Source organism: Poromitra crassiceps (assembly GCF_964638095.1).
Source record: "Poromitra crassiceps genome assembly, chromosome: 1".
NCBI classification, from domain to species: domain Eukaryota; kingdom Metazoa; phylum Chordata; class Actinopteri; order Beryciformes; family Melamphaidae; genus Poromitra; species Poromitra crassiceps.
Window position 1 is genome coordinate 76,643,885 of NC_139623.1, and position 144,179 is coordinate 76,788,063.

Consider the following 144,179-nt stretch of genomic DNA (forward strand, 5'->3'; position numbering starts at 1 on the left):
AAACAGAAAGCATATAGCCTATTTAGGCCATGCAGCTGTAAGTATGTTATTGTTTTTCTTATATTGTCCCCTATTTTCTTATATTTATATTCTTTTTATTTATAATACTTTGAATATGGATGTTGTACTTGTGATGTATTGGGCACTGTCTATGTTTTAATTCTAGTGCACATACATATATTCAAATTTTCCCCTGATTGAGCACTTAATGTAACCACTTCAAGGTGCTCAACCAGGTAAGGTCCTTCGTTTGTGATTGGATGATTGGTTCATGGGGGCATCCCCTATATGTATATATAGATGGAGTCAAGGCGATGTCGCCCATAATACTGATGAAGGTCCTAGTGACCGAAACGTTTATCCAATAAATTCTCCTAAAAAGGTGAGACAGTGTGCGGGAGCTTTTCTTTATAATTACATGTTTTTTCCCCGACGCACCTGTCATATTCCCAGGTGTGCAGAGATCCTTTCTGCTACGTAAAATGCTTATAAAAATAGTTTTACTTCGTCAAACCAAACGGTTCAGATATATTTAGAAACCGGAGAGAGACCATATAACATTTCACTCAGACCGAAACGGTAGAAAATCACGGATTTAAAGAAAATATTTTTTCTGTGTTGTTTTTTAAAGTTTTGGTCCGAGTGAAATGTTCTATGGTCTCTCCCGATTCTAAATATAGCTGAACCGTTTGGTTTGACGAAGTAAAACTATTTTTATAAGCATTTTACGAAATGTCCATGGGAAAATAAATGGCGGATGAAAATCTCTGGTACAGTGCTGAAGCAGGAAGTAGGCGGTCACTTTGCCTCTCTATGTACAGTGCTGAAGCAGGAAGTAGGCGGTCACTTTGCCTCAAGAGTTCCGACATCTCCATTCACTCCAATGAACCAGTTTTTTTCCAGGAAGTAGAAAGTGGAACTCTTCAGTAAAAAAAGCAGCACTGTCGAGTTGCATCAAAATAGACAGTGTTGTACTTTGAAAGGGTTTTTCATCCCTTGAAATGAATCAAATTGTACATTATCGGCTTTATTTTAGCATGCAAAAGTAGCGCGAGACCCATTCCTGGCTGTTCATTGGCTAATGATTCTTGCATTTTGGTCCTCCGCTGACGCCACTCTCTTACTAGAGGACACTATCTATGTATAGTGCTGAAGCAGGAAGTAGGCGGTCACTTTGCCTCTCTATGAAGTGCTGAAGCAGGAAGTAGGCGGTCACTTTGCCTCTCTATGTACAGTGCTGAAGCAGGAAGTAGGCGGTCACTTTGCCTCTCTATGTACAGTGCTGAAGCAGGAAGTAGGCGGTCGCTTTGCCTCTCTATGAAGTGCTGAAGCAGGAAGTAGGCGGTCACTTTGCCTCTCTATGAAGTGCTGAAGCAGGAAGTAGGCGGTCACTTTGCCTCTCTATGTACAGTGCTGAAGCAGGAAGTAGGCGGTCACTTTGCCTCTCTATGAAGTGCTGAAGCAGGAAGTAGGCGGTCACTTTGCCTCTCTATGAAGTGCTGAAGCAGGAAGTAGGCGGTCACTTTGCCTCTCTATGTACAGTGCTGAAGCAGGAAGTAGGCGGTCACTTTGCCTCTCTATGAAGTGCTGAAGCAGGAAGTAGGCGGTCACTTTGCCTCTCTATGAAGTGCTTTAAATGTTCCTCACAACAAGCAGCTCGCTTACAGAGCGAGGAGTGCTACAATGGCAGCCCGCTGCTGCCTGCAGCCACTGTTGCCTGCTGGACTGGGCCTTGGCCAGCTAACGTTAGCTAGCCACAACAGCTAACATTAAAGGAGAATTCCTGTTTTTTACACCCCGGACCTTATTTCCAGCTTAAAATATGATGTTTTACTCACCCTGAGAACTTTGGTTTCATTTTGATGGCCATAGAAGATATTCAGGTACGAGTAGAGTCCGAACTGGCCAAAACGGGCGAACGGGGCATACGTAGTACAGACTGCAAATAACGTATTTTCTGCAATGTAGCGGTTCATATCCTCATAATATCTTGTCCATAAATGAACGTGAATTCGTCTAGTCTACTGAACCAGTGTTCAGTAGGATAATCTTCACACATGAGGAGCACTTTCATGAGTTTTTAAGCTTATATGTGCCGTTAAAAGGGTAGCTAGCTAGCAAACGGCTAAATGAGACTACACTGTTGAGTCGACGGGGATAATATACGTCAATAACGTCATCACTTCAAAGAACGAACACGGAAATTCTCTTTCCCTCACCTGGTTCAGCCGTTCAGCCCGGGGTAATCAGTGTACAGCAGCGCACACATCAACAGTCCAGGTTGAGTGGTGACGTGACGGGGAAGCCTATGCGACACTGTGTGTAGTTCTGGATTATTTTAGCACCAGCTTTTTACTTCTAGGGCTTGCATTTACGCTTCAAACTCATGAAAGTGGTCCTCGTGTGAAGATTATCCGGCTGAACACTGGTTCGCGTTTGATTGAGCTTGCGTTGCCCAGAGACCTTATTTGAAGCATCGCGGCAAAAACCCATTCAAAAATCCCATAGACAGAAACAGTGAAGAACCAGGAATTCCGGTCCTTCCGCTTTCCGACTACAAAAATACGTCATGCCTGGGGCTCTCTATGCCTCTGTTGGATTCACAGACCCCGGATGAGGAAACTGAAGCTGCCCGAGGCAGCCCGGAGGAGACTAGACGGATTCACGTTCATTTATGGACAAGATATTATGAGGATATGAACCGCTACATTGCAGAAAATACATTATTTGCAGTGTGTACTACGTATGCCCCATTCGCACGTTTTGGCCAGTTCCAGGACTCTACATGGATCTGAATTCTCTGGGTGAGTAAAACATAATATTTTAAGCTGGAAATAAGGTCCGGGGTGTAAAAAACAGGAATTCTCCTTTAACACGAACCAACCCAGCTGCCTCCCCGTTAAGTTTGGTTTAATGCGACGCCAGCTCACACTTTTCCCCTCAATTCGGAACCCTTGCAGATGTTTTGCAAATTGCAAGAGCATTGTTATCATCTGAAAGTGTGAAAAACAGCCACACCGGCGGTGACATGATTTGCCTCTAGGCTGTAACTGCAGGCACAGCTGTTTGACGTCATGAGCGCGACAAGAAGCTGCACTCTGGCTGCGCTGCCAAGTAAAATGTCCCATATCGGCCGATGATTGATCAGATCGATATATATCGTGCAGCCCTTTGTAGATTAAGCTCAGCTATTACACAACATGTTTGTGTGGTGGGTAGAACATATTCACCATCAAATTCAACCAGAGATGGGAAAAGTACTGACATTCTGTACTTGAGTAGAAGTACAGTTACTTGTGTAAAAAACTACTCCGGTAAAAGTAGAAGTACTGATTCAATTATTTTACTCAAGTAAAAGTAAAAAAGTACAGGCTCTGAAATGTACCCAACGAGTAAAAGTAAAAGTATTTTTACCGTATCTTTCTGAATGACACTGAACCTCACATCATAGAATATAATTTGAGGATAAAATATCCCCTACAAATGTTTTACACATCTTAAAACTCTACTTTAAATAGTGTGCTATGGTTTTTCCACACAAAAAACCCCCATTAAAATCATATCTAGTCCTCCCTCATTAATATTTCCATGATATATGAATGTGCAAATAGTTAGACAAGTTTAACTGCTGGATACAAGGTGTCCCTTACAAAGTGCAGTATCACAATCAAGACTGATATGATACTGATACCTAATGGATAAGGAACTGAATGTCCACAGGTTGATCACATTCACAAATTCAAGGTTTATTATTAAGACAGAACTGTCTCTGGTGTTAGAACACCACCATATTCCATATTAGCTGAATGTTGACAGTGCACAAACTGAATGTATGTGTTAGAACAACACCATAAGGGGCCATGCGGTTATTTAAAAAAGAACGCTTGGAAAAGCCAGATTATTGGCAACTCTGGAAGCAGCGAGTTGAAAATCCTCCTCTCCTGGGAGAAGACTCGAGGTGGGAGGAGTGAAGAGGAGCAGGGCACTTTTCCTGTTAAACTTTCCTCAGCTTTCAGCGCCCAGAGCGCTGCGCTAAAAAAAACACCACCAGCTTTTAAACGCGATGAAATGCTTCTTGAAAGAGATGCGCGCTAAGCGCGTACTTATAGAGAATTAATTGCAAAAAGAGGAGCGCTGGCTGTCTGCACGGCTCCTAATGTCTGCATGTGTCTCCCCTCAGAGAAAATCCGTGTTTCTCTTCTTTGTCCACGCCCCGGAGGAGTGCCAAGTCATACTATTGGCGGAGCTGGAATGAGCTTTTATCAGCAGCGCTGGGAAACTCGTCTATTACTTCTGCTCCGTTCTCCCGTTTCTACTCGTTTTTAAATTACATTCTCGTGCATTTAAACAAAAGTAACGAACCTGTTTTGAAAATGTACACAAGTAAAAGTACAGATACTTGTGTTAAAATGTAACGAGTAAAAGTAAAAAGTCGTCAGAAAATTAAATACTCAAGTAAAGTACAGATACTCGAAAAATTTACTTAAGTACAGTAATGAAGTATTTGTACTTCGTTACTTCCCATCTCTGAATTCAACACATTCTCACTCCCAACTCATCAATTACCGATGTTCTGCCCGCAGAGTCCTTGTTGTCACGTCCAGAAGAGAAAGATAGCCCCCTCTCGTCAGAGAGCAACGATGCGGACAGATGCTCCCAGAAAGGGGGCTGGGGGTGAGCGTGGTGGTGGGAGAGGTTAGGGTTAGGTGTGAGAGAGGTTAGGTCTAGGGTTAGGGTTAGGCATGGGAGAGGTTAGGGTTAGGGTAAGGGGTTAGAGTTAGGCGTGGGAGAGCTTAGGTCTAGGGTTAGGGTTAGGCGTGAGAGAGGTTAAGTCTAGGGTTAGGGTAAGGGGTTAGAGTTAGGTGTGGGAGAGATTAGGTCTAGGGTTAGGGTTAGGCATGGGAGAGGTTAGGTCTAGGGTTAGGGTAAGGGGTTAGAGTTAGGCATGGGAGAGGTTAGGGTTAGGGTAAGGGGTTAGGTGTGGGAGAGGTTAGGTCTAGGGTTAGGGTAAGGGGTTAGAGTTAGGCGTGGGAGAGGTTAGGTCTAGGGTTAGGGTAAGGGGTTAGGGTTAGGCATGAGAGAGGTTAAGTCTAGGGTAAGGGCTTAGAGTTAGGTGTGGGAGAGGTTAGGGTTAGGGATGGGAGAGGTTAGGTCTAGGGTTAGGGTAAGGGGTTAGAGTTAGGCATGGGAGAGGTTAGGGTAAGGGGTTAGGGTTAGGCGTGGGAGAGGTTAGGTCTAGGGTTAGGGTAAGGGGTTAGAGTTAGGCATGGGAGAGGTTAGGTCTAGGGTTAGGGTAAGGGGTTAGGGTTAGGCGTGGGAGAGGTTAGGTCTAGGGTTAGGGTAAGGGTAAGGGGTTAGGGTTAGGCATGGGAGAGGTTAAGTCTAGGGTTAGGGTAAGGGGTTAGGGTTAGGCATGAGAGAGGTTAAGTCTAGGGTTAGGGTAAGGGGTTAGAGTTAGGTGTGGGAGAGGTTAGGTCTAGGGTTAGGGTAAGGGGTTAGAGTTAGGCATGGGAGAGGTTAGGTCTAGGGTTAGGGTAAGGGGTTAGGGTTAAGCATGAGAGAGGTTAAGTCTAGGGTTAGGGTAAGGGGTTAGAGTTAGGTGTGGGAGAGGTTAGGTCTAGGGTTAGGGTTAGGCATGGGAGAGGTTAGGTCTAGGGTTAGGGTAAGGGGTTAGAGTTAGGCATGGGAGAGGTTAGGTCTAGGGTTAGGGTAAGGGGTTAGGGTTAGGCGTGGGAGAGGTTAGGTCTAGGGTTAGGGTAAGGGGTTAGGCGTGGGGGGTGGGAGGTGGGAGAGGTTAGGTTTAGGGTTTGGGTTAAGGTTAGGGTAAAGGACGGGGGTTAGGGTCTCCGAAGGGGGTCTCCGACCCTCCGAAAAGGAGAATACCCTCCCCCACCCCTCTCCCACCCTCCACAACCTCTTCCACCCTCCAGCTACTATCCTCTCTGACTGCATCGTCGCTCTCTGACGAGAGGGGGCTTATCTCTCTCTTCTGGAAGTGACGACAAGGGTTCTTGACGTCATTAATTGTCTTGACGAGTTGGGAGTGAAATGGGTTGTCACATTTGGTTCATATTTAACTCGTTGAATGCCAGCCACTTTTGGAGAACGGACGCTCCCAGTGCCAGAGTTTCAGAGCGTTTTCAGTGATTTCTCGAGGCCCACATAATATTGTGTGATATTACTATGTAAACACCGAACACGCACAAAGAACGATGAGACTCTCTTCTATCATCTGCAAAAAAAAGTTTATTGATATAATTTTCCGTTCTTTAGTTATCAGCCGGAGAAGATAGGTTGATTTCAGCAAAAACACACGTTTCAATTTAGAATCTGAGATATTCAGCCTTTTGTGAAAAGAAGCATTTCAAGCACATCATTGACTCTGAAGCTAATATTTTCTGATGTAATGACACCTCAAAAATAATTTCCTTCAATAAAACAGTGAAAATAAAGGAATTTTGTTTGGCCAAATAATATTTTTTAGCTGCAACCAGCAGCGCTGGCCCCTGCGTGCGCAGACCCTACACCTTCTTGCTGGTCTTGATTTACTGCTGGTGGGCAGTAAATCTAGCTTGTTTGCCTGTCTCTGTGCATCGAGCCTGCTGTCTGGGTCTGTGTTTACTGTCAATGGTTGTATGCTGTAGTGCCCTGCGTGCCCCACCCCCCTCCTCCTCCTCCGTGGGAGTGTCTCTGGGGCTCTGCTGCGTTTGCTCTGCGTTTGCTCTGCGTTTGCTCTGCACTGAAAAGTGCGCTGCACCCCGCTTTTTCACAGCCTGTCGCCGGCTCCCAGCTGAGAATAATGTAACTTTTCAGAAAGACGCTGGTGTCGGCAACTAAATCATATGGAGGGGCTATCGCAGCCGAGACGGAGGGGCTCAATTGTGGCAGCAGATTGACTGCTGTTCACAGGCACAGCTAACGTTATGCTTCATGCATATCGATGCGATTTCCGTTTCCCCATGACTTCTCTCTTTTTTCCTCGCCTTTCTCTAATCTGGAGAGCACTGTCGCCACCTAATGGGTCCCTAAAATAGCTTTTACACATTCAACATCCACCATACTTTCACAGGAGATGGATCTGGCTTTGATCCACGTCCCACCGTCAAAAAACGCAATTGATGAACATACTCGTCCTTGGCACTCTACGTTACTAAACGAATTGACGAACATACTCGTCCTTGGCACTCAATGAGTTAAGAAGACATTGCTCACATTTAAGTTTTTAGATGAGGTCATGGGAGAAATTATATTGAAATTGTGTGTGTGTGTGTGTGTGTGCGTGCGCGCGTGTGTTTGTGAGAGAAGGAAAGAGAGAGAGGGGGGCAGAGAGAGTCTGCTTGTGTTTTCACCTGCTGTGTGTGTGTGTGTGTGTGTGTGTGTGTGTGTGTGTGTGTGTTACTCGAACAGTGAAAACACAGTACAAGATTGGACCTGTATACCTAGCTCTCAGTAGAAGAATGAATGTCACACACTCAGATATAGAATGTATTGAATGTAGATCGTCTGCTAACTGTCACACAGTATGCCTTACAATGTGTCAGTACTGTGGGCCCTTAAACCACCCTGTATCGGTCACACTGACTGTAAGTTGTCAGTTTGACTGTAGTTGTTGTCAGTTGTTTCTGCACCAATGTCACCATGACAAATTCCTGTGCATTTTCTGTCAAACAAAGTGTTTTTAATAATTCTGTAGACAGCTGGACTGAGGGGATATCTCCCGTCTCAATTATGAAACTCATCTCATCCTCTCTCCACTGGCCCCTCTCAATCCTCATTGTTGCTTTGTTTTTCATAAGCAACATAAAAACAATTTAATGTATTCAGTGAGAACAAACACGGTGAAGGAGCTGTTCCAAAACACTAGTCGAGTCCAAATAATGGTGCAGCAGTTAGCCTACTTCACTGTGTACCACTGTCTACATGTTTGTCTGGCTGTAATACCATCCTTCAACAGAGGTGGGGTGTGCTATCAGTCTGGGACAGCTGTGTGCACCCATGACTGTGAAGCATGCCTCAGTGACACCATGCTAATTTGACTGTCAGCGTGTTCATTATAATACAGGGGGAAAAGTGGGAAGAGAGACACCTTCTGTATGTTAAAACACAGCAGAGATGTGTGCTGCAGTGGCACGGTGCTCAAACACAGCACATTACAGTCATGACAAGCCCCCTTATCTACAGCAGTGCATGGAACAATACCACAAGATTACTGCCAGTGCAACAGAGGAGGACAAATCTAAATCAGTAAGAAATGTGTGTGTGTGTGTGTGTGTGTGTGTGTGTGTGTGTGTGTGTGTGTGTGTGTGTGTGTGTGTGTGTGTGTGTGTGTGTGTGTGTGTGTGTGTGTGTGTGTGTTGTACTTCTCACCTTGACACAAATCATATTCGGTTGCAATGTTGCAAAGCTAGGTGTGCTGAGAGGGGAAATATCCTCTCTGGCAGATGTACAAACAGACATTTTGTGAAGTGTGCAATTTTGGTTTCTCTAATGCACTCAATGACACAAAGTGCCCAATGTTTGTTAATCCCCCAGATTCTGCAGACTGCAAACTTCCTTGCTGTCTCTATTGTTGTGTAAAAGGGTGTGTTTACGCCAAGTCTTTTGTAATTACAACACGTGATTGGCTTGTCTCTCCAGAATACAGGGGAATCTGCTTATAGTGATCAACTGCTTATTGATCAAAAAGCTTGGTCCTGACTCATTCCTATACACATGCTGTTGAAATAATTCGCTTATAGTGATCAATACTCCACTTACAGTGATCATTTTTGGGCTGTCCCACCTCTAAAACTACAGTAATTGTATTATTTTCTTACTTACAAACAGCCAAAAATGAGCCTACGAGATACAGCAGTGATACTCGGTGCATGTCTAACTGTATATGGAGAGTTCGCGACATCTCTGTCTGTCTGTCTGTCTGTGCTCTGTGGAGAGATGCCGGTGTCTCTGTCTATGCGAGACCGCTGTGTTTGAAACAGCTGGAGGCCTAACTTACTGTATGGATTTTTAAAGTCAATAATATTCCTTTACTTCATATGTACTGTGTTCATGTATGTAATACATTTACAAATGTCAATTAGAAGGTAATCAGCATGAGAAATAAAGAAAAAAGGGGGGGGGGGGGGAATCTGTTATAATGATCATCTGCTTATACTGATCAATTTGACTCGTCCCAAGGTGATCACTATAAGAGGAGTGTGAAATCCACAGCTCATCTTCAAAGCTATAGCCTATCTCAGCTTGTCATGATTTAAATGGCAGTCAGAAGAAATGACAAGATCAGGGGTTTGGAGTGACTTTGGGATTCGGTCATCAAGATCAACGGTGAAGTTCTGAGCTGCAGGATCATCATGATGTCATTGAGATGAAGTTCTGAGCTGCAGGATCATCATGATGTCATTGAGATGAAGTTCTGAGCTGCAGGATCAGCATGATGTCATTGAGGTGAAGTTCTGAGCTGCAGGATCATCATGATGTCATTGAGGTGAAGTTCTGAGCTGCAGGATCATCATGATGTCATTGAGATGAAGGTCTGAGCTGCAGGATCATCATGATGTCATTGAGATGAAGGTCTGAGCTGCAGGATCATCATGATGTCATTGAGATGAAGGTCTGAGCTGCAGGATCATCATGATGTCATTGTGATGAAGTTATGAGTTGCAGGATCATCATGATGTCATTGAGCTGAAGTTCTGAGTTGCAGGATCAGCATGATGTCATTGAGATGAAGTTCTGAGCTGCAGGATCAGCATGATGTCATTGAGATGAAGTTCTGAGCTGCAGGATCATCATGATGTCATTGAGATGAAGTTCTGAGTTGCAGGATCAGCATGATGTCATTGAGATGAAGTTCTGAACTGCAGGATCATCATGATGTCATTGAGATGAAGTTCTGAGTTGCAGGATCAGCATGATGTCATTGAGGTGAAGTTCTGAGCTGCAGGATCATCATGATGTCATTGAGCTGCAGGATCATCATGATGTCATTGAGGTGAAGTTCTGAGCTGCAGGATCATCATGATGTCATTGAGGTGAAGTTCTGAGTTGCAGGATCAGCATGATGTCATTGAGATGAAGTTCTGAGCTGCAGGATCATCACAATGTCATTGAGATGAAGTTCTGAGCTGCAGGATCAGCATGATGTCATGGAGGTGAATGTGAGAACAAGGTCCAAGTACAGCTTCAAACTTGCTTTCACCACAGCACTGGCCCAGATGCATCAGAGAACAATGGCACTGCTATGAGTATTATAAGTGATGTACAGATTTTGTTTCTTTTTAATCCTTTATTAGATTGCATTGTTTGGATTATTGTTTCACCATTCATATCCTCTCTATGTGCAGTGATACAATATCACTGCTTCCAAAAGGAAGTGTTCCACTTTACCACATGGCCACTGCCTTTTCCCTCGCTCTAGAAGAGAAAGACGAGAAGGTTCTCTCAGACACACTGGATCAAAACTCGTGGGGGGTCTTTGCTACATTTCTCAAAATCATTGCAATATTTTCTTGGCTCTGTTGAATATTGAGGTCTGGCTGTGTTGTTTCCATCAGCTGTGATGTCTCCATCAGCTGTGATGTTTCCATCAGCTGTGATATGTCAAAGCAATTTGGTTTGACTTCAAAAGCTCCTTTTCCTTTTTAGCAACCAAAATCACACATAGAATCTTTATTTTTATGAAGATTCTGTCGAAAGAGATTCACTTCTCTGTTACCTTGGCTTTGACAAATTCTCACTCCATTTGAAGCCCTCATCTTTACCATTATCTCATCTTATGCATTATATTGTTAATTTTGGCGATATAGAGGCTCACAACAATGAGTGGTCCTCCACTTTGCGGCTTTCACACAAGCCTCAAATGGCATTACTAACACTGTAATCTAATCACTGGGCCAGTGTAGTAATGTGCTACACAGCACGAGCCCTAGGAAACTCCTGGGCATACAAGCAATTAATTAACTTAATTGCACGGTTAAGTTAATTGATTACCTTGTTATTTTGCTAGCCTTGATATGGGTTCATTGCACATTGAGATAGTGTGTAGACATGAACCCATAGGCAACATAGGTAAGCTCAGGTAGCCTAGCTCTCTCTCTCGCTCTTTCATTCTCTCTCCCCCTTTTTCTCTCTGCTCTTGAGCAAGTGAAATATCAGAGTGCCGGTTGCTCAGTCCAGTGGCTAATTATAATTAGTCCAGTTATCATCCCATTATCATAAGCTTAATTGGTTTTATTTATTAGCCATTAACTGAATACATCCAATCCAACACAAAAATGATAAGCTGAGCATGCAAGTGCTGCTGGCTACTACCAACCTGGCTGAATCGTGCAGTGTAACTGTCACAAAGATAAAGGTCTTGTAAGAACACCGCATGGGAGTCTGTATGTTACAGATCAGCTATTGATTACTATTTGTGTTACATATGTTACATGACTTTGAGTATTTAGAAAAGCGCTATATAAATCTAATGTATTATTATTATATGCAATTTAAAACAATAGTTCAGATAGAACTGAAATTGAGGTATTTAGAGAGAGCTATTGTCTCACAGAGGGGAAAGGAGGGAGAAAGTCCTGTGCGTGCATCTGTTGGTGTAAAGGTTGTTGCCAGAGGCATTTATCAGTGGAATGAGTTGGCCTGAGATTTGGCCTCAGACAACACTGCTGTTAGGGTAGAGCAGCCAGCTTCCATCTCTTCCTCTCTCCTCCTCATCCCTCTCCCAGCTCCAGTTCTACGTTATCTCTCTTCCTCTCTCCTCCTCATCCCCCTCTCCCAGCTCCACTCCTACATTATCTCTCTTCCTCTCTCCTCCTCATCCCCCTCTCCCAGCTCCACTTCTACATTATCTCTTCCTCTCTCCTCCTCATCCCCCTCTCTCCCAGCTCCACTTCTACATTATCTCTCTTCCTCTCTCCTCCTCATCCCCCTCTCCCAGCTCCAGTTCTACGTTATCTCTCTTCCTCTCTCCTCCTCATCCCCCTCTCCCAGCTCTATGTTATCTCTTCCTCTCTCCTCCTCATCCCTCTCTCCCAGCTCCACTTCTACGTTATATCTCTTCCTCTCTCCTCATCCCCCTCTCTCCCAGCTCCACTTCTACGTTATCTCTCTTCCTCTCTCCTCCTCATCCCCCTCTCCCAGCTCTATGTTATCTCTCTTCCTCTCTCCTCCTCATCCCCCTCTCCCAGCTGCAGTTCTACGTTATCTCTCTTCCTATCTCCTCCTCATCCCCCTCTCTCCCAGCTCCACTTCTACGTTATCTCTCTCTTCCTCTTTCCTCCTCATCCCCCTCTCCCAGCTGCAGTTCTACATTATCTCTCTTCCTCATCCCCCTCTCCCAGCTCCACTTCTACGTTATCTCTCTCTTCCTCTCTCCTCCTCATCCCCCTCTCTCCCAGCTCCAGTTCTACGTTATCTCTCTTCCTCTCTCCTCCTCATCCCCCTCTCTCCCAGCTCCACTTCTATGTTCTCTCTCTTCCTCTCCTCCTCATCCCCCTCTCCCAGCTCCACTTCTACGTTATCTCGCCACCTCTTCTCTTCCTCGTCTGACTGCTCCTAATCTCTTCCCTTCCGCTCGCTCATCTCCATCCTTCTCTCAGTCTAGCACTGTTCCTCCTCCAGCTCCAGCCCTCTGTCTGCTGTGTGTGTGTGTGTGTGTGTGTGTGTGTGTGTGTGTGTGTGTGTGTGTGTGTGTGTGTGTGCAAGGGAGCGGGAAGGTGGGTGCTGAGGGTGCTGCAGCACCCCCTGGTGGCAAGAGATGGGATTTTCGAAATTGTTGGATTTGGCTGTTTTGTGTTTATATCACCAACAAAATGCATTAAAAAACAATTTGTGCTTCCCAGCTCTAATCTTATTTCATACGCGCTCTCTTCAAAAGTGTTTGATTTTCATCATAATCTGGTTTTCCATAATAATAATAATAAGTTCAGTGTTTATGCCTGTGTTGCTGTCTGTTGTAGTGTAAAACGACTAAAGGGAGAGCAGGTGGTTACATGAAAGGGAGTGAGAAAAGCAGAAGATACTGAATAATGACATATAACAGTATAATCCTAATGTTAATTTAAAATTAAATATTCCTCTAAATATGGATAAAAGTCCAAAAAACGTAAAATTTTCTTCGACCAGCACCGAGAGTCCCCTCCTTACAGCACCCCCTACCTAAAAGTACTTCCAGCGCCACTGTGTGTGTGTGTGTGTGTGTGTGTGTGTGTGTGTGTGTGTGTGAGGGATGACTATACCTCCTGGCCTATAGAGCTATAGCTCCATGGCCTCACTCTTCCCTGACAGGTCCGACCTTGTTAGAACGGGAGAGTGAGATGTCCACTTCCAACAGCTGTATGACTCTTTTCTTTACCTCTCAGTTTCACCCTTGAAGATGGATGTACAGTAGGCTATATAAAACACATCATCATCAGGTGAAGATGGATGTACAGTAGGCTATATAAAACACATCATCATCAGGTGAAGATGGATGTACAGTAGGCTATATAAAACACATCATCATCAGGTGAAGATGGATGTACAGTAGGCTATATAAAACACATCATCATCAGGGCAGCATCATTAAGAGAGCTGACAGCTCCAAAACATCTCACTTCAAAAATTCCATGCGAGTCTATTTTTATCTGCAGGAAAAGAGCTGAAGTTTGACATTCTGTCTGAAACTTCTCTTTTCAAAAACCTAAAACTAGAGTCCTACATCAAACTCTAGAGAATGGCTTGGTGGACGAGTGGTACCGCCCACCTCACAAGCACACCTTGATTTTTACACTTCTTATAAAAACCAATTACCATACTCCATCATGCTCCATGGCACCATTAAATGAACCTATTAAATTCCTTTAGGATTACAAATCAGAGTAATTGGCAATTAGGATTTACCTAATTGTGTAAAACTTTGATGTAAAAATGTGATGTTTTTTCACTGACACATTGTATACTTGTTAATCTAGCTATTTTGCAGATTGATGAAGATAAGCAGCTACCAGCCTGGATCAGATGTTAATAGGCTATAGAGGTGACACACCATATCTCTTGCTGAAGGAAATAGTCTAATACAGCTGAAGCAGACATCCAGCACCATCCTGCTTTGGGTCCTACACTGACCTTATAACCAAGAGAGGAAGAGAGAGGAGAGGAGAGGAGAGGAGGTGGTTTATTTTACTATAAACTATATATATATATATATATATATATATATATATATATATATATATGCTCCCTATATGCACCCTATATGCTCATGCTCATGTCAGTGGGTGGGATTCAGCTATGCTCGGGGGGTATTGTGGGGGCTGGTAGAGTCCTTAGTATAGGGGGCTTTCGGCCTTGTTGATGAGGCTGATGGCAGTTGGGAAGAAGCTGTTCTTGTGGCCAGAGGTTTTGGTCTTAACAGACCTCAGTCTCTTGCCGGGGGCGAGCATTTCAAAGAGCTTGTGTCTGGGGTGGGAGGGGCCGGACATGATTTTACGAGACCGCTTCAGCGTCATGGCAGTGTGCAGATCCCGAAGGGATGACAGGTTGCATCCGATCAACTTCACAGCACAGCGAATGATGCACTGCAGTCTGTTAATGTCCTTGAGAGTGTCAGCAGCATACCAGACGGTGATGGAGGAGGTAAGGATGGACTCAATGATGGAGGTGTAGAAGTCCACCATCGTTGCCTTTGGCACTATGCATTTCTTCAGCTGTTCAGCTCCCATTCCAGGTCCTGGATGATGGTTCCCAGGAAGCAGAAGGACTCCACAGTGTTGACTGGGGAGTCACCCAGGGTAATGGTGGAGGGTGGGACTGTGTTCCTCCTGTAATCCACAATAATCTCCACTCCAATCTTTTGAGCATTGATTTCCAGGTTGTTTTGCCTGCACCGAGTCACCAGATGGTCAACCTCCTGCCTGTACTCAGACTCATCTCTGTCCAAAATGAGCCCTATGAGGGTGTTGTCATCCATGAAGTTCTGGAGCTTGACGGGCTGGACTGGAGGTGCAGCTGTTGGTGTGTACAGGGAGAAGACGTGTGGAGAGAGGACACCACCCTGGGCGGCACCGATGCTGCTAGAATGGGAGTCGGTGATGTGCATTCCCAGCCTCACGTGCTGCTTCCTATCAGTCAGGAAGTCTGTGGTCCATCTGCAGATGGATTCGGGCACGCCCAGCTGGGAGAGCTTCTCCTGTAGCAGGGTTGGGATGATCGCGTCGAAGGTCGAGCTAAAGTCCACGAACAGGATCCTGGCGTAGGTTCCTGCAGTGTCCAGGTGCGCGAGGATGGAGTGGAGGGCCACGTTTATAGCATCATCTACAGACCTGTTGGTTGTGTAGGTGAACTGCAGCGGGTCCTGGAGTGGGTCCGTGATGGATTTAAAGTAGGACAAGACAAGGCGCTCAAAAGACTTCATGACCACAGAGGTCAGGGCGACAGATCTGTAGTCTTTAAGTGCCGAGGGCGTTGTCTTTTTTTGGAGGGGGATTAAACTAGTTGATGTCTTGAAGCAGACTGGTATGTGGCAGGTCTCCAGTGAGGTGTTGAAAATGAACACTGGAGCCAGCTGGTCAGCACAGTGCTTCAGGGCAGAGGGTTACACAGAGTCAGGTCCAGCTGGCTTCTGTGTTTTCTGCTTCTTAAAGAGCATGTTCACCTGTCTCTCTCCTGTATGCAGAGAGGTGTCAGAGGGGGGGAGAGGGAGGGGGGCGCAGACTGGCAGACTAGCTGGGGTGTTGGGGAGGTGTACTGGGGCTGATGGGGCGGGGGGATTATAGAATTGTGATACTACACAGATATCTTTATAATGTGGGAGGAAACCAGAGCACCAACGCAAACACGGGGAGAACATGCAAACTCCACACAGCAAGGATTGGGGTGGAGATTCTGACCCACAACCTTCTTGCTTTGAAGTGACAGTGCTATAAAAAATAAAGTAATGTCTGCACATTGGATATGCTCCCAGTCGGTTTATTAATGTTTCGATCAAAAGCTCTTCATCATTCTGATGAAGATCTAAAGCTCTTCATCATTCTGATGAAGATCTAAAGCTCTTCATCATTCTGATGATCATTCTGATGAAGATCTAAAGCTCTTCATCATTCTGATGATGATTCTGATGAAGATCTTTTGATAGAAACGTTAATAAACTGACCGGGAGCATATCCAGTGTGCGGACACTACTTTATTTTTCAAGTTTATCATTTATTTGTCCTGCACCTGACACACTGATCTGATGTGTGCGCTTGATATAGAGAGAATATAAGTTATCATACACAGAGATAATTTCTGATCTATGTACAGACAGGCACACAGCCTGTCTGTAGGCAAAAAAAAGGTTTATGAACGTTGAAAGGGAGGACAAGCAGATTTTTTTTTGTGTACCTCAGTGGTGTAAAATAATTTTGAATAAGAAAATGTGTCAATATATTCTTGTGTCAATCAGTATCAACACTTACGGGGGACAATTGTTGCCAATAAACTCATTCTGCAGAAATGGAAGTACCCCACTCCACCATCTTTTCAGTTGTGGTTGGTGGAAATGATCTCTGTTCTACGAATGGAGAGACTCAGGTTCTTGAGGACCAACTCAACTGGGAGATTTCAAACTATTTGGGACCCGTTTCTGGCCTACCTTGACGAGGTTAGGGGTGACGGGTGATTCGCCCGGCCGGTCTTTCTCCCTCATGTGGGATCCCACTCATTTATATGTGTATATACATGTATATATTCACAAGCACAATTTATATATATTTATAAGCTGTATGGCACTAGTGTATGTATGTTTTTTCTTTCTTTTCTTTTCTTTTCCTGTATCTGAGTTTGTTTGTTTTTTAGTTTTTGTGTTCTAAAAAATTTAAATTGCTAAATAAAATATATATACGGTATATATTAAAAAAAAAAGTATCAACACTTATTTTCTTCTTCAAAATCAAATATACACACCAGGGTGGGAATTTTGTTGTTTTAGGGGCAAGGCCATTTGGCCTTCGGTATCACGTTTTTTTAGGGCACAAAGGCAATTGCTCTATTGACATCATGAAGAGCAATTTTTCTCAAATATGTGGTAAAATGAGCCAAGTACACATGTACACACTTTGCATAGAGCAGCTACATTAAACTGAGATCACTCATGCTTTAATTTAAAGCAACTGACAGTAGCAGGCTGATAGGAGGGCACTGCCAAGGTGGGCTTAGGGATCTCAGAGCATCACGGCCAGAGGGAGGTAATTCTCACCCTGATACACACCCCAGTTCACCAAATTTTAAGGCTTGGCAAATATCATCCTCATACTATGGTTCACATAGCCACCCCCCAAAACAATTACATTATACGGTGGATATATTTCCGGTCGAAATACCAGGTGGAGTTGATCAGTTGCCAGCCAGGACAACAGATAGGCTGTTTGCCTGTCTGTACATAGATCAGAATGTATGTGTATGCGAACCACACATAGATCAATTGTGATCTGTGTACAGACAGACAAACAGCCTATCTGTTGTTCTGGCCCTATGCAGGGCACATCGTCTGACACACACAGCTGTGGCCTTGCTCCTCTCTGCCCCCTCTGCTCCGTGATAGTCATAACATGATGTGTGATTCCTGACTATAAGAACTGTGACTGTCTGTGTTTCGGGACTGCGCTACTGTAAACATACAAGCTTTTCCAAGAAGGAGCCAGTCTCTTTGCAATCTTTTTGCAAAGATATGGCTAAATACATTTTTGTAAGACGACTTCTTTTGACTCCTGGCTCCAGTTATTATTTTGATCTCAAGTAGTTTTACCCTCAAGTTGTCCACATTTTCGCTCAATAAGAGACGGTGCTGGTTATGTTGCGGATGAAGAATATTGATGAATTCCATTCTACAACAGCGGTCTTCCTCCTTCAGGTGACAATGCCAGGCCCGGTTTTACAGGGGTGCAAAAGTATGCACTGCACCCTTATTTTAATTGTCTGCATGCTCAGTTGAAAGAGTGGTAATTTCTTTCTTTTTTTATATAAATGCTGCAGCTGCACACTTACTGTTTAAACTTGAATTATAATTGTTGTTTTTCTTTGTTCTTTGATGTGAATTTATGGCTTTTTGGCACCTACATACTGGCAACTACATACACTGTATTATCATTATATGGTCCAAATATTTCAGTAAAGCACTTGAAACACTTAAATATTCTTGCTTGGCTGGTATCATTCTACTTGAAATGATGGTAAAATGCATTATTTTTAGTAAAATAACATGTCAAATTTTTCAGCCCGTGCATGTGCACCCCTTCCTATCGAGGATGCATCCCTAGTCATCTTGTTCTGGAACCGGCCCTGGACAGTGCTAACCACTGAGCCACCATGCTGCCCGTGCTGAGTAGATGATGACAGAATTTTTTATTTTTGGGTGAACTATTCCTTTAAGGCTAGTGCCACTTTCCCAGAAGCAAAACCTCAGTCTGACAACATTCTGAATGTTCCAACTTGATTAGTGATCAAAGGGACACTCTTCTAAAACATGTTCAACCTTCTCTTTAAATCTGCTTACTCCAGCTCTGAATCACAGCCGGTCTTTAGAAAACAGCATACTCAGCCACCTGGTCCTTGGTGTCCTCCGTTCCTGCTATAACATGGCGGGCTTAATAGAAACCCATAAAAAGCCCATATGTGATGACAGAGTAATAACAGTAGATTTAAACTGTGGCAGACTAGGCAGCCTTCCCCAGCCATAAAGACCAGTACAAATGCATATAGGAGCATATTGAGCTCAATAATCATGTCTATTGTTGATTACCTTCATAACAGGACAACAGTGATTGTTAATACAATTCATCATTTTACTTTTGAGTTGAATGTGGTAAGTTATCTGCTCTATTTTTAGATAATGAACCCGATACATTACCAAGATCACATTCAGATTCTAATATTGATTGTATGCTGTTTGTAATTTCATACGCTATAATATGATGGGACACATGGGACAGAGTTGCAGAGAGAAAGTGGCGAAGGCAGATTGGCTACACAGAGAAACAGATGAAATGACAGTGTGGGATTCAACTAATATCAGCAAAGTCATACTGAGCCATGCACACACACACACACACACACACACACACACACACACACACACACACACACACACACACACACACACACACAATTCAAAGCCATTTCCAGAGCTGAGCAGTAGCCTGCGGTGTTGAGGAGTGGCGTGTGTCTGGGATGGGACTATATAGCCTCCTACAAATGGCTTGGAATGCTAATAGGCTCACAAATGGGTCAGGATGAGCTGAATGGCAACTAACTAGGCCTGGCTAATATTGTAACCAATCAGGTTTGAAGCCTAGTGAGGCCAGTAAACTGACTGGCTGCTGATGAGGCTTGTAGAGCAGCGAGGCCAGTAAACTGACTGGCTGCTGATGAGGCTTGTAGAGCAGCGAGGCCAGTAAACTGACTGGCTGCTGATGAGGCTGGTAGAGCAGAGAGGCCAGTAAACTGACTGGCTGCTGATGAGGCTGGTAGAGCAGCGAGGCCAGTAAACTGACTGGCTGCTGATGAGGCTTGTAGAGCAGAGAGGCCAGTAAACTGACTGGCTGCTGATGAGGCTGGTAGAGCAGAGAGGCCAGTAAACTGACTGGCTGCTGATGAGGCTGGTAGAGCAGAGAGGCCAGTAAACTGACTGGCTGCTGATGAGGCTTGTAGAGCAGAGAGGCCAGTAAACTAACTGGCTGCTGATGAGGCTGGTAGAGCAGAGAGGCCAGTAAACTGACTGGCTGCTGATGAGGCTTGTAGAGCAGAGAGGCCAGTAAACTGACTGGCTGCTGATGAGGCTGGTAGAGCAGCGAGGCCAGTAAACTGACTGGCTGCTGATGAGGCTTGTAGAGCAGAGAGGCCAGTAAACTGACTGGCTGCTGATGAGGCTGGTAGAGCAGAGAGGCCAGTAAACTGACTGGCTGCTGATGAGGCTTGTAGAGCAGAGAGGCCAGTAAACTGACTGGCTGCTGATGAGGCTGGTAGAGCAGCGAGGCCAGTAAACTGACTGGCTGCTGATGAGGCTTGTAGAGCAGCGAGGCCAGTAAACTGACTGGCTGCTGATGAGGCTGGTAGAGCAGCGAGGCCAGTAAACTGACTGGCTGCTGATGAGGCTTGTAGAGCAGAGAGGCCAGTAAACTGACTGGCTGCTGATGAGGCTGGTAGAGCAGCGAGGCCAGTAAACTGACTGGCTGCTGATGAGGCTGGTAGAGCAGCGAGGCCAGTAAACTGACTGGCTGCTGATGAGGCTTGTAGAGCAGCGAGGCCAGTAAACTGACTGGCTGCTGATGAGGCTGGTAGAGCAGCGAGGCCAGTAAACTGACTGGCTGCTGATGAGGCTTGTAGAGCAGAGAGGCCAGTAAACTGACTGGCTGCTGATGAGGCTGGTAGAGCAGCGAGGCCAGTAAACTGACTGGCTGCTGATGAGGCTTGTAGAGCAGAGAGGCCAGTAAACTGACTGGCTGCTGATGAGGCTGGTAGAGCAGAGAGGCCAGTAAACTGACTGGCTGCTGATGAGGCTTGTAGAGCAGAGAGGCCAGTAAACTGACTGGCTGCTGATGAGGCTGGTAGAGCAGCGAGGCCAGTAAACTGACTGGCTGCTGATGAGGCTTGTAGAGCAGCGAGGCCAGTAAACTGACTGGCTGCTGATGAGGCTGGTAGAGCAGCGAGGCCAGTAAACTGACTGGCTGCTGATGAGGCTTGTAGAGCAGAGAGGCCAGTAAACTGACTGGCTGCTGATGAGGCTGGTAGAGCAGCGAGGCCAGTAAACTGACTGGCTGCTGATGAGGCTGGTAGAGCAGCGAGGCCAGTAAACTGACTGGCTGCTGATGAGGCTTGTAGAGCAGCGAGGCCAGTAAACTGACTGGCTGCTGATGAGGCTGGTAGAGCAGCGAGGCCAGTAAACTGACTGGCTGCTGATGAGGCTTGTAGAGCAGAGAGGCCAGTAAACTGACTGGCTGCTGATGAGGCTTGTAGAGCAGTCTCATGAAAGCGGGTCAGAGTGGGATGATGGCTAATGGGATGGATGGATAGCATCTCAGGCACTTGCAGCTCAAAGGAGGGGAAATCATGGAGCGTCTGACCTGTGCTCTCTCTCTCTCTCTTTCTTCTTCATCTCTTCAATCTCTCTTCATCGCCCACACCCACTGTTGCTCCACACCGTTTCTGCACAAGGCACATCATTAAATCTCTACACAGTTTCAGATCATTTGGCCATATTAAATTATACAATGAATTAAGTTCCCTCAAAGGCACCATCAAAATGTGGATGTTTGAGCATACAGATTAACATGTTTTCAAAATTAACAATCCATTTTCGGTAAATTCCAGATTTGGTCAACACTCTGCCAATTTTCAACTAGCTTTGTATTATTACAAAATCAGTAGTATATCAGAAAACTGTAAGCAGTTTTGCAGTCATTTAATTTGACAGTTATGTCAAATTGGACCAGTGATGTCGTTTGTGCATGAATGACATCACTGGTCCACAACTTAACTCAAATAAACTCTCAATAACTGTCAAACTAAATGAATGCCTCCAAAACTGTTTACAGTTTTCTGATATACTACTGATTTTGTAATGATAAAGCTGGTTGAAAATTGGCAGTGGTCCTTTTCAAGATTGCCATCTTGAGTGGTACCGCTCGTCTGCTCCAACTATTAAATCCTTCCAATGAATGAGGTTTGCAACATGAACTGCAGGGTGTCAAACCGTCTTGCCAGGAAGGTTCCAGTATTGTGACTGAATTTATTCCTGAAATTCATTCAAGTAATGAAAGATGAAACATTAATGATCCCCACGGGGAAATTCCCTCTATATCTGGTTGAAAAACAGCATGGAGCACAGGACAGTATTTAAATCCGGAGAGAGATTCTAAAGATAAACTATATCTAGGTAATTTAATCTCCCCAGACAGATTAAACCATTAATATCTAATCTTTCAAACTGATATATATACACATCTCCCCAAATGCTTGTTTTATTTGTCATAGCATAGTGTCCTTTGACAATGCTGCCATCTTCTGGCTTGGATGGCCCATATTATTGTGAAATGAATAGGCTGCACACAAGACTAGTTCATAACATTTGCACTACTGCTTAATCAAGCAGATAATGAGCAATAGGATCTGAGGCCACTTATGTGAGTGTGTGCGTGTGCACACGTGAAAGCTCATGTGAGGGAATGGGACTTCACTATAAATATTTATGCGTGGCAAACAGATCGATGGCCATTAAAAAGGTCAAGGCCAGATGATGATGGATGCTGGCTACATGTATTGATCATTTTTGACCACCATAATGGGTTACAAATGCACACACACACTTGCACACACACAGACAGCAGACCAAATGATATGGATTATTAGTTCACTGATCATGCTTAATCTGTCATAATTAATTCCATAGGAACAACTGTGATGAGCAAGCCTCCATTAAACAGTTAAATTATTCAAGATGAGGAAGAGGTGGACTCAAGATAAATGAGTGTGGGAGACTGGTGCCAGCAGTCACCGGCTGAGGCTAATTGCGGTCTTTTCTTGGAAACTGGCACAGGTTTACATACAGTCATAGTTATGGAAATAACACACTGTACATAATGCCTTCTGTTTGAGACGCAGCGTACACGTCGGTGTGCTACAGTGATAGATCTCAAGGATGGCGACAGGTGGCTCCACCAGGCCGCCAGCACCTGGGCAGGAGACGTGAATAAACAGAGGACCCTGCTTCAGAAGGCCGATCAATGAGCAGTGTTCGCTTGCTGGGACCCCTCTGGGGCACGCAGCCTGACAGGGTCATGCTGCATGTGTAGACTACCTGATCACCCAGAGAGCCCAGGTAGACCGAGTAGCTAACGAGAACGTCTGGATGCCTTTCTACTCTGCCGTGCGCAGTGGTCACCTGGACATGTGTCCGGATCCTCCTGGAAGCCGGGGCCGACCCCAACAGAAGAAGCGGCCCACACCCATACTAATAATACCCTGGTGTATTACGCTGCCCTGGATGGAAGGCTGGACATACTGCAGGAACTCATCAGGTGCCATGCTGCTGTTCCTGTTGACATACATGTAGGTCCTCTTGACATCAGTGCTGAACGCAACCACTTGGGACTGCTTCCGCCTGCTGCTCAAAGCCGCTGGCGTTCTGACCCGTGACGTGGCTTCTCGCCTGCTGGATGTGGTGCTGAGTAACAGGCATGGCACGGCCTTCGTCCAGCTGCTCCGACCTGGACCATGGCGCCGACCCGGCCCTGGTGACCTTGGAGCAGGCACAGCTGGATGAGGGCAGATCCCCGAAGCGCTCAGGGTCTTTCCGGAGGCCAAGGGATTTCCTCACAGTCTGGCCAAAGTGTGTCGATCCGGATCCGCCAAGGGCTGGGCACACATCGCCTGAACAAAGTTCACTCCCTCCCTACCACTATCACACGTGCTCCACCAAAACTGACTTGTCCGTTTATTTTCATTTAATCTATTTAGTTGTTCAGTGACCGTTCCAAACAAATCCAGGACCAGAGATGAAATACCATCAGCACACCACCTGTAGCCAATCCTACTATATTTGGAGAGCAATAATTGTGTGTCCATGTGCTTGGCAGCGTGCGAAAATTCTGTTGATCTTAATATGATGTGAGGTTCAGTTAGCTTTGGACAGAAACAGCCGGTAGAAATACTTTTATACTATTACATTTCAGAGCCTGTCATTTTTAACTTTCACTTGAGTAAACAAGTTGAATCAGTCTTGAGTCTTTTTTTTAGACAAGTAACTACTTCTAATTAAGTAAATAATGTGTCTACTTTCCCATCTCCGATAATAGCAGTTTGGGGGACACATCTTGGGTGTCTTACAGCAGTGATTCCCAACTGGGGTACGTGGAATTATTGGGGATTACAATTTATTTCCAAAATGATACAAAAAGATTCCAAGTCATTTCATAAGGCCGTTGCGGAAATGGCAGGCTACTAGTACGTGCCCGCCGCAGCTACTGTAGTTCCCCAGGTCACGTTCACACGTCAAAACTGCACAGTCACACCAACTAGCTAGTAAACATGGATAAACGACTCGTAAATAGGGTGGCCCGGTGACGACGAAAGCAAAAAAGAGGCCAACCCCAAACACTGGGAGTTCAGTGACAAATATATTTTGTATGGTTTTACTTGTACGTCTGTGGATCCACCGCAGCCACAGTACGATTGGCATGGCAAAACAGCTCAAGGGCAGGCCCGGTTCTACGGGGGTGTAAAAGCACGCATTGCACCCTTATTTTAATTGTCTGCATGCTCAGTTGAAAAGTAAAAAAATAAAAATAAAAATGCTGCAGTTGTACACTTAGCCTACTGTTTAAACTTGAATTATTATTTTTTTATTTTTTTTATTTTGTCTGTCAGATTTTTTATCCCATTTTATCCCCCATTAGTGCTCACTTGATTTCTCAATCCTGGTTGCTACTCCATCCTCTGCCGATCTGGGGAGAGCCGAGACTGACTCCATGCTTCCTCCGAGACATGGGCAGTCAGCCAGCCGCTTCTTTTCACCTGACAGAGGAAGCTTCACCGGTAGGACATAGCACGTGGGAGGTTCACGCTATTCCAACCAGTTCCCCTCCCTCTGACCAGGCGCCCTTAACGACCAGAGGAGGAACCACATTAGCAACCAGGATATTGCATGTTTTTGTGAAATGGGTTCCTATATGAAGGAAACCCCCGGGAGGCACGGGGAGAACATGCAAACTCCACACAGAAAGGCCCTTTTGACGACCCCACCCGGGCGGTGGGCACTCGAGGACATGCGGACGGGCACGCATTCCTTCAGCGTTCACATCGTCCCAGGTGGGAATCGAACCCACGACCTTCGAGCTGTGAGGCGATAGTGCTTACCACTGCACCACCGTACCTCCCTTTTTCTTTGTTCTTTGATGTGAATTTATGGCTTTTTGACACATATGTAACCTTTTAAGGTTGAGATAATTGTATTATCATTATATGGTCCAAATATTTCAGTAAAGCACTTGAAACACTTGAAATATTCTGGCTTGGGTGGTATCATTCTACTTGAAATGATGGTAAAATGCATTATTTTTAGTAAAATAACATGTAACATTTTTGGTCGGGCATCTGCACCCCTTCCTATCTAGGATGCATCCCTAGTCATCTTGTTCTGGAGCCGGCCCTGCTCAAGGGGTACATACATCTTCTTCTTAGTTCAAATTGGCTAAGTGGGTGGCGGTGTGTCTCTTCTTCTTTAGTGTTTTATGGCAGTTGGCATCCTTTATGTTGCATTACATTCTGTACTTCTGGTCCTCTTGGGTCTCTCGCTCGGCGGTATGTCTGTGGTTGGCGGCGGCGGTGTGGTTCAGTCACGATTGTGATGTCATCAGTGATGATGACTTCAGTGATCTCACTTGAGCAATTGTGATGTCATCAGCGATGTCACTCGAGCAACTGTGACGTCATCAGTGTCTTGTTAAAATAGGTTAAGTCTGCCCCCTAGGACTTCCTAGTATGACAAAAAACATTGGGAACCACTGTCTTACAGTACCACGGCATATTCATGTGGTATTGGAGAGGTAGTCCCAGTTAGAATCAAATCTCTAGTCTATAACTATAAGTTGTGTGTACGAATGCCTGTCTGATCATTGATGTATAGTTACAGATTTAAATCCTAGACAGTGCAACATGCTGATAACAGTTTGATAATGGGGTAGCTTTTTCAAAGGGTGAAATTTAATAAGTTATGAAGGCAACTAGGGCTGGGTTAAAAAAATCGATTCTCCAATTTTTATTTGAATCCTTTGATATCGATTCATATGTCCAGAGATCGATTTTTTTATAAAAAAAAAAAATGATTAAAAAAATAAAAATAAACATAGGCTATAATATTATAGGCTGTGTGTGGTAGTTGAAACATAGTTTCAAGTTGACGTTTATTTATGTTTGTAGTTGAAACAAAAACATAAATACTGTAGGCTACATAAATGGAAATGTTTGATCATTAATATCTACTTTTAGAAATTATATAGGCTGAAATCAAATCACTGTGCATAATTGTGCAAGTGTCTTTATTGACAGATGAAAAGGCTGTTATTTACCCTTTGTGTAACTAAAACCATTAAAATTGACAACCGGTCGCACAAAAAATGTTGGGAACCCCTGTGTTACATAACTGGACAATCATGTAATTCAGGTTACAGCTCAAAAAACATGTTTTAGTATCACTAACCAAATCGATATTGAAATTAATCGAATCGGAATCGAATCGAATCGGGATTAATCGATTCGGAACCTTGTGAATCGGAATCAAATCGATTCTTGAAATTTGAACCAATACCCATCCCTAAAGGCAACAATATATACCTGTTCAACAAAGTGGCTTGAATAACAAAAACATACGTAAACACTGGCCATCTAATTGTGATTTACTTTTCAGCATCATTTACTGTACAGGAATATGCAGGGCACACGTGGTCAGAAGGAAGGTAGATATGAATAGCAGGGTACAGCTTTTCAAGAGTAAAATTCAAGCACTTTTCAAGCATGTTCAAGGTACCTAAACCAAAAATTCACAGTCTCGAAGCCTTTATCACATCTCAATTAAATTGTTACTGTAAATGCAATTGTGAACAATAAAGTTTACAGTACTCCTTAGCCACAGCAATCAATGTGTTTATTTTACCAGCTGTTCATATTAACTTTTATTGTATGTTTTGATTAGGGCTGGGTATTGGCAAGGATCTCACGATACGATACGTATCACGATACGATTGTATCACGATATATTGCGATGCGATACATATTGCGATATATTGTGATATTCTACAGAATTTACTCAAACTTAAATAATAGAGCTAAAGATACAACACACTGTGTACCACCCAGGTAGTGTAATAATATGTACATCACTTTATACTGATAAGTTAGTGGACAAATTTAGTCAAAACTACTGAGTGTTGAGTGTTACTGAACGCATCGATATGGGAAATATCGATACAGTATCGATTAGGGGTGGGAATCACCAGATGCAGAGGCCTGGCATGACCTGCAAAAAAAAAAAATATATATATATATATATACTGTATATATATATATATTTAAATATCGCGATACTTGGCGTCCAAGTATCGATACAGTATCGGGAAATAAAATATTGCGATATATTGCCGTATCGATTATATTGCCCAGCCCTAGTTTTGATCATGATTAGTTAATGCTTGCTCAACCTGGCATGATTAAAGCGCGAGGTGACAAAATTCAGGAGGTACAATAGCTAACTTGTATGTTTAGCTAGATGACAGCAGATGGTTGCCCTCATGACGCGGGGTGGAGCGGATCGGAGCTGAAGGGAAAAATGCTCCTTTTCATTTCGGAGCCCATGTCATTCAATCTAGCTCCGGTCCACTCTGCTGTCTGCTCCTTGTCTTGTGTGAGACGCCAGGAGACAATAAATAGCATTTCAGGTATTAAAAGATTTTTGGTTCACATGAGTGATTGTGTAGACGAAGCACCAGATGTTGAAAATCAAGCACTTTTCAAGGAGTACAGCATATTCAAATTCAAACATATTCCTAACCTTGAAAAGATGACGGGTAAAATCAAGAATCAAGACTTTGTACGAACCCTGAAATGGGTTTTGACATTTGTGAGCATTGGAATCATGTTGAAAGAAAACCCTTCCTTCTAGGGATGCACCGATCGATCGGCACGTGACCGGAAATGGCCGATTTTCACGTGATCGGCCTCGATCGGTGATCTGCGCCGGTCACTCTAAATAGCCGATTCTGTGAGCCGATTTTCACATGACGTGCGCGCACCCCAAAGCACCGAGACAGGCACCCAGCCACCACACCACACACGCCAGCATACCTTCCTCGTTGTGGATTTTTTTCACCGTCAGTGAAGTAGACAAATCTCGCAGTTTGTCACACATGCAAGTCAAAAATAAGCCGTGGAGACAGAGATGCGGCCGAGTCCCGCTCGGCTGGAGTCAAGTCTGAGCGGCTCGCTTCACCTCACTGGCCCCCCTCTCTCTGCTCTCTCTACCCGGGAAGCAGTGCTGCTGCACCCGGCCACAGTGCACAGCCGACTTGGCGAGGTGAACGCGAGCATTGTGTCCACCATTCCCCGACCTGCCTTTTCCATTCCACATCAGCGCTGGTGCCTCAGCCTGTCAGTCATGTTGTAACGTAGATACAGGAGAGACTATTTGTTTCGTATTGCAAATAGAACGACGGACATAATAATAAAAATGCATCGGACTCACAAGTGTGCAAGGATTTCTGTGCGTGACGATATTTTTTCGGATGGCAGATAAAAATACGCATACCAAACTTCGGACTGTGTGTAAACTCCGCCTGATATTTAGACTGAAGATCGTTACTGTAACTCATAAACTCATTTCCCCTCTACTCAAGAGGACTGGTCTGGAGCCAGGCTATAAACTCCTTGTCCATGGATCATTTTGATGTTCTGTTGCACCTGTTTTCTTTTGGAAAAGTAAATGCATGATAGCTGTGGGATATAGGCTATTGGATTTAATTTAATTTTTGTATTCATTGTATTTGCACAAAAAAAGCTCTGTCCAGTAGCCTAACCTGGAACACTTTTATTTTGAGATGTGTTTGAGTGAGATGGTCCTACTTCATGCAAATGATAAGATAAGATAAGATTATTTGGATCCCCATTAGATGTAAGAATTGTTCTATGAATCTTAATTTTCAAACAAAGTTACAAAAACGTTTGTGTAAGCTGTCAATTGTTGTTTTTAGAAAAAAAAATCGGAATCGGCAAAAATCGGTATCGGCAAGTCAGACTATTCAAAAATCGGAAATGGCCAAGAAAATGGCAATCGGTGCATCCCTACTTCCTTCCCTAAAGAAGTTCCTTCTCCTGGCTTCTCATGGGTGATCTCATCACGGTATGGTGGTATATAAGGTATTTCGCAAATCAGAGTTAATCTAAAACTCCTAAATATTAGGAAATATTGCAAAAGCAGTGTTTGGCATTGAATTACACAGAACAATCTGTTTTCAGGTTTGATGATCATTCTATTGAAATTCAACATAAACATTGCATAGGCCCAATTGAACAGCTTTGGGCTTCCAACTTTCTGATTCATGCTCTTTCTATACTCCTGTGTGTTTGAAAAGAGAGGAAATCAACGTACCCAAAAAAGGAGAACTCGCAAATAAAACGAAAACAATCAGTAGTGAGCTATTCACACTGTGCACATATAACACTGGCTGGCAAAAACATACTGTTGATTGCTTATCAACCCACAGTAATCAATAATCAATATGGACATAAAGGTCACCAAGCCAAGAGTTAATTAGTACTAAACTTTACTGTAGATGGGTTGAGAGCTCCTCTTAGCACTGATTAGATGTTCTGGTCCTTCAGACGCAATAGAGTGAGCACAAAGCAATATTTCCTTTACATGCATTCAAATAGCCATTTTAGGCAGAGAAAGCCTCTGAGAAACAGCATTTTCAGCCAGACGTAGGTCTAGATCTTAATATCGTCATGTGCTTCTTAGTATCCTCTTTCGCATAATGTGCTTCCCTCCTCCTGGCATCACAATCTGGCCTAAAGAATCCTGGTTGCTTGTGGCTGTTTGATGTTGCACATCAGCTGACCTTTGGACCATGGTCGACAACAGACAGTCTGTGGGTTAGAAGAAGGTTTCTCTGCACAGTGGACAGGTGGACTTATTACTGGACGTGAACCACTTGTACTGTAGAGGGACAAGTAAAAAGAGAAGACAAATGAGTGTGACATCACAAATAAAAATAAAGCGCAATGGAACATTCAATTGAACTTGTGATATGTTGTGATTATGGTCTTAGTAGTTTTTAGTTTGGTGGTTTTAGTGGTGCAGTGTTGTTTGGGAAGTGTCTCACCAGACACGCCGAGTGGAATTTCTTCTTGCAGGTGCGGCAGGCCTTCTTGGGCAAAGAGTAGTTGGAGCCATGGATAACAGAGAAGCAGATCATACAGTCCTCTACTCCCTCAAAACGCTTATCCACGTTGTTCTTCCAAAGAGCCAGACCCTCCATTATGCTGCCATTCTATACACACACGCACGCACGCACGCACACACACACACACACACACACACAAAAATTATATTTAATTATTCCATCCACAATGAATGAAGCAACACAATAATAATAGTTTATCCACTATTAACACTTTGAGTGCCACGGCCCTTGGGCAAAAGGTGCTGTACTGTGCCACATAGGCCGCAATGCATTTTAAAACAGTCATATAATTTCTTTAATAATTACTATGTAAACACTGAACACGCACAAATAACGATGAGACTCTCTTCTATCACCTGCAAAAAAAAGTTTATTGATCCCATTTTCCGTTCTTTAGTTATGAGCCGGAGAAGATAGCTTGATTTGACCAAAAACAGCCACTTTTTTTCTAGAACCTGAGATATTCAGCCTTTTGTGAAAGGAAGCATTTCAAGCACATCATTGACTCATTGCTAATATTTTCTGATGTAATGACACCTCAAAAATAATTTCCTTCAATAAAAGAGTGAAAACAAAGGAATTTTGTTTGGCCAAATAATATTTTTTAGCTGCAACCAGCAGCGCTGGCCCCTGCGTGCGCTGCTGGTTGCAGCTTCTTGCTGTTCTTGATTTACTGCTGGTGGGCATCAGATATTCTAGCTTGCGTCTGCTAATCCTGTCCTGCTGTCTGGGTGTTGTATGCTGCTCTGCGTGCTCTGCGTGCCCCCCCCCACCCCCTCAACTGCACACTCCTCCTTCTGGGAGTGTCTCTGGGGCTTTCTGCTGCCTGCGTTTGCTCTGCACTGACAAGTCCGCTACATCCAGCTTTTTTACAACCGTGTGTATTTGTCACCAGCTCCCATGCTTCCAGTTGAGAATAATAATAACTCCACGGCTGATCATGCGAATGGGCTGTGCAGCGGACACGGAGGTGCTCAATTGTGAGAGCAGATTGGCTGCTGCAGGGGCACAGCTAACGTTATGCTTCAATGAAGCAGCTGCATACGGACGGATGTGATGCGATTTCCTTTTCCCCAACGACTTCTTCTGTGTGTTTTACTCCACTTTCTCTCATCTGGAGTGCGCTGTCGCCACCTAAGGGTTCTGTAAAATAGGTTAGACACATTCAATAGCTCTCATATTGTAAGAGGCGATGTAAGAGGCATAGATCGACACCCCCCCGTCAAAAAAACAATTTCGAGTTATTGACGCCATTTGGCGTCGCTGGCAGCCTACGGTAAATTTCTAATGACGCCATATGGCGTCGCTGGCACTCAATGTGTTAAGTTTTCTTATGGTGTTTTTTGTCATACCTGACAGTTTCGACTGCTGCTTCCTGCAGTCTTCCTCAGAGACGTCACGTGATGTTGTTGTGACGTGCTGTATGGCTGGTTTATGAAGGCCATTCATATATGAACCAGCCATACAGCACGTCACAACAACATCATGTGACGTCACTGAGGAAGACTGCAGGAAGCAGCAGTCGAAACTGTCCGGTATGACAAAAAACACAGTCTTTCCATAAGAAAACTTAATAGTTAATAATAGATAGATGAAATGAACCTGTTTGGATTAATAGTTTATCCTCTACTTGCTACACCACCCTGCTGCCTTCACATGCAGGCATGTCGGTGAGAGTGCATGTGCTCCTTTTTGTGTGTGTTTCTACCTGGTGTGTGAGGTACGTGCTGTGTGTGTGTTTCTACCTGGTGTGTGAGGTACGTGCTGTGTGTGTGTTTCTACCTGGTGTGTGAGGTACATGCTGTGTGTGTTTCTACCTGGTGTGTGAGGTACATGCTGTGTGTGTGTTTCTACCTGGTGTGTGAGGTACGTGCTGTGTGTGTGTTTCTACCTGGTGTGTGAGGTACGTGCTGCGTGTGTGTTTCTACCTGGTGTGTGAGGTACATGCTGTGTGTGTTTCTACCTGGTGTGTGAGGTACGTGCTGTGTGTGTGTTTCTACCTGGTGTGTAAGGTACGTGCTGTGTGTGTGTTTCTACCTGGTGTGTAAGGTACGTGCTGTGTGTGTGTCTCTACCTGGTGTGTGAGGTACGTGCTGTGTGTGTGTTTCTACCTGGTGTGTAAGGTACGTGCTGTGTGTGTGTTTCTACCTGGTGTGTAAGGTACATGCTGTGTGTGTTTCTACCTGGTGTGTGAGGTACGTGCTGTGTGTGTGTTTCTACCTGGTGTGTAAGGTACGTGCTGTGTGTGTTTCTACCTGGTGTGTAAGGTACGTGCTGTGTGTGTTTCTACCTGGTGTGTGAGGTACGTGCTGTGTGTGTTTCTACCTGGTGTGTAAGGTACGTGCTGTGTGTGTGTTTCTACCTGGTGTGTAAGGTACGTGCTGTGTGTGTTTCTACCTGGTGTGTGAGGTACGTGCTGTGTGTGTTTCTACCTGGTGTGTAAGGTACGTGCTGTGTGTGTTTCTACCTGGTGTGTGAGGTACGTGCTGTGTGTGTTTCTACCTGGTGTGTGAGGTACGTGCTGTGTGTGTTTCTACCTGGTGTGTAAGGTACGTGCTGTGTGTGTGTTTCTACCTGGTGTGTGAGGTACGTGCTGTGTGTGTGTTTCTACCTGGTGTGTGAGGTACGTGCTGTGTAGGGATGTCAACGGTTAACCGTTAATCGATTAACCGTCGCTAACGTCGTTGTTCGGTTATTGCTGTCGGTCTATCAGTTAATATTAAAATTTTTTTTTTTTTTTTTTTTTTTTTTTTGTCTATTTACTCAATGAGCTCATGCCCAAACAAGGCGTGTCTATTTAGATGCTGAAATGGATGACAACTTGTCATCCATATAAGAGCCAGAATGATTTTGGAATGATTACCTGATCAAAATGTGGCAATAAACTTATAAATTTCAGCAAAGCCAACAAAAAATAAAGGCATAATTCTAACACAAAAAGCATTAACATTTCAGCATCTAAATAGACACGCCTTGTTTGGGCATGAGCTCATTGAGTAAATAGACAAAAAAAAAAAAAATTTTTTTTTTTTTTTATATTAAAAAATTATGAATTAACCGATAGGTTAATCGATTATTAGCGTCGGTTAATCGAAAGTGAAATTAACCGAAAATTGACATCCCTAGTGCTGTGTGTGTTTCTACCTGGTGTGTGAGGTACGTGCTGTGTGTGTGTTTCTACCTGGTGTGTGAGGTACGTTCTGTGTGTGTGTTTCTACCTGGTGTGTGAGGTACGTGCTGTGTGTGTTTCTACCTGGTGTGTGAGGTACATGCTGTGTGTGTTTCTACCTGGTGTGTGAGGTACGTGCTGTGTGTGTGTTTCTACCTGGTGTGTGAGGTACGTGCTGTGTGTGTGTTTCTACCTGGTGTGTGAGGTACGTGCTGTGTGTGTGTTTCTACCTGGTGTGTGAGGTACGTGCTGTGTGTGTGTTTCTACCTGGTGTGTGAGGTACATGCTGTGTGTGTGTCTCTACCTGGTGTGTGAGGTACGTGCTGTGTGTGTGTTTCTACCTGGTGTGTGAGGTACATGCTGTGTGTGTTTCTACCTGGTGTGTGAGGTACATGCTGTGTGTGTTTCTACCTGGTGTGTGAGGTACGTGCTGTGTGTGTGTTTCTACCTGGTGTGTGAGGTACATGCTGTGTGTGTTTCTACCTGGTGTGTGAGGTACATGCTGTGTGTGTTTCTACCTGGTGTGTGAGGTACATGCTGTGTGTGTTTCTACCTGGTGTGTGAGGTACATGCTGTGTGTGTTTCTACCTGGTGTGTGAGGTACATGCTGTGTGTGTTTCTACCTGGTGTGTGAGGTACATGCTGTGTGTGTGTTTCTACCTGGTGTGTGAGGTACATGCTGTGTGTGTGTTTCTACCTGGTGTGTGAGGTACATGCTGTGTGTGTTTCTACCTGGTGTGTGAGGTACATGCTGTGTGTGTTTCTACCTGGTGTGTGAGGTACATGCTGTGTGTGTTTCTACCTGGTGTGTGAGGTACATGCTGTGTGTGTTTCTACCTGGTGTGTGAGGTACGTGCTGTGTGTGTGTTTCTACCTGGTGTGTGAGGTACGTGCTGTGTGTGTGTTTCTACCTGGTGTGTGAGGTACATGCTGTGTGTGTGTTTCTACCTGGTGTGTGAGGTACGTGCTGTGTGTGTGTTTCTACCTGGTGTGTGAGGTACATGCTGTGTGTGTGTTTCTACCTGGTGTGTGAGGTACGTGCTGTGTGTGTGTTTCTACCTGGTGTGTGAGGTACGTGCTGTGTGTGTGTTTCTACCTGGTGTGTGAGGTACGTGCTGTGTGTGTGTTTCTACCTGGTGTGTGAGGTACGTGCTGTGTGTGTGTTTCTACCTGGTGTGTGAGGTACATGCTGTGTGTGTGTCTCTACCTGGTGTGTGAGGTACGTGCTGTGTGTGTTTCTACCTGGTGTGTGAGGTACATGCTGTGTGTGTTTCTACCTGGTGTGTGAGGTACATGCTGTGTGTGTTTCTACCTGGTGTGTGAGGTACATGCTGTGTGTGTGTTTCTACCTGGTGTGTAAGGTACGTGCTGTGTGTGTGTTTCTACCTGGTGTGTGAGGTACGTGCTGTGTGTGTGTTTCTACCTGGTGTGTGAGGTACGTGCTGTGTGTGTGTTTCTACCTGGTGTGTGAGGTACATGCTGTGTGTGTGTTTCTACCTGGTGTGTGAGGTACATGCTGTGTGTGTTTCTACCTGGTGTGTGAGGTACATGCTGTGTGTGTTTCTACCTGGTGTGTGAGGTACGTGCTGTGTGTGTGTTTCTACCTGGTGTGTGAGGTACATGCTGTGTGTGTTTCTACCTGGTGTGTGAGGTACATGCTGTGTGTGTTTCTACCTGGTGTGTGAGGTACATGCTGTGTGTGTGTTTCTACCTGGTGTGTGAGGTACATGCTGTGTGTGTGTTTCTACCTGGTGTGTGAGGTACATGCTGTGTGTGTTTCTACCTGGTGTGTGAGGTACATGCTGTGTGTGTTTCTACCTGGTGTGTGAGGTACATGCTGTGTGTGTTTCTACCTGGTGTGTGAGGTACGTGCTGTGTGTGTGTTTCTACCTGGTGTGTGAGGTACGTGCTGTGTGTGTGTTTCTACCTGGTGTGTAAGGTACGTGCTGTGTGTGTGTTTCTACCTGGTGTGTGAGGTACATGCTGTGTGTGTTTCTACCTGGTGTGTGAGGTACATGCTGTGTGTGTGTTTCTACCTGGTGTGTGAGGTACATGCTGTGTGTGTGTTTCTACCTGGTGTGTGAGGTACATGCTGTGTGTGTTTCTACCTTGTGTGTGAGGTACATGCTGTGTGTGTTTCTACCTGGTGTGTGAGGTACATGCTGTGTGTGTTTCTACCTGGTGTGTGAGGTACATGCTGTGTGTGTTTCTACCTGGTGTGTGAGGTACATGCTGTGTGTGTTTCTACCTGGTGTGTGAGGTACGTGCTGTGTGTGTGTTTCTACCTGGTGTGTGAGGTACATGCTGTGTGTGTTTCTACCTGGTGTGTAAGGTACGTGCTGTGTGTGTCTCTACCTGGTGTGTGAGGTACATGCTGTGTGTGTGTCTCTACCTGGTGTGTGAGGTACATGCTGTGTGTGTGTTTCTACCTGGTGTGTGAGGTACGTGCTGAGCTGCAGCATCCAGTTCCTCCACTGCTGCACGGCGACGCCCACCCTCCTTCCACTCTCCACAGTGATGGAGCCTAGAGGATAGTTCTGTGGCAGCTGGATCACCAACTCGATGAAGATATCGTCCACAGAATAGGTAGCGATCACCTCCCGCGCCGCGGAGCGAGCCTTCACCTGAGGGCCAAATAAACACATAGTGGGCCTGTGCTATTGTTTGTTTTGTGTGAAATAAACCACTACCTATTGAATCGAATGCATTGCACACTGATCATTGGCAAATGAAATTATAACAACACAGATAGAGGAAAGCGGGCCAACTGATGAATGGGGTTACTGCAACCAGAATTCAGTGTTTTTGAGAGCTGTGGAGCAACGGGAAATTATGGAAACTGTTAGTAAACGCAAAAAATAAGACATCCACTGACTGTAGTTAACTTACTAAATAGCTATGTGCTGTTTTTATCTTGTCTTTTATCTACTGTAAAGCACCTTGAGATTTGTTTTACATTTTAAAGTGTGCTATATAAATTAAAGCCATTATTATTTATTATTATGTAAGGATATACTGTAAGTATGGCACTTGTTAAAAAAATTATAGATACAATCGTAAAACCATTCACTCATATATGTCATCTATCCTTCAGAAACGGCGTCTTTCCAAATGAAATGAAAACGGCAAAGGTCATTCCAATCTACAAAGCAGGCGACAGACAACAGTTCACAAACTAGAGACCAATCTCGTTGCTTTCACAGTTCTCAAAAATAAAAACCAACTGAACTGAACTGCCAGGATGGCACGAAATGAATTGAATGCCTTATTCTCTAGTGGAAGTGAATTGATTTGAAATGAGAATCGATCACTGCTGCATTACTCTGTTGCAGATGGGTTGCATTGTGATGCCGGTACTGCATCCACTGGATTTGTTCTACATAATGCATTGATTACACCTGAGTAGAATGGAACATGTTATTTTGCCATGCTTTTTGCTATGTCTGTGGTGTGGAAATCATTTTGTCAGTGAATCAAAGTTTAAATGGAAAGCTATGCTAAAATACTATAATCAATCAGCACATCTAATCAGTGTCATTTCAATATGTTTGAGCCATGAGATACTTGCACTCTGAACATAGTTTACAGCAACAATACACAGGATATGATAAGCCTTGTACAACTGTTTTTGGAGAATATCTATGTAAAAAGCTTGGGTGTCAAGAGTCAAAAAACACAGAGCAGGTCTGTTGGGGTCATCGAGGTGACATCTTCCAAGACAGATTACATTCAATTAGCAGCAGATAAAGAGCGATCGTGACCGAAGACAAAATACAGTATCTGCAGATTTCGCTAAACTAAATCTAAGACCTTTTAAGACTTAATTTCTTACTGAAAATCAGAAGAGAGATTAGTCCAATTTTGCATCAGAAACAAAAAGTGCTGACATCCTGCACAGTAAAGCTGACAGTCTGTACTTTAAATTCATATTGTGTCATTTAACACCCAAAGTAATAAGACAATGAAGTCAAAACATCAAACAATGTGTCACTATCTAACAGAAACTCGCTTTGCATTTCAAACAGTCTCTTGTTCATGTTCTGGCTCTGCTGGGGCTGTGCCAAACACAATAGTGTCTTTGGAATTGTCGTCATTGTAGTTCACTACTAAATTTTCAACATTCGATTATATTGAATATGTTTCATTTTGAATATTACAACAACTGAATAAATGTCATGACTTCTCAGAAACGTGTAGAAAGGACACTGACATTGACAGATTTCTCAATCACTCTTCTTCACTATATATTACAGACAGCAGCACATTTTTAATACTTCTGAAAACTGTATATAAGACTTAACTGCTTCAATCAGATGTAACACTAAGGCTTAAAATTGTGAAAATTCCCAGTTCAGAACATTATGGACCGATGCTAAACCTGAAAATAGTCAAACTCAAGATATGATATCAGGTTGTAAAGTTTAAGTCAGTTTTAGGGGAACACGCATACACACAAGCGCGCGCACACACACACACACCAATCGTATCTGCCAACTTACAGTCATGCTGTCAAACGTTTGAGTGCTGGAGTGGACAGAGGAGATCTCCTGGGCCGAGAGGACAGGACTGACATATTTAATAGTGAACTTCTCCACAGCCGTACACACTCTCTTCTCCTGGCTGTTCCACCACAGCCGCACCATGGCAGGCAGGTCCTGCACTGCGCTGTAGTACACACTGCAAGCCAGGTGAGGGAGCTCCCACTCAACAGCCTGGCTTTCTGCAGGCAAGACGACATGGGAGGGGGGGAGACAGTGAGCTCGTTTCCATCATGCACAGTCATGCACAGCGTGACACACAGGTCTGTGGGTGCTGTACTTACTGTCGACACAAAGAGACAGGCTCTCTGTGAAGAAGGTTTTGGCCTCCTTAGGCTCCGCCCCCTGGCCTGGGTAGACGGGGCTTTCGGGCATCATTTTGAAGAGGTGGAGGAGCAGGTTGTGAAGCGAGCGGCTCCTCTTGAGATAAAGAGAATACTGGACACGCAGCTGGAGATACAAACACAGGAGAGCGGTTTATTGCACACTTTATTGCCATCTCAACTTGGTAGATTGGGATTTGCTTTGGCAAGCTCACTTAAAACAGACGGAGAGGGACAAGAATGGTTAAAAATGAACCAAAAGACATGAAACCACTTAGAACACAAATACATAAGGTAGAAGCAATAAAATAAAAGTAGAGAAAATCCCGCATGACACTGACCTTACTGGTAAACTCTTTATTAGAAGATAAATAGGGAAAACAACGTTTCGGTGCTAGACCTTCATCAGGTTTTAAAATCTTTTAAAACCTGATGAAGGTCTAGCACCGAAACGTTGTTTTCCCTATTTATCTTCTAATAAAGAGTTTACCAGTAAGGTCAGTGTCATGCGGGATTTTCTCTACTTTTAGTTCATTTTCCATCCTACGCACCTGATTTAAAGTTTTTTTAGGTGTGCAACAGCTCTTTCACAGAAGAAGCAATAAAATACCATAAATCAAAATACAATGCCACAACGAAAATACCATAAACTAGGAAATATGTACACTGGGGATAGAAACTGTATAAAACAACTATACAATAGCTGTCATATTGCACAAATCGAATAAAGAGTCTCTAGTGCCTCCGTAGAAAAGTTCAAGAGGCAGACAGCCTCTGGATCAGTGCTATGTTGGAACCTGGAAGTTCTAATGCTACAGAGTCTTTTAAAAGATGGTAGGAATTTTAAAGGTTGGCTTACCTGGGTGAGAGAGGTCCTTACCAATAAGGCTCTTCTTCTGTAGTCTGGTTTGGTAGATTCAAGTATCAAATATAATATCAAATAATTCTGGATGCAGTACGCACACAATTCCCATACCATACAGTTATTGGGAAGGTGAGGATGCTCTCTATGGTTGCTTGGTAAAATTGGGGCATTCCTTGCCTGGATATAGATTTTTCCCCCATTGTCTTAAAAAGAAGAGTCTTCAGTGTCACCGGAACGCACTGTCTCAATTTCTAATCCGTTTGCTTGCATGCAATCTCATACATACACACAGCAAGACATGCGCGAAAACAGAAAAAATGCAACCAAAACATTTGATCTGTGATCACAGAGAAGAAGCTCTCTCTGGAACCAGCTCTTGCCCTGACTCACGTGGGAGGGTGAGGATTTGAAGAAGGTGAGGAGGAGCTTCCAGGCCAGCAGGTATCCCAGCATACACGAGTACTCCACACTGAGAGGCTGGACCACAGCCAACTCTCCCACCTGGACCGCTGCCAGGATAGTCTCACACAGCTCCTCACAGGCCGACAGGATGGCCATCAGAGGTCCTGGGGGAGACCTGAACACAAGTCAGTAAACTGTATGATGCATTCACACAGACAGACAAATGACGCGCATGCACACACACACACAGGGCCGCCGCTCCCTACACGCGCACAACGCACTGAGCGTAGGGCACCAAGTGTCGCCTAGGGCATCATCCAGAGCAGGAATACCACGGTCAAACAGACAATGTGGTGGATGCCCCTGCTAAAATTAACTCTCCACATGGCCAGTTTGGCATTTTTGAACTGGCCACGGTGCCCCCTTAAAAGAAAGTTGCGGGATCTCCTCGTTAATGACATGCAACGCAGTAAACAAACTCACGTTTCCCTCGTCACCAGTCATGCTGGACATCAGTACAAGTGCGAGATTCCTCCCATTCCCGCAAATATGTAACGTAGCCTGCGTAAATACAGTGTTTTGTAGAGGAAGCGATCATCTTGCTCTATAATGATCAGAACGGGTGTTGTTCAAACTGAACATGTATTTCTTCAACATGCTGCAGCAGAAAGGGAGATAAACAGCTGACTTTTCAGTCCATCTTGCAAGACACTATTTTTGTAGTTAAGCTACTGTACTTCCCTGCATACGGCAGATACTTCCTTCTTGGAGTTTCAAAATAAAGCGCCTCTGCTTCTAACGTGAAATAATTCAGGCATCTCAAGTAAAACATAACGAAATTACTATTACCAGATTTCTCAATATACTGTATATACACACACACACATGAACGATTGCATTTGTGAATTTTTCTTGGTAGGGCGTGGGGGCACAATGAAAAAAATGCTTAGGGCACCCTAATGGCCAGCAGCGGCGCTACACACACACACACACACACACACACACACACACACACACACACACACACACACACACACACACACACACACCACTTCAACTATGAGTCTTTTAGGTGTAAAAGACCACAGTAGTATGACTTACAGGCATGGCTCCTCTGTATCATCATCAGACTTGCTGTTGTCTCCTTCTCCATCACACTCAGGCAGTTGAGGCATTACCCTGTTTTGACAAAAAGCAATTATGTTATGTTATGTTATGTTAAGCAATCGTTTTTTTTTTTTTTTTTATCGTTTAAATCGTTTAAATCGTTTTTTTTGTTAACTGCTATTAGTAGTGGCTCCTGTAGGTAAGCATAAGACAGTAGTGGCTCCTGTAAGTAAGCATAAGGCAGTAGTGGCTCCTGTAGGTAAGCATAAGGCAGTAGTGGCTCCTGTAGGTAAGCACTCATTCCCAACCTAGTCTCTGGGGACCCCAAAGTTTGTCAGGATGAGTGTGTAATCTGAAACAAAGGGGATATTTGAGAGAGATCAATAGTTTGAGACAAAATGAGGAGACCATATTATTTTAAGGTATTGGTTATTCCACAGTTATGACTGCAATCAAGCCATTTCTATTTTCTAATTCTATACATTATTTTGTGTTTATTTTGACTCAGGCATTTCACAGGCAAACAAAACATGACTTTCTTCAACTTATCATTCAATTATATTTTTATGCTCAAGACTGTTTACTTGACTTTCATGTTGCACTGCTTCCGTTGGCGCATGAAGCATTTTTCCTCTCTAATTCTTTTCCAGTCTCCAAAATTAACATCAGGAATCAGACTATCAAGACAATGGAAGCTTTATGATGAAGAATCAGACTATCAAGACAATGGAAGCTTTATGATGAGGAATCAGACAATGCATTGTAATTCTCCTGCTCTCCTTATTGACTGCCACAGCCTCAAACCCATAATCAAAATTATGGTAGAGATTTTCTTTGTACAGTACAAACATAACGTGATCGAAATCTCAAGACCAAAATTGATGATGTATCAGTATGCAGCACATGTGGGGAATAAGACACTAGGGATGTCACGTATCTCGATACCGATACTGAAACGATACCATGGCAAAAACCTAAAACATCAGGAAAAATGCACTCAGTAACCTACTGAGCACATTTTCTCCTTTTCTATTTATTTAGCAGAACTCTGCCAAGGTGTATTGAGTCATTTCATTTTGTGTTCAGTCTACTTTAGTGCACTGCACATCAACTGTAGTGTGCTGTATGTGGGCTAATAATCCTGGGCTTCTAAATGTGTTTTACCTCGGATTTTGGCACAAGGAAGGGATAGTAACATCTTGTCCTGTGTAATAATGAATGTCATCATGTTTATTATTTGCATGCACAATAAATAGGCTATTGAAATATATGGTATGGCGGTGGTTTATTATGTGGTGTAATTTTTTCATACATGTAGGTGTGTTTTTGACAAACCACTATTAATAATTGGATTATTGTAAATATTAGTATGGGAGACATCGGATTGCTGCATGCCATGTAAGGGCTTTAATGACACTATGGCCTTGATTTAATTATTTAGTACATATTTGAGTCAGGGCCATGGTGTTATTTGGGCTTTTGCATGGTATGCAGTGGCAGTGTTTCCCATACATAAAGGAATTTGTGGCGGGCCGCCACAAAAGGATTTTGACTGCCACAAAAAGATGTTGACCAATTTTTTTTTTTTTTTTTTTTTTTTTTTTACAGTGCACCTGAACGCAACATGCAAGATACCCGCTGAATAAGTGTCCAATAAATGTTCATGTCATTCTGGCCAATACTTCTGTTATAGCATTTCAGCATGGAATATGGAATATCTTTCAATAATCTATGATTTAGCTGCTAAATTGTCAAATACCGCTTAACTTACTTAACCTAACTAACTATCCGGTGTGCACAACATTGTCAGCCTAAACTCCGGCTGACACCCCAAAAACCTACAATCCGCTACAGAAAAATGTATATTGTTTGTTTATTAACTGGCCCCTCGGGCCTTCTATCATTTCACGAAAGTGTCAAAGCAAGTTGAGTATCCCTGACCTATACTGTAGGGAGAAATTTAGTTTGTCATTGTAAACCCACAGCACAGTAATGATGACATGTTCTTCATAGATCTAGCCTTTTCATTTTGCTCTTAAGCTTTCTCAAAGTACACCAAATTCATGTATTTTACTTTAAAATGTTTAAAAAAAATCTCGTGGGGGGGCATGCCCACGCACCCCCCTAGGGGGTGTTAGATGATGTCATCATTCCTACTATGATGTCATAGATCACTGATGATGTCACAGAAGGCGATGATGTCATGATTCATAAGTGTCTTGAATCATGCCTCTCTGATGGTCTCACTGATGATGTCATAACACAAGGTGATGTCATATTCGGGACCTATAAAGGTTTGCTCTGCAAGTCCTCTGCAGTTGTTCATAGACTAACCTCACGACAACCTTCTGCAACAGTTCCCATCTTTTCGACTCAGCTATCAAGTGCTACAGCGTTCCTAGTTATCGAGACTTCAGTTACCAAGTGTGTCTTGGACATTAAGTATCCGCACCTAAATCCACATGTCTCACAGCAACCCTAACAGTATGAACAACTCAGAAATGGGTTTAGCGGATAAGGTTCCACCGATCAAGGAGGAAGACCCTGAGACGCCAGTTTTCCCGCCGGCCCCTTCAGGTGGCCCACTAGGCGAATCAACGAGATGTCTTGTCACCGTGGAGACCTTACAAACAGAGCTGACAGCGGTGCAGACCCTGCAAACGCACACCACGAACATTCTTTCTGGCCTGCTTGACACCCAGAGGGATCTGGCTTCTGAGGTCGGTCAGCTCGCCCTCCTGGTGAACCGGCTAGATCGGCTCGACGACTGGTCCGCCCGGCCAGAGGGGGGTGTCTTTCCGCAGCCTTCCGCTCCCTCTCCCCCTGAGCAGATCGTTGCCCCAACCCAAACACTGGAGGTTTCCAGTGCAGCCATGCCCCTTGCCCCCACTGTGCCTGCTTCGCAGCAGCTGGTTGAGCCACAGCACGTACCCCTGCTAGGTGCTGCTGAGTATGGTGACGATTTCAAGGAGAGGCTCACAGGTTTTCTGCGGGCCGAAGGCATGGCGGTGGATGACCTCCGAAGGTTATTCCCTACTGCTCCTGTACCTCCTACTCCTTCTGCCACGGCATCTGTTGTCCCGGGAGTTTCCAGGGCGGCCATGCTCCCTGCTGCCCCCACGCCTGAACCCCACATTCCCTCACCCACTAAGTATTCTGGGGACCCCAATTCTTGCCGTCAGTTCCTAACCCAGTGCCAGTTGGCGTTTAGCGCTCAACCTATACGATATGCCACTGAAGGGGCAAAGATAGCATTCCTGGCCAACCTGTTGGAGGGCCCTCCGCTCAGGTTGTTTAATGCTCTCTTCGAGCAAGGCTCCCCGCTTGCCTTGTCTTTTGCTGCTTGCTCTGGCGAACTCAGGAGAGTTTACGATCTTCCGGTGCGAGGCCAGCAGGCCGGTCAGCAGCTTATAAAGCTCCGTCAGGGAGGACTTTCAGTCCGTGAGTTTGTCGTCCAGTTTCGTAGCTTGGCAGTAGAGTCAGGTTGGAATGATAGTGCCCTGGCCACGGCTTTTCAAAATGGGTTGAACAGTGAGGTTGGGAGGGAGATGGCTCTCCGGGGTGGTTTACTTTCCTTGGACGGGGTGATAGATTTGGCCATCGGAATTGCGGACCAAATCTCTCTGTGGTGAGCCAGTGCTCCATCTCAGTTTCCATGTCCAGATACTCACGGGTTGGTGGGAGTCGTGGAGGGGCTGATAAGGGCACTACATGTTCAGCCTCGGCCGGACCAAGCGATGCAGGAGTGTCGTGAGGTCGCCGACCTACAGCATAGATACCGTACCTAGTCCTGCCCCCCCACCTACCGCGGTCGTTTTTACTAGCTCTGCCTCTCCGTCGGTCCCAAGGTTGGGACACAAGCAACTGGGCAGGGACCATCTCACCGATGAGGAGAGACAACGCCGTGTCCGCAACAACCTCTGCCTTTATTGTGCCTCGCCCGACCATAAGGTCGCCACCTGCCCCGACTGCCAGAAAAGGTTTCCCACCAAAACCTACCATTCTGCCCACAGCGCCGGGAAGAACCAGTGTCACATCTGCCTCTGTGACTACACCGATAGGGAGAAAGTGAGGATACTGCCTTGTTTGCATGACTACCACGTCCAGTGTATTGACCGTTGGCTAAAGGATAACTCCACCTGTCCCCTCTGCCGAGCCAACATGGCCGACATCGGCTCTCTGTAACACCTATGCAATTCATTATTTTGCTATTCCAACCAGAACATTCTCCTACTATTGATCCCAGTTTTCCACGCAGATCCATAGGCATGAGGCTGTTCGGAGCGACACAAGGGCAGAACCATGATTTTGCTCCAATGTCATCTCAGAGTCTTTCTGGGCTCTTTCTGCAGTCCTCTGGACAGCTGGCTGGAGGCCTCACTGGAATCCCCATCCTGTCTGTCCTCTTCATCCCCATCCTGCTGCTGCTGCTGCTGCTGCTGCTGCTGAGCATGTTAGTTTTCGCCGCCTACGTCTGTTCTCCGGAACTCTGCCCACTCCAGCGGGAGAAGAACAGTTTGAGCACTGGTCCTAGTTCTAGGAAGGTTCCTAGTAGAGGATGGGTCAAATGCAGAGGATGAATTTCCCCAAGGGGATAAATAAAGGATAACTTATAACTTAACTTACTTATAACTTACTTCATAGTTAAAAAGAAATCATTGTTTATCTTGTACTGGCTCTCATAGCCCCCTTCAGTTCACCCTCTCTTCTGAAACGCTCTTGTTTTAGTCTTCTTCTGCGTTTTGCTATGCTGAACCGTTTGGTTTGAACAAGTACAACTTCTTTTATAAGCATTTCTACGTCTATGAGGAAATAAATGGCAGATGAAAATCTCTGGTACAGTGCTGAAGCAGGAAGCTAACTACAATATCTATTATCTGTCTGTCTGTCTGTCTACAGTATCTGTCTATCTATCTATATATCTATCTATTAGGGGTGGGGGAAAAAATCGATTCACCTAAGTATCGCGATTTTTAATGTCACGATTTTTTTAATCGATCTTTTATTCCAGAATCGATAATCGCAAAAAAAAAAAAAAAAAAAAAAATTGGTGCTTGCAGTCAGGCCACTCACTGCAGGCCAGACGCCGCCTACTGCTTTACTAGTGGTTTTATTACTTTATTAGTTAGTCTGAAGTAATAATTACACTTCAGGGTTAAAGTGGGTGCATCTCATTGTAAAATTGGACTTCAAACGGCCCAAATCTGGCTTCAAACAGCCCAAATTGGGCTTCAAACGGCCCAAATTTCACGAGCGTCGGCCCATATCGGCCTGGCCTGCTTGGTATCTAATGCCCGGCCTGAATTATGATCCCAGTCCGCCCCTGTTTAACTATATCGCCCAGCCCTACTCATGATATAATATACAGTCTCTAGTGTATGATTCAACTTTTCCCATGCTCTAATCTAGTGTAAAAAAGCAAACAAACTGAAAAAATAAAAGAAAAAAATAAACAAAAATCGCAATAAATCGTAATATCGAATCGCAATAATCGTAGAATCGCAATACTTAACACGTTCACTGCCAATGACGAGTTGACTCGTCAAACACAATCCAACGGTTGACTGCCAATGACGAGTTGACTCGTCAAAAATTTTTTTTTTTTTTTTTGACGGTGCTACGTGGATCAATGCCCCCCACGTCTCCTATAAAAATATTGGAAGTATTGAATGTGTATAATCTATTTTACCGACCAACTAAGTGGCGACAGTGCTCTCCCGACAGAGAGAAAGCCAACCAAAAACAGCCGCGGGAGGAAGCCATTCTCAAGGAAATGGCTTGGCGATTTTACAGTCATCAGTCACCAGACTCGCCCGAGAGCGGCCGCGCCAGCAGCAGCACACCGAGAGCGGAGAGCGGTGCCTGGGTGCTGGCGTGGGGGATTGCAAATTTGCATAATAGATTATGGGTGAAACACACTTTGAAACACCCGCAGAAAGGCCAGAATCGCACGCATTCCGAAAACCCAGAAACGAACGAGCCTCATTCTCATACTGTAGGCGAAAAAGCTTTCACGCTGCTGCACACGGGCGCACAACGGTGGGGGGTTCCAAAAATAGACTGGGTGGGCAGCATAAAGCCTAGAATCGCACAAAGCTTCATCAAAGCTCTCAACCGAAAATCCAAGAAACGATTGAGCCCCATCCACAGTCCACACTCGCCACACTCGCCGACGAGGGGCCGCCAGAGAGGGAGGCTGCTCACTGCTCAGACAGACAGGAGAAACTGGCTTGTGACAAACGCCACCAGACACGCCCACGGAGGGAGGAGTTTGAAGGAGAGGGTGTTCAGAACTATATTGTTCAGATGTCTGATCTCTCACTGATGCCAAAAATAAATGGTTAAAGTGACTGTTCTGCCTGTTTGATTGAATTTCACAAAACTGCGATTATCTCAGCTTCCTGTCTCAGACGCTGAAACCATGCTGTACTCAACGGCTAATATCTACATAACTACTAACTCTACAAACTAACTCTTTTAGACGGAGAAAGCACACATTCTATTAGTACTTTTGTGAACTTCGTGTTCACAAAGTCCAAGCAGAAAATTATCCTCGGCTCTTGTAAAATGAGCCAGAATCCTCAAAAAACGGCTTGGCAGAAGCTACCTACAGTAAAAAAAAAACGGCTGGCAGTGAATGTGTTAAGAATCGCAATATAAATCGAATCGGCAACCAAGAATCGTGATAGTATCGAATCGGGAGATAAGTGAATCGCCACAGCCCTACTATCTATCTATCTATCTATCTATCTATCTATCTATCTATCTATCTATCTACCTATCTATCTATCTATCTATCTATCTAACAGAAACAGACAGGCGATCTCTGATTTGGCTACTAAATTTGGTAGTTGTAAAACAATTAGCATTATATTAGTCTCTTAGAACAGACGAGTTGGCTTCCGCAATTTTCAAATGCTTCCGCCATACCGTCTGTACTTCGTGGGGGAGAATCATGCACCAACCGGAATGGGAAGCAGAAAGGCGGGTCTTCCGCTCATTAGTCCAATCAGAATTTTTTTAAGGCGGGTCTTCCACTCATTAGTCCAATCAGAATTGTTTTTCGTGGACACACGTGCCGTGATTGGTCGGATTTTGTCGAACTTCCTTCCAGTCTGAAGGTTTTTTTCCCACTGTGTATAGCTGCATTCGCCGGATGTAGATGAGACAGTCTGTTTTAAGAGACTAGCGTTATATCAACGAGCAACGGATTGTCAAACGAATTTGACCATCGATGACAAACGTGACTTGGACGTAACGAGCAAGCTATCAATTGATATATCAACATCCCCCTAGCTGTCAACAGCTCCGCTAGGCCCGGGCTGCGCCGGGACATTTCCTTCGGTGGCTGGCCGAGCAGGGATTCTCTTACCGCGGCCTGCCCGGGGAGCTTCACACTAATCAACATCGTCACATTCAAGCCACAACTGAACAAAATAACAGCTAATGTAGCTAGTTAGCTAACTTCCCAAATGCTTGTGACGATAAGTCGGCCTCTCCTAGCAAAGGCTACATGGACCAAACAAAAATGAGGACTTGGAGAAGTCAGCAAGTTGGACTAACGTTACAAGTTCTGAAAATGTGTGCCTTCGTCATTCCAGCTATTAACGCGATATCGGTTGTTCATTATGTCTATGAGAGGCAGCTGTGCTGCTAGGCTAACATATAGCAAGTGCTAACGTTACTTAGCTGGTAAGTAACGTTAGCGCTTCCTAGCAGCACATTGGTACACAACCGATGCTGGAATTAGACACATTTTCAGAACTTACCACTTAAGTCCTACATCCTGGCTCACTTCCAAGTCGTCTCCTTGTTTTTGCGGTCTGGAATCCGTTATTCCATGAGACGACTGTTGTGTTAGTTAGTCCCAGACAGCCAGGCTGGAGAGAGCCTGGTGACGCGGGGTTAGGTTGGCAACCCAACAAGGAAACTCACTGACTTTAAACGACTGGACACTGCTTACAGCTAACGCTACAGCTTTTAACCAGGACTTCTATCAGGAAATACTCAGATAAACACAATTAAAGTGAAAGGCAGATACGGCCGAGACGAGTGGAAACTAGCAGCGTTACTGTCGGCAGTGTCTGGAGCAATGTCAGAACAGGGAAGGGAGGGGCGGATGGACGGGTGAAGGCTAGGGCGCGCGCGAGCTGCCGGCCCGTGCTATGCTTGGCATCACCAGGGTAACAAGTCATACCTGATGTCACCTAGGACTATGGCTCTCGCACAAATCCTGTACCATCTCGTCTACGAGACTTCATGAGGGGGAGGGGGGGTTCATGGGGGTAACATTCAAACACCTTCACCTATTTATTTGAAGCTTAGCCCACGTTTAATATGACCATCCAAGATTGTAACAACATACTGTATACTGTATATGATACAAAATTAAGAAATGCATAATATGGCCCCTTTAAGAAAAATTAACAGCCTCTTACTCAAGTTTACTTGCAAGTACTCACACACACACGCACACACACAGACACGTGCGCGCACGCACGCACACGCTCACACACACACACACACACACACACACACACACACACACACACGCACACGCACACACACACAAAAGGTTTACTTTTCTAGTAGGTGGTAGGCCGTCATCTGCAGTGGGCGGGCCTTAAACAGCAGCAGAGGACAGAGGGTGTTAAGGAGTGTCTGGAGGGGCTCTGGCAGGCTGGTCTTCTGGTCCGCTATGAATCGTGCCGGCAGGGTGTTCTGGTTCAGCTGCTGCACAGGCACATATGTCAGAGCCACGCCCACCGACTGCAGTACAGCCAATGGGAACAGAGGGTCATCCGGTTCGGTGAAGGTGTCTGCAATAATGAAGAGTTACCATTAAAAAAGTCACCAGTCACCATAAAGAATAGCAACCACGTGCACACACCCTTCTACACTACGACTGAAAAGCAACTGTGAGTGCCGGACTCGGCTGTACGTCCGCACCACTGAAACACAGCCAGTCACACATCTGCGTTTAGAGCTGCAGCGTTGCACCCACAAGCCACTGCTCAAAACACACATTACAGCTCATTCATGAATGAATACAACTGGATCCAATCAGATTACTGTAGAAGAATCCATCTTAGTTGACCACATGTGGAAATTGTAAACTACAGTATATACATTAGATATTAGGGGTGGGGGAAAAAATCGATAGACCATAGTATCGCGATATTTTGCCTGACGATATTGTATCGATATTTGGACGACAAGCATAGTTTTTTTTTTTTTTTGCAGGCCATGCCATGCCAGGCCACCGGGCATCTGCCCGAAGTGCCCGATGTTGTAGTCCGCGCCTGCAGTGGCGTATTGAGTCCAGAGAAGCTTAATAATGTAGCCTACATGTGGGGCAAAAACAAAACAAAACAAAAAAAAACTGCATGTTTTACTTCCGGTGAGGTCAAGGAAAAGGTAGGAAAAGGAGTTAGACAATATATCGAAATATGGCAATATTCAATATATCGCAATATCGGCGATATCGCAATATCGCAATACTATCGTATCGTGACTCAAGTATCGTTTTAGTATCGTATCGTGGGCATCTGGTGATTCCCACCCCTATTAGATATAACACTGAAAACAAAAATGTCAAGGATGCTATGTGAGTATCTTCCTTCTCTCATTTTCACTTTGCACACACACGCACTCAATCCCACATACACACACCTGTAATTTTGATAGGCAGTGGCAACATTAGGTTATAGACTCCTTCGACGAAGAAGTCTCGCCATTCACCAGCCAGTTCTGATGGCAGCTTCTCCAGAACACCAGGGGGCGATGATGTGAAGAAGTGGTTCAGCTGCACGATCAGCACGGCGTTCTTACACACAAACAGCTGCACCCACGGGTCCCATAGATTACTCACATTCTCACTGGCAGTCTGAGAGTGGAAGCAAGAAAGACAAAGATGAGTGACTGACAAGCAGATCAGAGAAATAAACAAGAGCTGCAGCTGTTGAAAAGGTATAACCAAAGAAACCCTGGAGAATGTCAACATTTGACAACAGTATAATAAATAAATAAATAAATAAATAAATAAATAAATGTATAAGCAAAGAAACCCTGGAGAATGTCAACATTTGACAACAGTATAATAAATAAATAAATAAATGTATAAGCAAAGAAACCCTGGTGAATGTCAACATTTGACAACATTATAATAAATAAATAAATAAATAAATAAATCAATGTATAACCAAAGAAACCTGAGAATGTCAACATTTGACAACATTATAATAAATAAATAAATAAATAAAGCCTGGATTTAAAACCATATGATAACATGCATCAAACACTCAGTCCGTACCGTTGTGTTCTGCAACTGACCTGGGCTCTACGACCTGAGAGTAAAACTAGAATGACCGCACCGCGGATTTATGCCTCCGCCATTAGTTCATTCTCGAGTCCAAATCGCCATTTGAGGCAAATTGGAAGAAATTCCGTCAAGGCGCTCCTGAGATTACAGAGTTACATAGCTTGGAAATTGGGTGTGTGAGGTCACAGTGACCTTGAACTTTGACCTTTAACCATCAAAGTCTAATCAGTTTAACCTTGATTGCAAGTTAATGTTTGAGGCTAATTTGATGAAATTCCATCAAGATATTCCTGAGATATGGCGTTAACAAGCTTGAAAATGGCGTTGGAGAGGTCACAGTGACCTTGACCTTTGATCACCAAAATGTAATCCTTTCGTCCTTGCACCCAAGTCAACGTTTGAGCCAAATTGGAAGAAATTCCATCAAGCCGTTCTTGAGATATCGCTTTAACGAACTTGGGAATGGCATCCGTGAGGTCACAGTGACCTTGACCTTTTTAACCAGGAAAATCTAATCAGTTCATCCTTGAGTCCAAGTCGATGTTTGAGGCAAATTTGATGAAACTCCGTCAAGGCATTCCTGAGATATTGCGTTAACAAGCTTGAAAATGGCGTTCGAGAGGTCACAGTGACCTTGGCCTTTGACCTTTGACCACCAAAATCTAATCAGTTCATCCTTGAGTCTAAGTCGATGTTTGATGCAAATTTGATGAAATTCCGTCAGGCGTTCCTCAGATATCGCGTTAACGAACATCAGCCGGACGGATGGACGGCTATCACCGGCGGAGGCATAATACATTTATATTTGTTACTATCCTATCTTACCTCCAACCAGGCTAGCATAGAGCAGAGCAAGAAGTCCCACTGGCTGCCACCGAGAACAGTAGGAGAATGAGTCACCAGCCAGGACAGGAAACGCATCATCTCCACAGTGAGGGTCAACTGTGCAGCAGATGCTTTAGACAGGTCACTGAAACAGAAAGATGTGTCAAATGTAGAAATAGCATAGATGGGTGGACATAATGATCCACAGACACCCCATTATTTACACCTGGGTTTTAAATGTGAGCTGTATCTGGATAAGTTATCTGGTTGTTCTCTGGATAAGGAAAAACGCATGTTAATGCAAGGTGTAAACACACCGTGTGATCAGGATGTAATCAGATCGGTCTGACCACATCAGGAGGTAGTCTGGCTCACATTGTGTCCAGATCTATTTGACCCCATTTACACCTGCGCCGTTTCTCAATACCAAGAATGCATTCTTGTTCTTGGGTTCTTGGGGAGAACGTTCTTGCTAGTCGTTCTTGGAAGAATGAACTTGCTAGGTCACAAGCACACATGACGCTGTTGGCAGTTTGAGACGATGCTTTCTTGAGAGTATTGCGCAATACCAGCGCAGAGGCCGCCTGCAGTACTACACAAATAAAAAGCTCAGCTGATGTAGATGCAGCCAATTGTGCTCTGGAACTTTTTGCCATTTTTTGCCATAAATGTTCATAAAGTGGCACTTATTGAAACCTACTACCCTGCTTGTAGGCATCAAAAGTCATCAGAAATTAATTTAGTGATGAAATAAAACTTTAAATTGTAAAAAACTTTCCGGAGCTTATGGCGTCTTCTCTGCTGCGTTCTGCCTCTGCTTATGCCGAAATGCATGCTGGGATATCTGCCTTGCCAAGTTGACAAGTCACCAACCAGAGCATCCTTGGTAAAGTGGGCGTGTCGAGAACACATCCGGGAATTTTAAGCGTTCTTGGCGAAATGTGAACTTTGTATTGGAACAGTACCGTAAATTCCGGACTATAAGACGCACCGGTGTATAAGCCGCGGGACCAAAATTGACTATTTTTTTCTTCTATAAGCCGCACCGGACTATAAGCCGCGGGTGTTTTGATGTTTAATTACCATATGAAAGGGTTCGTGCACAGAGAGGAATGTCGGGAAAGAGATCGCTGTTTGGGGAAGCTCCCATTTATTAACATTTCAACAAAACAAAACAAAAGTCAGGTCACTAATCCCCAGACAAAATCACACAACAATAGGCTACCGTATATGTGCAGCAAACCTGTAACCAGAGAAGTCAAGTCACTAATCCTCGTCTTCCTCTTCTTCCTGCGTACTGAAACCACCAAAGTCCTCATCTTCAGTGTCGGAAACGAACAGGTTCAGGGTGGCTTCGTCAACCACTCTCCTCTCTCCTTCAGGTGCCATGGCACGAGTCCGATACCTCACGAGTCCGACACCTCACGAGTCCGAAAAAAGAGGCTAACTTCCCCCAGACCCTAACCCAAAACCTAACCTCTCCCACCCCCACGCCTAAACCTAACATCCCCCAGACCCTAACCCAAAACCTAACCTCTCCCACCCCCACGCCTAAACCTAACCTCCCCCAGACCCTAACCCAAAACCATGAGGTGTCGGACTCGTGAGGTATCGGACTCGTGAGGTATCGGACTAGGGGGCAGTCCCCGTGGCGTCATCCTCTTCATCCCGCAGCAGTCCAGCGTTTTGGAACCCGTTGGTAATTGTGGATGTTTTCACACTCCTATAATATTCCGTGATCTTCCTTTGTGTGAATTCGCCGAAGTTTGTGATTTTCTCCTGATAGTCGGGAGGGAGTTGTTCAGTAGTTCTCCCCCGGACGGACAGTCCCTTTTGCCCAGGTTACGCGCGGCTGCTCTGTTTGATCGGCGGCTGCTCTCTTTTAATGCGAGATTGACTGCTTTCAACTTGAAAGCTGCCTCGTGTGAATTTCTGCGTACCTTCCCCATGGTAAGTGAGAGTGTTGCTTCTACTGCTCGTCTTGTTGTGAATATTCCTTGATCTTCCTTTGTGTGAATTCGCCGAAGTTTGTGATTTTCTCCTGGTAGTCGGGGGAGGGAGTTGTTGCCCGAGTGGCCGTTTGCTTACCGTAATTACCATATGTAAGTGGTCACGCACAGAGGGGATTGTCGGGAAGAGATGGCTGTTTGAGGAAGCTCCCATTTACCGTATTACAACATTTCAACAAAACAACATAACACAACACCACCGTTGTTTATTTTTACAGTGCACACAGTGTCCGCGGTGTGGTGAAAAGAGGGCAAGAGAGGAAATTAAAACAGAAGTGGATTTATAGTTAGAAAGAGTGCTAAAAAAGAGAGATTTTTTTTTTTTTTTTTTTTTTTTCTGAAAAAATCCATAGATAAGACGCACCGTTATATAAGCCGCAGGGGCCAAAAAACGGGAAAAAAGCCGCGGCTTATAGTCCGGAATTTACGGTACTTGGGCTGCGACTGATGACGTTTCACAGGGACACAAGAACGCAAGAACACACAAGAACGCTTATTGAGAAACAGCACTGGTTTTTAAATGTGACCTGTATCCAGATAAGTTATCTGGATACAGGTCACATTTAAAAACCAGGTCTAAATGGGGTGATAGAGAGGCAGGATGGTGCATGGCTGTTAGTATGCCTGTCTGTGATTACATTACCTGCTAAAGAGGAACCAGTCCTCCTTGGTGTTCCTCCACTCTATCAGGGAGGCCAAGACAGCCTGTAGGACCTCCTCTTCTACCGGAGTGTTTGCTTCCAGACAGCACAGCAGCACCGCCAGACACCCGCACACATCTGGGACACATAATAACCCCAAATTATGATTTGCTTGTGAAACTGTGTGTGTGGCTGTGTGTATATATGTGTGTGCGAGAGAGAGAGAGAGAGAGAGAGAGAGAGAGAGAGAGAGAGAGCGAGCGCATTATGTTCTCACTGTTGTTCTCTTGCCAGTTGACTATTCCAGCAGTGGCCAGATCTGTCAGAGTCTCTCTGTCTTCTTTGGTCATGGTGGGGCAGAGCACCTGGAGTGTGCTCAGTTTGCTCGGAGACACTGGGAATAAACTGAACAAGAAACAGACAATTTTGAATAGAAAAGACAGTAGAAACATCACGGCTAGAGTTGGCTTTCAAAAGCATTTTAAGAACAATGAAACGTTAACTTTTATGCCATGCTGTGTTGATAAATACTTATTCATGACATGTGCACCCCCTTCCTTAGTCGACAGGACCATCTCACAAATATTGCATTTTGCTCTATTCTCATTTAATTTTGAGACGTGTGCCCACACTTTCCAACACTTGTGCCGATCCGCCATGTTAACAAACACAACGGGAAGTGGGGATGGGATGTAATTGTAGGACATCAACAGAGGAGGACAGGGGGTTCGAGAAGAGGATTTGTTCAAATTGGGGATTACGGTAACAAATCTGGGTATTTTACTCACTTGGAAAGGGTTCCAAAACAGAAATGGGTAACAGAATCCACACCTAATCACAGTTTTGAATATGACAATGTAGACAACTATTTTTTTACATGATAATAAATGAACTAATAAAATCAACTACTGACCTGTCTGCACTTCTGTAGAGCTTCCTAATGGTGGCGTTGCCGGTGGCTGCCAAGCTGTTGGTCTGGATGTAGTTCTCTAGCGTCAGAGACCATAGACCTCCCTCCTCCAATGACCTGTAGGGCAGCAATATGATGCACAATACATACAATGTTAATAGTTTCAGATTATTGTTTGGAAAGAGTAACACTCCTATACTTTGCCCAGTTCTAAATGAACGTCATTGTTTCTAAAGCTAAAGGCCAGACGTGACTTAGTGACCCTCACCTTGTGTACAGTGTCTCCAGCAGGCCTTTAACTGGAGCCTGGCTGTGAAGTCCCTTTGTCAGTCCCCAGTCAGTCAGCAGGCTGTGGTAGGCAGACACCACAGCGGGGCTGTACTCCACCTCCTTACACCACTGTAGTGCATACAGCAGCTCTGCAACTGGCAAACAGGAACGTACGTACATCAGTGGTGTATAAAGTACTCGAAAACCATACTTAAGTAAAAGTAAAGATATCTTCCCAGAAAAAGACTTTGGTAAAAGTCAAAGTCACTCATTAGAATATTACTTGAGTAAAAGTCTTAAAGTACTTGATATTTTCTCTACTTAAGTATCAAAAGTAATTTTCTGATATTAAATGTACTTAAAGGAGAATTTCGGTTTTTTACACCACGGTCCTCATTTCCAGCTTAAAATATGATGTTTTACTCACCCAAATACCTTTGGTTTCATTCGGATCCCTACAGAAGATCTGTCGCACTGAGTACACTCCTCAAACAGCCTATAATTGGAGCATACGGGGCAAGCTCCATGATGCGCTCTGTAAATAACACTTTTTCAGTCACGCCGCGCTCCATATCCTCAATATATGATACATAAATACACGTGAGGCTGTTTGTATGCCTCCGGGCTGTTCAGGTCTCCTCATACGGGGTCTGTGAATCCAAATCTCGTTCGTCCCGTTCAAGTCTCGTGAGAGTTTAAACAACGGCTGCTCTGAAGTTACAGGAGATATTCCCCTCGTGATTATTGTCTTGTTCACAACAACTTGAAGATTTTGTGAAACGATGGCCGCCCTTATCGATTTGAGCCAGAGTATATGCTTGCAGAGTTGGCCGAAATTGAAGAGCGGACAAGGAGAGAGAGGGACAGCAGGACGAACAAGCCGCTGCACGGCCGAGAATAAATGGTGATTGGTGGTGTTCATGTGGACGCTGTAACTCTCACGGTTCACAGACCCCGTATGAGACCTGAACAGCCCGGAGGCGTACAAACAGCCTCACGTGTATTTATGTATCATATATTGAGGATATGGAGCGCGGCGTGACTGAAAAAGTGTTATTTACAGAGCGCATCATGGAGCTTGCCCCGTATGCTCCAATTATAGGCTGTTTGAGGAGTGTACTCAGTGTGACAGATCTTCTGTAGGGATCCGAATGAAACCAAAGGTATTTGGGTGAGTAAAACATCATATTTTAAGCTGGAAATGAGGACCGTGGTGTAAAAAACCGAAATTCTCCTTTAAGTATTGAAAGTAAAAAGTACAAGTAAATGCTGCAAAAAAAGATCAAGCAAAAGACATGCCTGGGCTTGAGTGGAAGTCTATTTCTTCTTCTTGACTTTTATAGCCGCTGGCAAACAACATTATGTTGCATTACAGCCACCAAATTGAATGGCGTGTGGATCGTGATTAACGTAACTTGCAAACTAGGAGCACTGATTTGCCAAACCTGATCGTGCTGGCAGGCTACGCAATTTCTTCTGATTTTACTTTGTAACTAAGATGCTTGGGGGAAATGTAGTGGAGTAAAAGTATCCATTTTATTTGAGATGTAGTGGAGTAAAAGTGAAAGTTGACAGAAATATAAATACTCAAGTAAAGTACAGATACTCAGAAAAAATACGTAAGTACTGTACTTAAGTATTTATACTTAGTTACATTACACCACTGCGTACATGCACACATATCACTACCTCCTTACACCACTGTAGTGCATACAGCAGCTCTGCAACTGGCAAACAGGAACGTATATGCACACATATCACTACCTCCTTACACCACTGTAGTGCATACAGCAGCTCTGCAACTGGCAAACAGGAACGCACATGCACACATATCACTACCTCCTTACACCACTGTAGTGCATACAGCAGCTCTGCAACTGGCAAACAGGAACGTATATGCACACATATCACTACCTCCTTACACCACTGTAGTGTATACAGCAGCTCTGCAACTGGCAAACAGGAACGTATATGCACACATATCACTACCTCCTTACACCACTGTAGTGCATACAGCAGCTCTGCAACTGGCAAACAGGAACGTATATGCACACATATCACTACCTCCTTACACCACTGTAGTGCATACAGCAGCTCTGCAACTGGCAAACAGGAACGCACATGCATGCACACATATTAAATGGCAAACACTGGATGCCGTTCCACCGCAGCATATATATACCTGTACAAAGAAAAATGTCAAGAATATAGTCCCAGTTATACCTGTGCACGTGAGGTTTGGCAGGTATGAGGAAGAGTCTGCCTCATGTTGGTCACAGGGTGCGACTGCAGCAATGTGGACCACCCTCCCTAACAGGGCGCAGGCACATAGGTGGGCTGGCACTCTGGTCGAGACCCGGAACTTCCACACATCCATACAGGGGTAGTCACAAACGACTCGAAGACGGCTGGACAGCAATGGGCCCTTCACCCACTGCAGAGGAGAGGAGAGGAGAGGAGGAGAGGAGAGGAGAGCAGAGGAGAGGAGAGGAGAGGAGAGGGGGAACACGCACGCAGGAGATGTAAGAACGACATGTGAATGTCTGTCAACACATCTGCCAAGTAGTTTAGGCGCATGATATTATTTAAGCACAGTCCTCGTAAAAACACTAAAGCATCAGATAAGATCTTAATGCTCCCCTAAACAGTTACCAAATGTATAGCAGTGCCTCAATGAGTTATTTTCTTTAAAGTCGAGCTGAACCCAAAAATGACTTTTCTTTTCTTTTAGTTCTAATACCTGGGTATGCAGTGCACCTATTTAATAATGTATGCAAAACAAAATCAGAACAATCTAATTTATTTAGTTTTTCACACTTTTTCCACATCAAAAGTTCATTTTTCAAGATTTCATTGATAACAGTAATGTACAGTTTGCTGACGTCACCTAGTACTATCAAATTTCTACCCCATTTCAACCAATCATATCACGACATGCAGCTGTCAATCAAATCTTCATTTCAGGATAATTTTCTCTTCCAAATCAAGTAGAAAATGGCGCCTAGTGCCTGTCATCTGGCAGAATTCCTATCCCATAAACTAACTACTAACTTGGCCAACTGTTAGAAACATGAACAAAAAACAAAAACTATAATCTCTAAGAATGCAAAGAAATGTAACTGGCTCGTGAAAACGCGCATTCCAGGGATATCGTATCGTTACAGCAGCGATAATGGCGTGCGCATCCGAGAGCTTGGTTGTCAGGGGTCGCACTTCGGAGATTCCAGGCCGACATGCTGCACTCTCCGCTCGGCAACACGAAGGCAGCTGGCTGCCTGCGGGTCGCTGAGCTCCACTCCTCCCGTCAAAAGGCTCTTCCCGATGGGAGCCCCACAACACACTGAATCCCACTCGATTTGGAGGCGGAATATGCCAGGATTGGCCAAAGCCCAATCCAGTCCCCAGAATTGTCAAATAAAATCATCGACATGATACTATGACCCGCCTCTCAACCTGTCATCTTAGACAAACTATGTTTTCAGTCTGAAACGGACTCATTATGCACGTGACGAACAGGTTCAGTTCGACTTTAAGTAAGAACAGATGACTGGCTGACTCACCTGAGGCGGTAAGGCCTGTCTGATTCTCGTCCATTCTATTTGGCTGGGTGTCAAGAGGGAGAGGAACTGGATAAAGAGGGGGGAGTCTTGATGGCAGATGGAGGTCATTGTCTCCACTAAGCTCTGAACAGCCAGAACTAGAACCTGTAAACTGAAACACAACAGCAAGAAGGAGGTAGAGTTAGAACTAGAACCTGTAAACTGAAACACAACAGCAAGAAGGAGGTAGAGTTGGAACTAGAACCTGTAAACTGAAACACAACAGCAAGAAGGAGGTAGAGTTAGAACTAGAACCTGTAAAGTGAAACACAACAGCAAGAAGGAGGTAGAGTTGGAACTAGAACCTGTAAACTGAAACACAACAGCAAGAAGGAGGTAGAGTTGGAACTAGAACCTGTAAACTGAAACACAACAGCAAGAAGGAGGTAGAGTTAGAACTAGAACCTGTAAACTGAAACACAACAGCAAGAAGGAGGTAGAGTTGGAACTAGAACCTGTAAACTGAAACACAACAGCAAGAAGGAGGTAGAGTTAGAACTAGAACCTGTAAACTGAAACACAATAGCAAGAAGAAGGTAGAGTTAGAACTAGAACCTGTAAACTGAGACACAATAGCAAGAAGGAGGTAGAGTTGGAACTAGAACCTGTAAACTGAAACACAATAGCAAGAAGAAGGTAGAGTTAGAACTAGAACCTGTAAACTGAAACACAACAGCAAGAAGGAGGTAGAGTTAGAACTAGAACCTGTAAACTGAAACACAACAGCAAGGATGGAGGTAGAGTTAGAACTAGAACCTGTAAAGTGAAACACAACAGCAAGGATGGAGGTAGAGTTACGCTATGTTCACACAGGGCACCTACGCCTTGCCTTGCCTCAACCCACGCCTACACCTACAGACCTTGAGCTGCGCGTGAACCTATCACACGCATTTGCGATCACACTGCATGCCTATTCCACGCTGAACCTGAGCCGAGTTACAAGCGCCTCTCCTCTCTCCCGAGTGTTTTTTTTTGTCACGTGTGGTCCCGAATTATCATTGGTAGGTTAAATAAATCGGATATATTTAATGTGCTATTGATGCTGGATATGTATAACCAGGTCTCCTTCTTGGGTGACTGCTGTCATAGAGAACTGGATGCTGTTGTACTAAGTGGATTAACTTTTCATTGTCCATCTTGCTTCTTCAGTCGCTATTCTCTCTCCTGAAGATTTGTTTACCGACGGGGAGAAAGCCCCACGTAATAGCCACCCGTCAATCACTCTCTCTCTCTCTATGCTCAACACTGTTTTAGTAACACCATTTTATTTTGAAATTCAGTTGCCTTTGCCATTTCCCACGGATATTGTCGCGTTTTTCCTTCATGGCTTGACAGAAGAAGTATGCCTTCACGCGCCTAGTCGGTTTGAAAATGGAACTCATGCCTAAACGATAAAATCGGCGCAGCTCAGGCAAGGCGTGGGTACACGCAAGGTTCACGTTGAGGCGCCCTGTGTACACAGCCTCATTGACTAAAAAGGACGCCTATTTAAAAGCGTGGGTAAAGGCAAGGCGTAGGCAAGGCTTGGGTGCCCTGTGTGAACGTAGCCTTAGAACTAGAACCTGTAAAGTGAAACACAACAGCAAAGGAGGTAGAGTTAGAACTAGAACCTGTAAAGTGAAACACAACAGCAAAGAAGGAGGTAGAGTTAGAACTAGAACCTGTAAACTGAAACACAACAGCAAGGAAGGAGGTAGAGTTAGAACTAGAACCTGTAAACTGAAACACAACAGCAAGGAAGGAGGTAGAGTTAGAACTAGAACCTGTAAAGTGAAACACAACAGCAAAGAAGGAGGTAGAGTTAGAACTAGAACCTGTAAAATGAAATACAACAGTAAGGAAGGAAGTTGTAAAGTGCGGGGTGCGTCTAGTAGCTGGTGGGATTGTGCAACACCTGACTCTTCCTCGGTCAGAAGGAATACACTGGCACTGCAGAGTAACTTCAACAAATGGGTTTATTGTCCAACACCCAGGTCAACAGCATTCTTTAGATGAGCTTGCTTACATCAAGATGTGTGGTTGTGAATATAGTAATGTGTGTGGTTTCTGCAATAACAAGATAAAATAACAAAATATTAGCAGAATGTACAAAACTCACATATAAGCTACAGGTAGACTGGCTACATGATCATTAACTCATTGAGTGCCATGGACGAGTATGTCCGTCAATTGGTTTAGTAACGTAGAGTGCCAAGGACGAGTATGTTCGGCAATTGCGTTTTTTGACGGTGGGACGTGCATCAAAGCCAGATCTATCTCCTGTGAAAGTATGGTGGCTGTTGAATGTGTAAAAGCTATTTTAGGGACCCATTAGGTGGCGACAATGCTCTCCAGATTACAGAAAGGCCAGGAGAAAACAAAGAAGAAGTCGTTGGGGAAACGGAAATCGCATCGCATCCGTATGCATCGATATGCATGAAGCATAACGTTAGCTGTGCCTGCAGCAGCCAATCTGCTGCCACAATTGAGCCGCTCCGTGTCCGTTGCGACAGCCCATCCGCAGGATCAGCCGTGGAGTTGTTATTATTCTCAACTGGAAGCATGGGAGCCGGTGACAAACACACGCGGAACGCTGTAAAAAAGCTGAATGTAGCGCACCGGCCGCACCCTTCACTGTGCACAGCAGCAGAAAGCCACCAGAGACACTCCCACTACGAGGGGTTTGCAGTTGAGGCGGGGGGGGGGGGGGCACGCAGAGCAGCACACAACACCCAGACAGCAGGACAGGATTGGCAAACGCAAGCCAGAATATCCGATGCCCACCAGCAGCAAATCAAGACCAGCAAGAAGCTGCAACCAGCAGCGCACGCAGGGGCCAGCGCTGCTGGTTGCAGCTAAAAAATATTATTCTGCCAAACAAAATTCCCTGGCCTTCACTGTTTTATTGAAGGAAATTATTTTTGAGGTGTGACTACATTAGAAAATATTAGCTTCAGAGTCAGTGATGTGCTTGAAATGTTTAATTTCACAAAAGGCTAATTATCTCAGCTTCTAGAAAAAAATGTCTGTTTTTGGTTAAATCAAGCTATCTTCTCCGGCTCATAACTAAAGAACGGAAAATGGGATCAATAAACTTTTTTTTGCAGATGATAGAAGAGAGTCTCATCGTTCTTTGTGCATGTTCGGTGTTTACATAGTAATATCACACAATATTCTGTGGGCCTCGAGAAATCACTGAAAACGCTCTGAAACTCTGGCACTGGGAGCGTCCGTTCTCCAAAAGTGGCTGGCACTCAATGAGTTAACATAAAATGTACCAATTCAACATTTAAGATGGAGCATACAGAAATAATAATATGAAAATTAACTGCAATACCAGAAAACTCCACAAAATGACGCTTCATCACAAGCAACATAATAGTGTCCATTGACTTCCATTTAGCCCAGTACAGCCTGCTAGTCATTTACAATTATTAACTCAATGCCAACATAAACATGGTGCTTTGCATTACAAAGTTGCCCTCAACAGAAATGGCATGAAATCTACAGTATATCCCCATCCCAATGCTCCCTACAAGAGCTGCTAGCGTTAGCTTGACAATTAGCATCGCGATTAGCATTAGCTTCACCCAATTGGTGAACATTAGCTGAATTAGCTGACATTCGACAGTTTAATTATATAACTACTAAACCCAACATAAACAGGACACAAAATACAGTCCCACATGACTCACATGCTTATAGACGCACACCAACGCTTCACAACAAGGGAGGGGAAAAGTACTTGAGCAGCTAACAGGTGACTTGATGCTGCATGAGGTGAAGCAGACTGATTGATGCAAGACACGTGGCTCACTGCTGCAGGGATGGAACAGACTAACATGCTTGGGCAATGTCACATGGTCATGCAAGGGCCTCTGGGTAATGGAGTTTTAAAGGGCAACAGGGGCTTTTCTACAGCCGCCCCTGTATTTGTGCAGCAAATACACCTCCTACAAAAGTCCCTGTTGAACTAAGGGGAGGTGTTATCATCATCATCGGGCATCTGAGGCAATACAACGAGCTTGGCCACAGGTCGAGTGTAGGTACGGTCCTTCAGCTGCACCTCCGCCGACCGGACTCTGCCATCCACTCCAGGGAACACCTTTGCGACCTTCCCGACTGGCCACATGGCTCTTGGTAACTGATATTCCACTATCATAACTACCTGACCCACGGTGAGGTCGGATGTAGCATTTCTCCACTTCTGCCTCAGTTGGAGGCTGGGGAGGTAACGACGGATGAACTGGCTCCAGAAGTGGTCAGCGATGATTTGACTTTGCTTCCATCTTCTGGTACTAAGGAAATCACTTGATCCATAGACCACCTGAGGCAGGGACGCGTCTCGCCGCCCAATTAAGAGGAGGTTTGGGGTGATAGGGTCTGGATCAGCAATGTCCGATGAAGCATAGCCGAGAGGCTTCGAATTAAGGATGCCCTCCACTTCTATGAGCGCGGTGAGGAGAACTTCCTCCGGGACGATCTGGTCTTTGAGGATAACCTGGAGCGCAGACTTGACCGACTTTATCTCCCGCTCCCAAGCCCCTCCGAAATGGGGTGCGTGTGGCGGATTGAAGCGGAAGGAAATCTTCTGCTCGGCCAACTGCTCCTGAAGCCTGGGTTCCATCGCTGCAAAGGCCTCTTGCACCTCCCTGGTTCCACCTCGGAAATTGGTGCCCTGGTCCGACCATATCTCATATGGTTTCCCACGGCGGGAGATGAACCTGCGCAGTGACATCAGGTAGGACTCTGAGTCAAGGCTAGGCAGTAAGTCCAGGTGCACACATCGGGTCGTTAAGCACTTAAATATTATACCCCAGCGCTTTTCGCGCCTACGGCCAATCTTTATGGTGAAGGGGCCGAAGCAATCAACTCCTGTTGACCAGAAGGCTGGCTTGTGGATCCTAAGTCGTGCTGAGGGCAAGTCGGCCATTTTAGGGATGATGGGTTTCCCACGCCATTTCTGGCACTCTACGCATTGGCGCTGATGGCTCCGAATCACTTGTCGGCCTCTAGTGATCCAGTAAGTGCGGCGGATCTCCGCAAAGACTCGCTCCGGACCGGGATGTAGGAGATGTGCATCATAATGCTGTACGATGAGCTTGGTTAGAGAACGCTCTGATGGTAGCACAATGGGATGTAGAGTGTCAGATTCCAGGCCTTCTGCTCGTCTTAGGCGACCCCCAACTCTTATTAGCCCAGTTGCAGAGTCATACTCGGGTGAGAGCGCACTCAGACGACTGTTGGAATGCACTGCTTGTCCCTTGGCCAAGGCATTGACTTCCTCGGTGAAACTGTCATATTGAGCTGACTTGAGAAGGGCTGTTTCTGATTCGATGCGTTCAGCGGCAGTCATAGGAGAAGCCGCCCCGTCGAGGGACTGGTGAGTAGCCTTCACAAGCTCTTCCCAGGATGTGAACTGGCCTGGGTCTGGAGTAGCCAGCTTAGCTACTGTCACTTGGCCGCAAAACACCCCCTTGCGTAACTCATCACCTTCAGCCTCATCCTTGCAGGTAGGCTGGGCTGGCCAGTGTTCTGGAGTCCGTCTGAGAAACTTGGGGCCCTGAGTCCAGCGGCTGCTAGGTGTGAGGTCTGGTAGCGATTTCCCTCTTGTGATGTCATCAGCAGGATTTTCCTCTGAAGTAACGTACCGCCACTGCTGGACTTCAGTGAGCTCCTGGATCTCTGCAATCCGGGTCCCGACGAAGACCTTGTAACGGCAAGACTCTGATAGCAACCAAGTCAGGACGGTAGTGGAATCGGTCCACAAAATGGTCTGCTGCAGCGGCAAGGTGAGTTCAGCGTGCAGAGTCTTAGCCAGCTGGGCTCCGGTCAGGGCTGCACTCAGCTCCAAACGTGGCATGGACAGCTGCTTGCGGGGTGCAATACGGGATCTGGCCATCAAGAACGAGGTATGGATGTGTCCGTGAGTATCTGTGACTCTCAGGTAAGCTACAGATCCGTAGGCTTTCTCTGACGTATCACAGAACACATGCACCTCGAAGATGGAGTCAAGAGAGTCTGCACAGGTTGGCATGTACCACCGTGGCATGGTGATACCTTGCAGGTGAGAAAGCTCCTTCTCCCACTCTACCCAGGCCTCAAGGAGCTTGCCGGTGAGGGGGTCATCCCATCCTCGCTCCTCTTTCCACAGGGCCTGTACGAGGACCTTCGCTCGGATGGTGTAGGGGCTGATATAACCCAACGGGTCATATTGACTTGCGAGTACCCGGTACACATTGCGAAGTGTTGGCTCAGGGTAGGACACTGGCCGATGCTTGTACCCCAGGGTATCGGTGGGGCAATGCCAGCGAAGTCCAAGCGTTGACTCTTGGGGATCGGCTTGATGGAAGGTCAGCCAGAGCTCGCAACCATCTGATCTGGCCGCAGTTGTCAGGTGAGACACCACTTCAGGGACGTTACTGGCCCACTGCCTTATCTCGAATCCTCCAGCAGCTAATAGCTCCCTCATTTTGTCGATGAGTTGCTTCGCTTGGTGTTGAGCAGGAAGCGACTGAAGACAGTTGTCCACATAAAAGGCAGTGTGAACAGACTCAAACACGTCCTCGTTTCCTTCTCTGTGGTCTCCCACATGACGTTGAACAGCATAAGTGACGCAGCACGGGCTGCAAGTGGTCCCAAAGGGCAGCACTCGCCATTCATAAACATCTGGGGGCCTCTCATGCTGTCCATCCCTCCAGAGAAAGCGGAGCAAAGGCCGATCTTCGGGCAGAAGGCGCACTTGATGAAACATGGCCTTAATGTCACCGCTTATGGCCACTGTATGCTGGCGGAACCGAAGCAATACTCCCAGAAGAGAAGGGCTCAATGTTGGGCCTGGCAACAGGAGATGGTTAAGAACAGTGTGCTGGTACTGAAAGGAGCAGTTGAAGACTAAGCAGGATTTACCATTGTGGTGCATGACATGGTGGGGGAGGTACCAGGATTCAGTAGAATTGCTTACCTCCTCTGGAGTTAGTTTCACCACATAACCAGACTTCTCAAGCTTGCAAATCTCTTGGTTGTGTGTATCAGCTCGACCTGGGTCCTTCAGCATCCAACGCTCTGTGGCTCTGAGAAGAGCCATGACGGCTCCTGCAGGTGCCTGGAGGCAGGGGAACTCTTTCTGCCTCAGCAACGGGGTGGCGTACCGCTCGACTCCATCTACTGGTACACGAATAGTCCTAGACTTCAGCATATCCATAGCCTGTTGGTCTTCCTTTGAGCGAGTCACCTCCTTCTCATTCGTGAAGGGTAGAATGTCTAGCTGCCACAGCCGTTCTACATTCTTGTAGAGGTCTGGAGACTGAGTGATGAAGGAAGAGTGCAAACAAACGCTCTCGTCTGCCTGTTGGGGTAAAACACTAGCGGGCCCCTGAAGTGCCCACCCTAGCTCCGTGCAGACAGCCACTGGCCCCCCTGGTGGTCCGCGTAGTACAGGACGAGTGGGGGTGATCAGGTGAGGGTGATCGGACCCAATGAGGATCATCGGTTTCACCCGACTGAAACTTTTGAGGGGAAGTTCTCGAAGATGGCTGTACCTCTTCTTGAGGGTTTCTGTCGGGCAGGATTGTTCAGCTAATGCCAACTGGTCAGCAGTGAAAGCATTCACTATCCTATGTCTCACCTTTGGCTTGGCTTTGGTGGACACTTCCAAGGTTATGCTCCCTCCTTGTAGCTGTAAGACATCCTGACGGATGGTTCGAAGGGCTAGCGCTTCTTCTTCCCTCTCAAGGCCGAGGAACTTGGCAGCGGCAGGAAGTATGATGGTCCTCTCTGAACCATCGTCCAACACTGCATAAGTGTCCATGGTCTTCTTCCCGTTGTGGAGTTGAACTCGAACCACTTTCAGCATCACTCTGCCGGAGTGACCAGAGTGGTCGACATAGACCACACTAGATGCCGTGCTTACGGTGTAGACATTAGGATTTTGTTCTTTGGCCTTAGCAAAGTTGTGCAGCACGAGAAGGTGTTGTTCTCCACAAGTACTGCAGGCTTTCTTCAGTGTGCAATTATCAGGGGAGTGCTTCCATCCACATCTCCTGCACCTGCTCTTCTCTCTGATCCAGGTAGCAACGGCAGTGAGGTCCAGCTTGGCGAATTCACTACATCCACTTAAGTAGTGTTCTGTTCCTTCACAGAAAGGGCAGTAGGGCGTAAACCGCTCTCTCTTTTTGGTCGTGGCCGCCAATTTAGGAGCTGCACCGCGAGTGTCAGCCGGCTGCTGTGATGTAGCTAGATCTGGCCCATAATAGATGGAAGTAGACTTACTCTTGCGTATCATTTCGGGTGGCCTGCGATCCTTCCGTTCAGGGTATGGCTTGTCCAAAGTGTACAACTCTGTGGCCCGCCTGGACACCTGTATTGCTTGGGACTTCCGCTCCAACCACTCTGCCAGGTCATAGAGAGTGTAGGTTCGGCTGGATCCAGTCTGTATGACGCCTCGGTTAAGACAGTACTCTGCAAAGCTGTCACGATAGCCCGTTGGAAGTTTAGTGAGCAGTCTGTCCACATGAGAGCCGCAATGAAGCTCACTCTGGGCTACTCCCTCCACAGTGCTAAGCATTCCCACCAGACTGGCAACCGCCAGGGCGAAATCTTCAAAGGCTTGAGAATCACCTGACTTTATAGGCGGGGAGTGCAGGATGGCACTGAGTTCACTTTGTACTAGTTGCCTGGGCTGTCCATACTTCTGCTCCAGAGCCTGCATGGCGCTAGTATAGGGAGCAAGGTCATGTATGTATCGTTTGGCCAGTTGGAATGCACTGGGGAACTTCACATGATCTAACAAGATCTGATATTTGTAGTCCTCTGACAAATGCTTATGAGGCCCAAGGACGCTGTCCAGCCCTTTCTTTAGCAAGGCAAAATCGCTCTCCCTGCCTGAGCTGAAAACTGAGAGCTTGGGTTTTGGGATGCCATAGGAGGACGCGATCATCATCTCCAACATTCCGGGGTTCAAACTCTCTAGAGCAGGTGCTGTGGAGGATGTTGGTATCCACCATGCGCTGGTGACGGACCATACTGAGGCACAGGCTGTTGAAGTGCATAAGACACAGGCTGAGGTGGCACATATTGAGGTACAGGCTGTGGTACTGCATGTAGCGTAGGCCGAGATGGCACAGGCTGAGGCACCCACCGTTGGGCCACTGGACGGACTGGTGGAACCCATGGCCGGAAACCGTGTGCAGGGGGAGGCGGAGCCCTAACTCCATCCAAAATGGGTTGAGGACCTGCTGGCACGTATGACGGTGGCAGCCACAGCTGCACAGGTGTCATGCCTCGCTGTGCTGTTTGCTGGGGTACCACATGCTGTAAAGTGAGAGGCCCATGTGGTGTTGGATGCACTGGTCTGAAGAGAAGATCAGGCCCCGGTGGGCCCATCCTCAGGCCTGATGACGGTCTACCCCCAGGAGGTGCTGTTAGGGGCCTGTCCTGGGCAGGCATAGTATTAACCTTCCGGCTTGGAGGTGCGGATGACATCCGTACCCCAGGTGGCTCAGCGAATCGAGGTGGAGTGGCAAATCTCTCCGTGGGTGATGGCTCTTCGCGCACGGGAGCAGTGATCTCCTCCAGACGCTGCACTCGTTTATTGAGTTCATGTGACTCATCCATACACTTGGAGCCCCCGCATCTGATGTTGAATGCCCATAAAGCATTCCTCCATCCTTTGCCATCTGAACTCCTCCATGTCCTGCTGCGTGGTGAGGCTGGGATCCAACCATTCTGTGTCGGGTTCCTCATAGGTGGTTTCTGGTGACATTCGCCTAGTTGTAGGATATGAGACCTCAAAGTCCGCCAGATGTCCGGGGAACCTGTGGGTCCGGCTGGGATGGGAACTTCGTGGTGCATCATAACCTCTGGCTGTAGCCATGTTGTCTGAATACAGGTGAAGCACACATCCGGCTCGGAGGACCACTTTGTAAAGTGCGGGGTGCGTCTAGTAGCTGGTGGGATTGTGCAACACCTGACTCTTCCTCGGTCAGAAGGACAACAGCATTCTTTAGATGAGCTTGCTTACATCAAGATGTGTGGCCCTGTGTACACAGCCTCATTGACTAAAAAGGACGCCTATTTAAAAGCGTGGGTAAAGGCAAGGCGTAGGCAAGGCTTGGGTGCCCTGTGTGAATGTAGCCTTAGAACTAGAACCTGTAAAGTGAAACACAACAGCAAAGAAGGAGGTAGAGTTAGAACTAGAACCTGTAAAGTGAAACACAACAGCAAAGAAGGAGGTAGAGTTAGAACTAGAACCTGTAAACTGAAACACAACAGCAAGGAAGGAGGTAGAGTTAGAACTAGAACCTGTAAACTGAAACACAACAGCAAGGAAGGAGGTAGAGTTAGAACTAGAACCTGTAAAGTGAAACACAACAGCAAAGAAGGAGGTAGAGTTAGAACTAGAACCTGTAAACTGAAATACAACAGTAAGGAAGGAAGTTGTAAAGTGCGGGGTGCGTCTAGTAGCTGGTGGGATTGTGCAACACCTGACTCTTCCTCGGTCAGAAGGAATACACTGGCACTGCAGAGAGTAACTTCAACAAATGGGTTTATTGTCCAACACCCAGGTCAACAGCATTCTTTAGATGAGCTTGCTTACATCAAGATGTGTGGTTGTGAATATAGTAATGTGTGTGGTTTCTGCAATAACAAGATAAAATAACAAAATATTAGCAGAATGTACAAAACTCACATATAAGCTACAGGTAGACTGGCTACATGATCATTAACATAAAATGTACCAATTCAACATTTAAGATGGAGCATACAGAAATAATAATATGAAAATTAACTGCAATACCAGAAAACTCCACAAAATGACGCTTCATCACAAGCAACATAATAGTGTCCATTGACTTCCATTTAGCCCAGTACAGCCTGCTAGTCATTTACAATTATTAACTCAATGCCAACATAAACATGGTGCTTTGCATTACAAAGTTGCCCTCAACAGAAATGGCATGAAATCTACAGTATATCCCCATCCCAATGCTCCCTACAAGAGCTGCTAGCGTTAGCTTGACAATTAGCATCGCGATTAGCATTAGCTTCACCCAATTGGTGAACATTAGCTGAATTAGCTGACATTCGACAGTTTAATTATATAACTACAAAACCCAACATAAACAGGACACAAAATACAGTCCCACATGACTCACATGCTTATAGACGCACACCAACGCTTCACAACAAGGGAGGGGAAAAGTACTTGAGCAGCTAACAGGTGACTTGATGCTGCATGAGGTGAAGCAGACTGATTGATGCAAGACACGTGGCTCACTGCTGCAGGGATGGAACAGACTAACATGCTTGGACAATGTCACATGGTCATGCAAGGGCCTCTGGGTAATGGAGTTTTAAAGGGCAACAGGGGCTTTTCTACAGAGGTAGAGTTAGAATTAGAACCTGTAAACTGAAACACAACAGCAAGAAGGAGGTAGAGTTAGAACTAGAACCTGTAAAGTAAAACACAACAGCAAGGAAGGAGGTAGAGTTAGAACTAGAACCTGTAAAGTGAAACACAACAGCAAAGAATGAGGTAGAGTTAGAACTAGAACCTGTAAAGTGAAACACAACAGCAAGAAGGAGGTAGAGTTAGAACTAGAACCTGTAAAGTGAAACACAACAGCAAAGAAGGAGGTAGAGTTAGAACTAGAACCTGTAAAGTGAAACACAACAGCAAAGAAGGAGCTAGAGTTAACAGGAAACATGAGAGAAACAAAGACCTGATTCAAATTGTGGGAAGTGGACCAGGTTACTAAGACTTTATTTTTTTGTTAGTGAATAAAGTGATTTCTCCACCTTAACACGACAAGGTCACTCTCTTGTTGTTTCCTAACAATCCAGGCAGAGTGAATGATGACAAAATAACTGTCTTCATGTTTACTGTAGGAACATCTCAGACTGTACAAAAGTAAAGACGGAGAATAGAGGATCTTTCTGCAGAATGCGTCTTATATAAAATAATAAAAAATAAAATAGCTACAGGCATGAAATCACAAAGCTGCCAAATCACATGCAGAAAAATCGGAAAAGAACAACCACCACATCATCTCTGAGCATGAGGGACTGTTCTGCTTAGGATCAACAAATTACCTTTTCATGTCCAGAAGGGCGGTGAGTAGTTGGTTCTTTACCCAGAGGGCTGCACTGTGCAAGAAACCACCTTCCCTGACCTCATACTCAGAGTGCTGGACCAACGATCGGACCCCAGCTACACACACCTTCCTCAGCTTACCTAAAAGGGAGTCTTTCAGAGCAAGACAGACAAAAATTAGCTCTTTAGCTTACCCGACAATTACACGTGTGTGTGTGTGTGTGTGTGTGTGTGTGTGTGTAACTACCAGACAGGTGTGTGTGCGTTTGATCCTGGGCGGTGAGTTGGAAGACAGTGAGCAACAGTTCCTCGGCAGAGGCGAGGAGGAGACAGTCTTGTACAGATGAGAAGAAGGTGGAGGCCACGTCACAGATGAAGGAGACAAGTGGCTCCATGTTGCCCGCATCTGACAGACCCTTAGTCTCAGACAGAGTGGCATGGAGCTTCTCTAGGATCTTCTCCATGTACACCTCCCCTATCAGAGGCTCTGCGTGTGTAAAACAAAACAGTTGGAAAGACGATTAGTTTAGGCGGTTGATACGAAAATCCACAAATTATTTAAATGAAAATGATCTGCTTGTTTGTGTGTGTGTTCACCGTTGTTGTGGTGCTGAGATAGGACCAGGCTGATCAGAGTCCAGCTGTGGGTGCTTTTAGGAGAAGTAGAAGTGGAGTAGCTCCCTCCCACCTTGCACAGCTCCTCAGCCAATCCCAGGAGCTGCTCACCCAGCACCGAACCTTTTAACCAATCACGACAGCTCCTCAGAGTCTCAGGGTCTGCGCATGCCTGGCAGGAAAGAGAGCAGAAATGTTTTAGAAATGTAGTTGATAGGGGTGTCACGGTACACAAAAGTCACGGTTCGGTACGTACCTCGGTTTTGGGGTCACGGTTCGGTACGAATACGGCACGGTACGAAAACGGGGAAAAAAAGCAACAAATCCCAAATTCTGTTTTTTTCCCTTTGAATATGTCTGAATTCTGCTTTTTACGCTATTTTTACCATCAGAAATAGTGTCTAATATGTGGGAATGAATAAATGTCCACTATTTAATAAGATCTAGGCAATCCACACAAAAAGGTTTTACTCTAGAGCAGTGATTTTCAAAGTGTGGGGTGCGCCTCCCTCTCAGATGTCTGTATTCCAGCTGTTTGACAGGGCAAAGGCATTTCCCCCCACTTTAAATCTTTATTGTACACAAGTTTGTAAACAGAGCGCATGTGTGGAGTAGCCTAATACCCCCACCAACCCCTCCCCCTGTTGTATTTGTTTTATGTAGCATTTGCGTTTGATGTAAGCACTCATTTGGAATCCTATCTAAAAGCGGCCACTAGGCGGCAGTGTTTCTTTAGTCAACATCAAAATACCTGTTGTCATGTTGTCATGTTCAGAAGAAGAATAAAACGGCAGAAGAAGAAAAACTTCTAAACCTCGTTGAAAGATACCCCCACTGTCTGACAGACAACGGGGTGGGTTTCACTTTCCCAGTAAGTATGGGAAAGAACCCTGTCAGCGCCTTAACGTTATTGGATGTGAGTTTTGTTTAGCATAATATGATTACGTTCGGTCATCTAATGGATTATTGGAACATGACAAGGAGTCATCGCCTCTTCCTCACCGCAGCTTGCCTGTCTGCATCCGCAGATGTCTGCTTGACCGCATCACTCATCCCACGCGATGTATGTTGCTTGTTTACAAGTTAACAGCTTTGTCAGTGTTATGTAACGTTTAGCCGCAACGCGCAACTATAAAGGACTTTGTCGCGGCTACGTAACGTTACATTGGCAAGCTTACCTCGTTGGCTTGATGTTGACAGAATTTGCAAAACAGCTTATCGCCACAAAACGTCCCATTCTGTGAACGCGGATTTCTATGGCCCTTGTGTTGTTTTGGTGTGTCTTCTTCTGTGGCGTTTAATTCAATTAAATTCAATGCCGTTCAAACAGCGTTTAGGTGCTTCTGGATTTGACGTATTCGTCGTGTCGTTTCATGTACCGTGAAACGAGGTACCGTGAGGGTCGTACCGTAAACTCACGGGACGAATACATGTACCGTGACACCCCTAGTAGTTGAATGTATAGATAGTGGTAGATAACAGACTTTGACAGGAAACAGAATAACAGGAAAAGCTAATATTAACAATTTGTACAAATGTACTGGGGGGGGGGTCGTTCTACGTACCCTTTGTATGATTTGCAGGATAATTCCCCACTGTAGATCCATCTATAGAGGAAGCAGAGTGAAGAGCACAAATGTATATATATAAAAAAGAGAACAACTGATTCTTCAACACACTGCACATAAGGGACATAAAACAACATCAGTAACCAGTTACAATGCAACATGTTAGAATGACCCGACGTCAACATGGCACGTTACCGTGGTGATGTGGTTGAGGATACGGGTGGTCTCCTGCTGGCTGCAGCAGTAGAGCGAGCTGAAGACCATCTCCACCAGGTGGTCGGTGTCTGTCCGTCCGGTCTCGGCCAGCCACACCACCACCCGCTCCAGCAGGAAGCGCATTGCTGGGTTTTTCAAAGTGTCCACCTCCTCACTCTGATCGCCCTCCTTTGTCATCTTATCGTCCAATTCGACCAACATCTGAGGAAAGTACAAAATTCGGAGAAAGAAAGACTTAATTGCTTCAGTAAAAGATAAGGGCTGTATAACTTTTATCCCTTTCAATTAGTCTGTGTAACCCATTGTATTTGTCTATGAAATATTCTTTAATTCATTTAATAATTTAATTGTATAAGTTATAGGAAAATTATACAGAGCACTTGCATCACAGTAATAGTCACACATATTCATATAAAGATGTTCCACACCTTAATTTACAAGAGCAAAATAATGTTTGACAATTTCACAGATTTGTCCTTTACAAGGATTAATTGATAAGGCGTTAAAAATCCTGTGACAATTAGTCGACCCAGAATTCCTTTAATCAGAGGCAGCCCTGCAAAAGATATAAAATGGCTGAAAATGAAAATACTCTTTTATCTATAATCGTCAGCGTGGCTTACGGTGAAGACCCTGGGCGTGTGGAAGGAGCGCAGCAGAAGGGAGAGGAAGAGGAGGTGTCGCTCCGAGTTTTTTTCATTCACGTACACCAGACACAGTTGTGCCTGCTGGCACACCACATCCTCCAAATGTTGGGTCTTCAGGGAACCCGTGGCCTTCTCAAGCCCGAGCTCCGACACCGACAGGGCAGGTCTCTCACTGCCGTCCCCCTCCATTCCACCTTCCTCCCTGTCCTCCAGCTTGGAGAAACAGATCTTGACAGATTTCTTCTTCTGGCCCTGCTTCCCGTTGACTCTCTCAGGGTAACGCATCACCTGGAGGAATAAAGGGACCATATTAGATGAGCCATTCTACTTTATGCACACTGGCCAATTCTTTAGACACTACACCAGGCCACCAGTAGGCTTGGGCCAATTTTTGATAATATCGAATATCGCAATATTTCCAGAATACCGCGATTTAGAAAATTGGTACATTTCTGAAATTTTTGGGACAGTCTTGCACAGTCTGCCCTGAAGCCAACCCTTATCTCACTGCTTACTGTACATTATTGGTACTGTTAAGAGTGTTGTATTTGTCGCTGCAAACGTAGAGGTAAAGAAAGGAGGTGAACAGCATATCAACCTCAGTCCTTTATTCATACTATTCATACTAATCATAATATGTAATGTATGTACCTGACACCATACAATACAATAACAATAGTATTGTATATTGTGATATTTGGGGCGGGACTGCAATGGATTAATTGATTGATTGAGCTGCTGTGCATTTAGGGGCAGGTTGTTCCATCACACGGCCTGCTACAAAGGTGTGTGAGATCACTCTCATTTAAAGAATGAATGAACTGATGAAGTTCTGTCTGTTCTGTCTTTTGCTAATTAAAAATGAACCATTGAAGTAAGTGTGCAGTCTATGGATCTGTAATCCTGAAAGGTTTTTATCCGCTATATTTAAATTTGGATAACTCTTAGCCAACAGCCATACTGACCTGCCATTCAACATGGAGAGTCCTCAAGAAAAAAACCTGAGAACCACATAGTCCCAGTACCCACACTCACCTGCAGCAGGGTGGCCACACCTTCCAGTGCCTTTGGATCTGCGTCTTCATCATCTGCATAACGAACAAACAAAAGACTAAGCCCCTCCCAGAAATCTGCCAGAAGCTTATCAAAGACGGCCTCGCCGCCATTAGATCCGCTCTCATTATGTAAGCCTGCTCTCTTCTCCCAGGAAACGAGCATTTCAGTGACCAATATGAAAAGAGGACCATTCTTAAGGGAGGGGTTTCCAAGAGCCCTGTCCAATAGCGGTAAGAGCTGCAAAGAGAGCAAAACAATGTTAAAACGATGTTGGCTTTTTCATAGATTTAAAACAGTGTTTCTCAAACTTTTTCAGACCAAGGACCACTTAACCAATAAAAAGAAACTCGGGGACCACTTAACTCCCAAAACATCCCCAAAAACAATAGGCCTACTACTGCAAATGTAGATTACAAATTACAGGCTGATTAAATGACAAATAGCATTAAGGCTGTACAGGTAATACAATTTCTGGCTTCCCACAATTAGGAAAACAAGATAACCGATATAAAAAATATCTACAATTTATTTTAGTCCATTTACCTTTTTTTTACATTTATTTCTAAAAAAGGGAAAAAAGATAAATCTACTCGTGGACCACTAGGGGGCGCCCACGGACCAGTGAGAGTTGAGAAACACTGATTTAAAATGATGCAGGCATTTCGAGAGAAAAAAGTAGAAGCAAGTGTCTGGTCTCACCTGCTGTGAAATAAGCATGATCCGTATTAGTCTGTGATCCTCCTGCTCTTCTGTGTTGTGCAGTATGCTGAACCTCAAGCACTCCACCGCTGCAGTCACTATAGCTGCACTTTCTGACGGACTTGTCAATGCACGCTCACTAGATAAACTGAGACAAACACACATACTCAAATTTAAAGACTGAGATCCAGGACCTGTCTCACACTCCCAAACACATGTGGACACACACGCACACACACACACACATTGATTGATTGATTGATTGAAGACTTTATTGACAATGAACACATATATACATGTCATACATACATACATAGGCCCACCATTATCAAAAGGATGAATGCAATAAATAATATAAAATAAAATAAAACTCACTGTCCATTTTTAAGTCTTCTCTTAAAACTCACTTTTATCGTCTGGCATTTTATTGATTATTGTTCTTCTTTGTTTCTTTTATTAGCTCTTTTATGTTTTTTATTGATTGCTCTTGTATTGTTTTATGCTCTATGTTTTATCTTTCTGGTTTTATTTAATTTTTATTTGGAGGATTTTATCTGTTAACACATTGAGTGCCAGCGACGCCAAATGGCGTCAGGAGAAATTTACCGTAGGCTGCCAGCGACGCCAAATGGCGTCAATAACTACAAATTCATATTTTGACGGGGGGATGTCGATCTAAGCCTCTTCCATCGCCTCTTACAATATGGGAGCTATTGAATGTGTCTAACCTATTTTACAGAACCCTTAGGTGGCGACAGTGCCGTCCCGATTAGACAAAGGCCAGGAGAAAAGAGAGAAGAAGTCATGAGGAAACGGAATACGGAAATAGCATCGATATGCTTGAAGCATAACGTTAGCTGTGCCTGTGAACAGCAGTCATCTGCTGCCACAATTGAGCCCCATCCGTGTCCGCTGCGATAGTCCATCCATATGATTTAGTTGCCGACACGGCGACACCAGCGTCTTTCTGAAAAGTTACATTATTCTCAGCTGGGAGCCGAGGACACGCTGTAAAAAAGCGGGGAGATGCAGGCAGCGGACTTTTCAGTGCAGATCAAACTCAGAGCAAACCGCAGCAGAGACACGACTCCTCCCACCACGGAGGAGGAGGAGGAGGGGGGTGGGGCACGCAGGGCACTAACAGCATACAACCATTGACAGTACACACACACCCAGGCAGCAGCAGGCTCGATGCATAGAGAGCAAACAAGCTAGAATAGGCTATCTGATGCCCACCAGCAGTAAATCAAGACCAGCAAGAAGGTGTAGGGTCTGCGCACGCAGGGGCCAGTGCTGCTGGTTGCAGCTAAAACATATTATTTGGCCAAACAAAATTCCTTTGTTTTCACTCTTTTATTGAAGGAAATTATTTTTGAGGTGTCATTATATCAGAAAATATTAGCTTCAGAGTCAATGATGTGCTTGAAATGTTTAATTTCACAAAAGGCTCATTATCTCAGCTTCAAGAAAAAAATTGCTGTTTTTGGCTAAATCAAGCTATCTTCTCCGGCTCATAACTAAAGAAGGGAAAATGGGATCAATAAACTTTTTTTTGCAGATGATAGAAGAGAGTCTCCTCGTTCTTTGTGCGTGTTCGGTGTTTACATAGTAATATCACACAATATTCTGTGGGCCTCGAGAAATCACTGAAAACGCTCTGAAACTCTGGCACTGGGAGCGTCCGTTCTCCAAAAGTGGCTGGCACTCAATGTGTTAATCTTGCTCTGTTCTGTGACATTGTTTATGTTCACTTTTATAACTGATCTGCCTGTGAAGCACTTTGTAACGGCTGTTTTGAAAGGTACTATACAAATAAAGTTATTATTATTATTATTATAAAGCTGACAGCTTGTTTCCATTGCGGTCCTTTAGCAACATGTCTGAGTGGAATATGTACTGGTGAGTGGATGCCTGTGTGTAATAGTAGAGGTGCATGGTGAAAGTGCACTTGTCAGAGCCTGTGGGTACAGCGTGGGTGTGCCTATACCACGCTTACCACGGGGAGGACATAGGGACAATAAATACAATCAAAGATCAATGAAATTAGTATTAAAAAACTACAATTAAAATATACTGCTCAAAATCTAATAAAACCCAAACCATTAAAATACAATAAAATCAATAGGATTAATCAGAACTAATATAAGACAATTTAAACTCAGCTTCTGTTTCTCCTGATCCAGCTCTTTACCGATGATTGAAATGAGTTTTAGGGGTTTATTGACTTAGTGTCTGCTGGTACACTATTCCAAAGTACTGCTGCTGAAGAATGAAAAGAGCATTGACCTATGCATCTCTTGCACCTAGCTGGAACTATGTCGGTAGGGCTCCCTCTAGTGCCGTGACCATGTACGTCACTGACCTTGGTAAAGTATTTGCAGAGGTATTTTGGAACAACATTATTGATCATCCTGTGCACCATGCATAGTTTGATCTGTGCTACTCTCTCTTCTACTCTGAGCCATTTAAGGCTGTTGAAATGAGACTGTAGAAGGGGAGTCCTGGGATGCAGTTGTAAAATGAGTCTAACTCATTTGTTTTGTGCTGTCTGTAGCCTATTTTTCACACGCACTATTTTCGCTCGCGCGCACGCGCACACACACACAGACAAACACACACAAACAAACAAACAAACAAACAATTTACCCTTGTATGAGTGAGGTGAAGAAGGTGGTGTAGAAATCCAAGGCCGGGTCAGAGACGTCTTGGGGCAGTTTGCTGAGGAGGGGCATCAGGTTGGGATGGAGCGCTGTAGCCATGCCTTTACCACCCTCCTTCAGAAGAGCCCAGAGTTTGGGCAAGAAAGCCTTCCTGGAATTAACATGTGTCCAGCAATCCTGCAATAGAAACACCAACACACGCTTACAGGGACAGTAGAGACACTGTGAAGTCAAAGTAATATCAACACATGCTTACAGGGACAGTAGAGACAACGTGAAGTCAAAATAATATCAACACACGCTTACAGGGACGGTAGAGACAACGTGAAGTCAAAATAATATCAACACACACTTACAGGGACGGTAGAGACAACGTGAAGTCAAAATAATATCAACACACACTTACAGGGACGGTAGAGACAACGTGAAGTCAAAATAATATCAACACACGCTTATAGGGACGGTAGAGACAACGTGAAGTCAAAATAATATCAACACACGCTTACAGGGACAGTAGAGACAACGTGAAGTCAAAATAATATCAACACACGCTTACAGGGACGGTAGAGACAACGTGAAGTCAAAATAATATCAACACATGCTTACAGGGACAGTAGAGACAACGTGAAGTCAAAATAATATCAACACACGCTTACAGGGACGGTAGAGACAACGTGAAGTCAAAATAATATCAACACACACTTACAGGGACGGTAGAGACAACGCAAAGTCAAAATAATATCAACACACACTTACAGGGACAGTAGAGACAACGTGAAGTCAAAATAATATCAACACACGCTTACAGGGACGTAGAGACGTGAAGTCAAAATAATATCAACACACACTTACAGGGACGGTAGAGACAACGTGAAGTCAAAATAATATCAACACACGCTTACAGGGACAGTAGAGACAACGTGAAGTCAAAATAATATCAACACACGCTTACAGGGACGGTAGAGACAACGTGAAGTCAAAATAATATCAACACATGCTTACAGGGACAGTAGAGACAACGTGAAGTCAAAATAATATCAACACACGCTTACAGGGACGGTAGAGACAACGTGAAGTCAAAATAATATCAACACACACTTACAGGGACGGTAGAGACAACGCAAAGTCAAAATAATATCAACACACACTTACAGGGACAGTAGAGACAACGTGAAGTCAAAATAATATCAACACATGCTTACAGGGACAGTAGAGACAACGTGAAGTCAAAATAATATCAACACACGCTTACAGGGACGGTAGAGACAACGTGAAGTCAAAATAATATCAACACACACTTACAGGGACGGTAGAGACAACGCGAAGTCAAAATAATATCAACACACACTTACAGGGACGGTAGAGACAACGTGAAGTCAAAATAATATCAACACATGCTTACAGGGACAGTAGAGACAACGTGAAGTCAAAATAATATCAACACACGCTTACAGGGACGGTAGAGACAATGTGAAGTCAAAATAATAACACACGCTTACAGGGACGGTAGAGACAATGTGAAGTCAAAATAATAACACACGCTTACAGGGACGGTAGAGACAACGTGAAGTCAAAATAATATCAACACATGCTTACAGGGACAGTAGAGACACCGTGAAGTCAAAATAATATCAACACATGCTTACAGGGACAGTAGAGACACCGTGAAGTCAAAATAATATCAACACATGCTTACAGGGACAGTAGAGACAACGTGAAGTCAAAATAATATCAACACACGCTTACAGGGACGTAGAGACAACGTGAAGTCAAAATAATATCAACACACGCTTACAGGGACGTTAGAGACAACGTGAAGTCAAAATAATATCAACACATGCTTACAGAGACAGTAGAGACACCGTGAAGTCAAAATAATATAAACACACACTTACAGGGACGGTAGAGACAACGTGAAGTCAAAATAATATCAACACACACTTACAGGGACGGTAGAGACAACGTGAAGTCAAAATAATATCAACACACGCTTACAGGGACGGTAGAGACAACGTGAAGTCAAAATAACACCAACACACGCTTATAGGGACGGTAGAGACAACGTGAAGTCAAAATAATAACACACGCTTACAGGAAAGGTAGAAACAACGTGAAGTCAAAATAATATCAACACATGCTTACAGGGACGGTAGAGACAACGTGAAGTCAAAATAATATCAACACATGCTTACAGGGATGGTAGAGACAACGTGAAGTCAAAATAATATCAACACATGCTTACAGGGATGGTAGAGACAATGTGAAGTCAAAATAATATCAACACATGCTTACAGGGATGGTAGAGACAACGTGAAGTCAAAATAATATCAACACATGCTTACAGGGATGGTAGAGACAACGTGAAGTCAAAATAATATCAACACATGCTTACAGGGATGGTAGAGACAACGTGAAGTCAAAATAATATCAACACATGCTTACAGGGACGGTAGAGACAACGTGAAGTCAAAATAATATCAACACACGCTTACAGGGACGGTAGAGACAACGTGAAGTCAAAATAATATCAACACATGCTTACAGGGACAGTAGAGACAACGTGAAGTCAAAATAATATCAACACACGCTTACAGGGACAGTAGAGACAACGTGAAGTCAAAATAATATCAACACATGCTTACAGGGACAGTAGAGACAACGTGAAGTCAAAATAATATCAACACATGCTTACAGGGACAGTAGAGACAACGTGAAGTCAAAATAATATCAACACATGCTTACAGGGATGGTAGAGACAACGTGAAGTCAAAATAATATCAACACATGCTTACAGAGACAGTAGAGACACCGTGAAGTCAAAATAATATCAACACATGCTTACAGGGATGGTAGAGACAACGTGAAGTCAAAATAATATCAACACATGCTTACAGGGACGGTAGAGACAACGTGAAGTCAAAATAATAACACACGCTTACAGGGCTTACAGGGACGGTAGAGACAACGTGAAGTCAAAATAATATCAACACACGCTTACAGGGACGGTAGAGACAACGCAAAGTCAAAATAATATCAACACACGCGTACAGGGACGGTAGAGACAACGTGAAGTCAAAATAATAACACACGCTTACAGGGACGGTAGAGACAACATGAAGTCAAAATAATAACACACGCTTACAGGGACGGTAGAGACAACGTGAAGTCAAAATAATATCAACACATGCTTACAGGGACAGTAGAGACACCGTGAAGTCAAAATAATATCAACACATGCTTACAGGGATGGTAGAGACAACGTGAAGTCAAAATAATATCAACACACGCTTACAGAGACAGTAGAGACACCGTGAAGTCAAAATAATATCAAGTTCAAGTTCAAGTTTATTCATATGTCCCAGAAGGGCACTTTGGGTTGCAGCAGAGCAAAAAACGAAACAGTCATAAAATCACACAAGACTCGAAATAAAACATGAAAACAAAGTGCAGACACAAATAGACCATAAAACTATAAAAAACATAAAAGACCATAAAACCATAAAAACAAAATGGAGACACAATAGACCACGACATAGTGCAAAGTAAGTTCAGTTCAAAAGTGCCAGTGTAGTTTAAAGTGCATTAGAGACCGATAAGTGCAAAATACAAGGCAGTCTAAGAAGGAGACTTAGCCACACAGCGCTACATATTACAGAAAGTAAATGCTACAATATAACTATTGTATGGTAGAACATAAATAAATAAAAACATCAAATGGATGTTACATTACTGTATGTTCTCTTAAGTAGCATTTAAAGCTCGAATTGAAGCAGGCACAAAGGAATTCCTATATCTATTTTTCTTGGCCAAGGGAGCACGAAGACGAAGGCCAGATGGAAGCAGCTCATATTCAGAGCACAGCGGATGGGCATTGTCTGAGCAGATAGCCCTTGCTTTTTTCAGCAACTGCATGTTGAAAATGTGGTCTAGGCTCCTAAAATGGATTCCGGCAATTTTTGAAGCCGTTTTCACGATTCTCCCTAGGGAGTTCCTATTCTTGATGTCGAGGCTGCCATACCAGCAAGCAATAGAGAAGGTGATCACCGATTCAATGAAAGCGCTGTAGAACAATTTCATCAAGGTCTTGTCTACCTGGAATTTGGCACACACTTACAGGGACGGTAGAGACAACGTGAAGTCAAAATAATATCAACACACGCTTACAGGGACGTAGAGACAACGTGAAGTCAAAATAATATCAACACACGCTTACAGGGACGGTAGAGACAACGTGAAGTCAAAATAATATCAACACATGCTTACAGAGACAGTAGAGACACCGTGAAGTCAAAATAATATCAACACACACTTACAGGGATGGTAGAGACAACGTGAAGTCAAAATAATATCAACACACGCTTACAGGGACGTAGAGACAACGTGAAGTCAAAATGATATCAACACACGCTTACAGGGACGGTAGAGACACCGTGAAGTCAAAATAATATCAACACACACTTACAGGGACGGTAGAGACAACGTGAAGTCAAAATAATATCAACACACGCTTACAGGGACGTAGAGACAACGTGAAGTCAAAATAATATCAACACGCGCTTACAGGGACGGTAGAGACAACGTGAAGTCAAAATAATATCAACACACGCTTACAGGGACGGTAGAGACAACGTGAAGTCAAAATAATATCAACACACGCTTACAGGGACGGTAGAGACACCGTGAAGTAAAAATAATATCAACACACACTTACAGGGACGGTAGAGACAACGTGAAGTCAAAATAATATCAACACACACTTACAGGGACGGTAGAGACAACGGAAGTCAAAATAATATCAACACACGCTTACAGGGACGGTAGAGACAACGTGAAGTCAAAATAATATCAACACAGGCTTACAGGGACGGTAGAGACAACGTGAAGTCAAAATAATATCAACACACGCTTACAGGGACGGTAGAGACAACGTGAAGTCAAAATAATAACACACGCTTACAGGGACGGTAGAGAGAACGCGAAGTCAAAATAATATCTACACGCGCGTACAGGGACGTAGAGACAACGTGAAGTCAAAATAATAACACACGCTTACAGGGACGGTAGAGACAACGTGAAGTCAAAATAATAACACACGCTTACAGGGACGGTAGAGACAACGTGAAGTCAAAATAATATCAACACACGCTTACAGAGACAGTAGAGACAACGTGAAGTCAAAATAATATCAACACACGCTTACAGGGACGGTAGAGACAACGTGAAGTCAAAATAATATCAACACACGCTTACAGGGACGGTAGAGACAACGTGAAGTCAAAATAATATCAACACAAGCTTACAGGGACGGTAGAGACAACGTGAAGTCAAAATAATATCAACACACGCTTACAGGGACGGTAGAGACAACGTGAAGTCAAAATAATATCAACACATGCTTACAGGGACAGTAGAGACAACGTGAAGTCAAAATAACACCAACACACGCTTATAGGGACGGTAGAGACAACGTGAAGTCAAAATAATAACACACGCTTACAGGAAAGGTAGAAACAACGTGAAGTCAAAATAATATCAACACATGCTTACAGGTACGGTAGAGACACCGTGAAGTCAAAATAATATCAACACATGCTTACAGGGACAGTAGAGACAACGTGAAGTCAAAATAATATCAACACACGCTTACAGGGACGGTAGAGACAACGTGAAGTCAAAATAATATCAACACACGCTTACAGGGACGGTAGAGACACCGTGAAGTAAAAATAATATCAACACACACTTACAGGGACGGTAGAGACAACGTGAAGTCAAAATAATATCAACACACACTTACAGGGACGGTAGAGACAACGGAAGTCAAAATAATATCAACACACGCTTACAGGGACGGTAGAGACAACGTGAAGTCAAAATAATATCAACACAGGCTTACAGGGACGGTAGAGACAACGTGAAGTCAAAATAATATCAACACACGCTTACAGGGACGGTAGAGACAACGTGAAGTCAAAATAATAACACACGCTTACAGGGACGGTAGAGACAACGCGAAGTCAAAATAATATCTACACGCGCGTACAGGGACGGTAGAGACAACGTGAAGTCAAAATAATAACACACGCTTACAGGGACGGTAGAGACAACGTGAAGTCAAAATAATAACACACGCTTACAGGGACGGTAGAGACAACGTGAAGTCAAAATAATATCAACACACGCTTACAGAGACAGTAGAGACAACGTGAAGTCAAAATAATATCAACACACGCTTACAGGGACGGTAGAGACAACGTGAAGTCAAAATAATATCAACACACGCTTACAGGGACGGTAGAGACAACGTGAAGTCAAAATAATATCAACACAAGCTTACAGGGACGGTAGAGACAACGTGAAGTCAAAATAATATCAACACACACTTACAGGGACAGTAGAGACAACGTGAAGTCAAAATAATATCAACACATGCTTACAGGGACGGTAGAGACAACGTGAAGTCAAAATAATATCAACACATGCTTACAGGGACAGTAGAGACAACGTGAAGTCAAAATAACACCAACACACGCTTATAGGGACGGTAGAGACAACGTGAAGTCAAAATAATAACACACGCTTACAGGAAAGGTAGAAACAATGTGAAGTCAAAATAATATCAACACATGCTTACAGGTACGGTAGAGACAACGTGAAGTCAAAATAATATCAACACATGCTTACAGGGACGGTAGAGACACCGTGAAGTCAAAATAATATCAACACATGCTTACAGGGACAGTAGAGACAACGTGAAGTCAAAATAATATCAACACAGGCTTACAGGGACGGTAGAGACAACGTGAAGTCAAAATAATATCAACACAGGCTTACAGGGACGGTAGAGACAACGTGAAGTCAAAATAATATCAACACACGCTTACAGGGACGGTAGAGACAACGTGAAGTCAAAATAATATCAACACACGCTTACAGGGACGGTAGAGACAACGTGAAGTCAAAATAATATCAACACAGGCTTACAGGGACGGTAGAGACAACGTGAAGTCAAAATAATATCAACACACGCTTACAGGGACGGTAGAGACAACGTGAAGTCAAAATAATATCAACACAGGCTTACAGGGACGGTAGAGACAACGTGAAGTCAAAATAATATCAACCCACGCTTACAGGGACGGTAGAGACAACGTGAAGTCAAAATAATATCAACACACGCTTACAGGGACGGTAGAGACAACGTGAAGTCAAAATAATAACACACGCTTACAGGGACGGTAGAGACAACGTGAAGTCAAAATAATATCAACATACGCTTACAGGGACGGTAGAGACAACGTGAAGTCAAAATAATATCAACACACGCTTACAGGGACGGTAGAGACAACGTGAAGTCAAAATAATATCAACACAGGCTTACAGGGACGGTAGAGACAACGTGAAGTCAAAATAATATCAACCCACGCTTACAGGGACGGTAGAGACAACGTGAAGTCAAAATAATATCAACACACGCTTACAGGGACGGTAGAGACAACATGAAGTCAAAATAATAACACACGCTTACAGGGACGGTAGAGACAACGTGAAGTCAAAATAATATCAACCCACGCTTACAGGGACGGTAGAGACAACGTGAAGTCAAAATAATATCAACACACGCTTACAGGGACGGTAGAGACAACGTGAAGTCAAAATAATATCAACACACGCTTACAGGGACGGTAGAGACAACGTGAAGTCAAAATAATAACACACGCTTACAGGGCTTACAGGGACGGTAGAGACAACGTGAAGTCAAAATAATATCAGCACACGCTTACAGGGACGGTAGAGACAACGCAAAGTCAAAATAATATCAACACACGCGTACAGGGACGGTAGAGACAACGTGAAGTCAAAATAATAACACACGCTTACAGGGACGGTAGAGATAACGCGAAGTCAAAATAATATCAACACACGCGTACAGGGACGGTAGAGACAACATGAAATCAAAATAATAACACACGCTTACAGGGACGGTAGAGACAACGTGAAGTCAAAATAATATCAACACACTCTTACAGGGACGGTAGAGACAACGTGAAGTCAAAATAATATCAACACACGCTTACAGGGACGGTAGAGACAACGTGAAGTCAAAATAATATCAACACAAGCTTACAGGGACGGTAGAGACAACGTGAAGTCAAAATAATATCAACACACGCTTACAGGGACGGTAGAGACAACGTGAAGTCAAAATAATATCAACACACGCTTACAGGGACAGTAGAGACAACATGAAGTCAAAATAACACCAACACCCGCTTATAGGGACGGTAGAGACAACGTGAAGTCAAAATAATAACACACGCTTACAGGGACGGTAGAGACAACGTGAAGTCAAAATAATATCAACACATGCTTACAGGGACGGTAGAGACAACGTGAAGTCAAAATAATATCAACACACGCTTACAGGGACGGTAGAGAGAACGTGAAGTCAAAATAATATCAACACACGCTTACAGGGATGGTAGAGACAACGTGAAGTAAAAAATAATATCAACACAGGCTTACAGGGACGGTAGAGACAACGTGAAGTCAAAATAATATCAACACACGCTTACAGGGACGGTAGAGACAACGTGAAGTCAAAATAATATCAACACACGCTTACAGGGACGGTAGAGACAACGTGAAGTCAAAATAATATCAACACACGCTTATAGGGACGGTAGAGACAACGTGAAGTCAAAATAATATTAACACACGCTTACAGGGACGGTAGAGTCAACGTGAAGTCAAAATAATATCAACACACGCTTACAGGGACGGTAGAGACAACGAGAAGTCAAAATAATATCAACACACGCTTAGAGGGACGGTAGAGACAACGTGAAGTCAAAATAATATCAACACACGCTTACAGGGACGGTAGAGACAACGTGAAGTCAAAATAATATCAACACACGCTTACAGGGACGGTAGAGACAACGTGAAGTCAAAATAATAACACACGCTTACAGGGACGGTAGAGACAACGTGAAGTCAAAATAATATCAACACAAGCTTACAGGGACGGTAGAGACAACGTGAAGTCAAAATAATAACACACGCTTACAGGGACGGTAGAGACAACGCGAAGTCAAAATAATATCAACACACGCGTACAGGGACGGTAGAGACAACGTGAAGTCAAAATAATAACACACGCTTACAGGGACGGTAGAGACGACGTGAAGTCAAAATAATATCAACACATGCTTACAGGGACGTAGAGACGTGAAGTCAAAATAATATCAACACACGCTTACAGGGACGGTAGAGACAACGTGAAGTCAAAATAATATCAACACACGCTTACAGAGACAGTAGAGACAACGTGAAGTCAAAATAATATCAACACACGCTTACAGGGACGGTAGAGACAACGTGAAGTCAAAATAACACCAACACACGCTTACAGAGACAGTAGAGACAACGTGAAGTCAAAATAATATCAACACATGCTTACAGGGACGTAGAGACGTGAAGTCAAAATAATATCAACACACACTTACAGGGACGGTAGAGACAACGTGAAGTCAAAATAATATCAACACATGCTTACAGGGACGTAGAGACATGAAGTCAAAATAATATCAACACACGCTTACAGGGACGGTAGAGACAACGTGAAGTCAAAATAATATCAACACACGCTTACAGGGACGGTAGAGACAACGTGAAGTCAAAATAATATCAACACATGCTTACAGGGACGTAGAGACGTGAAGTCAAAATAATATCAACACACGCTTACAGGGATGGTAGACACAACGAGAAGTACGGCTTCCCACAGAGGCGGCAGCACTACAGGATCTGTGTCATCGATGCTGAGGAGGACAGCGGGACAGACTCGTGCCGCTTCGGTCTGGACCACTCCCGGAGTGTACTGACAGAGAGCAGACAGCACCTCGAAAAACGCCCCTCGCACCTGCGGACAGACAGCACATAACAAAACATAACATGGGGAATCACCTGCGGAGGACAGCACATAACAAAACATAACATGGGGAATCACCTTCCTGACAATGACCATGACAGATATAATTCAACTTCTCACGCAGAATTTGGAAGGGTTAGATTATTTTTTCGGGAAGGGGGGCCCATTTTTTTGCCTTTATTTAGGAAGGGTGGGGAGAGAGAGACATGCGGCAGAGGACTGCAGGTTGGACTCAGCTAAGCCTTTGTGGTACACGCTCTACCAGGTGAGCCACCGGGACACCCCTGCATTTGAAAAGGTTACGTTCATAATGTTTTCCGTTAGGAAAAATCGGTTCTATAAATGTAAACTACATCGAATGTGTGGTATTGTTTAGGGTGACTTGTTTATTGCTGGGTTTATTGTTTGTGACAGAGGAACAAGTAAGATGGGGGTTTTCTATCTGAAATCTCCTTGTTTCATCAAAGTAGCCACAGCTAAAACTGTGATGCCAACTAATAAACCAACATTCATTTTAGATTCTTCACCATCATTTTGACTTATGCCTACCGCACACTACAGGATTTTCAAATCCTTGAAGATTATAAAAATCTTGAGAGCCCACACACTACAGGACAGAGAGAGCCGATTTTTTAACATTTCAATCTTGGGACACACACACAATCGCGTCTGTTCAAACGCAACCCCACACACTAGAAGATTATGCCGAAGATTCACCTTGGAAGCAGGGCTCGACGTTAACTTTTAAAATGCCTATTCAGTGTGCGCACCGGGTGTAGTAGTGTCATTTCGTTTTCTAAACAAATTTTATTTTTTGTTTTTATAATGCATTTGCACTGAAAGGATTTGTTTAACTAATATTTGCGCGGACAGCCGCGTCCATTCGGGGTGTAGGCCTACTGTGCACGGCCAGGCGAAAACCGTCTGCACAGGTGTCTTGTGGAGGGGCGCGTCTGCTGATTTGACTCACTTTTCCGTGCGGACATTCGCCGATGCGGGAAGCTGAGACCTAAGCGCTTGTTGTAGGCTACATGCTTTGCAGTATAGCATTTCGTTTTCTGTCCCGTTCAAAGACGCACGGGTATTTCACCTCGATGACAATTTCCTCGTTCTTTGTTTCTGTGCGGGGCTGCGAGCGGACGCGGACCAGATTATTTTGCGAAAAACTGTAATGGAAACGCAGCTACTACTGGCTCTCTGCTCAAGATGCAATCGCCTGTCGGGTTGTAAATATCTAACATGTTAGATATGCCCGATTCACAATCGGGAAGAGGCAGTCTTCCCAATTGTGAATCTTTGAACCCCACACACTACAGGATCATTTGGGAAGATTATCTGCCCGACGCGCTTCAAATCGGGAGCACCCCCGAGAAAATCGGGAGGGGGGAATCTTGGCCATAATCTTGCAAATGATCCTGTAGTGTGGGGTAGGCATAAGTCGTCCAGGGTATTAGGAGAGTAGGGGAACCTGATGAAGTCGTAGATGTGATATGATCGGATCCTAAATGCTCCATCACCATGCACGCATGCTACTCTGACTATGAAAAATACATTCAGAAAATGAGTATGAAATTCAAATGATCAAAGAATCGGCGTTCAACCTATTGTTTTATTTGGCCTGAATTGCATACAGTGTACATTTCACATCATGTATTACGTGTTCAAACCTCGATTACAAACAGAGCACTCCTATTTCATTCCAGTACCTGTGGTGTCTTGTGTTTGCCGTACTTCCAGAACTTCCCCGGGGTAATGAGATGTGCCAGTCTTTCCTCCAGGGCCTGTCTGTCTGCCGGGGCCAGCAAGGACAGCAGCCTCTTCACCCCCAGCAGAGAGCTGGTCACCATGCGGAGAAACTTGGCTTCTCTCTCCTCCTCCGACACACTTCTGGAGAACAAGTGAGAACAGCCAAAACACTCAGACTCACTCTCTCTCTCTCTCTCTCTCACACTCACTCACTCAAAGGACCCAAAAGCCATAATGACCCAAACTTGTTTGCTTACTGTGGATCACTCAGTGTGTCTGCAGTTTCCTTCAACAATGTGTCCTGAAGTACCTACAGTATACAAGTGAGACAACCAGTTAAGATGTTAAAGTGTGGCCATTGAAATTCTAATGCAAAATCGTGTCCTCTTCAATGGCACCACTATGACTCACGTTAAGGATCTCCTCCCTGCAGAAGATGAGGGCTTCCGGCTGCTTGCTGGGGGGGAAGGCAGCGTGGAAGGCCTGGCAGGCAGCGGAGGCTGCGGGGCTGTAGGTGTCACACTGGGCCAGGAGCCAGTGGCCCATCACGCTCTTCAGAAAGGGGGCCAAACTGCGGCGCACCTTCTGCACCAGCTGCTCAAATGCCTGCTGGGTGGCCTCCCTCACACGCCGGTCATGGTCCTGAGAGGCACACACAGGATCTGTTAAAACACAGGGTTCCTACACATACCTCAAGCATTGTCCAACCACATGCGCTGTCCCAATGAAGACATTTCTGAGAGCCTAGTGCTTCCTTATGCCAGGATCAGACTACACGATATTTTTTGTCGTTCACGATGTCACCATGTCAGACGAGGCCATCATACTGCCATAAATTCGTGACATGTCTTGGTCGGGAGACTGGCCACACTACAAGTGTATTCTCGCTTAACACCGACAGAGCATCGTATGCCACCGTCATCACGTCGTCTGCTGTCGTCAGCGAGTTCACAGGTCGTCGGGGAGGCGGACCTGTGAACGAAATCTCCCAGCATGCATTGAGGCCACTACATTGACAAGAAATAGCAACCAAATCAGCCTAAATAGGCTAAAGTGGTAGATAGAAATAATGTTTATGTTAGCACAACATGCAATTGTAGAACATTTCAATATTGGGCAAAATAAAACATTGAAATCCAAACACAACCCTATGTGAAACATGTATGTAATCCAGGTGCTATATATATCCCTTGCAGAATTAACGTTATTTGGATGAGTGACAGCCTCTACTGTGATGCACTGTGATGTCCGCTCCAGCCTTACTTCATGTGCACGCCCCCTATTTTCTTGCCAGCTGCTGCGAGACGAGAAGGAAGAGAAACGAACATGCAGCCGACTCTGCTGAGCTCATGTTATTTGTAGTGAGCAATGCCCATTGCCCAGGCGTTTAAACGCAAATTAACACCCTGGCCTTTTTATCTCTTTTATTCTTTTGAGCGGAGCGAAGCGGTGAGTGCGAGCGGGTGAAATCTGTATCGAGCGGGGAGCGGTCTCCCCAGGACCTGATACCTGTCTTCCGGGGTGTCACACTAGGCGAAACCATGTCCAAAAGACTGACATGCCAGTCTTTTCGTCAGGGCGTCGTGAGGCGTCCTAGACGTCCCGACTGGTCCCGACGCTGGTCTTTGATTATGTCACACTACAAGAGGTGAAGACGGCCGATCGTCGTCCCCGACCGTCATATTCGGGCCCGACGCTGAAAATCTGTCGCGCACGACCAAATCGGTCTAATATCGGGCTGAATTCGTGTAGTCTGAACCAGGCATTAACCACTCGGGGCAGTGGTGGTGGCCCAACGGTTAGAGAAGCGAGCTTGTGACTGGAAGCTCGTCGGTTCAATCCCCAGGACCGGCAGGATAAATCTGGGTGGGGAAAGTGAAATAGCAGCGCTTGCCCCTCCCTCATTACCACCACCGAGGTTCCCCTGAGCAAGGCCCTTAACTCATTCCTGGCCATATACGTCTCTAACGTCTTATCAGGAGTTTGCCTCCCAGCCAAATACGGGTTTGACGTGTTTTTGTTTTTATTAGTGCTTAGAGTAGTTCAAAGACTTCCCCAGCCTGTGACATGGTATCAGGTCCCTGGCCTCAAAGACAAGCCGACAACACGTGATCAAACACAACTACCGCAGCTGTTGTTTTGAAATGGGGGAGGAGGAAAGAACAGAAAAGGCGTGAGAAACGCTGCCTTGTTGCAGAGTAGGAGAAACGCCATTGAAACGCCCCTCGGCGCGCTGCCCGAGCTGGTCGCCTTGCTGCAGGGCAGCGAACGCTGGATGAGTTGTTCGCGGTAGTCAAACCCGTGACCAACATGATCGATCCGGTTCCAGCGCCTGGTCCCAAACCCAAGCCGGACCCCGTTCCTGTGTCCCAGCCCGAACGAGACGAGACGGAGTCACAACTTTCTGAGGAGGAGGAGAACGAGGACAACACAGCAACAGACAGGATTTCCCAGGAGGAGCCATTTTCCAGAGCGCATTTGCACCGTGCAAAGACCCGCCGGGATTACATTGAAAGTGACTATGACTCTCAGCCATCACAAAGCTCCCAGTCGTCTGAAGAGGAGATGGTCACACCGTCGCCAATTGTCCATGTCGAGGGCGAGGAAGACTGGACTCCAATGCGACAGGACCCTGATGATCGCGGTAAGGAGTAATTTTGTTGTTGATATATATGCATATTGTACAGACAGTACCAGTACCAGCTTCACGCACAAAGTCCCAGTGATGATGTCATCACACTCACACAAAGTCCCAGTAATGATGTCGTGTGTGTGTGTGTGTGTGTGTGTGTGTGTGTGTGTGAGACTGTCTCTCTGCATTCTATGATCGTATAGTTTACTGAGACACTAGTACACTACACTGTCTCTGTACTAAATGTGATTATATAGTTTACTGAGACACTACACTGTCTCTCTGTACTAAATGTGATTATATAGTTTACTGAGACACTAGTACACTAGCCTAGGTAAACCCAGCCACCACGTGACCTGCTCTCTCAGTTCATAGTGACTGAGAACAGGTCTGAGAGCAGGTCACGTGGGGGATGGGTTTACCCAGGCTACTAGTACACTACACTGTCTCTCTGTACTAAATGTGATTATATAGTTTACTGAGGATATGTTGCTTTTACAAGCTTGTGCATGTGTGCAATGTGTGTGAGTGTGCTATAGTACCGGTAATGTATTTGTATTTCTATATTTTTATAACACCTATCCTGTATCCAGAGCAGCAATGGTACTGCATGGATGAAGTGCCGTGGGAGCCAGAGGACATCCCGTTCACTGCAGTTCCTGGACCGCTCAACAGTGCTGCTGCGCTGGAGTCGGACAAGCCAGTGGACTTCCTGGAACTCATCCTGACCGAAGAGCTGCTCCAGTATGTTGTTGACCAGACCAACCTCTATGCACAACAGCAAATTGAGGTTGGCGCAACGAGTGTAAGGCTCGATGCATGGAAACCTGTTGACCTCCCTGAACTGAAGACCTTCCTAGGGCTCCTCTTTCTGACTGGGCTCATTGTAAAGCCTGACTCCCCACTGAGGTCAGGACGGCCGAATCCCTGCCCATCTTTCGCCGAAGATTGAAAACTCCTTTTCTTTTTTTTTTCAACTTTTTATTTTAGTTTTCAGTGAGTCCACCTTTGGAAAAAAAACTCACCTTTTCAAGCTCCACTTGAGTCCCTCCTGAACTAACCCTTTTGATGTAGCATCTTCCCCCCCCTTCTCCACCCCAAACCCCCTCCCCCCATCTAGCATCTTCCCCCCCTTCTTCACCCCAAACCCCCCCAGATACCAGCTCAGTGGCCTTGTGGTCTGAGTGTCCGCCCTGAGACTGGGAGGTTGTGAGTTCGATCCCCGGCCGAGTCATACCAAAGACTATAAAAATGGGACCCATTGCCTCCCTGCTTGGCACTCAGCATCAAAGGGTTGGAATTGGGGGGTTAAATCACCATGTGATTCCCGAGCGCGGCGCACGCTGCCGCTCACCGCTCCCCCAGGGGATGGGTCAAATGCGGAGAACAAATTTCGCACACTCAGGTGTGTGACAATCGTTGTGACTTTACTTTACTTTACCCCCCCAAAAAAAAAAAAAAAAAAAAAAAAACATTGATGTTACTCTACTGCTGCAAGGGTGTATCTGTGTAGATGATGTTCCACAGTTGATTCCACTAATGTTGACTAGAGGTCGACCGATATTGCTTGGCCGATGCCGATGCCGATCTTTAGAGAGCAGGGCGTCTGATGGCCGATATATAATGCCGATTATTTAAGTTTTTTTCATTCGATAAAATACGATTAAAATAAACTCCTCAAAAAAAGTTCGGAAACGTTATTTTCGCTCAATTATTTCTCCCCTTTAATAATACCAATTGGTATTGTATTTTATATCGTTGGAAAGCCTGATTAGTCACCTTTACAACGGGGTACAACTTGTAAGGATTGTGCATTCGTGGAATGAGAAACACACAGCTAAACGTGTGGGTAGCGCCCCCAAAAAATGTGCCAAAATCTCCTGCAATATTCTTGTTGGTATTTTTTTTAAATAAATCTAGTAGCCTAGATTTCCATTATCCATTCATGCACATTGAAAATCGAATATAACATTATAGCCTACTGTAGGCCTACATCTAATATAAGATGTTATCTTAGCCAGTACAGTAACATGTTTCTGATTATTCTTTTTATTAAATAGAAAAATACATTGGGTTATGCGGTATAGATTTCAGTAGTGACTGGTAGGCTATAGTGAGAGAGCAGTATGTCAGAGAACTCATTCATGCACTGTTATATACATTAACAATAATAATAATAATGTAACTGTTTAGATTTGCTGTCATTTGATGGGAGAAGTGTGTTTGCAAAAGATGATGGTGAGGTGAGTGAGGAAACCGTTACAGTAGGCTCATGAGTGCATGAGAAGACTCACATTCCTAGCTTTCAAAGCTCAATAGCCTATATACTCTCACTAACTCTTATACGTTTACTGTCTGTAACGATATGATTGCAGCCAGGGGGGATGCATGTAGCCTACTGTGAAACGCTCGGGTTGATAAGAATGACAACATAACGTAGACGCAAGCCAGTCCAATCGTCCGTCTGCGACGAGTCAATCCAACATTATTTACAGCAGGTTGCATGAGCTCAAAACTTTTTCACGCATTAAATAACAACTGTCCCAAGACATGTTTTCGTATGTTACGTTTGTATGAACGTTTGACAGGCTCGGGTAGACTGTATAGGAGGAATGCTACGCTATCTCATTAAACAGTAAACACACACGCGAGCATGCACGCACGCACACACACACGGAGCTATTTAGCCTACTACTAGGAAGCTGTTCCTTCAGCAAAACACTGTTGACAAGTAGCGTTAACGCTAGCTTTTGGACTCCCCCTTGTTGAATCTCTAACCCACATTAATGCAACCTGCTGTAAACGAATGACTCGTCGCTTGAACTGGCTTGCGTCTGGTTGTTTCAGTTTCTAATGACATGCGTCCCCCCGCAAATTGCGGACCGCAATCAATGTTAACGTTACAGACAGTAAACTTATAAGAGTGAGTGAGAGTATATGTTGAGCTTTGAAAGCTAGGAGTGTGAATCTTACCATAGTTTTCTTAGTTTAAGATCTAGCAAGCATGTATCAGAGTAAGTGAGGACTCCCAACTCCTTCTTTGAACAGACCGACCGCAGCTATCCCAAAGCCAAGGAAGGGGGAGGGGTGAAAGGGGAGGGGTGAGCAGCCACACTGTAAATACTTGTAAACCGGCCTTTCTCCATGGAGTTTAACACTACAATGTTAGTTTCTTCCAGATAGGAACTCCCGCTAAATAATAATAATAACAATAACAATAATAATAATAATAATAATAATAATAATAATAATAATAATAATAATAATAATAATTGTAATAAAAAATTTGGCCTTGTGAGCAAGGCAGAGGCCGATGCCGATTAATTAAAAATGCCAATAATCGGCCCCAATTAATCGGCCGGCCGATTAATCGGTCGACCTCTAATGTTGACAGAATGTGACATTGTAAGTCGCTTTGGATAAATGTGTCTGCTAAATGACGAAATGTAATGTAATGTAAAGAGACAAACATGGGCCCCGCGCACACACACACATTCACACTCACTCACACTGAGTAAACTGTATTGTTGAATGTAAAAAAAGCACTTCATGTACCGTAATTTCCGCACTAAAAGCCGCACCGGAGTATAAGCCGCAGCAGCAAAATTGCCTGTTTGTTACATATATAAGCCGCACCGGACTATAAGCCGCAGGTGTTTTAATGTTTTTTTTTTTTTTTTAATTGTGTTTTAATGTTTAATTACCATATGTAAGGGTTCATGCACAGAGGGGATTGTCGGGAAAGAGATGGCTGTTTGAGGAAGCTCCCATTTATTAACATTTCAACAAAACAACATAACACAACACCACCTGTGTTTTTTTTTACAGTGCACACAGTGTCCGCGGTGTGGTGAAAAGAGGGCAAGAGAGGAAATTAAAACAGAAGTGGATTTATAGTTAGAAAGAGTGCTAAAGAAGAGATAAAAAAAAAAAAAAAAAAAAAATCTGAAAAAATCCATAGATAAGCCGCACCGTTATATAAGCCGCAGGGCCAAAAAACGGGGAAAAAGCCGCGGCTTATAGTCCGAAATTTACGGTTTATATATATATATATATATTATTTATTTATTTTTGTCATTTGTGTCATAACGAATAGTATTTACTAGGGGTGGGGGAAAAAATCGATACACCACAGTATCGCGATATTTTGCCTGACGATATTGTATCGATATTTGGACGCCAAGTATCGATATTGCAAAAAAAAAAAAAATTTTTTTTTTTTTTTTTTTTTTTTGCAGGCCATGCCATGCCACCGGGCTACTATAAACTTTAGTTCCAAGGCCAGCAGTAAACAAACGGTAGCATATTTTCATTTTGTTTTAACAGTAACAGTTTTGTCATAACAGTCATTTACAAATTCCCCAGTTACTGAATGGGCTGCACAAAATGTTTTGTGTAAGTGAAGTGAAGTTGCAAAAACTACATAAGTACAGTAGTCCACACACACATCCAGTTAAGGTGGACTGTAAGTAGACTGTAACAAACAGTTCAGTTTGTCAGGTGCATGCAACTATGACATGACTTTATGAAAGTTGTTGGTCTGTCTACTTGACAATGTTGCTGCAATAAAATGGTTGAAGTCAGATGTACAGACTGAAAAATTGTTCTTATATAAACCAGATGTTGACAAAGTTTTCCTTTGGGGACATCATTTGCAGTTGAAAAAGTAAGAAATCACAATATATCGAAATATCGCAATATTCAATATATCGCAATATCGATATATCGCAATATCGAAAATATCGCAGTATCGCAATACTATCGTATCGTGACTCAAGTATCGTTTCAGTATCGTATCGTGGGCATCTGGTGATTCCCACCCCTAGTATTTACATGTCTGATGTCAATACAGTTCAAAATAAAAGAATTGAGAGCGAGTTCTGCCTGAGATTGTGTCCTTTACAAAAATGCCTTTTTCTCCAATTTCTCTTCTCAGAGAGACCTTTTTGGTGAAAACAGGGTGTATATAAATGGCTATAAGTAGAGTACAGAACATGCTAAAAGCTCACTTTTTTTTCTGGTGAACCCAGAGACGTACATCTTCATTTTGAGGTATTGCAAATCACTTTGGTGCTAATAGATAATTTACTGTGGGTCTTGAAAGATGACCAACAATTATGAAAATCTTTGGCCTGAGCTAAATATTGGCAGTCCTAAACTGGCCATGAATGAGTTAACCACCAACTGCTCCAGTGGAGCTGCTCAGTGGCCAGCAGATCAGACTGTGGTTGTACTGGGCAGCTTCCAGGTGTGATTGTGAACAGGGAACACTCCCTTCACTGAGCGCGATCCCCCGGTAGAAATAAAGGCACAAAAAAAAAAAAAAAAAATGGATGAATACTGGTGGTAGAAACGGGAAAGTGGGGCGGGAGGGATTATTCAAACATGTTGTAAACCAATGGGATATCAGTTTGTGAGAGAGAAGCTGTTTTGTTTGATGAGACGGACAGAGGGGTGAGACTGTTCAAAAGCTGTGATGTATTGCTTGTTGTGATTCTCATTAGCGCATATTCATGTACAAGGTAACCATTCAAGATACACTGTAGTTCAGGAAATAAAGGTAATAGGATTTTGAAAATGTGTTAATTCCAGTGTCAATTAAAGATTGAATCATGAATGACCAACTCACCACTGATATCTTGCAGTAAATCCTTGGCCAGTATGGCAGGACTCCTTTCACCACTTCGGCTTCCCGTTCCTGGCACATGGAAGCAAACTCCTGCACAGCCTGTGAAAATTATACTGCATTAATATTATAAAGTCCTGCACAGTCAGTGAAAATTATATTGCATTCATATTATTTTAACCTCAGAATGACCTCGCTCACTGACTTACAAGTTTCCATGAGCAGGGTCAAAACGACCCTCATTGGAATTCTTGATTATAAAGTTGTTTTCTCATCCTCTGTATCTCAAACTTAATTACATAAATTACTACAATTGACGTTGTAGAGAGTCGTCGTAATGTTATAATTATGTTGGTATCATAGAAACAAACCATTCAGGCTGCTCCTTTTTCTCTTTATTTATTTTTTTTACTTTACAATGTTTGATGATATGAGTGATTTCTGAATGGGTCTGAAGGTGAAAATAATTGTAAAGGATTTGTTTTAAATTGGCTACTAGGCTATATGTGGATCCACAATGCTGTTTAACATTGGAGAGAACCTCAGTGTCAGCAGTGCAAATGTTTCCCATAGGAATCAATGTATTCAAATACAATGGAAGTCAATGACATACTGTACTACGAACAAAACATGAGTGTTTTATACTGTATTAGTCATGTTGACCCTGCTCATCACAATTCTCTAACCCTAAATAAGATAAAATCACAACACACCACTGCTTACTTGACCAGAAATGAGGACGGTGTTGGCTTCGTATAGTGTGAAGGGAACATCACTGACTCCTCTTTGTTTATAAGGCTTTACTCAATAAGTTACCCTCATATCTCACATCTCTTTTAAAGCTCAAATCACTCATATGACACATGCACAGGAATACCTGACCCTTGAAACTCCCCTCACTCATTAACACTGAACTTGGGAAATTAGCTTTTGGTTTTTCTCATAAAAACCAAAAACATGAAAACCTTTTATGTGCCAGACAAGTGGAACAGGCTGCAGGAATCGCTGAAACTAAAATAGCTGGTTTCACTCAATCAAGTTTAAACTTCTGTTGTAGAACATTGGAACAGAAATCAGTTTAAACGTGTTGGAGTACATGGTAATGGTAATCAGTTTAAACTTCTGTTGGAGGACATGGTAACTTCTGTTGGAGGACATGGTAACTTCTGTTGGAGGACATGGTAACAGTATTCAGCTTAAACTTCTGTTGGAGGACATGGTAACAGTATTCAGCTTAAACTTCTGTTGGAGGACATGGTAACAGTAATCAGTTTAAACTTCTGTTGGAGGACATGGTAACAATAATCAGTTTAAACTTCTGTTGGAGGACATGGTAACAGTAATCAGTTTAAACTTCTGTTGGAGGCTTCTGTTGGAGGACATGGTAACAATAATCAGTTTAAAGTCCCTGGAAACCAGAATTTTTTTATTTTTTATTTAGCATTTTGAGTTCATCACATCACAGGAACCTATGTTAATAAGCCACCAGCCAAATTTGAACGATGATGAACGTCGCAAAGTATATAAATTTAGGTTTGACAGTCATGGCAAAAGTCATGAGAATCAATTCGTTTTTAGATTGTATTTTCTCCCGTGGACTGTGTGGGCGTGTCCCGTCTGCAGCAGGTCTTTTCCTCTCTCTCGCTCTCTCTCTCTCGGAGGAGGAGACTGCTCGGAGGAGACCTCTCTCTCCGTTAACGGAGAGAGAGAAGGAAAGAGAGATGGAGTGTGTGTGTGTGTGTGTGTGTTCGCGCATTGCTCGGCGAACACACTCGCTGCTGCGCTGCGAGTGCGCAGCGCTACCGTGTGTGTGTGTGAGCACGTGCGCGCATGCGTGTGTGTGATTCGATTAAATCTTATGACGTGATAAGATCATGCATTTTAGCACCGCGCGCTCCGCTCTCTTCAATGAGGAAATGGAAATCCAGACCTTGTAGAAAAGTGTCAATTTTTGGGGTTAGGGTTGAAAGTAATTCTCTCTCTTTTCTGAGGCACACAACAATTACTCACATAAGACCCTAAATTTAATAGTTCAAAGGTTTTTGTGGATTTTGGTTTCCAGGGACTTTAAACTTCTGTTGGAGGACATGGTAACAATAATCAGTTTAAACTTCTGTTGGAGGCTTCTGTTGGAGGACACGGTAAGAGTATTCCGTTTAAACTTCTGTTGGAGGACACGGTAACAATAATCAGTTTAAACTTCTGTTGGAGGACATGGTAACAGTAATCAGTTTTAACTTTTGTTGGAGGACATGGTAACAATAATCAGTTTAAACTTCTGTTGGAGGCTTCTGTTGGAGGACACGGTAACAATAATCAGTTTAAACTTCTGTTGGAGGCTTCTGTTGGAGGACACGGTAAGAGTATTCAGTTTAAACTTCTGTTGGAGGACATGGTAAGAGTATTCAGTTTAAACTTCTGTTGGAGGACATGGTAACAGTTGGGTGCTCCTGTTTCTAATGATCTGCAATGCTGCTTTGTGTTATTTGTATGGCTTTGTGTTCTTTCGCTGTATTGTGTTGATTGTGATGCTTTATTGTAATTGTATTGTATCAGGGCGTCACTGTATAAGAGGGCTACGTTCTCAATTGACTATCATGCATAAATAAAGGTAATTAAATATACAATTTATATTTGTAAGTGTACATTTTTGAGGAATACACAGAATCATTACATATTTTTTTTAGACAATAAAAGCAAAACAACCATCGTGTTTGGGTGAAAGCAAGCTGCTGGGGAATCCATCGGTCTAAAAAATATGTCTTGAGAGAGTTGAGTGAAATTGAAAGAGCGATTGCAGCTGATTATAAAGCAGTTTATCATGGAGGTATTGAGTATGTTAATGTTATGAGAAGTCAGCTCACTTTCAGTCTAGTGACAGCGTCCCTCTTGGACAGCTTCCTGAGGACGAGGCGGAAGTCAGCATCCACCAGGCTGTCTATCTCCTCCGCGCCGTGGACAGCGGGGACGTAGCCCAACTCCGGAGTGTCCGAGGAGGAGCCGAAGCCAACGAAGCCAGGAACCACACCGCTCTCCCGGGCCAGCAGCTCGGCAGCTCGCCCACTGCTGGACGGCTAGTAGCAGGACGCAAATGTGACATGTTTTAGGCGGAATGATGACTCAACACTCATCACACATCGGAATAGTTATGAAACAGCTGTAACACACAGCAAGCCACAGTTAGCTTGAACCCTACGTTATCGGTTAGTTAGCTCGTTTACATTGTACATAAATTGGTACTTACCCGAACATTTCCTTTAGTTCGCTGTTTATTCTTGCCCCCCATGTGTGCGTATTAACATTAATCCATTAGTCGCCTGGGTAGGTAACTAGTTTAAGTTTAAACTCATTTTAGGAAGCCTGGCGTGTGTGGTGCCCAGAAACCAAAAACATCGGGGTCAAGCTACTAGTGACAGCCGGCTCCTTACTTCCAGTTCCTATTTTCAAATTAAAAGTTCTTTATACAAAATAATCACTTTTCAAATCTAATGCAGTGGCCGTTTACTCACTCACTGTGTTGGACTTTTACTCTACCGGCGGTCCTACTTACTACTTAGTACTTATAGCCTCTACAGAGAAGGATTTTTGACATCACTGATAATGTCACAATGTATATGACATCGTCAGTGATGTCATAAATTATTGATGATGTCATCAGTGATGATGTCATATACATTGTGACATCATCAGTGATGTCACTTGCGCAATTGTGATGTCATTGTGATGATGTCACACTTGAGCAATTGTGATGTAATCCGCGATGAGTGAGTGGTTGCAGGGAGGCAAGTTCGAAGTACAGTGCCCACTCACCCACCCACTCGCTCGCTCACTACTTATATCCATTCTACAGCTCTATTTTCATCCTAAGCTTAACTAAAGTTTCCCCAATAGGCTATTATGATATTATTGTTGTTGTTGCATTTTAAACCGAAAATATTTGCCAACTTGGCCAGTTATAGGCGTTTATTTTGAAAGCTGCATCACAAAACCAGAAGTGGTTTTGCTAAAACGTTTGTACTTGACAACAGATGCAAGGTTCACTTCCGGTCTGGACTTTTTCTTGTATCCTAAACTACAAACATCCTGATAGTGCTGCCCTCCAGTGACATTATTGCAGACATTGCAGCCATGTGAAGCACAAACTTCAGTCTATGTTGATGAGTGTTGTTAATAATTATTCTACTAAAATGTACAGCTTTTAATGCTGAACAACTCTTTCTCAATGCGTTCTTCTGGTTACGTCTTTTGCCCAGGGCCGGTTCCAGAACAAGATGAGTAGGGATGCATCCTAGATAGGAAGGGGTGCACATGCACGGGCCGACCCGAAAAATTTGACATGTTATTTTACTAAAAATAATGCATTTTACCATCATTTCAGGTAGAATGATACCAGCCAAGCAAGAATATTTCAAGTGTTTCAAGTGCTATACTGAAATATTTGGACCATTATAATGATAATACAATTATCTCAACCTTAAAAGGTTACATATAGGTGCAAAAAAGCCATAAATTCACATCAAAGAACAAAGAAAAACAACAATTATAATTCAAGTTTAAACAGTAAGTGTGCAGCTGCAGCATTCATTAAAAAAAAAAAAAAAAAAAATCAACTGAGCATGTAGACAATTAAAATAAGGGTGCAATGCGTGCTTTTGCACCCCTGTGAATTGCCTGACACGAACTGGCTCAGATTCCTGCAAATCAGAAATTATGTTTGATCCAAGATTCATCCCTTTGAAGCGCTCCCAAGTGAACATGTTTTTTTTATGTTTTGCTGAGCCCTCCTCACTCTAAGCACCTCATCTCTAGATTTGTGTGTCTATTTGACAACTGCACCATGGCCTCTAGTGAGAGGATTAGAGAAGCATGGCAGGAGGAACTTAGTACTGAATTATCTGACATTATGGGAAAGGAGTCTGTCGGTGGTACCAGCTGATCCAATTTAAAGTCACTCCACTACTCCAAGCAGAAATTACACAGGATCTTCCCTACTGTATCACCACTGTGTGAAAGGTGTCAAGTGTCGGAGGGAACACTATCTCATGCCTTTTGGTTCTGCCCTTCACTGACGGGATTCTGGGCCAAAATATTTGACTGGTACTCTAACGCCTACAAAATAACCTTTCAGCCGGAGGCAGAACTCGCCATCTTTGGCTGCTCGCAGTCTTCTCTGAATTTCCCTACAGCTGTGCAACAGTCTCTGACACAGGGGACAACTGTTGCCAAGAAACTAGTCCTGAAGGAATGGAAGTCCCCCTCTTCACCCTCTTTTCAATTGTGGCTGACGGATATGACCTTTGTTATACGGATGGAGAGACTTAGGTTCCTGAGGACCAACTCACTTGGGAAGTTTTCAGTTATTTGGGACCCGTTTCTGGCCTATCTTACTGAAGTTGGGCTGGCCTGGCTGGTTTCTCATGGACCCCTTGCATGGGATCCCGGGCATATCTTCTACAAACCTATAAGCACCTATGTGACTGGTAGTAGCGTGCGTGACGTAATACCGAATGTCAACAATATTATGTTTTTTTTTGGTTTTTTTTCTTCTGTCTGAGCCTATTTGTTTGTCTTGTTCATGTTTTGTTTAAAAAAAGTTGAAAATAAAATATTACTGAGATATGGCATTACCAAGCTTGAAAATGGCATTTGTGAGGTCACAGTGACCTTGACCATTGACCACCAAAATGTAATCAGTTCATCCTTGAGTCCAAGTGGACATTTGAGACAAATTAGATGAAATTCCGCCAAGGCATTCCTGAGATATGTTAACCAGCATGGAAAATGGCGTTCGTGAGGTCACAGTGACCTTGACCTTTGATCACCAAAATCGAATCAGTTCATCCTTGAGTCCAAGTTGACGTTTGAGGCAAATTTGATTAAATCCCGTCAAGGTGTTCCTGAGATATCGCGTTAACGAACATCGGACGACGGACGTATGTACGGACAACCCAAATCCATAATGCTTCCGGCCTGGCTATCGCCGGCGGAGGCATAAAAACATTGAGGCACACACCAAGATTCAACAAAATATTTTAATATAAAGTCAATACACCATTTTTACATAAATTGCCAACATTTGCATCCAGTTAAATCTGTCGTTCAGATTATAATTCTGTACGATATATTTAATTAATATATCGCTACATTTAAAACATCCCTGCACCAATCTAAACAAGCATTCCGTCACATCACAATCATGGCTTCCCCTTTAAAGGGTGTGGAGGTCAGGTGGTGACTAAAGCTGGGTTGGAGACTTGGATGCCAATTTTGAAATAAGTAAACCGCCATTTAAACATAACCACCAGAAATATGTGGCAAGAAGATGTAGAATTAAACTACTTTACAAGCCAACTATCTGCAATAATATCACAAGTGCCTGGAATAAAATTTTCATTAATGGCCCACTTAAAAACCTGACAGGTCACCGAGTAGTGTACTGCATGAGCTAAGCAATTCCATTTGACATTGTCCATGGGAAATAGCCATAGTTGAGTTGAGAAAGTTTTTTTCATTTTCATTTCATTAACTCAAGACCCACATGTATTGTTTATTGCCTAGGCAGTAAGACATGTAATTCAATGCTGGATCAATCAATGTACAGTTTATATTAGAGTAGTAGCAGTGAACATTTAGTTATACAATACCTTTATCTTTTATAAGCTCATGTGAACCGACCATGTTTTTCTTTCAAAACTGTGTTTAGGCATGTACACATAGTGGATGAGAAGAGTTTGGTGTGCATTAGTGGAGATTCAGAAAAAGAAAGATGTTTCTCCCATTCTAAAATCTCTCAAGTCAAATAGATAACACTCCACAGAGGATGAATAGGAGAAGATGGAGGAGGATGACGGTGACAGTTAGCACAGCACAACTAAATCAAATTAGTGGCCCGTCAATTCAAACACAAACCATTTTGTTCATCTTTCAGTACTGTACCTTTCCCCAAAATTAAATAGCTAATTAACGACCAAATTTTGCATGGTCCTTGCAAATACTTTGATGAGTCATTACTATAGCAGCCAAAGATATGGGGATGTTCCCTTTACTTTCAACAAAAATATCTGTTAAGAAAAGTAAAACCCAGACTGTCCATTGAACTAAAATGACAAATCTCATTGTTCTGGGGGTGGGTGGATATTTAAAATACCCAGTAATGTTGTGTGTAAGTTTAAAAATATAGATAATTATATATATCAAGCATAGTAACTAGTAAAAAGTAGTTACTTTCCACTGCTGTGCATATCTGGAATCACAATCCCCAACGGTACCATAAGCAGCACAAACTGATCATCATTTCTCTTCGTCTACTATTAGTGAGGCGGCATAGCTAACCTATCGTTCATTTTGTGATAAAAGGCACTTTTATCACTAAATGAACAATACTCACTAATAGGCCTATAATGTACACACATAATATAATGAAGTGACCAATTACTTTGTAAAAGTCCATATAATTTTTAATTAGTATTTTTATTTGGCTCTCAGGCTTACTAGGATCTATATTATGTCTGGTATTGCATGTGGCTCCAATGGGATAGGAAATATTGACAAATCGATGGTGGCCATTTTGAAAACGGTCTGCCACGGCCACCAGGGGGCAAATCTGCGATGCCCCAATATCCAGTTTTGTTCAGAATATATCTATGAACACATCTGCAAAATTTGGTGCTTTTATCACAAAATGAACAATTGGTCTCATATATTGAGCTATTCCACTATATGGAATACAATCTTAAACAAGGCTACATAATTAAATTTCATCAGTTCTGCACTCATTCTTGTAGGAAAATTACACATCGAAAAATGTTCAAGGAGTACTGATATCGAGCCATTCCTCCTTAAGTCAGAGTGAAAATCAGTTACCTTAGATCACTATTCTTATTCCAAAAGGATTTGTGAATATTGGTCAGTTATGTCATCCTCTGAAATGAAGGAAATTACAACCTCAAAGACTAAGCCAAACACTTCACTACCAACCAACTTACACAGGTAACTCGCAAAATAAAGAAATATTACCATTAAAGGAATGCTATTGTCGTAACTGAAGTCTTATTTTTCTACTTCACTAAATCCTTGTCACATAATTTTTTCTCAATACATTTGTACAAAAGACCAGAATTAGATTTCCATGTATTATACAAAAATTGTATATACTGTATGCGTGTGTGTGTATATACAGTATATGTATATAGGTATATATACAGTGTTTACCCTAGAAAATCTTTCAGGCCTGGAGGGATTTCGAAACGTACTTCAACCGGTGGGGGCCCTCACTGGCGAGGCTAAACTTTTAGCTAACCTGTTCGCATCTATGTTCGCAACATGACACGCGCCGCACGATGCTCCCAAAAGCAAAATGCTTATTGTTTTGAATGATTTGGCATCTTCTATTACTTTCAACACTGTCAACACCAGTATTGTTGTATTGTAATAATATGCCATAAAGGTTTATTGGAATTCTGGGGAGAGCAGGGGGAAAATAAATAAATAAATATATATATTTTTTTACTTCTTTTTTTTTAACCATTCTACAACGTAGAATGGTAGGGGAAACACTGATATCTATATATATATCTATATGGTATATAGATATATATATATATATATATATATATTTCAATCATGAGAGGCCAGTTGGTAGGATTTAACGAACTTTATTTAGCAATCGGCATGCATGGCAAATACTTTGGCGCATGACTCCATTAGCCAGTGGCGCTGCTCTTGAGGCAAGAGGAGGGCATCTGCATAGGCTAGGAGATCCCCCCCCAGTGGGGGATCAGGAGTCACGACTCGTTGGTGGCGGACTGGGGAGGTGGGTGGGGCAAAACAACGCTTCGGAGGACGGCTTCAGGGGAGATGGACTGCCGTGAAGCTGCTGCTGCTATGATCGGCCAGAGAGAGAGAGGTGACGTAGAACCCTTGCTATATACTGTATATGAGAATTAACTGACGTCATATCTGACGTCATTACAGACGTCATACTAAGACTTTGACTGACCACGTCATACTAGAACTTGACTGACGTCAGGGGGTGATCGGATTAGATTATGCACGAATGGCCTTCTGCTTGAAATATGGTCTAGATACCTCACTTCAATCATGAGAGGCCAGTTGGTAGGATTTAACAAACTTTATTTAGCAATCGGCATGCATGGCAAATACTTTGGCGCATGACTCCATTAGCCAGTGGCGCTGCTCTTGAGGCAAGAGGAGGGCATCTGCATAGGCTAGGAGATCCCCCAAAAGGAAGATCTGATTACCGGAGGTTAATTGAGATCTGCGGGCACCGGTAGTTGATTGAACTTTTCTGGCCTTCGACCTTTTAGCGACTTACAGCTATTTGCGGCTGGCGCTCCCAACTCGGTCGGGCCTTCGATCTTGGTACATTAGTAGTTGATTGTACTTTTCTGGCCTTTTCTGGCCTTCAACCTTTTTTAACGACTTACGGCTACTTGCGGCTGGCGCTTCCCAAACCCGGACGGGCCTTCGATCTTGATCCCCCTACTTGCGGCTGGCGCTTCCCAACTCGGTCGGGCCTTGCGCGCCGCACGACTTGGCCTTCTGACTGACCCTGACTCTCTCGACTCTCTCTCTCTTCCCCCCAAAAATGATCCGGGAGATTTACTGCGCCTTACTGGGCGCTGTGCTTTTCGGGGAGCCACCACCAACGAGACATTTTGGCACGGAAGCCCAGGACACTGTTCGTTGCCATGCTCGCCGATTAAGGGAGGAGGGTTCTTTGGGCCACGGTATGGCTGCCTGCTCCGGGCGGGTGTAGCTGGAGAGCTGATGAAGACCAGCGGGAGCGTCCGCTTGAGGTGCAGGATGAACCAGGATCTTGTCATGTGATGACGAGGTGCGATGAGGAACGGGGGAGCCGGGGGCCAGTCTGAGGCCTGAGCCTGATGTCGCGAGCCATGGGGAGTAGATTGTTTCCAGAAGTTAGGATGACTTAGGGGTTGGTGACTTAGTGACTTGGGGGTAGGTGACCTAGTGACTTACGGCTGGCGCTTCCCAACTTGGCGCTGGACTTGGATGCCTTAGGGGTTGGTGACTTAGTGACTTAGGGGTTCCCGACTTGGCCTGGGTGACTTAGTGATATCCCAACTTGGCGCTGGACTTGGATGACTTAGGGGTTGGTGACTTAGTGACTTAGGGGTTCCCGACTTGGCCTGGGTGACTTAGTGACTTGGGGGTAGGTGACCTAGTGACTTACGGCTGGCGCTTCCCAACTTGGCGCTGGACTTGGATGCCTTAGGGGTTGGTGACTTAGTGACTTAGGGGTTCCCGACTTGGCCTGGGTGACTTAGTGATATCCCAACTTGGCGCTGGACTTGGATGACTTAGGGGTTTGTATGGCGAACCAAATGTACAGCGAGGAGTCCGGAATCCGAGTCCGGATCCGGATCTTCCCCCTGACTTAGGGGTTGGTGACTTAGTGACTTAGGGGTTCCCGGCTTGGCCTGGGTGACTTGACTTGGCGTTGGACTTGGATGACTTCGGGGTTTGTATGGTGAACCGAATTGTACGATGAGGGGTCCGGAATCCGAATCCGGATCCGGATCTTCCCCCCAGAGGTTGTCGGCTTTTAACACGTTAAGTGCCATAGCCGAGATAATTCGTCTTACATAATCCAACGCTTGAGTGCCAGAGCCGAAATAACTCGTCTTACATAAACATTTTTTTTTTTTGACGGTGGGACATCAATCAACAACTTTTACATCTTCGAGATCACTATTGGAGCAAGAGAATGTGTATAATCTATTTTACCGACCCACTAAGTGTTGACAGTGCTCCCCCAGACGAGTGAAATCAAAGAAAAAACTGCCGCGGGGAGCAAGCCATTCAAGGAAATGGCGAGGCGATTTTACAGTAATCCATTCCACACTTGTCTTCTTGCCCGAGAGCGGCCGCGCAGGCAGCCGCACACAGAGAGCGGAGAGCGATTTGCAAAATAGATTATAGGTGAAACACACTTTGAAACACCTCAGAAAGGCCAGAATCAACATCTGCCCATCGCCCACGCATTCCCCGGCCCATCTTGACTCGCACAAGGAGCGTCCGCACGCAGGCAAGCAGGCAGGCAGGCACGCAGACAGGCAGGCAGGCAGCAGCAACGCGCTTCTGACACGCCCGCTGTAGAGCCAGGAGGAAGGAGGAGAAGACACACGGAGGGAGGAGTTTGAATGAGAGGGGTGTTTCCTGTTGTTATGGAGGAAATTACTGTTCAAAACTATTGTTTAGAATGTCTGACGGTCTTACTGATGCCAAAAATGAATGGTTAAAGTGACTGTTCTGTCGAATTTCACAAAAAGCCATTTATCTCTGAATAAATTTCCAGACGCTGAAACCATGCTGTACTCAACGGCTAATATCTACATAACTACTAACTCTGCAAACTAACTCTTTTAGACAGAGAAAGTACACATTCTATTAGTTATTTTTAGATGATTGGTGTTCATGAATTCTTAACAGAAAATAATCCTCGGCTCTTGTAAAATGAGCCAGAATCCTCAAAAAAAAAACTGGCACAACTTACCTACAGGATGAAAAAATGGCTGGCACTCAATGTGTTAACATTAGGGGTGTCACGATACACTCAGTTCACGATAGGATACGTATCACGATACTGGGTTCACGATAACGATACGATACGATACGATTTTAACAATATTTTTTTAAACTTGAATAATGACTGGAAAAGTAGTATTTTATTTGAAATGCACAAATACAAAACATGCTGTTGTGGGAAATTGTTATTACAATAACAACTAGAAAAAACCTGAGATTGGAGATAAGGCTTATCTTGAAATAGAATGAGTTACACCGTCACTTAGATTTACTTTGAACTAAAAGGTTTCTCAGCAGTATAAATTCTCATTATGCATCTTCAGTTTTTCTTCAAACTCAAACAACAAGACTTTTCTTAGTCTATTTTTTATGCATCTTCAGTTTTTCCTGTCAAGTAAACAGTTTTGCCAGAAACTCAATTGAATGGTTTCTCTCCTGTATAACTTCTCATGTGTCTCTTCAGAGACTTGTTCAACTGAACTACTTTCCACACATTGAACTTCAACAAACAAAGACGTTTCTTTGTCTATTTTTGGAGAAAAAAAAAAAAAAAAAATTTTTTTTTTTTTTTTTTCACGATATGAGATTTCATCTCAACGATACATATCGTGACGTTTTACTATCGCGAAATTTCGTGGGACGATATATTGTGACACCCCTAGTTAACATGTATGTATTTTTTTTATTTTTTTATTTTTTTTATTTTTTTCCCTTCCTCTTAGTTGTATTATTAGGGGTCCAAGCACGAAGTGCGTGGATCCCTATTGTATCTGTTCCGTTTATTATTATTATTATTCCGCCCTAAAACAGCATGCATGTCAAAAACTGTAAGGGCTACAGTAGCCAGACCTTGCACATAGGTTGGAAATGTGCCCCTACTCAGAGACAAAAAATTAGCCATATTGGCCAGATGGTGGCGCTATAACAGGCCCTTTTGCGTATTGACCCATAACTGCTGAACCGTGAGGCGTATAATCAAAATTCCACATCTGCTGGATTCCCTGGATCAATACGCATCTATCCATATAGACCACGCCCATTTAAGTCTGCTAGATTTTCCGCCATCTTGGACTTTCTCAAAAAAAAAAAAAACGAACTCGTCATAGGCCATTTGCCCGAATAAGCCCAAACTTTTTGTGTGTCATCTCTGGACTTCCCTGATCTAAAATTGTATAAAGAATTTGGATACGTGCAACCGTCTTGAAATGATAAATGTTTAAACTTTTGATAAACGAACTCGTCCTGTGTCATCTCTGGACTTCCCTGATCTAAAGACTTACAAAGAATTTGGATACGTGAAACCGTCTAGAAATGATAAATGTTTAAACTTTTGATGACACATGCTCTGACACTATGTCATCACCGATGACAGTCTTGTGACATCACTGATGATGTCATCTATGATGTCATCCTTCCTCTACATAACATCAGCTCTCCCAGTACCTCATCCACTCTACAACAGCAAGGCGGCAAGTAAAGTAGCTCATCCTTCCTCTACATAACATCAGCTTGAACAAATGGTTCAAGTTCTGGCCTTGTGCTTATGCAGACCAGATTTATGACTACCACCACTACTACAAAAGCATTGGCTTTTCATTGTGACAACCAATTACTTAGATCACCATTCAGGAACAGTTTGTTTAATCCTTTCCTCACTGAGCACATCTATAACCATGATCAGAAGTGTACAGTAGAAGCAGCACACTATCTTCATCCAATGGACTCGAACACAAAAGCAACACCTCAGTAAGCTGTCCACTCATGGCTAACACATCTAAGCTTATCAGGAAGCTAGGATTTGAAATTATGACAGTTTGCCTAGAAAAAGTCCATTACTCTTTGACAGCCACCATTTGGCTTACCACCACCACTGCTACTTACTACATATTACTTACTACAAACTTGGTACACTTGTGCACATATCAACTCTGACTAAATGTGCAATTCAGTGTCTATATTAATATTATCTGACATATAACCCCCAAGTCACCAGAAGCTTGGACCCCGCATCGCCGCTTGCGGCTATATTTACTATTGTTATTAGTGGGCGTTTAATGATGGAATGATCGGATCACAGACCAGATAAATTGTCAATCAACTCGCTTTATTTAATCAAAACACAAGGGACACCTACGGTACATGTGGTGTTTTCAAAGCAATGTAAATCAATATCCCTTTTTTGGTGGGGGGGGGGTCCTTTGCGGGCAGCCGGAGCGGGGGTGGGCGTCCCCGCAGGTACTACATGCGTGCAGGAAATTACATTTGGGATATGTGCACACGTTTTCATTGAAATATCTGCAAAGGGAGCTGGGGGTATGGGTATGCACCTGGGAGGACCCGCTGGTGGAGGGGGCGGCGCCGGACTGAAAGGCCGCCTTTGGGCAGAATTGTGCCCCGGTTCGCCGCACGAGTCACAGGTGTTCGCCGGCCGCCCGCTAACCAGCGACGTGAATATCTGCATGTCCATGATGGACCAGTTAAGCCGCGTATTAGCCTGAGTGATCATCAGGGCGGCTTTAGCGGAGAATGCTTTATGATATTGGTAGAATAGTTTACCGTGGTTGGAGTAGAGGTCCCCTATTAGCGCTAGATATTTGTCTAGCTCATGGCGGCGCTCTGGGTACACTTCGCAAATCACGTCACGGTAGACGCCAAACGTGTTCAGGAAGTCACATAAGGAAAGGTCTTTTTGGCAGGCGGGGGTCGGACGACTTTAAATAGACGGGGCCATCTGGGTCACCCGTAACCTTCCTTTTACACTCGGGAGATGGCAGGAGTATGCTAACTAAATTAATGTCTCTGCCCTTTAAAATCTTGGACCTCAGCCTGGGAGAAACATTGGCACATGGAGAAACAAAAGGCATACCAAATGGGATGGCGGGCGTGGCGGACGCCAGAGTGTTCATCTGGGCGGGTTGGGTGGTGGTGGGGAGCACGTCGGCTTGCTGCATGGGCGGGGGCAGGATCGGCTGCTGCGCCAGCTGGGCTGCGGCGGACGTGGGGGGAATGGGGGGGGGGTTTCCAGGGCGCTCAGACGAGCTTCTACTGATCTGCTAGCATCTAGCAGGGACAGCAGAATGGCTCTTGACGCCCCCTGTCGGCTCGGCGGAGCTCCGAATGGGGCCGCTTCCGCTTCCGGGGCGGCGGCCTGGGGGTCAGTGCGACCAGGAAGGACGTGGCGTCTCGCGGCGGCCCCGCGGCCTGCATTTCCCCGGCGGCTCCCGGCTCTCGGGGCAGCTGTCTCTACTGGTCTTCGCCCGCGGCCTCTCGCACGTCCGCGCCGAGCGGCCTCTCCCTCCGGCACGCTCGCACGCGTTCTTGGGCGTCCACGGCGCGGCGCTTCGTCTTCTGCTCTCCTATCACGGGCCGTCGCAGTGGCGCGCCCCGTGCCACGGGAACGCGCGCTGGGCCTTCTCGTCGGGGCTATGCTGGCAGCCTGTGGTCCGGCCGCTTCGCCAACGTCTTCGTCAGACACCTCGGAAGGCAAGTACGCTCCGTGGCCGGTCCGGAACAGGGAAGCGATGCTGTCGTCACTGTCCATGGACTGCTCTGGCTCGGAACTCGACATACCAGGAATGGAGTGGGGAGCGTTGAGAGATCTGCGGGGAATATCCATGGGTGGAGAAGGCTTGAGGATGCTGATTCGGTCTGCAGATATGGAGCAAAACAACGCTTCGGAGGACGGCTTCAGGGGAGATGGACTGCCGTGAAGCTGCTGCTGCTATGATCGGCCAGAGAGAGAGAGGTGACGTAGAACCCTTGCTATATATATGAGAATTAACTGACGTCATATCTGACGTCATTACAGACGTCATACTAAGACTTTGACTGACCACGTCATACTAGAACTTGACTGACGTCAGGGGGTGATCGGATTAGATTATGCACGAATGGCCTTCTGCTTGAAATATGGTCTAGAGACCTCACATATATATATATATATCAGTGTTTCCATCAGTGTTTCCCCTACCATATATATATATATATATATACCCCATCCTGGCTCTCTTGTGAGGGAGAAATCCACAAACGCTACGGATTAGCCTCCTGAAAATCTGTGCAAAGATCGGCGCGGCTTGGGGTCCTTCAGGCTAGAGCGAGGTGCTCGCTGCAGGCAAATGACGTGCAGCGCACAGGCCTTCTTGAGGCGTCCTCTCTGCCCATGGTAGGATTGCCTTTAACCCGGGAGGGTCTGGTGAGACGTAGGAGGAGCCCGGCCTGGAGTCACCCACACAGGGCCTTAGACCTAGCCTGGGTAAACCCAGCCTCCACGTGACCTGCTCTCAGACCTGCTCTCAGTCACTACAGTGTAGTGACTGAGAGCAGGTCTGAGAGCAGGTCACGTGGAGGCTGGGTTTACCCAGGCTACCTTAGACCCTCCATGCACCGAAGGGTCTTACAATACTGCGGTGTAGCACACAACGTTGCAGACAGAGTAGGAAGGCTGATCCGTGAGCGGCTGCTTCTGGGACGCGGGTCGGGGTCTTAATCAGCCTCGGCTGGGTCTACTGGGCGATGGCGTATGATGTTGAGAGACCCGAAACACCTTACGACACCAGCTAACATCACTGATGACGCGTCCCAGCACATGCTGTAGCATGTATTTTAAATTAAAAAAATATATATATATGTATATATACAGTATACATACACACACACACACACACACACACATATACTGTATGTAAGGGTTAATGCAGGACGAGGTGTCCATCATCAGAAATTATTGGACGACGTGGAGGCGTATGATTACTGTAGCTGCAGCGAAACGTGTCGTTTGCTGAATAACATTTGTTTATATGTATATATATATACTGTATATACGGTACATACACACATATATGTATATATATAAACTTAATGTATTTTTGTGCCTTTTTGTTACACTTTGTAACTGCGGTTTTTAAAACGGATGTATAGAATAAGTTTAATATTTCATGTACCGTACTACATGTCCCCTGTGTAAATGTATGTCATCCTGCAAAATACAGCTCAAAATACTGAGCTATATTGTAATTATTGGCATTTACCGTGCCTTCTTAAGGGTGTGAGAAGGATTTAGAAATGCAACTTAACCCTAATTTTTCATGAACTTGGGTATTTCATTTATTTTAGCAGTTACCTGTATACATTCAGCCACATTTTGTAAGTGTGCATGCGCAAGGCACACCAGTCGACACACAAGACAGCCTGCTTTGAAAACACCTTGGCCCATTACAGCCTGACATTCATCACACATCGCCACCATTTTCTGAGCTGCTAGAACAATTTCTTTAAGCCGGTCCCTAAGAAGAGCCAAGCTGTCCATTTCTTATGGGGGTAACCTGAAGCTGAGGGGGGTGGCGGCGGGTCCCCCGACCCCCACAGCACCCCGCCCCTCTGATCCCCGAGTCCTGGTCCCACATCAACCCAGGTGGATGTCGCCTCCTGGTGGAAGCACTGTTCGGCTGGTGTAACGCGGGTCCAGTTTGGGGATGAAGCCCTTAAAGTCCCTGGAGGCCTGGGTCATAAACACATCTAGCACATGTCGATTCATCACAGCAAACCTACGGGTGGAGAAAGGAATTGATCAAATGATATCACCACCATTTTAACACAAGGCCTACTGAGAGAAAACTGTTCAAGTGAATCTCACATTTGATGTTTTTGGCCATCTTGATCCCTTTAATTACAAAATAGTAACATTTTAGAGAATGCAAATAATCCAATTTAATCTAAATAGTGAACAACAAAATAAATAAGGAAATAAATTGTTTTAAAACAAAACCATTCACTATGATGCAAATGCACTGATCCTCCTAAATCGGTGTTTCTCAACCACTGGGTGAGAAATATTTTCAAGTTGAAGATCAGAAAATGAGTTGGCCACGAGTGCGTGTTTGATGAGGTCTGGCGAGCTCAGTGTTTAAGCTAGGTATTGGTTTAGTTTAGTTTTAGTTTAGTCATGTTTATTTCGAATATGTCAATAAAAACAATTGTGCAAAAACAACAAATAAAGCCATTCAAAAATGAATAACTAATATAACAAAACAAAAGTAAAAAGCAAAAAGAAACAAGAAAAAGAAAAAAATAAACAGTAAAAAATAAACAGTAATGTAAACATATCCGAAAAGGAGTGAGAAGAAGTAAAAAACTTATGTACTCCCACCCCTCTTGGTGGAAACTAGACATCCAGAAAAATACGTAGGTACCAGCCATGTTATGCGTTACAAAGGTAAATTGCATTCAAACAGGTCCCTTGACCTCTCACATCAAGATATCTGAATGAAATTGTTATTCTCTACTTTTTTTATTTCCCTATTTCTGCACACTGTGGTTAGACTCAGCTCTCAGTCTTAATCCGTTTCACTATTTTAAGACTGAGATTATTATTATTTAAATCTTTTCATAACGTTAGGTGGTGCTGTTGGAAGCCTTGCATCGGAGAACCAATCATGAGTGTTGTGGGCGGGCCTGCTTTCTGGGGGCAGTGACGCTCATGCAGAACCGGTGTCTCGCAAAACATCGCCTTACCAGCAACATGTGAATTGAATACTCAGCGGTAAAATCTCAAAATGGCTTCGCAGTCACCGACGAAAACTCGTTCCAAGTTTGTTGATGTCTGTCGCGTTTGTGGAGAAACATATTTATCGCTCAGAAACAAACACAAACTTTTAACAGGACGAGATTCATCACTACGGACGATAATGGCGAGCGCACGCCAATTCCGGAAGAGAAATATATTTAAATAAACCACAGCTATAAATTTTTTTGAGGCATCAGCTTCATGCTCTGTGTTAGGACTATGATAAATGGCATTGCCGCTACCAAATAACATTTGAATAAGAAAGATAGGCGTGACTAGTGCCATTCTTTCAAGACGGGCTGAATGAACCAGATTTGGAACATTAAATTCCCAGATGTTTGGTGGTTAGGTGGCGCTGTTGGCGCCGCACACCAAACGTCTGGAAACCGAGACTACACTGTGGTAGGCTACCTAAACATAATAAAAGAAACAAACAAAAAACAACAAAACAAAACAAGCAAAAACATCAAATTGATGACAGTGGCATAACACACAAACAGCCCTTTTTATTTGTAGGAAAAAAATCACTCGATGAGTGAGAATAGCGGCACTCCAAAAAATTAAATGCAAGACTTTTGCTCAGGTTTCCATTTTAGACTGACGCGTTTCGGCCATGGGCCTTCATCAGAGCATCATCATGAAGGCCCATGGCCGAAACGCGTCAGTCTAGCCTAAAATAAAAATGGAAACCTGAGCAAAAGTCTTGCATTTTATTTTTTGGAGTGCCGCTATTCTCACTCATCGAGTGATTTTTTTCCTACAAGTTTCTTCTGTAGCTGAGCACCCACAGCCAAGCAGGCAATTGAGGAAGTGCACCTGTTCTACATCTCAGCCCTTTTTAGTTGTTCTCCTTTTCATCATGTTTTTGTGTTGAAATCTTTTAACAATCAGAAATGGGACTTAAGTTACAAATGGCTGAGAACCCCTGTCCTAAATGATCTGTTCAATCTACAGTATTATCCATCTACTTCCACTGTACTTTTTAGACTTTAAAGTCAAATGCCCCAACCCCCACTCCACACACACACACACACACACACACACACACACACACACACACACACACACACACACACACACACACACACACACACACACACACACACACACACACACACACACACACACACCTTTTGACAGCTAACAGATTTCACACCATCCATCCACACATCCACAAAAAAGGTTCTACCATACCTTCCCTTAGTTAACCGCAGGAGGAACTTCCAGTATGACGGCCTGAGGTTCTGCACTTCCATCACAGCCTGTGAAATGGTGATGAATAATACACTATTATCCAAACTAAGCTTAAAAAGTCATGAGTACATAATTGTGTGTGTGTGTGTGTGTGGGTGTGTGTGTGAGAGAGAGAGAAAGAGAGAGAGTGAGTGAGTGAGTTACTTACAGCTTGAAAACAGATGGCAGTGGAGACGGCATATATGACTGTATCTGCATGAGGAAAGTATGGGAACCGGCCGGCCTCGATGCCTTTGAAGTACATGGTCTGGAGAAAGACAGGTGTCAAACAGGCTGTTAAAAAGGTAAGTGGTCGTTCCAGAGTGTTATAGGCAGATTACTTCAATCTGCAATAACTAGTTAAATATTAAATAGTTTTCTGGAAGGGCTACATCCCCATCTGGGTGAGCTGTGTTCACCAATTTGTACTTCAGTGTCACATGATTATTAATGCTTTCAATCATGAGAGACCAGAGGGTAGAATTAACAAGCAAGCTTTATTCACAAATGGCATGGCGATAAGATCTATGGCATGAAATGGCATGGCAACTAATTCTGGCAACTAATTCTATGGCATGGCAGCATGGCATCTAGTTATTTGGCGTAATGACTCCGTGGTAAGATGCCTCTCTTCTTGAAGTGAGAGAGGAGGGCATCTGCTCGGACTAGGGTAGAGAATCCCCCCCTGTAGGGGATTCTTCAGGAGTCAAGACGTTGGTGGTGGACTGGGGAGGTGGGTGGGGCGAAACACAGCTTCAGAGGATGGGATGCGATCAGCCCAGGTACAGCGACCATGGAGGAGAAGGATCAGGGAAAGAGGACGATGACACGCTGAGCATGGCTGTACTTATAGCCATGCTCAGCGTGTCATCGTCCTCTTTCATAGCCTCGGCATTGACGTCATTACCGACGTCATATTGGCAAGTTGAGGGGCTGATTGGCTGTTGAGGATGAGGTGATGAGTCACACGTCACGGCGGACTTCACACTAGGATTACGCTTGACGTCACACTAGGATTACGCTTGCCTTAGGCTAGGAGCTGATGCCTATTGAGATATGATATGAGGTAGCATGTCTGGTCTTCATCTTGAAACTAGGTCGAGACCAACATTTCATTATATTTCTGTGAAAGGATGATCTATTCTATGAAATAGAATGACTTCAATCTGGGAACCCAGAGTCGATCAGTCTGATGACTAATAAGACCCTGGGACAGACGGGCGATATTTTGTGGTTTCCGGTGTTTAAACAGAAAACACAGCGACAGCGCCAAAGCCCTCGCCGAATGTGCCGCGGGCTGTGCTGCGGCTGGCGAGCCTGCCGGTGCAGCTCCCCAAAAAGTATTACACACTACATTCTCTCCTTGGGCTAACTTCCTAGTCCAGTGATGCTCAACCTGAGGCTCTACTCTAGAGTCACATGCGGCTCCTTTATGGGCAGTGTTGGGCAAGTTACTTTCAAAATGTAATATACTACATATTACTAGTAACTCGTTACTTATTACACTACTTTTGCATTACTTTGACCAAAACAACAGCAGCAGCAGAATGACATTGCCGCCCCGGAACCATCACGAAAAATAATTTCAACCGCCTTGAAGTCAGTGTAAACAATCTAAAATTCTAAATGTTATTCTTTTCTTTTGCTATTGTCATCTATAGTGGTTATTTGCATAAAAACACACAGTTTGATTAGGAAATGATTGTATCTTTTTTAAATATGTGCTTTGATTTAATAAAATGTAACTCAATTTGTAACTTGAGTTACTTGACAAAGTAACTGGTATAATATTACTGAAATCTTATAAGTAATAAGTTATATTACTGAGTTACTGCTAAAAGTAATATATTACATGTAATATGTTACTTTTGTAATGAGTTACCACCAACACTGTTTATGGGTAGTTGTGGCTCTTTTTAGTCCTACTTACAATAAATAAATAAAAATCGAAAACAAACTAGAACGACCGCACCGCGGATTTATGCCTCCGCCATTAGTTCATTCTTGAGTCCGAATCGCCATTTGAGGCAAATTGGAAGAGATTCCGTCAAGGCGCTCCTGAGATGTTGCATTACAGAGCTTATAAATTGAGTGTGTGAGGTCACAGTGACCCTGAACTTTGACCTTTAACCATCAAAATCTAATCAGTTCATCCTTGAGTTGAGGCAAATTTGATGAAACTCCGTCAAGGCATTCCTGAGATATCGCGTTAACAAGCTTGAAAATGGCATTCGAGAGGTCACCGTCAAGGCGTTCCTCAGATATCGCGTTAACGAACATCAGACGGACGTACGTACGGACAACCCGGATCCATAATGCCTCCGGCCTGGCTATCGCCGGCGGAAGCATAAAAAATAACGGGAGGAAAGGGACTTTCTTGGATTGTGGCTCTTGCAAAGATTTCTTTGGGTCAATGTGGCTCCTGAGTAGGGCAAGGTTGCGTACCACTGTTCTAGTCATTGAAATCATAGTGAAATCACACAATTTTTAGGGGTGCTCCAAAAAATAGATTCTTGAAAGGATCGCGATTCTTAATGCCACGATTCCTGGATCGATTCCAAACTCCCAAGAATCGATTCTTCTTCGTATTGTAAAAAAAAAAAAAAAAAAATTACAGTGCACCTGTTCATGTCATTTGTGTATGTACTGCCACGGTGCCACCACCTCTTGCACTTAAGAACTCTGGTTAATGTATTCCCCCCAAAATCTATAAATCCTTCTCAAAGTCTACAGATCCCCCCAGTCTATAAATCCATCTTATCTGAAGAACATAAGGGGGGAAATTCCCCCCTAGTTTGCAAAATGAATTTAGGCCCTGACTGTAATACTTCAGAAGTTGAATTTGAAGTTCAGCATTAATACATTTGTCATTTTTTGTCTTAGATTTACCTTTGTGTGTTATTGCAATATAAAACTACATAATTGAGAATCGATTCTAGATTCTGAAATCGAGAATCGTTGGAATATTATTATATATATATATTATATATTAGTATATAGGTCGAGCTGCTGTCGGCAAGGTTCCAAGTCGAGGCTGACGTTGGAGCATATTCCTCGCTTTACAGTCCGACAACATCTCATATGCAGCTATATATTATTATTATTAGCCGAAGTGCCGTCTGGACATAAAACACCTACAATCGATCAGCTGCAACTTGTTCTCGTGTCACCCGGGCTGTAAACAATGACCGCAGCGCACGGAAGTGGAAGTCTCGGCGCGGACATATCCGCGCAACACTGGAAAAGCCGAAATATCGGCCATCTGTCCCAGAGTCTTATTAGTCCTCAGACTGATAGACTGGGTGCCCAGATTGTAATAGACTACTTGCACAACTCCACTACTTCCTGAAATGAGTAGGGCATCTTGGTTTCCTGTCCTACACTATTGGATGAACTGATTAATGTCAGGTGTGCCTGACTGCTGCAGTCACAACAACAGTGATCAGGCACACCTGACATTAATCAGTTCATCCAATAGTGTAGGACAGAAAACCAAGATGCCCTACTCATTTCAGGAAGTAGTGGAGTTGTGCAAGTAGTCTATTACTTTATTACAAATGATGTACAAATCTTGATTATCCTTTCTAAAACAAAAATATACATGAATCTGTTAACCAATGTCTCCACTGCAGCATTAAACTCATGCAGAGAAATATTATCAGCAGAACAATAATTAAGAAGTAAACATGGGCAAGGACAGCTTTTATATAGACTGCAAAATACCATTGTACAATTGCTTGTAAAATGCAATTCCCCAACCCAAAATCTCATCCTCCATCATTATTATCATCAGACATATGGCGAGAGTGTCTGGCACAATGGTGTGCGCAGACGTGACTAGCCTGCCAGCTTAAATGCTGTAAATTCAGGAAGAGAGACACTTAATGAGTCGTTTTTAGATAATGCATGTTTCTGAAGGCTTCCCAATCTCCTCCAGGTCAGAGGAACTAAGAGATTATCTGGAATGGATGGGAATGTGCATTGGCAACTTTTCCTACATGTTAAGATGGGAACAGCTCTGGGATTAGTTAGAGGTTTCTGTGGGATGCAACAGTCAAAATATGCTTGATCTGCCTTAAGAAAATAAAAAAGTTACCTCCACCAACTTAGAGAAGAGGTACATGGATATTGATGTGCTTTTGTAGAAGAACATGGAGAGACCAGCCAGGAAACCTTCAGGAGCACAGGAGACAAGGATTGAGAGAGAGAAAGGGAATGAATCAGCTGAGATGTCCCAAATTCGTCAGAGGACTGTTCTCAAAGGATTTAATTGGACAGTTAACACAATGCTCTCTTACCAGCTATGAGTGCATGGAGCTCATCGTCAAGGTTACGCACCCAACGCAGCAAGCAGCTTGTTCCCTGAGTGAAGGAGAAATGCTTTTGAAAAAGATACAGTACGTACAGTATCCACATGACGGGGGTGGGTGATCCGGAAAGAAAGAAAATTATATAAAAAAAAAAAAGAGTAGTCACATCATGACGACATTCAAGACATACGAGGGGACAGGTGGGAAAAGATGAGAAATATTAGCCAATATAGCTGTAAAAGTGTGTGAAAGATCAGATAAAGGAGACAGATTATAATCAAGTTTGTGTTTACGGGGGCGGGAAAGATTAACGTTAAGCCTGGAAATGTGACATACTATATATTAGAAGATAAAGACATGTATCAACAAACATAGTGAGAGTAAGTAAGGTACCTTGTAGATGCTGACGAAGGAGCCTAGGAAGGCCCCTAACTGCAAGTTCTCCTTGCTGCAGAAGAGAAAGGGGAGCCGGGAGGGTTTGGAGAACAACTGCCTGAACGCTGAGGGCACTTTAAGGCAACACTGAATCAGGTAGCCCACACTGAACATCCTGACGAAACCCTGGACATTGCAATTTTTTTTTTTACTAATGACAACATCAAACATCATGGACAAACATAATTTGAATGAGAACTGTCACAAAACAACGTAATATCACGGGTGAAAAAGGCTCTTACTTTGACACAGTAGGAAATGCAGTTGTCCTGGTAATGTTTACAACATCTATGTCTGGGACCATGTTGGCATCTGGATTAAAAATAAAATAAAAAGGTTAATGGAAGGAACATTACGTGCGAGATTGCGAGTACACAAGCCCATGGAAATGTGTGTCTCTGTGGAAAGGTGTGTAATCTCTCACACTGATTCTAGCAGGCCTCTGGTGAAGGCCAGGAGGGTGTTGGTCCTGGAGCCAGGGCTTTGGGGTGACCCCTGGGACTCCTCAGGCTCTAGAGCAGCCATCCTCTCTGGGGGCTTAGGGTAGCTTTGCTCTATAGCAGCCGTTCTCTCTGGGGGCTTAGGGTAGCTTTGCTCTGCCATGACTGAGTGAGTGGGAATCTCTTCCTTCCCGACAATGAACCTGGGGAAGGAAAATGCGGGACAGTTCTGTAAGCTCCACCGTGACAACGTCAGTAACCTCTCTGAAATGCCTTGAGCGTAGCCATACGGCTGGGCGATATTGACAAAATCAAATATCACATTATAGACGGATATCAATAATGTGAAGATATTTTGGGGATAAGTATTAGTGCTTTCAGAAGACACTTGCATACGACAAAACTAGGAATGACAGGCTAATAAGTTCAGATGATTTGATCACTTTACTGTAACACAGCATTTAAGACCAGGAAGAAGTAACATTTAAGTTATTTCACAATATTAGTATAACCAATCGCAGATGATCCAAACTCATATCGATAATATAGAATATATTGCCCAGCCCTAGCATAGCATCAGTGGTAAAGTGAATAACTTACTTTAATGCAGAGAATGCAAAGCCTTTGAGACCATCTTTACACCTAGAAAACAAACCCCATTTGGTCCTTTAACATTTGGTGGCTTTTAATAATAATAATTAAAGAAATACCAAATTGCACATTTCTCCATGATGATTTTGTCCTCTGTGCCACACTGACCTGAAGAAGAACATGTAGAGCGATGCAGTGATGCAGAACAAGAGCACCTAATAAGGAGCAGAAACAGGAAAGAGGGCATCAGGACAACAAGCACACCCAGCAGGAGCATACAGTTAGGTCCATATGTATTTGGACATTGGACACAATCTTCATCATTTTGGCTCTGTACAGTACACACTGTACCACAATAGATTTGAAATGAAACAATCAATGTGTGCTTTAACTGCAGACTTCAGCTTTAATTCGGAGGTATTTACATCCAAATCAGGTGAACGGTGGAGGAATTACATTACATTTTAAGCGACCAAAATTACATTTTAAGTAACCAAAATAGAACCAAACTAACATGCAAATCGTCCAAATGGGTTCTGAAGCATTTGACTGAATATGAGCAGGTAATATTGCCAGAAACACTTCAGAATTCATCCTGCTGCTGTTTTCAGTAGTCACATCATCAATAAATGCAAGGGAACCAGTTCTATGAACGGCCATACATGCCCACGCATGGACATGAATGACTGTCAGTTCAATTTCCATTGTCAATGGAACTGGTTCCCTAGTATTTATTGATGATACAACTGCTGACAACAGCAGTAGAATAAATTCTGAAGTGTTTCGGACAATATTATCTGTTCATATTTAGTCAAATGCTTCAGAACCCATTTGGACGATTGCATGATTATGTTAGTTTGTTCAACTATGTTGGTCCCTTAAAATGTACTTTTGGTCCCTTAAAATGTATTGCAATTCCTACACCGTTCACCTGATTTGGATATACTGTTTGTGTTTTGCAATATGGATATTGTTAAATTTATAATTAAATTGAGCATTGGGCCTTTATAAGAATGTTTATTTGTATTATTTCAATTGTCACACTCATGGATACATATTTGAGGTTTGTTTATTAATTGGGAAAAGGACCACTGGAACAAACGCCGCGAACATGATCCGGCTACTATTTCAGTCTGACTGGCTACTTAAAGGTTTGGGGAACTCTCTGGTGTGTTTGTGTGGTCGAGCGAGGTTGAACGGTGAAATGCAGGGATAATTATTTTTTTCTGATTTCACAGCAATTATAATGATAAAAGCACAAATAAACACACACACAAACCATGGAGGAATCTCCAAACACCTCACAAAACACTGGCAGGCTGCAAGCTTTTTTCTTTTGTTTTTTTGGGGGTGGGGGAGGTTACGTGCACATGCGTGAATATATCGTCAATCATCGGGATGGGCGGTTGCCGGTGGGAAAAATTCTACATATCGCCCAACCCTACAAGGCACACAGGAAGAAAATACAAGGAAGAGCCAATTATTGATTGCACAAAACCTTGGCTACCAGATGCTGATTTTAGACCGGAAAGTCAGGCTTTATAATGATTATTTATTAGCCTACATGTCCGGTTTTACAACATCATAATCTGGCACCGTAGGCAACATCGCCTACAAACATTTTCAGCTCCCACTTCATAGCTTTGGCTCCATAACAGGAAGTTGATTGACCTGCAGCTCCTCTGCGGTCCATACTGCCACGTCTGCCCTTCCACACCTTTATGTAAATGCGTTTTGAGTCTGTGTATTTTTGGTGGCCTAATTCTATTATCCTTGTAGCGTACTGCGAGAGCTCGTGTTTTCCTGCAAGTTTGATGCGTTCAGTTTGTTTTCAGTTGCAGTGACAAGTTCTTAAGTGTGTGACCCCTTATTTTGGTAAGTCATTAATAGTGTGTGCTCCCCAGTTTTTTAGTTGTTATAAAAAGAAATCTGCAGAAACCAGTGTATAGACCCAGGCTTTTCATGATCTGTTCGGATTAATAACGTATTACGAACAGATAACTTTGAGCTTAACCCTGGCCTTTTGGTCACACAACATTTGAGTGAGTTTACGTGCACACAATAAACAGACAAGTGAGAATAATCAGCTAACTGGCAATAATCTGATTTCCACGTTTACATGCACTTAGCATATAGCGGGAACTCACCTCAAAGTGTGTGAGTGGATATTGACTGCAATGAATAACCCTGATGATTCTGCAGAAACCTAGGTGTGTTTATCGGTTTACTCATAAACCGTTTATGGCCTTTATCCGGTAAACGATGCTGTTTACGACGACACGGTTGCTCAGTGGTTAGTACTGTTGCCTCACAGCAAGAAGGTCCCGGGTTCAAAACCCTGGTCTGTCCCAGGTCCTTTGTGTGGAGTTTGCATGTTCTCCCCGTGGTCGTGTGGGTTTCCTCCCACCACCAAAAGACATGTATGATAGGGTTAATACTCCTGTCAGTGCCCCTGACCAAGGCACTGGCAAAATAACTGGAGTTGGTCCGCGGGCGCTGTGGCTGCCCAGTGTCCACTGCTCCTAGTTCTAGGAAGGTTCCTAGTAGAGGATGGGTCAAATGCAGAGGATGAATTTCCCCATGGGGATAAATAAAGGATAACTTAACTTAACTTAAATGACCACTTGATAATCAGGTAACTCTAGAAATCTGATAATAAACGGTTTATAAGTGCTGTGCGCATGTAAACACACTCAGTGGCTCACTTTTAACCAGAGTAGATCACCATGGTAAGTTAACCTATGCTAACCTATGTTAACCTACTGCTAACCTGCTCCGGAGCAGGTTAGCAGTTCAGGCTATCGGATTAGAACAGTGGTATTGAAACTTTTTGTGGCCAAGGCACACCAAAATCTCAAGGCACACCTGTATTCATCATAATATCCATCCAAAATAGTCTGTAAATGCTTTTTATTTACTTAACAAAACTTATTTACGGTAGGTACTAAACTAAATAATTTAAGAATTAATTTGAAACTTTGTCAAATTAACCTACATCAAAGCACCACTGACTACACGATTTAATCAATGCAATTAATTGTTTAAGCAGAATATCAGAACAATTTACATTCTGTTATTAAACATGTCCGTTTCTTCTGACCTATTTTTCTCCCTACCTTTCCATCCACCTGTTAATGCAGTTTTTCTTACATCATCATTCTTTCTCTGTTTTCATGAGGGTTTAGGGGGGAGAGGGTTGGTGCTCCCATCAGCTAACAAGAGTCCATGCTAGGGATGTCAACTGATAACCGTTTAACCCTACCATTTCAATAACCGATTAATACTTAATCAGTTAATCATTTTTTTAAAGCCTGTTGCAAGTGCCATGCAATGTGGGTGGGCGGCGCAAATGCAAGTAAACATTTCAGGGGTCGCATCGGTGGGGGAGTGCCTGATAATCTTGTTGTTGTTGTTGCTCTCTGCTCCTCAGGTACGGGTACATTAGTGCGTTAATCATTGTGGTTGATAGTAAAAGATTACTTTTTCTTCACTGGCTCATTCAGTCTCTCTCTCTCTCTCTCTCTCTCTCTCCCTGTCTGCACATTCATTGTGCATACACGTGCACTGAATGATGAGATGTGCGAAACAATTTCGTTTTCACCGTGTTCCAAAGATGCAGACATGAAGCGGTCTAATTGACGATTGAAAAGCATACTCTTTATACCATCCAACACATGCCAGTTCTGAGAAATTGTTTCACAACGAGAGACGGATTGTCTATCAGGGTGTGTAGAGCTGCACCGCCAAATGACATAGATGATATGCGCACATTTAGAGTCAGATCCATTTGTAGGCTATGCATTGATTAACACTGACTGACCGCTGCGGACCGGCGGGGTCTTGCTCGTCCTCATGTCATGTGTTGTGCAGCCAGACACACAGAGAACATATAGCCTACATGTCATGTCATGTGTTGTGCAGCCAGACACACAGAGAGCATATAGCCTACAGCCCTGATCTACTCGAGGCGGACACGGACAGCTGCGGACACCATGGACGCATACTAGTTCTGTTTATACTCGTTTCTGAAGTCACGGATGAGGACATGTGAACTAGAGAGGGAGAGGGAGAAGCAAACATTTTTTTTCAGATCTCAAAAGCAGGTAAACCACAGAGGGATTAGTGAGAATTAGGGCTGTCAATCTGACTCTATGATCAAATTCGATTTTCATTGGCTTTATTATTTTAATATTCGATTTTTAATGGATTTTTAATTAATAATTGTTTTTAAATTAAACTGATAAAAAAGCCCCCCCCTAGTCCGGGTGAAATGTTACGTCTCTCCTGATTCTTAACATAGTTGAATCGCTTGGTTTGACAAAGTAAAACGATTTTTATAAATGTAGACGGAAAAATGAATGGTGGATGAAATCCCTTGGTTTGTATGCTGAATGCAGAAGAGGGCATGACTTTGGTGCTGCTATGCGATGATGATGATGCAGGCTATTAAAAAGAAGGTCCTTGTTGACCGAAACGTTAAAAATAAATCAACTGGGAGCAAGTCGAGCAGTGTGCGGACTCTATTTCTTTTTGTGTGTCATTGCTTTTGTCCTGCACCTGCATTTTGAGTGGATGTGCGCGCTCTACTTTTTATATTAAAAAGAATGGGACATAATGTTTGTAATTAAAGCTGCATTCAGCGATGTTTTTGTGTTAAAATAAGTGTTAAATGGCTCTATATTCTGACAGCAATCACTGAAATAGAGTGTTTGGTCAGTGACTTGAAACCCCCAACCCCCCACTGTCCTCTATCTCTCTCCTGTAGTCCTGCAGGCTGGGCGGACGTATCTCCGCAACCGTAACTCGTAGAGACTCAGGGATGGCGGCAATGGATTCGGGGTGAAAAGATACATATAGTCCTTTAGAGGGATCACGATTGGACCTTCCGTTTCTTAGAAAATGTCAACTTTTCTCTGGTTGGATCAAAAATTGGCACCGACCTCAAACTATCCAATCAGAGAAAAGTTGACATTTTCTAAGAAAAACGGAAGGTCCAATCGTGATCCCTCCAAAGGACTGTATGTATTTTTTCACCCCGAATCCAATGCCTCCATGCCTGAGTCTCTACGAGTTATGGTTGCGGAGATACGTCCGCCCTGCCTGCAGGACTACAGGAGAGACATAGAGGACAGTGGGGGGTTGGGTGTTTCAAGTCACTGACCAAACACTCTATTTCAGTGATTGCTGTCAGAATATAGAGCCATTTAACACTTATTTGAACACAAAAACATTGCTGAATGCAGCTTTAAATCCCTACACACGGAACTTTTAAACTGGTTATGAAATACTGCCAAATGAGACGGGTTTCCTTATATGCCTGCGCCACACTCAGGACCAGAGTGGGCTGTACGTGCAGCGGAGGAGAGCAGCCGGGCAGTGAAGCCTTTTCCCCGGCCAGTCGCTAGGAAACCAAGCCTGCCTGCGGCCTAGTCCGGTCGGTCCTTTTGTCTCTCAAACAATTGAAAACGACCGTATTGTTGGCTGGTCATGGAGATGGATTTGATTCCACCAGAGGCTGAGGGCAGCAAGAAAAGACTGCGGAAATTAGGAGAGTTTGGGAAGGTATGCTCCACTTCTCACGTAGTCGGACCCACTCGAGACAGACATGCTCCTCCACTTAACATCTCTGCCTCAGCCCAGGAACTCCCGAGTTGAGGCAAACGCGTACGAACACGTGTGAAGGGAGAGGGGAGAGAAGCATCGTTAATGCACTGCAGATCGAGAAAACGTTAATAATTCATCACATGTGACAAAAGGATTTGTTTTCACATGCTGGTTGGCCAAGGCGAGAGCGAGACAGACGAGCTTCGCCGTAGAAAATAATTTAATATCCGTTCTACAAATAATAATAATCGAGTTTTATTCATATTTATCCAAATCGAATAATATTGGAATACCGAAATTAATTTCAACAGCCCTAGTAAACGCCCTACTAGGATGCCCTAGTGAGAATGTTGCTAAAAGTTGGAGAGAGTGATGAGCACTTCGTCAGTGCGCCCTGCAGCCTGGGGTCATCCGTTGAAACATGGGGGACTGAGTGATGCGCTCTTTAAAGTGGAGATTTGTTCACCAGCAACACATTTGAGTTCTGAGCTTTTAAAATTTGTTTCTGCAGATTTTTTTAGACTACATCCGACATCTGCAGTTCAATAATTTATTTGAGAATTGTATTGATTTTTTTCTGCCCGCATTTTCCCCTTCTGATCAATGCTTGCAGCTCCCAAGCAGTAGCCTATCGGAGGAATGTTGTTGTTTAGTGTGCTGGAAGATTCAACTTGTCTTTTCGTTTTGTTAATGTTTTTTTTTCTGCTTGTAGATTTAAAAATAAACGCTCTCTCATGAAAAAATAAAGCATTTGTTGTATGCCAATTGTTTAATGGGTCACAGACAGGCAAATAGTGCATCTTAAACTTCTCGGTTAACCGGTTAATCATCGGTTAATGAGGGTCGGTTGTCGGTCAAAGCAAACAATACGGGAAAATGATAGTAGCAAAAGTGAAAGTAAAATGAGTGCTTTGCTTTTCTCTTTTTTCCTTTGAGATAGTTTGAAATGCGCCCTGACAACTCTGTTTTTTTTTATAGCTTTATTTAACCAGGCAAGTCATTAAGAACAAATTCTTATTTAGAATGGCAACCTGGCTGTTAAACTGTTTGATGTGTTGAATTGCACCACGCTACCTGGAGGAGTTGATGCTTCCCTATGATGTGTGTGTGTGCGAGTCAACTCCACCCAGGAGTCTGGCTTCAAGCGCTGCCCGTTGTATTTGTTACAAACCCCGCCTCTTTCATGTGAACCTGCTTATAGCTGGATAGGTAAATCCTGGGTTGACAGAGCCAGTTGATAACCAGTTATCAATTGTGTTATGCTAATGCTAACATAGCCTGTCTGACTATGTTGCACTTGCACGTGAGACAAGCACTTCCGTGATGTACACTGACAATCTTTATATAGCCCACATATACAGTACATTACTGTAATAGTCTCCCACCATGAAGCTCACATCTATTTCACCTCCCTTTTCTTCATACCTCGCCATGTTTGAGGGGGTTGACCATGCCTCGTGTCACTGCCATGCGGAACAAGGTCTCAGTGGCCTGCCGACAAGATTATACAGGTTCAATGAGACAGAAACAGGGACCTGTGTGAACTAGCAAAATAAGAGATAAGTGACCAGAGCAGCTCTTACCAGGTTTGTCATGTATATTGTTAGCAGGCCTCTCCTGGGAGTTGGGAGAAAAGGAGAGACAGAGATGCGTCATGTATTTAAAATGCAGATACAACAATGCTAATTACCCTGAGATGTATCTAACAACATCCAATACCAGGGCCAAAAAAGCATGTGCCATGTTGTGCAGTGCCATCACTTGGCAAATAGAGAAAGAAAGGGAAACGGACAGGGCTCTCACCTGCTCTTGCGCTCTATAAGGATGGCGATATAGGAGGCAGGCAGCGCTGCACCAAACCCAGGTGACCAGGAGTAGAACCCTCCCAATAGTTTCCTGAGGGTGGAAATACACAGCATCATTTCTCTCAAATGACTTAATTGAAGAATATTGGTCATAATTCATTCAGTGCCTCTATTCTATGATACAACATTGCATAAACCTATAAATAATTAATTACATCCAAATATGCTTCATATTCCAATAGTTCATTCAGTCACACAAACCTCTTCTACTCCTCACGGCCGACATTACTGTCTTCTATCGGGCTCATTTTGAAAAGGGAGAGTGAAGGTACTGGTATCATTTGAAACTAGACCAACTGGCTAAGGCATACATTTGTTACCATCGTGCTAGCTTGCCGGGAAATAAATAGAGTATAATGGGAGTTTAGGTCCACTTAAAGGCCGGCTTTACCGTGGGGAATATGAATATATATTAAATCTCACGCCCCTAAGGTTTTCGAATCCGTTGAAATTTTTGAAATTGGTTGTTTCCCGCCAGAGATATCACCAGAAATCCACTCTGTGTGGAGGGGGGGGGGTGGTGGAGGGGAGGGGCGGGTGCGGGGACCCGAAATACTACATTTCCCACAATGCACTGGGCTCGCGTGGCCTTCGTTTTCATGCCCACCCCTCAGGCATTTGGCTGATATCAAACTCCAGTAGGTGGCGGTAATGCACATATATGTTTGCCAACCGCCATAAAACTCAAAGAAGAAGAAGAAGAAGAAGGCTTCGACAATAAAAGATACAAAGAAGAAGAAATAAATCGCAAATAAAATTGCCTCCAAATTGCACCAAATGTAAACGGTAGTATATATGTCGGGAGATGTCTTCATAAAAAAAAATTCATGCATTTTAAGGCATTTTCGTAGGAGTTACGCGCATCTGATGTTGTAACTATTTTCTGTAAAAATGTGTAAAAATGGGTACATTGCTCAGCGTTGATTTCTTTACTTCAACTCACCTACTACTAGGGCTGGGTCGGTTTGAAAATTTTAAAACCGGTTCGATATTGCTGTCTAAACCGGATCGAACCGGTATACCGATTTTTTTTTTAATAAAAAAAAAAAAAAAAAAAAAAAAAAAAAAATTCCAACAGGGCTCCCGAGTGTGGCCCATAACTGTCTGTAGTGCAACTTCAGTCCACCTGATAGCGATAATACACCTCTAAGCTGGTATTGTCAACCAGCAATGATACTGAATAAAAAGAAGCAGGACACCTGTGTAACAAACACACCCTGTATTTATTTCTCATAACTATTCAGCTCAACTTTTCTTCTAAACATCAAAATAATAAATGAAATAAGACTTCTGCCTATAGTGCAACTTGAGAAAAAGGCTAATAAAAACACAAGCAGTGCAATCAGAATGGATTGGCTTACAGCTGAGCTGCCTTATAAACTTCAAAACTCACAAATTCACACAATATAGGGCCTAGGCATGGGTCGGTTTGAACATTTTGAAACCGGTTCGATATTCCCCAAAAAAACGTATCAAAGCGGCTGCAGTTGGTGGCGATAATGCACCTCTAAGCTGGTATGCTGCCAACCAGCACGAACACTGAATACAAATAAGCAGAACCTTTTAACTGTAACAACACACTGTTTTTATTTCTCATAACTATTCAGCTTAACTTTTCTTCAAACATCAACATAATAAACAAAATAAGACTTTTGCCTACTAGTGCAACTTGAGAAGAGGCTAATATGAACAATAGTGCAATCAGAATGGACTGGCAAAAAAAAAAAAAAAAAAAAAAAAAAAAATCGGTTTTTTCGGTTTGCACGTGATCAAACCGGTTTGGGCTCGTATACCGAACCGAACCGGTAAAACCGGAAATCGACCCATGCCTACCTACTACTAGATGTAAAATTTGACGAGCTTTCCAATGCCGCCAGTCCCGTGTCTTTTGGTGCTTCCGTTCCAGAGATATGGTCTCTTGGCAAGGAGCTATGGAAAGCTAACCTAGCTACAGTATGCTATGCGGGTGAACAAGATGGCTGCCTTTTGCTTTTCGTCGAGAGCTCTGAAGGGGCGTGGAGGACCTCTAGAGGCGGGACCATGGCTCACAACACTTGTAGTTCATAGGCGCTCGAGTTCCGCAAGCGGGGAGGGAAGCCGGGTGACGCGTAACGCGTCATCCGGCTTCCCTAAAAATGTGAGAGATGCCTGATAGGTCAGGCAGTGAAGCTCCAATTTCAAATTTTTTTAACGGATTCTAAAACCTTAGGGGCGTGAGATTGATATATATTCATATTCCCCACGGTAAAGCCGTCCTTTAAGAGCTCAACAAGCTATATTTATTTGTGTACTGTTTTGGTGGCATTTGCATGAGCCAAGACTAAAGACTCCAGATAATATGTTTGATTTGATCAGAACGTCAAGATGACTTCTCATCTGACTTCAAACAGCTCAGACTGAGTTTTACCACCACCTTACACCAAACGATTGAGTGGATGGGAGCGTACCACAACTTCAGCAAAACTCTCAAGATTTCATTCCGACATTGGAAATTTGTCTGCAATAGTGAAATCGCTTCAAAAATCTTTTGCTGTAAAGTCAGCATATCCAAAACACAATGTTTTATACAGGACTATTTTTAAGGACTAATATGGCACTGAAAATAAAATCCTTGGATTACAATTGCCCCCAGATATTTCTACATGATCTAATCTGGCCCATCGACATATAATAGATGGACTGAGGATCTGGTCCCGTTCAGTGAAGCCGCTGCATGTTAGATCGCCGCTCTGGCGGCAGGTGCCAGTATAGGTCACAAGGCCCGCCTCCCCATGTTAGTGGATGGGGAAATCACAACCGAAATAATCACAGTAGTACACATCAGATAATTTTTTCCCAAAGGTGCTTTGTATCATTTTAGATAGTTATTATCATGCTAATGCCTGTACAAGTGGTCATTTTTCTGATCAGTTTGTTTTTAAGTAGTTATTTGACATGTAAAAAGGGATGATTGACAGCTGTGGCAGCCAGTCTCAATCCGTCATTGGCTGGACAGGCTCTTCATATTATAGATCTAGTGTTAGTTTTACATAGACAAGACACAGTACTGCTTGATCTGTTATCTACCAGACATATCGATGGACCGCAATAAAAAGGACATTGTTTTGAGAAAGGTGCGTGAGGAAGTAACGTTGGTTGGGGACTGAAGTAAGTTCAGTAAATATGTGTTTTATTAGTTACTCCAGCTACGTTATCGGTTATTTTAATACACAATGGTTTTAATGGATGCAGGCTAGCATTAGCCGCTTGTTAGCCGGCTGTTCTGCATTATTTGTCGGATTAATATTACTATAACTTAACAACCGATAACGATAGCTGGAATAACACAATAATAGACATATTTTCAGAACTGACCAGGTTGTTCAACTGCCAGGAAATGTGTTTTATAATGTTAAATCCCGGGTATAAGATGGGGCCTACACAACCACCAGCCATTAGCTTATCGCTAACGGATTAGCGTTAGCTTAGACAAACAGACACTGGAGGTTTTATTTTTGGTATTAAAGCAATACACATTTTTATATGGATATCTCAGGGAAATGCTTTGACTGTGGGGATGTTCGTTCTTCACAAGCTCCTCTCTTAGTAACAATATCCCATTGACATAAATAAGATATAGCTCAGTGGGATATACAGAGTCATAGAAGACTCCCTCCTCACCGGCATCACCTCCCGTTCCCTCCATAGTCTCCAGATGGTTCAAAACTCAGCCGCCCGCCTGCTCACCCGGTCCCGCGATCACATCACCCCTGTCCTCCACTCTCTCCACTGGCTCCCCGTCATGCAACGTATTGACTTCAAACTACTCCTCCTCACCTTCAAAGCCCTCCACAGCCTAGCCCCCCCCCCCCCTACCTGACTGACCTCCTCAGTCCTCATCCCCCATCGCCCCTCCCGTACACTCCGATCCTCTTCTACTGCCACCCTCATCATCCCCCCATCCAGACTCAAAACCTTTGGTGACCGTGCTTTCTCCCGCGCCGCACCCCGACTTTGGAATTCCCTCCCAGACCGTCTGAGACTCTCCCTCACTCCCCACTTTCAAAACCCGACTTAAAACCTACCTGTTCTCCCAAGCTTACAACCTCCCCTACCCCTGACCACCTCCTCCTAACCACCACCCTCCCCCCCCCCTGCCCCTCCCTCCTGTTCTCTTCCTCTCCTCTGCTTCTCCATACAACCTTGCCCTGAACCGCCACTGTTATTTGTTACTTGTACCTGTTACTTGTACCTGTTGCCTGTATCTGTTGCCTGTTCCTGTTGCTTGTCTTTTGTTTTACTGTTAAGCGTCTTTGGGTTCTGAAAAGCGCTATATAAAATAAATGAATTATTATTATTATTATTATTATTATTATTATTATTATTAAGAGACCATGCAGCTGGCTCACGCACTGGGCTAACGTTAGGTTTGGCTGCCCTACCCACACTATACCAGTACAACAATGCCTAAAGTGTCACGGTTAGATTTGTTAAACCAACATTTGCTCCAAAAGGAATGAAATCATAAAGTTAATCAAAATGCCACGGAAACATTAGGCTAATCAACACAGAGCTGCAAACATCAGTTCATCCGATAATTCCCCCCTTATACTGTAGCTCAGTGAGAGCAGCCCGGCGGTCTGACTTGTCTGGCTGATACGAGCTCAATTCCGACAACGAAAATCTGATTTTCGTACAGGCGTCATTTTGATAAACTGATCTCATAGTTGGAATCTTCCTGGTTACTTTTGGCGAGACAAAACATATTACAACTTAAAGTGCCATATTTACAGAGATAGACTGTATATAAATACACAATGCACTGTGCGCAAATCTAGAAACAGCAGCTCTGCATAAGAAAGTTCAGAGGGGCGGGCACCTCACAGAGGTTCTAACTCAATGGAGCTACTGCGCAGAATCTGGTTCACTGATCTGGCAGGATTTTGGCTGATCGTGCATTCCTTTATAACTGGGAACTGGTAATCTTACAGTTCAAAGTTCATGAGCTGGGACAGTGACGTCACTAGAGCTGGTATTTCCTATTCCAAACTCGTAGGAGCCTCAGCAGCCCCGACCTAAAGAATCCAAGATGGCTGCTCCGCGCAACAACAGTAGTTATAATCGTATAAATGCTATTTAGCACTTCTGTCTTGTTTGTGTCTCTTAAAACAGCTGTACACACAACACGGCCTACTTCTATCTGTGTGGACATGAGGCTGCAGTGTTTGTGTTAGGATGATGTCATCATTCCTACTTTGATGTCGTCATTCCTACTATGATGTCATCGATCACTGATGATGTCATGATTCATAAGTGTCTTTCATGCCTTTCGCTGGTGATGTCATAACACAGGTGATGTCATATTCGGATCTATAAAGCCTGTTCCTGCAGGTCCTATCGAGTGATTCATATTCATATGCGCAAAATGCCACGAAATGCCTTGTTATCAACTGTTATTGCTAACAATGGCTAGCCTGGCTAGCGAGTGGATCTGACCAGTGAACAGTGAACTTCCCAGCTCAACTTTTCTGCAAATGGAATGCTAACAAAACGGATGTGACGTCATAGCCTCGTCATTAGCCTCCACATCCCAGTTCTTTTGCGATAAAGGAACGCACGATTCACTCGACCCTACTGGGCGGAGATAGCCACCATCTCTCCATATTTAATATAGCTCAATGATCTGGCCCCATTCAAAAAGGTTTGAACAACCCTGCTGTCACGTTGTGTATATAGTATATAGCAGCTGCTTACCTGAGAATGCAGAAGAAAACAATGTAGAGACCTCCATTGGCAGTGAGGAAAGAGGAAGACTGTAGAATCTCAGGGAGAAGCCGTTTTAGATAGTAGTCCTTCTTCCTTCTTCTTAGGATGGCTGCTATCTGCGATTTACAAATAGTTGGGAGGCAGAGACAAACTCAGGAGGACCTTTGGGCATTTAATGACTTGAACAGTACTGAAAATACTGCCAGTGCAAGTTGAGTTTATGATGAGTTTATGGAGTTGATATTTCATTCGGAATGCACATGTACTCCGTGTTTGCCACCAATTTCAACATGTCAGATAGTCAAGTCAAGATAACAGGTCTGGTAGTTTTGAGTTCAATTTGCATTCCTAGCTAACGTTAACGCTATATCCATACGTTATGCAGTAGCAAGGTTGTGTGTTAAAAACAAGGCTTTTGTCACTGACATTGCATTGTGCAATTGTGCGTGAACTTCGGCCCCCCTACACACCGCTAGCATATTATGTTCACTGGCAACGTTAACTTTAACGCTAGCGTTACTGGTTAACTTAACATACAGTAGCTAACATTAGCTTCTTTAGCGTCTTCTCGTTCTCAGCCCATTGTGGGGGGTCAAATTGTAACTTACCAGATAAAGTGGTGCGTATATTTTAAATGAGACCTCCAGAGCCCCCCTGGTTACGTCCAGAGCAGATTGCACACATGACGGGCTCCAGGTATGACCTATCTCGTAGCAGTTGTGCGGTAGCTTACTGAAGGCAGCCATGTCTGTAATGAGTGAGCTAGCTGGTTGTTGGTTGCAGCTTGCAGGCAGCGGCTCGCAGTGTAGTGCGCGTGCGCGTTCGCTGTGATGGGAGCGCGCCAGCGCGGTCTCTCTCGCAATAGTCTGGGCACCTTCCACCCCGCTTTTTGTCATGGGGGCGTAAACCCCGGACCCAGAATTAACACCGGATGGCAATGCGCCTAACAACGTCTTTGTTGCCGTTAGCTTGACGCGGTGATGTTACCTAAACTAGAGTCTGATCAAAACAAAGCTAGCGTTACATAAAACAAAACGTTTATGCAATATGGCATCTCCGCCACCACCGCCTGACACACCGGTCAAAACGGTGAAAGAGGATTCTGATACTTGGGTCAAATTGTCAAGTTAACGTGAAAGTTGACGAGCTAGAAACGCTGCCATCCGGTCTAGGGCGGGCTCTAGGCTGGAACCAGTAGGGTGACAAAATCAATTGTGGGCGGGAGCCAGGCTCTTTCTCGCCGAGAAGAGCCTGGTGACGCGAGGTTACTCTCGCAATGCAAGATACGTGCACGACGTGTGTGCACGATACAGAATATGCTATGGACTGAGTCTGGGGGTGAGAATATTACCGTAACCACTTGTCTTTATTATGCAAATAATACCATAGGACGAATCAGCGTGACGTCACTGCCACCCAAAAATGCGTAACCCCGCGGCAGTTAACTATGAGTTGTGCCAAACAAACGTTAATATCTCAAAAAGTATACATCACATCGCTTATATTTTGACATTCTGAGTGAGAACAGAATTAGCTCAAGAGTTTGATGTAGGCTAATATATGCATGTCGTTTTAAAGTTGTGTGAACTGTTGCAGTTTTTAAATTGTAAACACGGTCAGCCGGGTGGAGTCTATGCTCAAACTCAGGCTCCATAGGGTTCCATTGTCAGTGACGCGGTTTGTTTACCAAAATGCTGCTTGGCTGATCCCTCGTATTTATTTTGCAGTTAAACCTAAAACGGATAAGCCCATATACTATTGTGCAGATGACAGGGAAAGTTGCAACATATATTGGAGTTTATTTGTATAGACTTTGGGACACATGCAGACACACAGTCGCAGTGATAGCTAGTCAGTGTTGGGCAATGGGCAGTAAAGTATAAGGGATTACAATTTCCAAAACAGCTAGTGGAACTTCAGTGGCCTGTCAGTAGCTACTGTCAGTAGCTACTGGCACTTTAGTGGCACGTGGAAGCTAGTGGAATTTCAGTGGCATGTCAGTGGAGTACGTCAGTGGCAGCTAGTGGCACATCAGTGACCTGTCAGTGCAAGCTAGTGGCACATCAGTGACCTGTCAGTGGCAGCTACTGGCATGTCAGTGACTTGTCAGTGGAAGCTAGTGGCATGTCAATGACCTGTCAATGGCAGCTAGTGGCACGTCAATGACCTGTCAGTGGAAGCTAGTGGCACGTCAGTAACCTGTCAGTGGAAGCTAGTGGCACGTCAGTAACCTGTCAGTGGAAGCTAGTGGCACATCAGTGACCTGTCAGTGGAAGCTAGTGGCATGTCAATGACCTGTCAGTGGAAGCTACTGGCACATCAATGACCTGTCAGTGGCAGCTACTGGCATGTCAATGACTTGTCAGTGGAAGCTAGTGGCATGTCAATGACCTGTCAATGGCAGCTACTGGCATGTCAATGACTTGTCAGTGGAAGCTAGTGGCATGTCAATGACCTGTCAATGGCAGCTAGTGGCATGTCAATGACCTGTCAGTGGCAGCTACTGGCATGTCAGTGACTTGTCAGTGGAAGCTAGTGGAACGTCAATGACCTGTCAATGGCAGCTAGTGGCACGTCAATGACCTGTCAGTGGAAGCTAGTGGCACGTCAGTAACCTGTCAGTGGAAGCTAGTGGCACATCAGTGACCTGTCAGTGGAAGCTAGTGGCATGTCAATGACCTGTCAGTGGAAGCTACTGGCACATCAATGACCTGTCAGTGGCAGCTACTGGCATGTCAATGACTTGTCAGTGGAAGCTAGTGGCATGTCAATGACCTGTCAATGGCAGCTACTGGCATGTCAATGACTTGTCAGTGGAAGCTAGTGGCATGTCAATGACCTGTCAATGGCAGCTACTGGCATGTCAATGACTTGTCAGTGGAAGCTAGTGGCATGTCAATGACCTGTCAATGGCAGCTAGTGGCACGTCAATGACCTGTCAGTGGAAGCTAGTGGCACGTCAGTAACCTGTCAGTGGAAGCTAGTGGCACATCAGTGACCTGTCAGTGGCAGCTAGTGGCATGTCAATGACCTGTCAGTGGAAGCTAGTGGCACATCAATGACCTGTCAGTGGCAGCTACTGGCATGTCAATGACTTGTCAGTGGAAGCTAGTGGCATGTCAATGACCTGTCAATGGCAGCTAGTGGCACGTCAATGACCTGTCAGTGGAAGCTAGTGGCATGTCAGTAACCTGTCAGTGGAAGCTAGTGGCACGTCAGTAACCTGTCAGTGGAAGCTAGTGGCACGTCAATGACCTGTCAGTGGAAGCTAGTGGCACGTCAATGACCTGTCAGTGGAAGCTAGTGGCACGTCAGTAACCTGTCAGTGGAAGCTAGTGGCACGTCAGTGACCTGTCAGTGGAAGCTAGTGGCATGTCAGTGACCTGTCAGTGCAAGCTAGTGGCACATCAGTGACCTGTCAGTGGCAGCTAGTGGCATATCAATGACCTGTCAGTGGAAGCTAGTGGCACATCAATGACCTGTCAGTGGCAGCTACTGGCATGTCAATGACTTGTCAGTGGAAGCTAGTGGCATGTCAATGACCTGTCAATGGCAGCTAGTGGCACGTCAATGACCTGTCAGTGGAAGCTAGTGGCATGTCAGTGACCTGTCAGTGGAAGCTAGTGGCATGTCAATGACCTGTCAGTGGAAGCTAGTGGCATGTCAATGACCTGTCAGTGGAAGCTAGTGGAACGTCAATGACTTGTCAGTGGAAGCTAGTGGCACGTCAATGACCTGTCAGTGGAAGCTAGTGGCACGTCAGTGACCTGTCAGTGGAAGCTAGTGGAACGTCAATGACTTGTCAGTGGAAGCTAGTGGCATGTCAATGACCTGTCAATGGCAGCTAGTGGCACGTCAATGACCTGTCAGTGGAAGCTAGTGGAACGTCAGTGACCTGTCAGTGGAAGCTAGTGGAACGTCAATGACTTGTCAGTGGAAGCTAGTGGAACGTCATTGACCTGTCAGTGGAAGCTAGTGGAATGTCAATGACCTGTCAATGGCAGCTAGTGGAATGTCAATGACCTGTCAATGGCAGCTAGTGGAACGTCAGTAACCTGTCAGTGGCAGCTAGTGGAATGTCAGTAACCCGTCAGTGGCAGCTAGTGGAATGTCAGTGACCTGACAGTGGCAGCTAGTGGCACATCAGTGGCATGGAAGCTAGTGGAATTTTCAGTGACACTTAAATAAAAATATCAATCAATCAATCAATCAATCAATCAATCAATCAATCAATCAATCATGTATCACTGCTGCACATGGAGTCCAGTGTAGTGTATTGTGATTATTAGAGTTAGGAACCTCAACAATCCCATCCCATCCCATAGAGCCTATTAATGGCTGTTGTAGGCAAATTCCTTGTATGTCTGTATCTAGTTAGGGTGTCCCTATAGTCTCGCAGCAGTGCCAGCCGTAGATAAGCTTGATGACGTCGACGGTGGGTCTGACTACGTGAGACTAGGGTGTCCCGAATTTGTACAGTAAAGGCATGAGTGCATCAATTTACCCCCGCTCGGTCTCTTTACTTGTACTGCAGGCAGTCGGTCAGCAGGTGTCGCCCTGCGAAAATGACACATCTCACACCTATAACTCACCGGCTCAGTGCGGGTAAACTACCCAGCTCACAAAATTACTTTGTGCCATTCATTCTCTTGAATTTAAGGTTAATTAAACAAATCCAAATATTAGGCAAAAGGGAAAAACTGGCATGGGCATTTTCAAAGGTGGTCCCTTGTCCTCTCAGTCTCACCTCAAGAGATCTGCCGTTTTTGTCCAAACCCATTTGGCCTTTTGCCTGCATTATGTTATTTTCACCTATTTTTCTATTTGAATATTTATGTTACTGGGGCGGCCCGAACACTCTTGGAATTGCATAAATTATAGCTATGACTGGAAAGCTGAGACTCTTGTGGATTCAATGAGCCAAATTGTATTCATGCGTGAATTATCTTCACTTATAAAATAACCTATTGTGACCTATTATGACAGCCTTGTGAAACTTTACAACCACAGCCCTACAGCCCTATAGGGCATTCAGGGGACGTAGGGCATTTCCTATGTATACTAACAATAAGGGGGTTTCTGACCAATTTCCAGAAAAGAAGTGCTCGCCACCCAATCACCAAAAAATGCAATTCTTATACAGAAATCTCCAAATGTCAGTGAACTAGTATGAGTTGTGCCAAACAAACGTTAATATCTCAAAAAAGTATACATCACATCATCACTTATATTTTGACATTCTGAGTGAGAGCAGAATTAGTTCAAGAGTTTGATGTATGATATGTCGTGTTAAAGTTGTGTGCACTGTCGCAGTTTTTAAATTGTAAACAGTGTTAGCCGGCTAGACTCAGACGCTCAAACTCAGGCTCCATAGGGTTCCATTGCCGTTTCCACCCAGTGACGCGGTTTGTTTACCAAAATGCAGCTTGGATGATCCCTCATATTGGATGAATCAGCATGTTTGTAAACAGATTGGCTAGACTTCAGGGTGCAGCTGCTGTTCGTTTTAAACAGCAGTTCATGGTGAAACCATGCCCTCGTTGAACCCTAACTACTCCTTCATACTTTAAAGTCGAGCTGAACCCAAAGATGACCTTTCTTTTCTTTTAGTTCAAATACCTGCGTATGCAGTGCACCTATTTAATAATGTATGCAAAACACATCTCTTACAAGCACAATAAGCACTTGATGTGGCTGATAGCACAATGCTGTAACATTGAAATGTTGATATATATATATTTTAGTTTTTGTTTTGTTTTGTTTTGTTCTGTTTTGTCTGAGCCTGTTTTTGTTCTGAAAATTGTAAAATAAAATATAAAAAAAAAAGAAAAAAAAGTATGCAAAAAAATCACAAAAATCAAATTTCTTTCGTTTTTCACACTTTTTCACATCAAAAGTTCATTTTTTAAGATTTCATTGATAACAGTAATCTACAGTTTTCTGACATCACCTAGTACTATCAAACTTCTACCCCATTTCAACCAATCATATCACGACATGGCAGCTGTCAATCAAATCTTCAGTTCAGGATAATTTTCTCTTCCAAAAGAAAGAGAAAATGGCGCCTAGTGCCTGTCATCTGGCAGAATTCCTATCCCATAAACTAACTACTAACTTGGCCAATTGTATGAAACATGAACAAAAAACAAAAACGGTAATGTCTAAGAATGCAAAGAACTGGCTCATTAAAACGCGCATTCCAGGAATATCGTATTTACAGCAGCGATAAAGGCGCGCGTCTCTGGGGGCCTGGTCGTCAGGAGTCGCACCTCGAAGATTCCAGGCCGACAGGCTGCACTCTCCGCTCGGCAACACGAAGGCAGCTGGCTGCCTGCGGCTCGCTGAGCTCCACTCAGCCACTAACCTCGCGTCACCAGGCTCTTCCTGAGGAGAGCGCCACAACACGCTGAATCCCAGGCAGAACACGCCAGGATTGGCCAAAGCCCAATCCAGTCTGCAGAATTGTCAAATAAAATCATCGACATATTACTATGACCCGCCTCTCAACCTGTGATCTCAGACAAGTTATGTTTTCAGTCTGAAACGGACTCAGACGCACGTGACGAACGGGTTCAGTTCGACTTTAAGCTACTGTAGATACTAGATACGCCATTCAAAGTTTAAACGAGTCACTATAGGACTCTATCACCTTAATTCAGCTTTAATTTATCTACTGTTTGAGAAATCTCAATTTATGTTTTATGCTTTTTTCAGCCTTTAATGGGACCCTAGGAGCCAGCCTTGAGTGTGTCTCACTCTAGCAGGCTGTACTTTTGACTAAATCCACACATTTTAAAAACTGAGACAGTTCACATAACTTTAACACTACATACATATAGCCACACAACTTTAACACTACATATAGCTACATCAGACCTTTGAGCGACTTCTATCTGCTAATACTCACAAAGTCAAAATATAAGTGATGTGATGTCCAGTTTGGTAACACTTTACAATAAGGTACACAAACTTTACAGTAGTTACTAGGAAACTAATGAGAAACCAACTATTATTTATGTCATTTATTCATTAGTTAATGATTAGTTAACATCAGTTCTGAGTATAGTAGTTAATCATTAGTTAATGATTAGTTAACATCAGTTCCGAGTATAGTAGTTAATCATTAGTTAATGATTCGTTAACGTAAGTTTGTGGGTATAGTAGTTAATAATTAGTTAATCATTAATTAATGATTAGTTGGTCAGTTCCTGAGTAGAGTAGTTAATCATTAGTTAATGGTTAGTTAATGGTCAATTCATGAGTATTAGTTAATCATTAGTTAATCATGGACGTCCGGGTAGTGTCGCGGTAGATTCCTTGCCTACCAACACGAGGGTTGCAGGTTCGCACCCCGTGTTACCTCCAGCTTGATCGGGCGTCCATACAGTACCAAATTGGCTGTGTCTACA

General features: G+C 44.0%; 2 protein-coding genes across 2 annotated transcripts; both read right to left on the reverse strand.

Moving 5' to 3' along the window:
- Positions 1–27,122: 27,122 nt before the first annotated feature.
- On the reverse strand, positions 27,123–101,785 carry ltn1 (listerin E3 ubiquitin protein ligase 1). Its single transcript, XM_083634523.1, has 32 exons — positions 101,656–101,785; positions 101,276–101,485; positions 98,415–98,513; positions 90,565–90,795; positions 90,411–90,463; positions 90,114–90,294; positions 88,225–88,398; positions 78,460–78,650; positions 75,814–75,961; positions 75,094–75,351; positions 74,035–74,346; positions 73,391–73,612; positions 73,193–73,234; positions 71,610–71,799; positions 71,260–71,499; positions 71,012–71,165; positions 58,901–59,051; positions 57,564–57,774; positions 55,339–55,495; positions 55,074–55,187; positions 54,438–54,565; positions 54,163–54,298; positions 51,511–51,655; positions 50,037–50,250; positions 48,946–49,183; positions 40,359–40,436; positions 39,246–39,432; positions 37,952–38,117; positions 37,629–37,849; positions 35,559–35,753; positions 29,880–30,047; positions 27,123–29,713 (listed from the first exon to the last, which is right to left on the reverse strand). The coding sequence occupies exons 1-32, from the start codon at positions 101,695–101,697 to the stop codon at positions 29,651–29,653; spliced, it is 5,319 nt and encodes a 1,772-aa protein (XP_083490649.1). The 5' UTR covers positions 101,698–101,785; the 3' UTR covers positions 27,123–29,650.
- Positions 101,786–115,386: 13,601 nt separating this feature from the next.
- tmem135 (transmembrane protein 135) lies at positions 115,387–137,516 on the reverse strand (the record flags this gene model as incomplete). The annotated part of the gene is made up of 15 exons (XM_083657425.1): positions 115,387–115,528; positions 117,742–117,809; positions 117,950–118,048; positions 121,877–121,953; positions 122,079–122,142; positions 122,484–122,651; positions 122,768–122,837; positions 122,950–123,168; positions 123,566–123,607; positions 123,725–123,771; positions 130,586–130,651; positions 130,744–130,777; positions 130,964–131,056; positions 136,759–136,886; positions 137,379–137,516. The coding sequence occupies 15 exons, from the start codon at positions 137,514–137,516 to the stop codon at positions 115,387–115,389; spliced, it is 1,455 nt and encodes a 484-aa protein (XP_083513551.1).
- Between the last annotated feature and the right edge of the window lie 6,663 nt (positions 137,517–144,179).

Bases quoted from the DNA above. Each gene is read 5' to 3' on its own strand.
- ltn1 (XM_083634523.1), bottom strand. From the start codon at position 101,697: ATGGGGGGCAAGAATAAACAGCGAACTAAAGGAAATGTTCGG. The intron at 78,651-88,224 runs GTAAGCGTGTGT...TTTCTATTGCAG, and splicing joins TCGTTGTGTCTACCATCCCT to GATTGCTGGACACATGTTAA. The intron at 30,048-35,558 runs GTAGAAACACAC...GTGTGTGTATAG, and splicing joins GCACGTACCTCACACACCAG to AATGGCAGCATAATGGAGGG.